Below are 127,459 nucleotides of genomic sequence, written 5' to 3'. Positions count from 1 at the left end.
CTGCTATAAACATTGGGGTACGAGTGCCCCTACGCATCAGTACTCCTGTATCCCTTGGGTAAATTCCTAGCAGTGCTACTGCTGGGTCATAGGGTGGGTCTATTTTAATTTTTTGAGGAACCTCCACACTGTTTTCCAGAGTGGCTGCACCAGTTTGCATTCCCACCAACAGTGCAAGAGGGTTCCCGTTTCTCCACATCCTCGCCAGCATCTATAGTCTCCTGATTGGTTCATTTTGGCCACTCTGACTGGCATGAGGTGATATCTGAGTGTGGTTTTGATTTGTATTTCCCTGATGAGGAGCGACGTTGAGCATCTTTTCATGTGCCTGTTGGCCATCCGGATGTCTTCTTTAGAAAAGTGTCTATTCATGTTTTCTGCCCATTTCTTCACTGGGTTATTTGTTTTTCGGGTGTGGAGTTTGGTGAGCTCTTTATAGATTTTGGATACTAGCCCTTTGTCCGATATGTCATTTGCAAATATCTTTTCCCATTCCGTTGGTTGCCTTTTAGTTTTGTTGGTTGTTTCCTATGCTGTGCAGAAGCTTTTTATCTTCATGAGGTCCCAGTAGTTCATTTTTGCTTTTAATTCCCTTGCCTTTGGAGATGTGTCAAGTAAGAAATTGCTATGGCTGAGGTCAGAGAGGTCTTTTCCTGCTTTCTCCTCTAGGGTTTTGATGGTTTCCTGTTTCACATTTAGGTCCTTTATCCATTTTGAGTTTATTTTTGTGAATGGTGTGAGAAAGTGGTCTAGTTTCAATCTTCTGCATGTTGCTGTCCAGTTCTCCCAGCACCATTTGTTAAAGAGACTGTCTTTTTTCCATTGGATGTTCTTTCCTGCTTTGTCAAAGATGAGTTGGCCACACGTTTGTGGGTCTAGTTCTGGGGATTCTATTCTATTCCATTGGTCTATGTGTCTGTTTTTGTGCTAATACCATGCTGTCTTGATGATGACAGCTTTGTAGTAGAGGCTAAAGTCTGGGATTGTGATGCCTCCTGCTTTGGTCTTCTTCTTCAAAATTACTTTGTCTATTTGGGGCCTTTTGTGGTTCCATATGAATTTTAGGATTGCTTGTTCTAGTTTTGAGAAGAATGCTGGTGCAATTTTGATTGGGATTGCATTGAATGTGTAGATAGCTTTGGGTAGTCAATTTCAAAATTGACATTTTGAAAATATTCTTCCAATCCATGAGCATGGAATGTTTTTCCATTTCTTTATATCTTCTTCAATTTCCTTCATAAGCTTTCCATATTTTTCAGCATACAGATCTTTTACATCTTTGGTTAGATTTATTCCTAGGTATTTTATGCTTCTTGGTGCAATTGTGAATGGGATCAGTTTCTTTATTTGTCTTTCTGTTGCTTCATTGTTAGTGTATAAGAATGCAACTGATTTCTGTACATTGATTTTGTATCCTGCAGCTTTGCTAAATTCATGTATCAGTTCTAGCAGACTTTTGGTGGAGTCTATCGGATTTTCCATGTATACTATCATGTCATCTGCACAAAGTGAAAGCTTGACTTCATCTTTGCCAATTTTGATGCCTTTGATTTCATTTTGTTGTCTGATTGCTGATGCTAGAACTTCCAACACTATGTTAAACAACAGCGGTGAGAGTGGACATCCCTGTCGTGTTCCTGATCTCAGGGAAAAAGCTCTCAGGTTTTCCCTGTTGAGGATGATGTTAGCTGTGGGCTTTTCATAAATGGCTTTTATGATCTTTAAGTATGTTCCTTCTATCCCGACTTTCTTGAGGGTTTTTTTAAGAAACGTTGCTGAATTTTGTTAAAGGCCTTTTCTGCATCGATTGACAGGATCATATGGTTCTTATCTTTTCTTTTATTAATGTGGTGTATCACGTTGATTGATTTGCAAATGTTGAACCAGCCCTGCATCCCAGGAATGAATCCCACTTGATCATGGTGAATAATTCTTTTTATATGCTGTTGAATTCGATTTGCTAGTATCTTACTGAGAATTTTTCATCCATATTCATCAGGGATATTGGTCTGTAGTTCTCTTTTTTTAATGGGTCTCTGTCTGGTTTAGGAATCAAAGTAATGCTGGCTTCATAGAATGAGTCTGGAAGTTTTCCTTCCCTTTCTACTTTTTGGAATAGCTTGAGAAGGATAGGTATTATCTCTGCTTTAAATGTCTGGTAGAACTCCCCTGGGAAGCCATCTGGTCCTGGACTCTTATTTGTTGGGAGATTTTTGGTAACTGATTCAATATCTTCGCTGGTTATGGGTGTGTTCACGCTTTCTATTTCCTCCTGATTGAGTTTGGAAGAGTGTGGGTGTTTAGGAATTTGTCCATTTCTTCCAGGTTGTCCAGTTTTTGGCATATAATTTTTCATAGTATTCCCTGATAATTGCTTGTATCTCTGAGGGATTGATTGTAATAATTCCATTTTCATTCATGATTTTGTCTATTTGGGTCATCTCCCTTTTCTTTTTGAGAAGCCTGGCTAGAGGTTTATCAATTTTGTTTATTTTTTCAAAAAACCAACTCTTGGTTTCGTTGATCTGCTCTACAGTTTTTTTAGATTCTATATTGTTGATTTCTGCTCTGATCTTTATTATTTCTCTTCTTCTGCTGGGTTTAGGCTGTCTTTGCTGTTCTGCTTCTATTTCCTTTAGGTGTGCTGTTACATTTTGTATTTGGGATTTTTCTTGTTTCTTGAGATAGGCCTGGATTGCAATGTATTTTCCTCTCAGGACTGCCTTCACTGCATCCCAAAGCTTTTGGATTGTTGTATTTTCATTTTCGTTTGTTTCCATATATTTTTTAATTTCTTCTCTAATTGCCTGGTTGACCCACTCATTCTTTAGTAGGGTGTTCTTTAACCTCCATGCTTTTGGAGGTTTTCCAGACTTTTTCCTTTGGTTGATTTCAAGCTTCATAGCATTGTGGTCTGAAAGTATGCATGGTATGATTTCAATTCTTGTATACTTATGAAGGGCTGTTTTGTGACCCCGTATGTGATCTATCTTGGAGAATGTTCCATGTGCACTCGAGAAGAAAGTATATTCTGTTGCTTTGGGATGCAGAGTTCTAAATATATCTGTCAAGTCCATCTGATCCAATGTCTCATTCAGGGCCCTTGTTTCTTTATTGACCGTGTGTCTAGATGATCTATCCATTTCTGTAAGTGGGGTGTTAAAGTCCCCTGCAATTACCACATTCTTATCAATAAGGTTGCTTATGTTTGTGAGTAATTGTTTTATATATTTGGGGGCTCCCGTATTCGGCACATAGACATTTATAATTGTTAGCTCTTGCTGATGGATAGACCCTGTAATTATCATATAATGCCCTTCTTCATCTTTTGTCACAGCCTTTAATTTAAAGTCTAGTTTGTCTGATATAAGTATGGCTACTCCAGCTTTCTTTTGGCTTCCAGTAGCATGATAAATAGTTCTCCATCCCCTCACTCTCAATCTGAAGGTGTCCTCAGGTCTAAAATGAGTCTCTTGTAGACAACAAATAGATGGGTCTTGTTTTTTTATCCATTCTGATACCCTATGTGTTTTGGTTGGCGCATTGAGTCCGTTTACATTCAGTGTTATTATAGAAAGATACGGGTTTAGAGTCATTGTGATGTCTATATGTTTCATGCTTGTAGCGATGTCTCTGGTACTTTGTCTCACAGGATCCCCCTTAGGATCTCTTGTAGGACTGTCTAGTGGTGATGAATTCCTTCAGTTTTTGTTTGTTTGGGAAGACCTTTATCTCTCCTTCTATTCTAAATGACAGACTTGCTGGATAAAGGATTCTCGGCTGCATATTTTTCCTGTTCATCACATTGAAGATCTCCTGCCATTCCTTTCTGGCCTGCCAAGTTTCAGAAGAGAGATCGGTCACGAGTCTTATAGGTCTCCCTTTATATGTTAGGGCACATTTATCTCTAGCTGCTTTCAGAATTTTCTCTTTATCCTTGTATTTTGCCAGTTTCACTATATGTCGTGCAGAAATCGGTTCAAGTTACGTCTGAAAGGAGTTCTCTGTGCCTCTTGGATTTCAATGCCTTTTTCCTTCCCCAGATCCAGGAAGTTCTCAGCTATTATTTCTTCAAGTACACCTTCAGCACCTTTCCCTCTGTCTTCCTCCTCTGGAATACCAATTATGCATATATTATTTCTTTTTAGTGCATCACTTGGTTCTCTAATTTTCCCCTCACACTCCTGGATTTTTTTATCTCTCTTTTTCTCAGCTTCTTCTTTTTCCATAATTTTATTGTCTAGTTCACCTATTCTCTCCTCTGCCTCTTCAATCCGAGCTGTGGTCATTTCCATTTTATTTTGTAGCTCATTTATCGCATTTTTTAGGTCCTCCTGACTATTCCTTAGACCCTTGATCTCTGTAGCAATAGATTCTCTGCCGTCCTCTATACTGTTTTCAAGCCCAGCGATTAATTTTATGAATATTATTCTAAATTCACTTTATGTTATATTGTTTAAATCCTTTTTGATCAGTTTGTTAGCTGTTGTTATTTCCTGGAGATTATTTGAGGGGAATTCTTCCGTTTGGTCATTTTGGATAGTTCCTGGAGTGGTGCGGAACTGCAGGGCACTTCCTCTGTGTGTTGGTGGGTGGGGCCGCAGTCTGACCTGATGTCTGCTCCCAGCCCACCGCTGGGGCCACAGTCAGACTGGTGTGTGCCTTCTCTTTCCCTCTCCTAGGGGCGGGATTCACTGTGGGGTGGCGTGGCCCGTCTGGGCTACTTGCACACTGCCAGGCTTGTGGTGCTGGGGATCTGACGTGTTAGCTGGGGTGGGTAGGCAAGGTGCATGGGGGTGGGAGGGGCAGGCTCAGCTTGCTTTTCCTTCTGTGATCTGCTTCGGGAGGGGCCCTGCGGCACCAGGAGGGAGTCAGACCCGCCGCCGGAGGTGTGGATCCGCAGAAGCATAGCGTTGGGTGTTTGCGTGGTGCCAGCAAGTTCCCTGGCAGGAACTGGTTCCCTTTGGGATTTTGGCTGGGGGATGGGCGAGGGAGATGGCACTGGGGAGCGCCTTTGTTCCGTGCCAAACTGAGCTCTGTCATCCCAGGGCTCAGCAACTCTCCCTCCCGTTGTCCTCCAGCCTTCCTGCTCTCTGAGCAGAGCTGTTAACCTATAACCTTCCAGATGTTAAGTCCCGCTTGCTGTCCGAACACACTCTGTCCAGCCCCTCTGCTTTTGCAAGCCAGACTCAGGGGCTCTGCTTGGTCAGCGGGCCGCCCCTCTACCCCGGCTCCCTCCCGCCAGTCCGTGTAGCGTGCACTGCCTTGCCGCCCTTCCTACCCTCTTCCCTGGGCCTCTTGTCTGCACTTGGCTCCTGAGACTCTGTTCTCCTAGTCTTGTGGCAGTTTACTCGGTTATTTAGGCAGGTGTAGGTGGAATCTAAGTGATCAGCAGGACTCGGTGAGCCCAGCGTCCTCCTACACCGCCATCTTCCAATCGAGCGGAACTGACATTTTTATGAGAAAGTCTGGAGCTGTGATCTGAAAACATCAACGAGGAGTACAGAGAACTTGACCCCACTCCGTGATCCTGATGCAAGGACAGTGTGAGAAAATAAATGTTTTCTGACAGGGCTTCAGGAAAGAGAATTTCTCAGAAGGAACACACGTTAAAGCAAGAGGGGAGGGAGGAAGGAAATGAAGCATTTTATGAAAAGACCACAGGTGTAGGGAGCTCATGGTAATGGAATCAAAAGTCCAGAGAAAAAAGGTAGGGGTTTGGGTTGGGAAGCGGAGTGTGCTGTTAGGGGAGTGTTGGGAAGAAAGGAAACACAAGGTATTCTAGAAATAAAGGTGAGCATAGGAAGATGGGACTTTTCTTGAGAAGTAACCAACAAATGGAAATTTGAGGCAGAGTTAACAGGTCATTTCTAAGATTGACTTTTAGTTGCCACTCGGTTGTGGACAGGTAGGGAGACTCACAGGTGGATATGACCTTCAGCACTGGATGCTCCTTAAACTCAATATCTCAGTCACAAATTTATAGGCCCAGTCGTGTTGCCAGGTGTTATGGCAATGAAGCATGTAGTGAAGCAGCAGGAGCCTAAATCAATGGAAGGCTGCTGGGCAGTGCAGCTGTGCACTGGTGGGAAGAGTAACCAAGAACCCAGGGGGAACATGGCAGGAGACTTGGGTAAAAGGAAGCTGGCTGGCTAGTTGGCTCAAACCCTTTTCTGTGTCTCTTAATTTCACCTGTCAGAGTATAAGAGCTGAAAGAATTTGGAGGGGGTCCTGGGTTTTTTTTAATGAGGAAAAATAAAGTTTAAAGGGTTTTAATGTCAAACCCAAGGTGAGAAGCCAAAATGAGAACAAAAAGTCACATTTTCTTCTAGTCTGACACTAGAACATAGTCGTGTTCTTTCTTAGTCTCTTTCTCTGAGTTTCTTTCAGATTTTAATTGAGGGAGTATTATATTATCCCATTTTAAACAAATTTTTTTTGATTTTATGTTTTCTGGAGCTTGTAAATAAAAAACATTGTTCTTAACAGTGAAATGTAGTTATAGTCAGTATTATACGGAGCACATACGTTCATGAATATTATCATGTTCAGTTACTCCATATAATGTTTCCTTTACACATGGTAATAAATATTTTATTCAAAGCCATTAAAATGAAATATTCAGAGGTACACATTTGCAACAACATTTCCAAAAGCAATTAGAAGATTACAAACTGATGGAAATATTTTCTAAGTGATGTCTACTGTGAAACAAGTTCTACTTTTAATCTGTTCTTTGAAGAGGATGACCAATTTTTTTTAAGTTGAAATGTCATAATGGTTGGATGAGTGAGCGATCCCTTTGGGCTGGAAGGAGCATTTTTCAAGTTGGAATAGGAAACATTGATTTATATAAGACAATTTGGCATATCCTGGATGTTTAAATCATTGGAGAGGCTCTACTGTTTGAAAGTTAGATTTCAGCTGTTGAATAAATTGTACTGTTTTGTGGCCATCTGTTCCATAATGAAACACATTCGTTAGATGTATACTTGTTCAAATATTTGAAATCCTGAGAGTAAGAACTGGAAGATATAACACTAAAGATAAAATTGTGCTTCCGATGCAACTTAATTAGCATGTTACTCTTATAGTGTAAAGGAGCATGGTAGTGAAGAAAATTTAAATATTTTAAGTAGTTGCTTTTATTTGAAAAATGTCAATAATTGACCAGAAGTATTTCAGTGATATTTCAATAATATCTGAAAAAAGAGCACCTGGGTGGCTCAGTTGGTTAAGCATCTGACTCTTGATTTTGGCTCAAGTCATCATCTCATAGTTATGAGATCAAGCCCTGCATCGGGCTCTGCACTGAGCATGGAGGCTGCTTAAGATTCTCTCTCTCAGAGTGCCTGCGTGGCTCAGTTGGTTAAACATTGGACTCTTGATTTCGGCTCAGGTCATGATTTCACCATTTGTGAGACTGAGCCCCGCGTCAGGCTCTATGCTGACAGCTAGGAGCCTGCTTGGAATTCTCACTCTGTCCCTCTTTCTTTGCCCTTCCCTTGCACTCACTTCCTCTGTCTCTCCCCCAACACCCCCAAAAAAAGAATAAATAAACTTAAAAAAACACACACACAAAGTAGTTGGTATTAATTATAGGTAATATCAGCTGTTCACACTGAATATTTTAGAACTTTATACCTTTCCTAAAGTAATAGTTAAAACTGTGATTCAATTAAGAAAATGCATTCAAGAGCATACACAATTACATTTATTTTTCTATTATAGAGATTTTATAAAAATAATTTTTAAAAATGGAGGCATGAATATCCTGTTTGTATAGCATCAAATGATGTGTTTTTGACCTAGCTGAAAATATTGTAAAATATTTTTGAGTTTTAAATATTTTGCATTTGTAAGATAAGTCAGGTGAAGAAATCTGGTCAACAATTACCAATCTTACATAAACATTGCATGTATTAAATATTCTGAATTTTTTTTGTTTATTGATGCTTGAAAGTAATATTTTTTAGACTGAACTTAAAGATGAAGGCCTTCTTATAGTTTTTGCCAATATGTGTAACTTTTATAATTGTTGTAAGTGTTTTGCAGTTACATACAAGACCTAGAAAAATCGCTTTTAAGATTCAATCAAGTAGAACCAGAAAATGGTTTTCAGATTATGTTGTCTTTTTGTTTGGTAGGATTTTGTGAAATGAAAGGGGATTAGAAAAGGAGAAGCAGTAACCTGAAGGAATAGTACTCAGCGTACTGATGTTAGGAGGGAGCACATTTTTTGTACAGGGTAATGTTTTATTTCCTTTGTCCTATTCTGTCCCAATGCCAGGAGTTACACAGCCCCTTGAAATGGAGTGTTTTGATGGTGATAATTGATGCCCAGATAATGCTCTCTGGACCAAGGCTAAGGATGCAGGCACCTTACTATATACATTTCTGGAAAGAATATGAGTTAATGTCCATTAGCCTCCAAATGGTAAATTTCAACAGCTGCTTGGAGAAGATGGTGGGGGAAAAGTTGAGGGTCTGAGAAATCATTTCCTTAAAGCAAGATTTAAGAAGCCTGGAAAGTTTTCAAGACCTATTATGAAAATGAAAGCTAACTTGCTTGGCATCTAACCTGTATTTGCTTGGATAAAAAAAAAAATAGTTGTTGGGGCGCCTGGGTGGCTCAGTTGGTTGAACGTCCGACTTCAGCTCAGGTCACGATCTCGCAGTCCGTGAGTTCAAGCCCCGCGTGGGGCTCTGGGCTGATGGCTCAGAGCCTGGTGCCTGCTTCCGATTCTGTGTCTCCCTCTCTCTCTGCCCTTCCCCCGTTCATGCTCTGTCTCTCTCTGTCTCAAAAATAAATAAAATGTTAAAAAAAAATTTTTTTTAAATAAAAAAAAATAGTTGTTTTTATTGAAATATAATTGGCCCAAAATACTGTATTAGTTTCCGGTATACACAATAATGATTTTATATATGTATATATTAAAAATGATTACTACAATAAGTCTAGTTAACATCCATCACCACAGTTATATATTTTTTCTTATGAGAACTTTTAAGATCTACTCTCAGCAAATTTCAAATATGACACACAATATTATTAACTAAAGCACCATGTAGTACATTAAACCCTATTGCTTTTATGTAACTGAAACTTTGTATCTTTTGGCCACCTACCTCACAGATAACCCACCCCCACCACTAGCAACCACCAACCTGTTCACTGTCTGTAAGTTTGGTTGGTTGATTGTTTTTAAGATTCAATATATACGTGAGATGATACGGTATTTATCATCCTCTGATTTATTTTACTTAACATAATGCCCGCAAGGTCCAACCATGTTGTCCAAAATTTCAGAATGTGTACACACACACACACACACACACACACACACACATATACATCACATCACATTACATTTTCGTTGGCTATTTCCATCATGTCTTGGCTATTGTAAATAATGCTGCAGTGAAAATGGGGGTACAGTTTTGGTATATTGTATTTCCATTTTCATTTCTCTCAAGGTGTTTTTTGACTTCTCTTTCAACTTTTAACTTCTTTTTTGACCTATTCGTTGACCATAGCATATTGTTTAGTCTCTATGTTTTTGTGAATTTTCCAATTTTCTTATAATTTCTAGTTTCATACCATTGTGGTCAGAATAAATGTTTGAGGGGCGCCTGGGTGGCGCAGTCGGTTAAGCGTCCGACTTCAGCCAGGTCACGATCTCGCGGTCCGTGAGTTCGAGCCCCGCGTCGGGCTCTGGGCTGATGGCTCAGAGCCTGGAGCCTGCTTCCGATTCTGTGTCTCCCTCTCTCTCTGCGCCTCCCCCGTTCATGCTCTGTCTCTCTCTGTCCCAAAAATAAATAAACGTTGAAAAAAAAAATAAAAAAAAAAAGAATAAATGTTTGATATGGTTCAATCTTCTTAAATTTATTAAGAATCATTTGTGATATGATCTAACCTAGAGCATGTTCCATGTATGCTTAAGAAGAATGTGTATTGTGCTGCTGTTCAATGGATTGTTCTGTAAATGTCTGTTAAGTTCATTTTATTTAATGTGTCATTTAGGTCCAATGTTTTCTTATTGATTTTCTGTCTGGGTGATTAATCCATTGATAAAAGTGGACATTAAAGTCCTCTACTATCATATTGCTATCTATTTCTCACTTCAGGTATGATAATACTTCATATATTAGGTGTTCCTATATTGGGTGCACAAATATTTACAAATATTATAACCTTTCATTGGAGGAAGAGTTTTATCATTACATAATAACTTTTTAAATTTTTATGTTGCTTTCTTTTTGAAGTATAGTTGACACACAGTCTTACATTAGTTTCAGGTATATGACACAGTGCTTCACCAACCCATATGTTATATTATGCTCACCACAGTGTAGCTACTGTCACTATGCTAATACCACTTACTATATTCCCTCTGTTGTGCCCTTTATCCCCATGAGTTTATTCCATAAATGAAAGCTTATATCTCCCACTCCCCTTTACCCATTTTGCCCATTACCTTACCCACTTTTCTTACAATCTTGAGTTTATTCTTTGTATTTATGAACCTGTTTCTGCTTTTGTTTATTCATTTGTTTTTTAGATTCCACATATAAGTAAAATCATATGATATTTGTCTTTCCCTGACATTTTACCCAGCATAATACCTTTAGGTCCATCCATGTTATTGCAAATGGTGAAATCTCATTCTTTTTCATGATATCCCTGTGTGTGTGTGTGTGTGTGTGTGTGTGTGTATGCATGTGCACACATGCTCACACGCATGTATACTATGTCTTCTTTATCCATTCAACTGTCAGTGGACACTTGGTTTACTTCCATGTCTTAGCTATTGTAAATACTGTGCAATAAACATAGAGGTGCATATATCTTTTGGAATTAATGTTTTCATTTTTTCTGGATAAATACACAATAGTGGAATTACTGGATCATATGGTCATTGTAATTTTAATTTTTTGAGGAACCTCTATACTGTTTTCCATAGTGACTGTACCAATTACATTCCCACCAACAGTGCATGAGGGTTCCTTTTTCTCCATATCCTCATCAACACTTGTTATGCCTTGTCTTTTTATTTTAGCCATTCTGACAGGCATGAGGTGATGTCTCATTGTAGTTTTCATTTGAATTTTTCTGATTAGTGATGTTTAGCATCTTTTCATATGTCTGTTGGCCATCTGCCTATCTTCTTTGGAAAAATGTCTATCCAAGTCCTCTGCACATTTTTAAATCAATTATTTGGTTGTGTTGTTGTTTGTTGTTGTTTGCTGTTGATTTCTATAAGTTCTTTATATATTTTGGATATTAACCCCCCATCAGATATGTTATTTGCAAACATCTTGTCCCATTCAGTAGGTTGCTTTTTCATTTTGTTGATGGTTTTTTTTCACTGTGCAGAAGCTTTTAATTTTAGTGTACTCCCGATATTTTATTTCTGCTTTTGTTTCCCTGGCCTGAGAGGAGATATCTGGAAAAATGTTACTAAGGTCAATGTGACTAAGGTCAAAGAAATTACTGCCTGTTTTCTTCAGGGATTTTTATGGTTTCAGGTCTCACGTTTAGATCTTGAATCCATTTTGAATTTATTTTTGTGTATGGTGTAAGAAAGTGGTCCAGTTTTATTCTTTTGCGTGTAGATGTCCAGTTTTCCCAATACCTGTTTGTTCAAGAAACTATCTTTTCCCCATTGTATATTCTCTTTTGTCATAGACAGACCATACAAATTTGGGTTTATTTCTGGACTCTCCGTTCTGTTGATCTTTGTGTCTATTTTTGTGCCAGTATTTTACTGTTTTGATTACCACAGCTTTGTATATATCTTCAAATCTGGAATTGTGATACCTCTGGCTTGTTTTTTTTCTATCTCAAGATGTCTTTGGCTCTTCAGCGTCTTTTGTGGTTCCATACAAATTTTAAGATTATTTATTCTAGTTCTGTGAAAAATGTTGTTAGTATTTTGATAGAAATTTCATTGACTCTATAGATTGCTTTGCATAGTATAGTCATTTAAATATTAATTCTTTGACTCCTGGAACTTGAAATATCTTTCCATTTGTGTCGTATTCAATTTCTTTCAATGGTGTTTTAAAGTTTTCAGAGTAGAGGTCTTTCATCTCCTTTGCTAAGTTTATTCCTAGGTATTTTATTATGTTTGGTGAAATTGTAAGTGAAATTTTTTTCTAGTTTCTCTGCTATTTCATTATTAGTATATAGAAAAACAACCAATTGCTGTGTATTAATTTTGTATCCTGCAATTTTGCTGAATTAATTTATTACTTAAAGTTGTTTTTTGGTGGGATCTTCAGGGTTTTCTCTGTGTAGTACCATGTTATCCGTGAATAGTGACAATTTAATGTCCTCCATACTAATGTGGATACCTTCATATTTCTTTCTCTTGTCTGATTGATGTGGCTAAGGACTTCTAATATGATGAATAAAAATAGCAAGAGTTTCCATTCTTGTCTCATTCCAGATCTTAGGAAGGAAAGCTCTCAGTTTTTCACCAATGAGTATGATGTTAGCTGTGTCTTTTTTTACAGATGGCCTCTATTACATTGAGGTATATTCTCTCTAAAGCCACTTTGTTGAGTGTTTGTCATCAACATTATAAATTTTATCAAATGCTTTTTATGCACCTATTGAAGAGATAATATGATTTTTATCTTTTGTTAATGTGGTATATATCACTTTGATTGATTTGGAAATATTGAACCACTCTGGTGAATAATACTTTCAATGAATTTTTTAATTCATTTTAATGCAGTTTGCTAACATTTTATTGAAGATTTTTGCATCAGTGTTCATCAGGGATAATAATGACCTTATTTTTAAATATTAATATAATATGATTAATACCGTTAGAAATTAATACAGTGATATTATACAAGTTGTCATGGGTCAGTTTACAAGAGAATGATTTACCTAAGGTCACAAAAATTGATTCTTGCCACCATTAAATGTGAAACAGTTTTGACCCTTATTACTAAAGAGAAGCCAATCAATGTTGAGTCAAGGTAAATAATGTAGTATTTTAGGAAGTTCAGCTTGCTGGAGTCTGGGGTTAGGTTGGGGGAAAAAATACAAGAGATAAGAACACCAGTGAGAGATTGTTGCTATACCCCAGGTGACGCAAGAGTCAAGGTACAGCATGGTACAAAAGAACCAGCCCAGGCAATGGCATCAGAGAGTTGAAGATACTGGCTCTACCACTTATCAGCCATGTAGTATGGGGGAGTCATAGAATCAATTATCAATTTTATAATGACATTCTTTTCTATTATCACAGTCTTTCTCCTAAAGTCTATTTTGCCTGAAATAAGTGTACCTCCCCAGCATTCGTTTAGTTTCTATTTGCATATAATATCTATTTCCATTGTGATATTTTTAGTCTATGCATTCTTCTGGTCTATGTATTTGTTTTTGTACCAGCACCTTACTGTTTTGATTACTATAGCTTTATAATATAGCATAAAATCAGGAAGTATGGTGCTTCCTGCTTTGTTTTTCTTTCTCAGAATTGCTTTTGCTATTTAGGTGTTTTGTGTTACATATAAATTTTAGGATTCTTTTCTTCTGTAAAAAACGCCATGGGAATCTAGATAGGAATTTCTACAGGTGGCTTTTCATAGTATGAATATTTTAATACTATTCCTCCAATCCATAAACATGGGGTAATTTATTTGTATCTTCATTTTCTTTTATTAAAATGTCTTACAGTTCTCAGTGTAGAGATCTTTTACCTCCTTGATTAAGTTTATCTCTAAGTATTTTATTGTTTTTGATGCTATTGTAAATGGGATCAATTTCTTTATTTTTAGATAATTTATGGTTAGTGTTTAGAAATGCTACTGATTTCGGGGCGCCTGGGTGGCGCAGTCGGTTAAGCGTCCGACTTCAGCCAGGTCACGATCTCGCAGTCTGTGAGTTCGAGCCCCGCGTCAGGCTCTGGGCTGATGGCTCGGAGCCTGGAGCCTGTTTCCGATTCTGTGTCTCCCTCTCTCTCTGCCCCTCCCCCGTTCATGCTCTGTCTCTCTCTCTCTGTCCCAAAAAATAAATAAACGTTGAAAAAAAAAAAATTTAAAAAAAAAAAAAAAAAGAAATGCTACTGATTTCTATTTAACTTTGTATCTTGCAAATTTGCTTAATTAATTTATTTGGTTTAGTGTTTTGGTGGGGTCTTTAAGATTTTATACATATAAAATATATCATCTGCAAATAGAGACAATTTTACTTCAGTTCTTTTTTTTCCATTAAAAAAATTTTTTTTTAATTTATCATCAAGCTAGCTAACATACAGTATATACAGTGTGCTTTTGGTTTCAGGGGTGGATTTCTGTGATTCATCACTTACATACAACACCCAGTGCTCATCCCAACAAGTGCCCTCCTCAATGGCCATCACCCGTTTTCCCCTCTCCCCTGCCCTCCCCCAATCAACTCTGTTTGTTCTCTATATTTAAGAGTTTCTTATGGGTTTACCTCCCTCTCTGTTTGAAACTATTTTTTCCCTTCTCTTCCCCCATGGTCTTCTGTTAAGTTTCTCAAGATCCACAAATGAGTGAAAACATGTGGTATCTGTCTTTCTCTGACTGACTTATTTATTTCATTTAACATAATACCCTCCAGTTCCATCAACGTTTTTTGCAAACGGCAGGATTTCATTCTTTCTCATTGCCAAGTAGTATTCCATTGTGTATATAAACCACATCTTTATCCATTTATCAGTTGATGGACATTTGGGCTCTTTCCATGATTTGGCTATTGTTGAAAGCACTGCTATAAACATTGGGTTACAAGTGCCTCTATTAATCAACACTCCTGTATCCTTTGAATAAATTCCTAGTAGTGGTATTGCTGGGTCATAGGGTAGTTCTACTTTTAATTTTTTGAGGAACCTCTACACTGTTTCCAGAGCAGCTGCACCAGGTTGCATTCCCACCAACAGTGCAAGAGGTTCACGTTTCTCTACATCCTTGCCAACATCCATTGTTTCCTGAGTTGTTAATTTTAGCCACTCTGACTGGTGTGAGGTGGTATCTCAGTGTGGTTTTGATTTGTATTTCCCTGGTGATGAGTGATGTTGAGCATCTTTTCATGTGTCTGTTGGCCATCTGGATGTCTTCTTTAGAAAAGGATCTATTCATGTCTTCTGCCCATGTCTTCACTGGATTATTTGTTTTTCTGGTGTTGAGTTTGGTAATTTATAGATTTTGGATACTAACCTTTATCCAACATGCCATTTGCAAATATCTTCCATTCTGTCCATTGCCTTTTAGTTTTGTTGATTGTTTCCTTTGCTATGCAGAAGCTTATTTTGATGAGGTCCCAATAGTTCATTTTTACTTTTATTTCCGTTGCCTTTAGAGATGTGTCAAGCAAGAAATTGCTGTGGCTAAGGTCAAAGAGGTTGTTGCCTGTTTTCTCTTCTAGAGTTTTGGTGGTTTCCTGTCATATATATATATATATATATATATATATATATATATATTCATTCTTCCATTTTGAGTTTATTTTTGTGTTTGGTGTAATAAAGTGGTCCGGTTTCATTCTTTATGTTGCTGTCCAGTTCTCCCAGCACCATTTGGTAAAGAGACTGTCTTTTTTCCATTGGATACTCTTTCCTGCTTTGTCAGAGATTAGTTGGCCATACATTTGTGGATCCGATTCTGGGTTCTCTATTCTACTCCATTGGTCTATGTGTCTGTTTTTGTGCCAATACCATATTGTCTTGATGATTACAGCTTTGTAGTAGAAGCTAAAGTCCAGAATTGTGATGCCTCCCACTTTGGTTTTCTTTTTCAACATTACTTTGGCTATTTGGGGTCTTTTGTGGTTCCATACAAAATTTAGGATTGTTAGTTCTAGCTTTAAGAAGAATGTCGGTGCAATTTTGATTGGGATTGCATTGAATGTGTAGATTGCTTTGGGTAATATGGACATTTTAACAATATTTGTTCTTCTAATCCATGAGTATGGAATGTTTTTCCATTTCTTTGTGTATTCTTTAATTTCTTTCATAAGCTTTCTATAGTTGTCAGCATACAGATCTTTTACATCTTTGATTAAGTTTATTCCTAGGTATTTTATGGTTCTTGGTGCAATTGTAAATGTGATCTATTTCTTGATTTCTATTTCTGTTGCTTCATTATTGGTGTATAGAAATGCAACCAATTTCTGTACATTGATTTTGTATCCTGTGACTTTGCTGAATTCATGGATCAGTTCTAGAAGCTATTTGGTGCAAATCTTTCAGGTTTATTATGTAGAGTATCATGTCATCTGCAAAAAGTGAAAGTTTGACTTCTTCTTTGCCAATTTGGATGCCTCTTATTTCATTTTGTTGTCTGATTTCTGAGGCTAGGACTTCTAACACTATGTTAAACATCAGTGGTGAGAGTGGACATCCCCGCTATGTTCCTGATCTCAGGGGGAAAGATCTCAGTTTTTCCCCATTGAAGATGATATTAGCTATGAGCTTTCCACATATGGCTTTTATGGTGTTTAAGTATGTTCCTTCTATCCCAACTTTCTTGAGGGTTTTTATTAAGAAAGGATGCGGAATTTTGTCAAATACTTTTCCTGCATCTATTGACAGGATCATATGGTTCTTATTCTTTCTTCTGTTATTGTGATGTATCACATTGATTTGAAAATATTGAACCAGCACTGCAGCCCAGGAATGAATCTCACTTCATTGTGGTGAATAATTCTTTTGATATACTGTTGAATTATATTTGCTAGTCCCTTGTTGAGAATTTTCGCATCCATGTTCATCAGGGATATTGGCCTGTAATTGTCCTTTTTTGTGGGGTCTCTGTCTAGTTTGGGAATCAAAGTAATTCTGGTTTCATAGAATGAGTCCAGAATTTTTCCTTCATCTTCTAGTTTTTAGAACAGCTTGAGAAAGATAGATATTAACTCTACTTTAAATGTCTCGTAGAATTCCCCTGGGAAGCCATCTAGCCCAGGACTCTTATTTGTTGGGAGATTTTTGATAACTGATTCACTTTCTTCACTGGTTATGGGTCTGTTCAAATTTTCTATTTCTTCCCATTTGAGTTTTGGTAGTGTGTGGGTGTCTAGGAATTTGTCTATTTTCTCCAAGTTGTCCAGTTTGTTGGCATATATTTTTTCATAGTATTCTCTGATAATTGTTTGTATTTCTGTGATATTGGTTGGGATCTCTCCTCTTCCATTTGTGATTTTTATCTATTCAGGTCCTCTCTCTTTTGTTTTTGAGAAGTCTGGCTAGGGGTTTATCAATTTTGTTTACTTTTTCAAAAAAAACAGCTCTTAGGTTCAATGGTCTGTTCTACTGTTTGTTTTTTTTAATTCTATATGTTTTATTTCTGTTCTAATCTCTATTATTTCCCTTCTTCTTGCTTTGGGGCTTCTTTGCTGTTCTGCTTCTATTTCCTTTAAGTGTGCAGTTAGGTTTTGTATTTGAGATTTTTCTTGTTTCTTGAGATAGGCCTGGATTGCAATATATTTCCACTTAGGACTAACTTTGCTGCATCCCAAAAGGTTTGGACTGTCATGTTTTCATTTTCATTTTGTTTTCATATATTTTTTAATTTCTTCTTTAACTACCTGGTTGACCCATTAATTCTTTAGTAGGATGTTCTTTAACCTCCATGCATTTGTAGGCTTTCCAAATTTTTTCTTATGGTTGATTTCAAGTTTCATAGCATTATTATCTGAAAGTGTGCATGGTATGATCTCAATTCTTTTGAGGGCTCAAAAGGTTTTTAGCCCTCAATTTATTGAGGGCTGTTATGTGATCTATCTTGGAGAATGTTCCATGTGCACTCGAGAAGAATGTGTATTCTACTGCTTTTGGATGAAAAGTTCTGAATATGTCTGTCAAGTCTATCTGATACAGTGTATCATTCAAGGCCATTGTTTCTTTATTGATTTTCTGCCTAGATGATCTGTCCATTGTTGTAAGTGGAGTATTAAAGTCCCCTGCAATTACCTTATTCTTGCCAATAAGATTGCTTATGTTTGTGATTAATTTATATATTTGGGTATACCAAGTTGGAGGCATAAACATTTACAATTGTTAGCTCTTCTTGATGGATAGATCCTGTAATTATGATATAATGCCCTTCTCCATCTCTTGTTACAGCCTTTGGTTTAAAATCTAGTTTGTCTGGTAGAAGTATGGCTACTCCAGCTTTCTTTTGACTTCCAGCAGCATGATAGATGGTTCTCCATTCCCTCACTTTCAATCTGAAGGTGTCCTCAGGTCTAAAATGAGTCTCTTGTATGTAGCATACAGATGGATCTTGGGTTTTTTTGTTTTTATTTTTTTTAATTCATTCTGATACCCTGTGTCTTTTGATTGGAACACTCAATCCATTTACATTCAGATTATTATTGAAAGATATGGGTTTAGAGTCATTGTGATGTAGGTTTCATGCTTGTGGTGATGTCTCTGGTTGTTTGTATTCTTTTCAGCATTCTACCCACAGAGTCCCCCTTAGGATTTCTTGCAGGGTTGGTTTAGTGGTCATAAACTCCTTCAGTTTTTATTTGTCTGGGAAAGTCTTTATCTCTCCTTCTATTTTGAATGACAACTTTGCTGGGTAAAGGATTCTTGGCTGAATATTTTTCCTATTCAGCACATTGAATATTTCCTGCCACTCCCTTTGGCCTGCCAAGTTTCAGGTCTGCTACTACCCTTATGTGTGTACCCTTGTAGGTTAAGGCCCGTTTGTCTCTAGCTGCTTTCAGAATTCTCTTTATCTTTGTATTTTGCCAGTTTCACCATGATATGCCATGGAGAATACCTATTGTTGTTAAATCTAAAGATGGGGTTCTCTGTGCCTCCTGGATTTGGATGTTTGTCCCTTTCTCAAATTAGAGAAGTTCTCAACTATAATTTGTTCAAGTAAATCTTCTGCCCCTTTCTCTCTCTCTGAGAGTTCTTCTGGAACTCCTATGATATGGGTATTATTACATTTCATTGAATCACTTAATTCTCTAATTCTCCCCTCGTGGTCTAGTATTTTCTTATCTCTTTTTTCTTGGCTTCATTGTTTTCCATAATTTTATCTTCTATTTCATTCATTCTGTCCTCTGCTTCCTCTATCTTTGATGTCACTGCAACTAGTTTATTTTATACCTCATTTACAACATTTCTTAATTCATCGTGGCTATTTCTCAGTTCCTTTACCTCTGTAGCATTAGATTCTCTGCTGTCTTCTATGCTTTATCCAAGCCCAGCTATTAATCTTATGATTATTATTCTAAATTCTTGCTCATATATATTGTTTATATTTTTTTAAGCAATTCTCTGGTTGTCATTTCTTCCTGGAATTTCTTTTGGGGAGAATTCTTCCATTTCATCATTTTGGCTAGTTTTCTGTCCCTTGTGTGTTTTACTAGCTTGTTGTGTGTACTGCACCTGCGAGCACTATTATATTAAAAAGGGGTCATACACTGTCCAGGGCGTGGCCCCTCAAGAGGTGTTTTTGGAGTGTGTTGCATGCTCTCTGATGTTGTGACTCTGGTTCTTTATCTCCCTACTCGTAGTGGTGGTTTGGGCCTTCAACCAGGTGTGCTTTGATTTGTTCTTTGAAGTAACCATTGAAAAAAATTTTTTTAAGTTGGGGGGGAGAGTGGTAGAAGAAGCCTTATCCCGTACAAAGAGAGAAATGACAGGGGTGGGGAAAAAGGGAAGAAAAAAAGTTGACCAGGCAGAAAATCAGAAAATCTATACAGTTTAATCCAGAGAGGGAGTGGGAAAAATAAAGAAGAAGGAGATACAGAAGAGGTATAAAAAGAATAGATTAAAAATATCTGCTTAAACCAACACTCAGAATAACCAGAACATAGAAAGGGAGGAAGAGGAGGAAGAGGAGGAGGAGGAGGAAGAAAATATATATATTTGTGTGTATATATATATATATATATATATATATATATATATATATATAAGAACTGACCAAGAATCAAATCAGAAAATGCAAAACCACTGGACTGATACCTGATGGTGCCTTGGAACCAGTGGCTGTGCTGGTCTGGAGGAGGGGCTGTCTGGCTTGGTCAGTTTCTATCTTGCTCTGGTAGATATGCAGTTACCAGGTGTGGGGGGGCGTGGTTTGGTGTAGTGGGTCCTGCCTGCACCGTAGGCCCTTTGTCCATTCCCTGAAGCCCCACCTTGTTGGTGATGGGGAGAAAAATGGTGACACCCAGTCTCTCCCCCACCAGACCGGGTGTCCCACACCACTGTTCAGGCAGTCAGTCCTCACAGTGCTGTGTGGACGTAACTGTGCTGGCTCGTTCTGTTCCACAGTCTATGGTGCCTCCCAGGTACTCAGCTGAGATTCAAACCCTGATGTCTTAAAGGGTCCCACTCCACATGCCCCAGTTCTGGGGAAGTGCCATTCCACACAGCCCACTGACTAAGAGTCTCTGGCTGGTGGGCATCTGCAAGGTCTTCTGTCCTTGAAGGCTATATGATTCTTCCCACAGCACCCAAGGGAGAGGACTGCTCTTTCCAACTGTACCTCTGAGCTGCCTACCAAGCCCAGAGCTGGCTCCCCTCCTCCCCAGGCATGGGACCAGGGTGGCTGGTCCCAGTCTGGAGAAAGACCCACAACCCTAGAATGAGGTAGAAATTGGTTCTTTCTCCATTTTTTCTGTTCCCCGGTCCACGGTTTTTCTCTTGTCCAAATTCAGTCCTACACTTCCATAGCCTCTCTTTCTTTTCCTTTTTTCTCTCCACAGAAGGGGATCCTTCCCCTCTGTGCCTACACTGCCTGTTTTATCTTTCCCAGTTCACAGTCACACACCTATGGCCCAACAAGTTGTCCCCATGGGCCCCTGGAGATGTTTCACTCTGTAGCTGTGATTGCTGAAATTCCAAGTCTTCTGGCCTCAATCCTGCTGTGTTTGAGGGATGAGGGAAATTCAGGTCCCCCTACTTCTCTACCATGTTGACTCCACACCCTTTAGGGTTTTTTTTTATGTTTATTTATTCTTAAGAGACAGACAGCATGAGCGAGGGAGGGGCAGAGAGAGAGGGAGACACAGAATCTGAAGCAGGCTCCAGGCTTTGAGCTGTCAGCACAGAGCTTGACATGGGGCTCAAACCCACAAACCGTGAGATCATGACCTGAGCTAAAGTCGGATGCTTAACCAGCTAGGCCACCTGGGCACCTGAATTTTACTTCAGTTTTAATTGTGATGCATTTTTTCTTGCCAGATTTCTCTGGATAGGACTTCCAGTACTATGTTAAATAGCAGTGGTGAGAGTAGGCATCTTTGTCTTGTTCCTGATCTTTGAGGGAAACTTTTCAAGCTTTCACCACTGAGTATGTTAGCTGTGGGCTTGTCATATATGACTTCTGTTATATTGAGGTACATTCCTTCTATGTATATTTAAATGTTTTCTCCATGAATTGGTTGGATTTTGTCGAATGCTTTTTCTGCCTCTATTGAAATGTTCATATGATATTTTCTTTTATTCTATTAATTTTTTTGAGCATTTTTACATCCATATACATCAAGGATATTGGGTGTAGTTTTCTGGTGGTGCTCTTTTCTGGCTTTGGCATCAGAGTAATGCTTGCTTCATAAAATGAGTTTTGAAGTGTTTCTTCCTCTTTGATTTTTTTGAAAGAGTTTGAGATGGATTGTTGCTAATTCCTTAAATGTTTTATAAAACTCACCAGTAAATCATTGGGAGATTTTTTATTACTAATTCAATCTTCTTACTAGTAATTGGTCTATTCAGATTTTCTATTTCTTCCTTTTTCAGTCTAAGAATTTTTCCATTTATTCTAAGTTGTTCAATTCATTGTTGTATAGTTTTTCATAGTAGCTTCTTATGATCCTTTATATTTCTGTGATATCAGTTTGTAATGTCTCCATTTTATTTGTAATATTTTTGAGTCCTCTGTTTTTTCCATGGTTAGTGTAGCTAAAAGTCTGTCATTTTTTTTTTTTTATCTTTTCAAAGAATCACATCACATTGTAGTTTTATGTTTTCTATTTTTTCTTGTTCTTTATATTCTTTTTTGCTCTAATCTGTATTACTTCTCTCTGCTAACTTAGGGCTATTTTGTTTTATTTTTTTTTACTCTTTTTCTAGTTTCTTAAATGTTGAGTTATGTTGTTTGAAATCTTATTTGTTTCTTAAGTAGGTGTTTATTGCTATAAACCTCCCTCTTAGAACTACTTTTGCTGCATTCCATAGTTTTGGTATGTTGTTTTTATTTTCATTTGTCTCAAGATACTTTTTTACTTTTTTTTACATTTCTTTTTTTCTCCATTTGTTATTCATGAGAATGTTATTTAATTACATGTATTTGTGACTTTTCCAGTTTTCCTCCTGTTAATTTCCAGTTTCTTGTCATTGTGGTCAGAAAAGAGATCTGGTATGATTTCAATCTTCTTTTTTTCCCAGTTTTACTGAAAAACTATTGACACACATCACTATAAATTTAAGGCATACAGCATAATGGTTTGACTTCCATATACTGTGAAATGATAAACACAGTAGCTTCAGCTAACTTCCAGTCTCATCTAGAGACAATGAAAAGAAAGAACAAGGAAAAAAATTTCCCTTTGTAATGAGAACTCAGGATTTAATCTCTAAACAACTTTCCTATATATTAGACAGCAATGTTAGCTATAATCATTATGTACATGACATCACAAATACTTATAACTAGGAGTTTGTACTTTTGAGAACCCTCCTCCACCTCCCCCTTTCCCACTGCCTGCCTCTGTCAACCACAAGTCTAATCTTTTCTTCTGTGTCTGGGGTGGGATTTTTTTGGGTTTTTTGTTTGTTTGTTTTTGTTCGTTTTTAGATTCCACATATGAATGAAACCATACAGTATTTGTCTTTCTCTAACTTATTTCACTAAGCATAGTGCCCTCAAGGTCCTTCCATGTGGTTGCCAATGGTAGGAATTTTTCATTTTTGTGGTTGAATAATATTCCATTGTATATATATACAAAAACTTCTTTATCTATTCATTCATTGAGGGAAGCTTAGATTTTTTCCTTGTTTGAGCTATTGTAAATAATGTTTCTATGAACATGGAAGGACAGATATCTTTTTAAATTAGTGTTTTTGTTACATTTGCCTATATTCCCAGAAGTAGAATTGCTTGGATTCTGTTTTTTTTTGTTTGTTTGTTTGTTTTGTTTTGTTTTTTTTTAATTTTTTTCACCGTTTATTTATTTTTGGGACAGAGAGAGACAGAGCATGAACGGGCGAGGGGCAGAGAGAGAGGGAGACACAGAATCGGAAACAGGCTCCAGGCTCTGAGCCATCAGCCCAGAGCCCAACGCGGGGCTCGAACTCACGGACCGCGAGATCGTGACCTGGCTGAAGTCGGACGCTTAACCGACTGCGCCACCCAGGCGCCCCGCTTGGATTCTGTTTTTAATTACAGTTCTGTTTTTAATTTTTTGAGGATCCTCCATACTTTTTTTCATATTTTTTCACAAAAATCATTTTTTTCACATTTTTAATATACATTTCTGCAAACAGAGCACAAGTGTTCCTTTTTCCACAACCATGTAAGCATTTGTCATCTCTTGTCCTTTTGGTGGTGTCCATTCCAACAGGCATAAGGCGATATCTCATAGTAGGTTTTTGGTTTAATTTTGTTTTGTTTTATTTTATTATTAAAGCTTATTTATTTATTTTGATAGAGAATAAGCTGGGGAGGGGTGGGGAGGGGGGACAAAGGATCCAAAATGGGCTCCATGCTGATAGCAGAGAGCCCAATGTGGGGCTCAGACTCACAAACCCTGAGATCATGACCTGAGCTGAAGTCAGATGCTTAACTGACTGAGCCATCCAGCACCCTGATTTTATTTTATTTATTTATTTTTTAATTTCAGATTGATGACTTTGCTATTGGTATGCTTTAACTTCTTTATCATGTTCTTTTGTGTAATTACTACAAATTTTTTCCTTGTCGTTTCCATGAAGACTATATAAAATATCTTAAAATTGGGGGTGCCTGGGTGGCTTAGTTGGTTAAGTGCCCAACTTCAGCTCAGGTCATGGTCTCATGGCTCGTGAGTTCGAGCCCCACATTGGGCGCTATACTGACAGCTGAGAGCCCTGGATCCTGCTTTGGATTCTGTGTCTCCCTCTCTTTCTGCTCCTTTCCCACCCCCCTCTCAAAAATAAACATTAAAATTTTTTTTTAATTTAAGAATTTAAAAATATATATCTTAAAATTGTAACACCCTACTTTAAACTGATAACAACTTAAATTCAATACAGTGCCTGAATTTGACACTTTTACTTCTCCTCCAGCTCACATTTTAGGTTGTTGATATTACAGTTTCTATATTTTTTATATTGTGTAACAACAAATTATTGTAGCTAGGGTTATTTTTGCTACATTTGTTCCTTACCTTTTAAACTAGAGTTTTAAGTGAACTGCACACCACCCTTTCTATATTAGAGAATTTAATGTCGACTATATATTTACCATTACCAGTATATTTTGCACTACTTTCTTAAGTTTTTGTGATGTGACTTAGCATACTTTTACTTCCACTCAAAGAAGTTCCTTTAGTGTTTCTTATAAGACAAGTCTAGTGGTATAAACTTCTTCAGCTTTTGTTTGTTCAAGAAAGTCTTTATCTCTTCTTCATTCCTGGATAACAGCTTTAATGGTATAGAATCCATATTGATAGGGGCGCCTGGGTGGCTCAGTCGGTTAAGCATTCAACTTCGGCTCAGGTCTTGATCTCACAATACATGGGTTTGAGCCCTGCCTAGGGCACTATGCTGACAGCTCAGAGCCTGGAACCTGCTTTGGATTCTGTGTCTCCCTCTCTCTCCGCTCCTCCCCTACTTGCAATCTGTCTTTCTCTTTCTCAAAAATAAATAAACATTAAAAAAATTTAGAATCTATATTGATTGTTGTTTTCAAAATTTTGAACTTCTCATCACAATCTCTTCTAGACTGAAACACCTCTGTTGAGAAACCCACTGATTGTCTTATGTGGGTTTCCTTGTGTGTAATTACTTTTTTTCTTACTACTTTCAAAATTCTGTCCTTGTCTTTGACTTTTAACAATTTAATTATAACATGTCTCAGTGTAGCCCTTTTTGGGTACAACATATTTGAGGTCATTTTTGCATCATGGATCCAGACAGATGTCTATCTCTCTCCCTAGGTTAGGTAAATTTTCAGCATTAAACATATTTCTGTCTCTTTCTCTTCTCCTGGAATTAATATAATGTGGATATTGCTTCTTTTAATTGTGCCCCATATGTCTCATTGGCTTTCTTCATTCTTTTTCATACTTTTTTCTTTTTGCTCCTTTGACTAGATAATTTCAAGTATCTTCTAGATTATTGATTCTTCTGCAGGTTAAGTCCCCATATGAAGCTCTACGGAATTCTTCCTTTCAATCATTGTATTTTTCAGCTCAAGGATGTGTGCTTCTTTGCCTTTGATCCTCTTTCTTTGGTGAACTCATTTCTGTCTATGCATTGTTTTCCTTATTTTGTTTAGTTCTTGCCTTTCACTAAACTTCTTTAAAAGGATTATTCTAAATTTTTTGACAGTTCACAGATCTCTATTTCTTTAGGGTCAGTTATTGGAGATTTATTGGTTTCCTTTAGTGCTCATGTTTACCAGATTTTTCATGGTACTTGACTCCTTACATTAGTATCTGCCTATATGAGTAAGTGGTCTTCTCATCCAGACTTTACAAGTTCACGGTGGCAGAGACAGTTCTTTATCAGTCAGCTCAGTGTGGGTTTCTGGATATACCTGCTAATAATATCCTTGGTCACGTGGGGCTTGCTAATCTGGGTATATTTGGGAACAAGGTAACTGTCCAAGTTCTGAGGTTGGAGGAGTACCACTGGCCTAGAGCAGTTGAACAGTTTCCAGACTATGTGAGGCTATAGGATAGGCTCTGTCATTGCCTGGGTTCTTTAAATTCCCTAGCCAGCATCACTGACTTTGGGCTGCATTATCAGCTCTGCCTGCTGGGCTCTGTTTCAAGTTTGCTAGGCTATGTAACTTTCTAGGCATTGTGGCCAGGCTTTCTGGTTGGGTGGGGCTATGAATTAGCTTCTTCACCTGGGTAGGGTTGAGAACTTCTCCATGCCTGCCACTGGCTTTGTTCCTGATCAGCTCTGCCTACCATACTCTACTTGAGGTTTGCTTGGCTATGCTGCTTCCAGATGTTCTTGCTTGCCTTTCTAGTTAATTAAGGCTGGGAGCTTTACTTAGCAGTATATGGAGTTATGATTCAGCCCCTCTGTGTGTGCTGGAGCAGACCAGGCTACAGGAACAACAAAACTCTTCATTTGAGGATCTGATTCAGGGAGAACTGTATTCAACTATTCTCTGGTCAAACTGTGCTACCAACTTGGTTCTGCTGATAAGCAAAGCTGCTGGTTATGAGTACTACTTGGGTGCTGTAGGTAGGAATTCAATCTACCAAGATCTGAGTGCTGGTTACTGCAAGCCCCTTCCCTTTCTCCATCACAATCGGTGTTTAAGCCCTGCAGACTCCTCTACATTCTCTGTGGAGGGTTACATTCTCTCTCCTCTACATTCTCTCTCTACATTCTCTCTCCTCTGTGGAGGATCAGAATTGGGGCTCCCAAGAAGTAAACAACAATGCTGAAGGATCTAGTCCACCATGAAATCCCTTTTCTCAGAGGAGATCTCTCAGGGTGTTGCTGCACCAGCCTGGGGAAAAGGAATGTAGTCAGCATGTAGCCACTTCCCTTGCCTTTCTAATGCAGTCTGTCTTGGTCTTTGTGGTACAGGGAGGTGCTTCAGCCTCACCTTTGTGTTCTAAGATTCTCTTGGTGTTTCGTCCATGAATAGTTATTAGTTGTTCTTGTGAGGGTGGATGAAGTTAGGAACAACCTATTTTGCCATCTTGGTGCCAGCACTTTCCTGTTGAGGATTTTTGTATCAATGTTCGTTAGGGATATTGGCCTGTAATTTTCTTTCTTGTGGGATCCTTGACTGGCTTTTGTAACAGGGTATTGCTGGCCTGGTAAAATGAGTTTGGAAGTATTTCTTTCTCCTCTATGTTTTGAAAAAGTTTGAGAAGAATTGGCCTTGTTTCTTCTTTGAATGTTTGGTAGAATTTACCAGTGAAGCTGTCTGATCCTGGATTTTTGTTTGTTTTGGAGGTTTTCAGTTACTAATTAAATCTCCTTACTGGAAATCAGTCTGTTCAGATTTTCTATTATTTCATCATGTAGTCTTATGGCTGTATGTTTCTAATAATTTGTTCATTTCTTTTAGGTTGTCCAGTTAGTTGGTGTATATTTGTTCATTGTAGTCTCTTATGATCCTTTGTATATCTGTTATCAGTTATAAATTCTTTAACTACTAAATTTATTTATTTCAGTCATCTCTCTCTTTTTTTTTTATCTTGGTAAGAGTAGCTAAAAATGTTTCTATTTTGTTTATCTTTTCAAAAACCCAGCTCTATTTAGTCTTTTAGTCTATTTCATTTATTTCCACTCTGATATTTGCTGTTTCCTTCCCGCTACTAACATTGGGCTTAGTTGGGTCTTTTTCTAGTTCTTTGAGGTGAAAAGTTGTTTATTTGAGATGCTTCTTGTGTCTTAATGTAGGCATTTATCACTACAAACTTTGCTCTTAGAACTGCTTTTACTGGATCCCGTAAGTTTTGGTATGTTGCATTTCCATTTTCATTTCTCTCAAGGTATTTTTTTTTCATTTCTCTTGTGATTTTTCTGCATGTTGTTTAATCTCCACATACTTGTGAGTTTTCAATTTTTTTTTCATGCAAGTGATTTCTAGTTTCATACCACGATTGTCAGAAAAGAAGGTTGATACGATTCCAATCTTCTTAAATAATATGTTTTGTGGCCGAACATATGATCTAAGCTGGAGATCCAACCACGTGTACTTGAGAAGAATATATGTTCTGCTCCTGTTGAATAGAATGTTCTATAAATGACTATTAAGTCCATCTGGTCTAATATGTCATTTAAGTCCGATATTTTCTCATTGATTTTTTTGGCTTGTTTGGATAAACTGTCCATTGATAAAAGTATGGAATTAAAGTCCCCTACTATAATTGTATTACTGTCTATTTCTGACTCCTAGTGTGTTAATATTTGCTTAATATATTTAGGTTCTCCTATGTTGGGTGCATAAATGTATATAAGTATTGTATACTTTTATTGGAATGACATGTTTATCATTGTATATTGACCTTCTTTATCTCTTATAAAATTTTTTGACAGGTAGTCTATTGCATCTAATATATATAGCTTTGCTTTCTTTAGGTTCCCATTTGCATAAAGTATCTTTTTACTTTTACTTTTTTCTTTTACTTTTTACTTTCACTTGTGTGTTCTTAAAGCTGAAGTGAGTCTCTTGTAGGCAGCAAATAGTTTTGTTTTTTTGTTTTTAATCCATTCAGCTGCTCTATGTCTTTTGATTGGAGAATTTAGTCCAGTTTAAAATAATTATTAATAGGTATGGACTTACTATTGCCACTTAAAGTTGTTTTCTGGCTGTTTTATAATTAATTTTTTCATTTTCCTTTCTTGATCTCTTTCTCTGGGATTTAATGATTTTGTGGTTATATGCTTAGATTGATTTCTCTTCACATTTTGTGTATCAATTATAGGTTTTTGCTTTGTGATTACCATGAGGCTTTTGTAAAACATTTTATAACATTTTGTGTGTCTATTATAGGTTTTTGCTTTGTGATTGCCATGAGGCTTATGTAAAACATTTTATAACAGTCAATTTTAAGGGGATAAAAACTAAATTTTAAAGGGATACTAAGGCTCTACATTTTTCACTCCTCACATTTTGTTTTTGATGTCACATTTTACATGTTTTTAGCTTGTTTAACATTAACAAATTATTGTAGTTATTTGTAACGATTTTGTCTTTTAACCTTTATACCTGAGTTATAAGTGATTTATCCGTCATCATTATATCATTGCACTATTCTGAATTTAACTGTATATTTTCTTCTACCAGTGAGATTTATTCTGTTCTATGTTTTCCTGCTACTAATATTCTTCCTTCAGCTTGAAAAACTCCCTTTAACATTTCTTCTAAATCTAGTTTAGTGATGGTGACCTCCTTCTGCTCTTGCTTCTAGAAAACTTCTTATCTCTCCTTCAATTCTGAATGACAGCTTTTCCAGGCAGCATATTCTTGGTTGACAGTTTTTTTTTTCCTTTTAGCACTATGAATATGTCATGTCACTCCTTTTTGCAAAATTTCTGCAGAAAACTCTTCTGATAGTCTTATGGGGTTTTCCCTTGTACATAGGTTTTTCTCTTTGATTTTGATATTCTTTCCTTGCCTTTAATGTTTGACTGTTTAAATATAACATGTTTTGGTATGAGTCTCTAGATTCATCTTTTTGGATTTCTATGGGCTTTATAAATCGGATATCTGTTTCATTCCCAGATTAAGGATGATTTCAGCCACTATTTCTTTAAATAAATTTTCTGCCCCTTTCTCTCATTTCTTCTTCATCTTGGATCCCTATAATGAAAATACTGTTCCTCTTGATGTTGTCCCATAAAGTCCCTCCCTCCCTCCCTTTTATTCTATTTTCTTTTCACTGCTCTGACTGTATGAATTCCACTGCCCTGTATTCAAGTTCAATGACCTCCTTCTTCTGCTTTATCTAGTTTGATGTTGGACACCTCTATTGAATTTTTCAGTTCAATCATTGAATACTTCAGCTGAGTGATTTCTGTTTGGTGCTTGTCTTATATTTGCTTTTTATTGAAATCCTCATTTTGTTCATGCATTGTTTCCTGAGCTCTGTAAGCATAGCTTTATGACTGTTATTTGAACTCTATCAGATATATTACTGTCTCCATTTCACTAAGGTCTGTTTCTATAGTTTTAGCTTGTTCTCTTGTTTGGAACATATTCCTCTGTTTATTCATTTTCCTTGAATCTCTGTGTTGGTTTCTTCACATTAGATAACATAGTCACATTTCCCAGTTTTGAGGAGTAGTCCTGAGTGTAAGATGAAACTTATTGTTCGCCTGTGTCTGAGCTCTTGGCTGTCTCTCAATTTTTTTGTGATTGTTCAGGTTGCTTCTTTGTTCTTAGTGGCTCACAGTAGTTGACAGTGTACCAAGACTGTCAGTGTCCCAAAGGAGAGGATCACAGCACCTGAATGAAACCTGTTGGCAGCAGGACCCTCACACAGCAGCTGGGAAAGTATGTCATTGGGTGACCTCCATGGAGAAACTGGGGGATGGGTTTTTTATCCGCTCCCTCCCTTATCTATACCTTGGGGTATAGCTGTGGGGGGGGGGGTGGAGAATGCTCCTACACCCATTAAGAACTGTTTCATTGTTTGCTACTGTCCTGTAGGTTTGTGAATGCAACCCCTGGGAGAACAGTCAGTTAATAACTATTTCTTTGCTACAGTCAGGTGAATCCTCATGAATATAAGCCTTCTTGGCTACAAGAGTCAGATGATCTAGGTGTCTGTCCCTTGGTTAGCAGCCCCAACAGCTGGGGTACTAAACATGTGTGCAAGTTCCTTCCTTGGAGATATTGGTTACTTGGAGTGGGCTAGAGGAAGAGGTCAGGGGAATTATCCATGGACTTCCCTGGCCTTGGGGGAGGATCACACTGTCATCCTCTATATGAACATTAAATTAGAAGTCTGAACTTTGACAGCAACTTTCAAGGTTATACAAATAGGCCTCTGTCAGGGAAAGATGGAAGTGGCATTTTTTGCCCACTGCCTCTGTGCTGAGTCCCCGGGGAATAGCCACAGTGAATTCTTGTGAGTTCCTTAAGAACTATTTGCTTGCTATAGTCTTATTGATCCTTCTGGATGTGTGCCTCATTGGTTTTCAGAGCTAGTTATCTTGGGGCCTGTCCCACAGTTGGAACTCTTAAAATTTGGAGCATCATATTTGGAGTCCAAACATTTTGCTTCTCAGAGAGAAGCTGGGAGTTGGGAGTTCCTTCCTGATTGCATGGCTCTATGCTAGTAGTGAAGTTCATGATAAAAGTGTGTCTCCGCCTTCCCTGCCCATTTCAGTGTAGGTGATGTGGGTATTTTCTTGTTTTCCTGAATATAGGATTCATTCAACGAGTCTCTGGATTTCCTTCAGAGGGACTTGCCCCATGTGTAACTGTTGATTCAGTTGTGTGCTTGGGAGGAGGTTAATTCACAAGGCTTCTATGTTACCATCTTGGATCAAAAATCTAAGAAGTTTTTGTCTCCTTTTTTTTAAGACTTTATTTTCTTAGGCAGTTTCAATTTTACAATAAAACTGAGAGACAGATACAGAGTACCATATGCCTCTTGTTCCCATACATGTATAGCCTCCACCATTATCAACATCACTCACCAGAATGGTTCCTGTTTTACCAAATGTGAATCTATATTGATACATCATAACCACCCAAAGTCCACAAATCACCAAAACCAATAAAGAGTGAACTTTAGGGTTCATTCTTAGTAGTGTATAGTCTTTGGGTTTGGACAAATGTAATAACATATATCCATTATTATCATACAGAATATTTTCACTGCCCTAAAATCTTCTGTGCTCTGCATGTTTATCCCCCCCACCACAACTGATATTTTTACTGTCTCCATAGTTTTGCCTTTTCTAGAATGCCATGTTGTTGGAATCGTATGTAGCCTTTTTAGATTGGAATCTCATTTAGTAATGTGCATTTAAGTTTCTGTCATGTCTTTTCATGTCCTGATAGCTCCTTTCATTTTCGCTCTGAATAATATTCGATTGTATGGATATACCACAAGTTTATCCATTCCCCTACTGAAGCCATGTAGGATATCTTGGTTGCTTCCCAAACTTCCACTTTATGGGAGGAGATATTTCCAAGGATTATTTTAATTACAAAATGGGTTATGTATATTTACTTTGTTTCTTTTAATTTTACAAAATTTTTGTTGTGGTTAGACCCCTACTATAAATTCTGAAAGTTTAAAGAGTTCCTCTACTACAAATATTATTCCATTGAGGATCTATTCTCTTTTTCTTTTGAAAAGTCAACTTAAATAAGAAGAAATATTTCTTTTCAAAAATAATTCTTATTCAATATATCTCCCTGAGATTCTATGCTTTTGACACTGAGAACCCAAAAGACTGTGTATGTGTGTGTGTGTGTGTGTGTGTGTGTGTGTGTGTGTACACAGATATGTATCTTTTGAAAACTTTACTTTGAGCTCTCAGGAAATTATTAATTTCCAACGTTTATTTATTTTTGGGACAGAGAGAGAAAGAGCATGAACGGGGGAGGGGCAGAGAGAGAGGGAGACACAGAATCGGAAACAGGCTCCAGGCTCTGAGCCATCAGCCCAGAGCCCGACGCGGGGCTCGAACTCACGGACCGCGAGATCGTGACCTGGTTGAAGTCGGACGCCTAACCGACTGCGCCACCCAGGCGCCCCGGAAATTATTAATTTCAAAAAGTAAATGAATACAGAACAATTCAAATTTGACATAATTGTTCAGAAAATAAATAAACTACTCGCCATATTATGGAATCTCTATTTCAAGGGACAGAACAGGTCCTTATCCTCCAGAAGCTTAATATCTACCAGGGAAGGGAGAGAAGTATGATGAGGAGCATAAGGCAGACTGAGGGAAACGTATAAGCTAGCACCCCCCCCCCCAGCAGGTGGGATATATATGATATTCCTTGGACACTCCAGGCTCCCCCAAAACAGAAAGGGACCAAAAAAAATGGTTAAGTTGATAAGAGTCTCCACCAGTTTACAAGAAAAAGCCAATCCCATCAATAGCCTAAGTCCAGGAACTCCCTACTGTCTTAATGTTAATGCCTTGCAAAAGAGAAAAACAACTTTAGCTTGACAATAGCTAGGCCTCCAGTAATCTATGAGTCTTTAGCATTTGAAAATCTCTTTGGAAACTTCCCTTTTGACTTTACCTCTTCCAAGTCCATGGTATATAACCAGTCACTCTTCACAACCCCAGTGCCCATGGGTCCTATCCCCATGCTTTAATAAAATCACCTTTTTTTGCACCAAAGATGTCTTCAAGAATTCTTTCTTGGCCATCAGCTCCAAACCCCACCATCACACCAAAACTTCATCAAGTAGACAACCTAGGTAATTTCAAACAGTGAGAATGAACAGAAAGCATAAGAGCAAGATAATATGATAGGGAGTATCTAGGGATTAGGGTTCAGAAGCCAATTTAGACGGGGTGGGAGGAGGTCTAAGGAATTCATCAGAGACCTTAATAACAACAATCAGAAATAGGCAGGAGCATTCCAAAGAGGGAAGGGCAAATGCAACATCCCAAGGCCAGAAATATCTTAGAAATTTCAAGGACTTAGAAAAATAAAAACAAAAACCAGTGGGTTTAGAATGCACTGTTCCAGTAGAAAGAAATGTTTTTGTATATGGGCCAAAGAAAGAATGGACCAGGGGATTTTCCTGATAGTCTGTGAAATTTCCATAGCATGTAAGTCAGATCCTAAAAGACTTTACTTGCAGAGATGAGGATTAGAGTTGTGCTTCTCAAACTGTATTGCCCACAAATCACTTGGGAGATCTTATTAAAATGTGAATGTGAATGAAATGTGTGTGGGAGCAGCCCCTAAGAGTCTGCATTTGTAACAAGTTCACAGGTGATGCTGATATTGCTGGTCTAAGGACCACATTTACATTAGAAAAGTATTAGGTATTAGATTTACAAATCTTGCTCGTCATCAAAATCACCTGTTTATCTTCTAGTAAATATATTTTGTTGTGGGCCGACCTACTTGGAATTTCTGGAAATAGGACCCAAAAATGTTAAAACAAAAACAAAGCACTTTAGGTGGCCCAGCTACCAAGTTTGAAGAGTACTGACAAAACACTACAGGCCAGGGAAATAAAATATGGGAAGTAGGAAGGTGTAATCTGTAAATATAAGTTAGCTACTCTTTCTTGTTTAGAAAGATATTTTACTTTTATGAACTTCAGAAAATATTGTGTAGTTGGAATCAATTAAAGATTACTTTAAAGTGAGAAAACATAATGATCTCTGGATTAAAAGATCAAGAGAGAAAGAGTTCAAGTTGCTGGGAGAAAGAAAGAATAAAGTAGGACTGAAACTAGGGACTTTTGGTCCCTATAAGATTTCAGCTTCTAATGGGTTTTGTGGCCTGGTGTGAACCACTGGAACTCTCTAACTCACACTTCTCATAAATAAGATCTCTGAAGTTTTTTTTAGTCCTTACACTCTAGGCCTCTTTGGTAAAGGAGTAATTCTTCCCACCTGATCAGAATCACAATGCCATCTCCCCTAATGCTCTTTCCCCACTTGTACTAGGACAGGGCAGGAATCCTTTTGTCATCAAACTAATCTGGGTTTACTCCTTGGTGAGTTACTGTCAGGGAGTAGGAATTCCTGTCCCCTCAAAGATCCTTCTAGCTGGACTAAGAATCAAGTTGACATGAGACAGATTAACAGGAGAAAATCAAATTTAATAGCATATGTACAGGCAATCTGCACAGACATGGGAATTCCAAAAACAGGCAAAATGAGGTATATATGTCATCCTGAACTAAGGAGAAGAGGGTGGGGGTCTGGGACTTCAGAGGAAAGGAATGCAATTCACAGGGTGATAAGAAGAGCAAATGTTTGGTAATTAGATGTTTGCCCTGCCATACACATGGGTCATTCAGATAAAATTTATCTCTGTTAATAACCCTTATTCTGGGGAAGGCCACCAGTTTAGCTGTTTCTGTATGGTTAAGGGAGGGACAAAAGTTTCTTTTGAGCCCATAGAGATTCAACTGCTTTCAGCTCAAAATATTTCATATGCCAAAGTGGCACATTCGCAGCAGGGGGAGGGGGGAGATGGGAAGAGGAAGGGAGAGCTGTCCTGAACCCAGTCATTACAGATGGAGATTGCACCAGATGGAGGTGTCAAACAAAGGAAACTTTATTTGCAGCAAATAAGGCGATCACAGGGAATAACTTCCAAAGCCATGACTCCCCATGTGGGAATGAGTGGATTTCTTTTATTTAGGTAGGATGAATATTCAGAAAGGGGAGTTTTGTCATCATATGTAGAGGTGGGCATAAGGTTGCACAGGCATACTTAGAAAACATACCTAGGCATGCATCCTATGTTAACGAAGCTTGTGTCTCTCATTGGGTGGAGATTCTAACATTATAAAGAGATAGAAGTAACTGCTAGACACTCCAGGGTCCATCTGCATAGTTGTGAGTTGCTGGTCAGGCTCAAACTGGTTTAGGCCAGCAGGGGCTCTTCCTGTTTGCCTCTAAAAGATAAGGTTAATATTCCTGTGAAGAAAAAGGGAGATCAGGGGAGTTCTTGCTGGTGATTGTTTTAGTCTCATTAACCCTCTGGGGCACATTTTCACTATCACGGGAAAAGGTATCTATGTCCCCTTATTGTGGAAACCCCCAAACTTCACCAGTGACCTTCTTATTCCCCACCCAAGGTTCTGGAAGAAATACCAGTAAGGTGTTCTCTTCACCACCATAGAAGGTGAGGTGAAGGGGGTAGCTCCCTTTATAAACACGCCTCTCCAGAAAAGGTACTTCTCAGCTTCCTGGTGTTCCTCCTACATTAATAAGATGGGGTAGGAAATGTGAAGTGAGTACCAGATCTGCAAAAGGGTAGGTCTCAATAAACCCTTTGAAGAAATGGTTGGCCTGATAACTGAGCATTCTCTATACTTAAAACATGTTTTTCTTCTATGGACTTGAGTCTTCAGGCTAAGGGGAAATTTCCTATATTTTGGTACGGTCTCTTAAAAGTTTAGAATATATTCAAACTATGAGTGAAAAGATCAAGAAAAAAACTTTTCTAGAAGCATTTTTTTTCTGAAGAAAACTGTATAATTAAATACTTTAAAGTTGTGTAACTTATACTTTGACTTAATAAAAAATTACAAAAAAAATAGTGGGGTGGCAGATGTTAAAAATAAGCCATTTTCCTTCGATTCATGAATCACTGAATAACAGGCCCATTAAAACATTCTTCGTAATGCCTTTTCAACAGTTATTGCTAAATCATTCTAGATAGCTGAGCAATTATTTCAGTTATATGAGATTTAGTATGAAGTATGAGAAGCAAACTATGCATGAGAGCATCTGAGCTGTATTACCCCATCCTATTAAATCCCCTAATTGACCTACAATATTATATTAGTTTCAGGTATGTAACACAGTGATTCATATTTTTATACATTATGAAATGATCACCACCACAGGCCCAGTTACTATCTGCCACTATACAAAGTTGCTACAATATTATTGACTATATTCTCTATGCTATATATTACATCCATGAGACTTAATTTATTTTGTAACTGGAAGTTTGTACCTATAATCCTCTTCACCTATTTTGCCCATTCCCTGAACCCCCCTCCCCTCTGGCAACTGTAAGTTTATTCTCTGTATCTATGAACTGCTTCTATTCTGTTTGTTTTATTTTTTAGATTCCAAGTATAAATCAAAGCATACGGTATTTGTCTTTATCTTATTTCACTTAGTATAATACACTTTAGGTTCATTCGTGTTATCACAAATGGCAAGATTTGATTCTTTTTTATGGCTGAGTAATATATCTCACACACACACACACACACACACACACACACATACACACACACATATGTCTCACATATTCTTTATCCATTCACCTATTGATGGACAAAGATTGCTTTCATGTCATGGCTATTGAAAAAAAATGCTGCAAAGAACATGGGGTGCATATATCTTTTTGAATTATCATTTTCATTTTTGTTGAATAAACACCCAAAAGTAGAATTTCTGGATCATATGGTATTTCTATTTTAAAATTTTGAGGATCCTCCATACCGTTTTCCAAGTGAGTACACCAATTTACATTCCCACCAACAGTGCACAAGTGTTCCATTTTCTGCACATCCTCATCAGCACTTGTTATATCTTGTTCTTTTGATAATAGCTATTTTGATTGGTATGAGGTAATATCTCATTATAGTTTTGATTTGCATTTCTCTGATAATTATTGATGTTGAGCATCTTTTCATGTGCCTATTGGCCATCCATATGTCTACTTTGGAAAATGCCTATTCAGGTCTTCTGCCCGTGTTTTAATTGTGTTCATTTTTTGTTGTTATTGAAGTGTATGAGTTCTTTATATATTTTGGATATCGACCCTTATTGGATATATCATTTGCAAATATCTCTTCCCATTCCATAGGTTGCTTTTTGAGTTTGTTGATTTTTTTTTTCCTCTGCTCTTTATTTTTGGCATAGTCCCATTTGTTTATTTTTGCTATTGTTGCACTTGCCTGAGAAGACCTGTCCAAAAAAAATATTGCTGTGAACAGTGTTCTATAGCTTACCCTCTATGTTTTCTTCTAGGAGGTTTATGTCTCATATTTAGGTCTTTAATCCATTTTGAGTTTATTTTTGTGTATAGTATAAGAAAGTGGTCCAGTTTCATTCTTTTCTAGGTAGCTGTCCAGTTTTCCCAGCCTCATTTGCAGAGACTGTCTTTTCCCCATTTTATATTCTTGCCTCCTCTGTCATAGATTAATTGACCATATAAGTGGGGGGTTATTTCTGGTCTCTCTATTCTGTTTCATTGGTCTGTGTGTCTGTTTTTGTGCCAATACCATGATTAGTACAGCTAATTTGATCAGTGCAGCTTTTATAGTATACCTTGAAATCTGTGATGGTAATACTTCCAGCTTTGTTTTTTTCATCAAGATTGCTTTGTCTATTTGGGATCTTTTGTGGTTCCATGTAAACTTTAGGATTATATGTTCTAATTCTGTAAAACATGTTGGCACTTTGACAGGGATTATGTTAAATCTGTAGATTACCTTGGGTATTGTAAACATTTAAAAATATTTTTTCCAAACTGTGAGTATAGAATATCTTTCCATTCACTCGTGTTGTCTTCAATTTCTTTCATCAGTATCTTATGGATTTCAGAGTACAGGTCTTTCACCTCTTTGGTTAAATGTATTCATAAGTATTCTATTCTTTATGATTCAATTGTAAATTGGATTGTTTTCTTAATTTCTTTCTCATGGTTGATTATTGGTGTATAAAAACAGATTCCTATGTATTAATTTTATATCCTGAAATTTTATTGAATTCATTTATTCTGACAGTTTTTTGGTAGGATCTTTAGGGTTTTCTATATATAGTATCATGTCATCTGCAAATAGTGACAGCTTTACTAACTTTTTTTTTCAAATTGGATGGCTTTTGTTTTTTTTGTTGTTTGGGGATTTTTTTTTGTTTCATTTTGTTTTGGTTTGCTTTTGGCTTTGGTTTTGGGTTTTGTTTGTTTGTTGTGTTTGTTTTTGTTTTTGCCTAATTCCTCTGGTTAGGACTTCCAATACTATGTTGAATAAAAGTGGCAAGAGTGGGCATCCTTTTCTTATTCCTTATCTTAGAGGAAACACTTTCAGATTTTCACCATTGCATATGATATTAGCTGTGGGTTTGTCCTATACAACCTTCATTATGTTGAGATATATTCTCTCTAAATGCTCTTTGTTGAGAGTTTTTATCATAAGTGGATGCTGAATTTTGTCAAATATTTTTTCTGCATCTACTGAAATGATCATATGACTTTTATTTCTCATTGTGGTATGTGGTACATTGTGTTGATTGATTTGTGGTGTTAAACCATTCTTGCATCCTTGAAGTGAATGCCACTTGGTCATGGTATATGATGTTCTTTAATGTTTTGTTGAGGATTTGTATTTATGTTTATCGGGGATATCGGCCTGTAATTTTCTTTCTTTTTTCTTTTTGGAGTGTCTTTGTCTGGTTTTAATCATAGGGTAATGTTGGCCTTGTAAAATGAATTTGGTAGCATTCCTTCCTCTTCAATTTTTGGAATAATTTGAGGAGTTTAGGTATTAACTAATCTTTAAATATTTGGTAGAAATCACTTGTGAAGCCACCTGGACCTGGACTTTTGTCTGGGGGAAGTTTTTATTAATGTCTCAATTCCATTACTAGTAGTCAGTCTGTTCAGATTTTCTATTTCTTCATGATTCAGTCTTTGAAGACTGTATGTTTCTAGGGATTTATCCATTTTTTTCTAGATTGTCTAATTTGTTATATAATTATTTATAATATTTCTATGATTTGTATTTCTGTGGTATTGGTTGTAATTTCTCCTTTTTTGTTTCTGATTTTATTTACTTGACTCCATTCTCATTTTTTTGTGAGGAGTCTAGCTAAAGGTTTGTCAATTTTAATTTTTTATTTTAACGTTTATTTATTTTTGAGACAGAGAGAGACAGAGCATGAACAGGGGAGGGGCAGAGAGAGAGGGAGACACAGAATCTGAAACAGGCTCCAGGCTCTGAGCTGTCAGCACAGAGCCCGACGTGGGGCTCGAGCTCACGGACCATGAGATCATGACCTGAGCCGAAGTCGGACGCTTAACCGACCAAGCCACCCAGGTGCCCCAGGTTTGTCAATTTTAGAACCAGCCCTTGGTTTCACTGATCTTTTCTATTTTACTTTTTAGTCTCTATTTATTTCTGTTCTGATCTTTATTATTTTCTTCCTTCTACTCACCTTGGGTTTTCTTTGTTCTTTTTTTTAGACCCTTTTGGCATAAGGTTAGATTGAGATTTTTCTTATTTCTTGAGGTAGGCCTATATCACTATATAAATTTACCTCTTACAACTGCTTTAACTGCCTCCTACAGATTTGGACCACTGTTTCATTTTCATTCATTTCTACATATTTTTTTAAATTTCCTCTTCGATTTCTTCATTGACCCATTGGTTGTTCAGTAGCATGTTGTTTATCCTCCATATGTTTGTGTTTTTGCCAGTCTTTTTTCTTATGATTGATTTCTAGTTTCATAATGTTATAGTTAGAAAAGATGCATGATAGGGATTCCTGGATAGCTCAGCCAGTTAAGCAACCAACTTTGGCCCAGGTCATGATCTCATGGTTCATGAGTTCGAGCCCCACGCCAGGCTCTGTGCTAACAGCTCAGATCCTGGAGCCTGCTTCAGATTCTGTGTCTCCCTGTCTCTCTGCCCCTCCCCCTGCTCACACTCTGACACTCTCTCTTTCAAAAATAAATAACTTAAAAAAAATTTTTTAAGGTAAACATTTTTTAAAAAATTAAAAAAAAGATGAATGATATTATTTCAGTTTTCTTAAATTTATTGAGAATTGTTTTGTGGCCTAACATATGATCTACGGTGGAGAATGTTTCATGTGCACTTGAAAAGAATGTATATTCTGCTGATTTTGAATGGAATGTTCTGCATATATGTTAAGTCTATCTAGTCTAATGGAGTGTTCAAAGACACTGTTTTCTTTAATTTTTTTTAATGTTTTTATTTATTTTTGAGACAGAGAGAGACAGAGCATGAGCAGGGGAGGGACAGAGAGAGAGGGAGACACAGAATCTGAAGCAGGCTCCAGACTCTGAGCTGTCAGCACAGAGCCCGGCGTGGGGCTCGAACTCATGGAGTGTGAGATTATGACCTGAGCTGAAGTTGGATGCTCAACTGACTGAGCTACCCAGGGTCCCCAAAGACACTGTTTTCTTACTGATTTTCTGCCTAGATGATTTATCTGTTGATGTAAGTGGGGTGTTAAAGTCCCCTACTATTATTTTATAACTGTCAATTTCTCCCTTTATGTCTGTTAATATTTACTTTATGTATTTAGATGCTTTCATGTTGGGTGCATAGATATTTACAATTGTTATACCTTCTTGTTGAATTGATACCTTCGTTTTCTCATATTACAGCCTGCTTTAAAGTCTATTTTTTTCTGATATGAGTATTGCTACCCAGCTTCTTTTTTTTCCTTCCATTTTTATGGAATATCTTTTTCCCTCATTTATTTTCAGTCTGTGAGTCTAAAGTGAGTCTCTTGTAGGCAGCATATAGATGGGTCTTGTTTATTTATTCATTCACCAACCTATATTTTTTGATTAGAGTATTTAGATCATTTATTGATTACTGATAGATATACAGTTATTGCCAGTTTTAAAATTTGTTTTCTGGTTGTTTCTGTAGTTCTTCTCTGTTCTTTTCTTCTTGCCCTCTTTTTTTGTAATTGATGACTTTCTGTAATGTTATGTTTTTCTTTCTTTCTCTTTTTGTATATTTGTTAAAAGTTTTGGGTTTGTGGTTACCATGAGGTGCATATACAACATCCTAAGTGTATAATGGTCTATATTGTCTATATTATGATCACTTATGTTTGAGCACATTCTTAAAAATCTTCTTTATTCCCTCCATCATGTTTTATATATATGTTGTCATATTTTACATCTTTTTATTCATAATTTTCTTCTAATTATGTTCTTTTCGACTTAAGGAAGTCCTTTTAACATTTCTTATAAGACTGTTTAGTAATGATGGCCTCCTTTAACTTTTGTTTGCCTGGGAAACTATCTCTCCTTCCATTTTGAATGACAGTCTTGCTAAATAGAGTATTCCCAGTTGTGGGCCTTTTTCTTTTAGCACTTTGAATGGATTATGGTATTCCCTTTTGGACTGTAAAGTTTCTGATGAAAAATCAGGTGATAGCCTTATGGGGTTTCCTATATATAAAATTTTGCTTCTCTCTTGCTTCTTTTAAACTCTATCTTAAATATTTGACATATTAATTATGTGTCACAGTGTGGATCTCCTTGGTTCACCTTGTTTGGAGCTCTATCTGCTTCCTGAATCTGGATTTCTGTTTTCTTCCCCATGTTAGAGAAGTTTTCAATTATTATTTTTTCAAATAAGTTTTCTGCTTCTTTCTCTCTTTATCATTTCAGTTGTGTTCTTCAACTCTAATTGCTTCTTTTTTATATTTTCTATCTCTCTGTTGAAGTTCTCACTGAGTTCTTCTATTCTTCTCTCCAGCCCAGTAAGCATCATTATGATCATTACTTTAAACTATCTATCAGGCATATTTCTTATCTCCATTTCATTTAGTTACTTTTCTAACATTTTATCTTTTTCTTTTATTTGCAGCAATTTCCTCTGTCTCATTTTTCTTGACTTTCTGTGTTTATTTCTATGAATTAGGTAAAAGAGCTACTTCTCCTAAATTTGAAGAAATGGTTTTCTGTATGGTCACCCCTGTGTGTAGAGTGTGTGCCTAGGGACTTTGGCTGGCTGGCTGGTGCTGTGGCTGATGTGGACAGGAGGTCCCAGAGCACTCCATGCTGGGGTTGCTGTGGCAGGATGGCTGGAGCTGAAGTAGACATGTCCCAGGTGATGCTGGGGCTCTTTGCATAGAAAATGCCCTATTAGGACAGCTAAAGCTAAATTGGGGGGCAAAATTTTGGTGCAAGCCAGAGGGTCTTAGGGTGTTCCACACAGGGAGTAGACTGGCAGAGTGGCAGGAGCCAAGCTGGGGTGCAGGCCAGGAGGTGACAGAGTGCTCTGTGCAGGGGTTGTTCCGGTATGGTAGCTGGAGCCTAGGTGGGGCTCTGGTAAGACAGCTCTAGCTGAAGTGGGTGCAAGGCAGGGTATCCCAGGGTACTCTGTGCAAGGGGTGCCTTGACACAGCAGCTGGAGCCAAGGTGTAGTGTGAACCAGGCTGTCCCAAAATGCTCTATGCAGGGCATGCTCTGGTGGGACATTTGGAACAGAGCACAGGTTGTGGTTCATGGGGTGATCCATCCAAGAAGCACCCTGGCAAGGTAGCTGGATCCCAAACAGACATGAACTAGAAGGGCTCAAAGGACTCTGCACTGGGGGTGCCCTAGGAGCCAAATTGGGGTGGGCCTGGAGTGTTCCAGGGTGATTGGCACCCGTGTCACCTTGGCAAGATGGCTGGAGCTGTATTGTCCCAGTGAATGCCATGCTGAAGTCACCTTGTGGGGCTCACCGAGGCAGCAAGCCAGCTTGAATATCTGGACCCAGTTCCTGTCCATACTATCAAGGTAGAGAGGGAACATAAACTATGGTATTTGCCAGCCCCTCTGACCTGGAAAGAGTTCCAGCAACTCCCTTACCATTTGAGAGGGTTCTAGGGGCTAGTTCCTTTATATTCTAGGTGTTTAAACCATGGCTTTTTTTTTTTTTTTTCCTGTAGCCAGGGCATCCAGGGCCAGAGTAGACTAGGGTCCCGAGGCTCACTGAGGCACCAGGCCAGCTATGGTTCCCATCTGTGCTATCAAGATGGAGGAGGCGTATAAACCATGGCTCACCAGCCCCTTGAACCTGGAGAGTTCTAGCAGCAACCCCACTGTTTGGCAGGGTTTTAGAGCTGGTTTCTTTATATTCTAGTTGCCTTTTTAGACCATTGCTTTTTTTCTGTGCTCCAAAGCAAATCAATCTGTTCATGGTCCTGTAGTACTATTTCTCCCCACTGTAGTTCACAGCAGGAGGTTGGTTTTTTCCCTTACTGTGTCTTTGTCTTTCTTGCCATTCTCTATCTCTGTGTGGTCTGTCTTTTGTTGCGCAGAAACTGTCCAGTCAGTCCTCAGTTGTTCTTCAAGAGGAATTATTCTATAAACAGGTATAGATTTGGTATGTCTAGTGGGGAGGTGAGTTCAGGGTCTTCCTACATCACCATCTTGGTTTGGAACCCACATCTTGCATCTTTTATTTTATGGACTTCATATATTCCTTAATTATTATACAGTAAAACCTTGGATTGTGAGTAACTTGTTCTGCAAGTGTTCCACAAGACAAACATTTCTAATAAATTTTAACATGATAAACGAGTGATGTCTTGCAATACAAGTAGAATGTGACGCTCATTGTCACATGATCACAAGTAAGCCAATGGTTTTGAAATTCACTTTGATATATGAGTCCTTTGAATTTCAAGCATGTTTCCAGAACAAATTGTGCTTGCAAACCAAGTTTTTAGCTTTTACTGCATTTTTTTAAATTAATTTTACTACTTCTATCTTTTATCCTTCATACTTTTATAAGTAGTTGATCTACCACCTTTATAAATCTCTTCTGGTGACACATCTACTCTCCTATATTTTCTTATTATTAATTAGTGCCTTTTCTTTTTAGCTCAGAGAGGTCCTTTTAACATTTCTTGCAAGGCTGGTTTAGTGGTGAAGAACTTTGGCTTTTGCTTGTCTGGAGAATTCTTAATCTCTCCTTCAATTCTGAATGATAACCTTGCCTCCGTAGAGATTTCTTGGTTGGTGGTTATTCCCTCTCAACACTTTGGATATCTCATGCCACTCCCTTCTGGCCTGTAAATTTTCTGAGACATCTGCTGACACCCATATGAAAATTCTTTTATCCATATGTTGCTTATCTCTTGCTGATTTTAAGATTCTCTTTATCCTTAAATTTTATCATTTTAACTACAATGTGTTTCAGTGTGTTTCTCTTTGGATTCATCTTGTTTGGAATTCTCTGGGCTTCCTGGATCTGGATGTCTGTTTCCTTCCCCAGGTTAGGGAAATTTTCAGGTATTATTTCTTCAAATAATTTTTCTGGCACTTTTTTTCTCTCTCTTCCTTCTGAGATATATATAATGTGAAAGTTATTTCCCTTTGATGTTGTCCCCGAGCTCCCTTAAGGTATCCTCACTTTTTTTTAACTCCTTTTTTCATTCTGCTGCTCTGTGTGGATGTTTTCTGTTGCTTTGTCTTCCAGCTTGTTGATTTGTGCTTCTATTTCATCAGTAATGCTGCTGTACCCCAATAGTGTATTTTTCAGTCCAGTTATGACTTTTGTTTGGTACTTGCTTTTATTTTCTAACTCGTTGTTGAAGTTCTTGCTGTCTGTGTTCATCTAATTCTCCCAAGTTCAGTGAGTGTCTTCATGACCATTACTTTGAATTCTGTATTACATAGGTTGCTTGTCTCCATTTTATTACAGTCTTTTTCTGGGGATTTGCCATGTTTTTATCTTGGAACATTTTCCTCTGTCTCATTTTGCCTGTTTCTGTTTGTCTATGTGTATTAGGCAAAACAGCTACCTCCCTTGATCTTGAAGGACTGGTCTTGTATAGGAGCTGTTCCATGTGGGCCAGAAGTACAATCTCCCTTGGTAACCAGAACTAGGCTTGGTCACCAGAGCCAGGAACTATATGAGCATCCCTCATATAAGCTATTGCCCAGCAGCTGTGATAGGGCTACAGCTGCTGTGCAAAGCCCAGGGCACTCATCCATTCCACTTCTGTGCAGAATAGCCATGGTTCAGGGTGCTCACCTAACCCAGTTGTATCTTAGGTGCTGAATAGGGAGGGAAGGGCTCAGGGTACTCCCTTGGCCAGTTGTAGCTTGGTATCTGTGAGGGCTGGGCAGGACCTGATGCTCTAACTCAGTCTGTTTGTCTCTCCACTGCTGAGCAAGGGGCATGGGGCTCAGAACTCTGACTTGACCTTGCTGGGGGTTGGGTGTTATGTTTTATGAGTGGGGTCTTTATTCTCACCCAGTTCAGTTATGGCACAGGGCAGGCAGATCATTCCCTCTGGTGCTCGCAGGTTAGAGGGAGGGCACCAAAAATTGTGCCTTTTGGCTCTGTTACTAGCACGTTAAGAATGAGATTGTAAAAATAGTGTCTGTGAGGACTTCCATCCCTGGATAAAGTCCCTGAAGATTTCTGCCTGTCCAGAAACTGCTTTAAAATTAGTAAGTGTGTAGGGGTGCCTGGGTGGCTCAGTCAGCTGAGCGTCCAACTTCAGCTCAGGTCATGATCTCACACTCCATGAGTTCGAGCCCTGCGTCAGGCTCTGGGCTGACAGCTTGGAGCCTGGAGCCTGCTTCAGATTCTGTGTCTCCCTCTTTCTCTGCCCCTCACCTGCTCATGCTCTGACTCTCTGTCAAAAATTAATAAACATTTAAAAAATTTTTTTAAATAAAATTAGTAAGTGTGTCTCCCTTGCTTATGGCTTAGTCTTAGATCTCAGGGCAAATGGGTTTGTGTGCAAGCCCTATGAGAGTGGGATTTCTGTTCCCTATAGCTCTGTGATTCTACTGATTTTTATTGCCCTGATTTTCAATGCCAGACATTTTGGGAGTTCATCTTTCTAGTGCCAGCTCCAAGTGTTGTGATGCCTAGTGTGGGAATAGTCCCTTCACTTCTCAAAAGAGAGTCCCATATTTTGGAGATCCTTCCTGATTGTGGGGTCACCACATCTTCAGTGGGATCCATAACAAGGTCATGTCTTTGCCTCTTTTATTCTTCTCAGTGCATCTCTTTGTTGTGAATATGTTGAATTGTTGTGAATACATTGTTCATCTAACTCTCTGGTTCCTCCCTTTCAGAGGAAAATTATTCTATATATAGCTGTAAGTTTGTTGTGTTCCTGAGAGGAGGGTCTTCCTACACCACCATCTTGGATCCCCTTCCCCCTAATTTTAGTGATTCTCTTTTTTTCCCCCAATATCTAGTGGTCCTGATGAAAAACACAATAATGGCTGTAAGAACTCAGTCAATTATCAAAGTGTAGCCTTCAAATACCAATTAGTTTGCAGTGATGCTAATGAAACCTTAAATGAGATGTTGGTTAACAAGGTTGAACCACAAAAAGCAGCCCCTTATAATTTGAATTCATCAAATGTAGTGTCAAAAAACAATAACCAAGAGTACTTAGGTGGCTCAGTCAGGTAAGCGTCAGGCTCTTGATTTCGGCTCGGGTCATGATCTCACAGTTCATGAAATAGAGCCCCATGTTGGGCTCCGTGCTGGGCATGGAGCCTGCTTAAGATTCTCTCTCCCTCTCCTCTGTCCCCTCCCCCACCACGTGCACATGTCCTTGCTCTCTTGCAAAACAAACAAACAATAACTAATATTTGCTTAGCCTGTGCTTTTCCTCTATACCACCTTATTTAAGTTTTCCATCAGCCATGTAAAGGAGGTATTACCGTTGTGGGCATAGCTAGATGGCTATAACATGAGGAAATTGAAATTTGCTAGAAATGTGAATCACCATGATTTGAACCCAGATCCTCCTGACTTTTGTTCCTATGTTTGTCAAATGTTTACTGAAAATCTACATTGTGAAAATGCTATACAGAAAAAAATTTCAGTGAAGAGGATAGAAATTAACATAAAAATAGTTATTCATCACTTTTTCTTAAAGTTTATTTTCAGAGAGAGAGAGAAAGAGAGCGTGCACATGAGTGGGAGAGGGACAGAAAGGAAGGGAGAAAGAGAGCTCTGCACTGTCAGTAAGGAAGGAGCTCAATTTGTGGCTCAGTCTCACAAACCATGGGACCATGACCTGAGCCAAGACCAAGAGTCAGACACTTAACTGACTGAGATACCTAAGCTCCCCGCCACTTATTTTTAAATAAAATTCTACTTACAAAAATTGAATTTATACCCAATGAGATATGAAGTGAAAGTCACATTCATAAAATTTCATAAAAAAGTCACATTCATAAAAATTCATAAAATTTAATGACTGAAGTCACTCTTTTTTCCAACTTAAATACATGTTTATTTATAAAAGTTAATATTATTGATATTTTATTTATATTTTTAAGTTATTTATTACACAAATAATTTAATGATTTCAGTGGAAATCTTTTCTCACCTTAACACACTCTTTCTGAGACATCTCCCCTTCACCTTTAATTCCAAACAATCATCTGGAATTTTCCAAGTCTCTACTATCTGCATAAGAACTAACATCTGATGTTACCTGAGTAGCTAACCCAAGATGGATTCAAAGATGCAGTGGAAATCTAGATGCCCCACCAAACCTTATAACTCAGAACATCTGAAAGAAAAGGACTAATCTCCCCCAGACACCCCCAAAAATCAGTAATAAACACTAAATGAAAAAAAATTAGTAACAAGAACTAAGTATCTATAAAAGTACATGTTAATAATGAAACATTTCTGTATCTAATTTACACAAATCTTTCAGAAGTTATCTAAATTAGAAATCAGGGTTTCAAAATAGCATTTATAACAGAAAGCTGGATATTGGAGGCAAATTTAAGCTGAATAAATATACTTGAAAGAAGTATTTCCTATGTAAAACAAAAATCTACACTTTCTGGACTGAACTATAGAAATATATAAAATAAAAATTATTTTCAGTCAATTACTCTATGTTGCTTAATAGCCACAATTATGCTTTTCAATACAGTATTTAGGAAAGGTTTTTAACAAAGCTGTTCAAGTGTAATAAGCCCAGAGACTCCTGGGAATGTAATTATCTGGTTTGTTTTGAATGAGACTGTCTGCGGTTAGTCGAGGGTTTTAATAAGGTCTATAAGGATTAGAATCAGTCAACATATGAATTATGAAACTTCTAGTTTCAGGCTGAAGTACAGACAAAAAAAAAACTAAATCATGTGGGAAATTGGGTATCCCTACAGGACTATGAAGTATTATTTGCAACCATAGCAAGTATAGGTTTGAAAACCAGGAAATAAAAGCTTCAATCAAGAAAGGTTTTGTCAAAGGGAAAAAAAAATATCATATATTTCTCAACATGTAAACTTTCCCAACAGAAGCAGGTAGGTATTTATCTACTATAGCTAACAAAGTGAAAAGAAGTGTTATTGCAATGTTTTGATAAACAATTCAAGTAATTTTAAAATATGATCCTTAAGTTTATCTAATTTAGAAAGAAAATAATTATCACAACTTTTTCCCTAAGAAAATTGCCATATATATTAAGTGAAAATGTTTTTCTATCATTTGAATTGATTTTATTACCTTTTTGGTATTTAACATTATAAATTGATTAAAATCAATATGGTTTATTTCTAGATGACTTTTTTCTAGTCAAATTCTGAAAATGTTTTTATAAAAAAAAAAAACAAACAATGGACATAAGTCCATAATCCTAAAATAAGCAGAGGTTCAAAATAAAGGATAAAGAAAGTAAGCAAATCAAGGATTTTGATGGAGCAAATAAATCCAAATCTAGGGACAATAGAGCAGAGTTCTTGAATTAACCCCACAATTGATTCAGAGAGAGCTTACTGATAGAATTAGTTTATTTCACTGTAAACCATAATAGAGAAATCTACCTATAAAAAGAAGGCCAAAAAGTGATTTTAAGCAGTCTGGATAAAAGAACACTGTGGTATAATTTTAACGGGCACTATATTAACAGCATGTAGTTTAGGGAAACGTCCTTAATTAGCTGTCACGATTATCAAGTACTGATAGATTTTTTTTTAATGTTTATTTATTTTTGACAGAGACAGAGCATTAGCAGGGGAGAGGAAGAGAGAGAGGGAAACACAGAATCCGAAGCAGTCTCCAGGCTCTGAGCTGTCAGCACAGAGCCCAACGCAGGGCTCGAACTCACAGACAGCGAGATCATGACCTGAGCCAAAGTCGGACTCTCAACCGACTGAGCCACCCAGGCACCTGTGATAGGAGATTTTAGTGAATTTATCAGAAGTGATTAACCTAACTTCACCCAACTACCTCTCCTATAGTTCTTACATACTAGTCGTCCCATATTAATTTCCCTTCTGAGATGAGCCTGTGATGACCAGCTCATGAACATCATCTGTTTGGCAGCTATGTTTGTGATTTATGAAATCTATTTTCTATTACAATCCATTCCCTGTGAGCTTGGGTCTTCCATGACTCCTCCAGAAACTGCATTATTTCTGTTAAGACTCTATACTATCCAGTGGGAGATCAGGCCTTGGAAAAAAGGTAACCACAGCCTAGCTTATACTCTGCAGGGATCCAAATGGAAGTGTCTACCTCAAACAATAGTGCTGGGTCATAATCTCCACTATAAATGTAAATGGATTCAGAGCCCAATTCCCATTAGAACTAACCAAAGGTATTTCTACTACAATATTAATTTATACAAGTTATACAAAATGTCTGAAAACATGGCAGCCAAGATAAGGATTCTAAAAGATATTCTAGGTGTCCCTGGCTGACTCAGTAAGTAGAGAATTTGCCTCTTGATCTCAGGGTTGTAAATTTGAGCCCCATGCTGGGTGTAGAGGTTATATAAAAAAATCATACATACTAAAACCCCGAAGTGCAAACTGCCTGAACTTAAGTATGGTTCAACTAGGTGAGCAGAAGACCTCTTGAAGTTCTAACACTCTTAATTGTGAACAACCTTTGTGTTAGTATCTTGTATCTGCTCTTACGTTTAAAGTCCAAATAATTTTTTAAGTGGAGAGGTGATATTGTATCTTGTTCTCACTTAGGAATTTTGGGTACTGCAATTTAGTTTATATTCTATCACACAATCTTAAGAACTCTTCTCATTGAATGGAAAAATAATTTCTCTATACTTAGCTTTAACAGTAAAAACGTGAACTTTGGAAAACATGAAATATAAAGAGAAATCAAGTTCATTATATAACCAAATGGTATTCAAATATATAATATTTATTGTTCCATAGGGAGTGTAATAATGGGTGAAGTAATAACTGAATTATTATTCATTATTAAATGACAGTTTAGGGAGAAATGTTTTGTAGTTTACCCAAAATTAAAGAATGAATCAAGTACATTTTTATATTTATTATCTTTAATGAACTATGTTTAACATTTTACAAATCTTCAGATTGTTACAGTTTTCAGCAGTAAATATAGTAATAATGGCAATAAACACAGTGAAATGTGAGATTTCTCTGTTGAAATACAAAAGATAGAAATACTTGGAAACAAGAGGGCAAAATGTCAACTTAAGGTTTGAGATGGAAATTAAAATGGTCAAATTCTTTACAATGTCAATACATTTTGAGGGACATTACTTGACCCACAGATCCCTAAAATTCTATATGTATTGATATCAGAGGATTCAAACACAGAGAGTGATCTGAAAATGATTGCCAAAGCAAAGAAGTGCTTTTATTCCTCAACATTTGTGACCTTCGTGGTATACTGTGTATTATATAAAAGGGCATAAACCCTAAACTGCATAAATGTCATAAAAATTGATTTTATAAAGTCTCAAGATCATAATATGTATTCAAAAATACACACAGCTGTGCTTTCATAAACGAATCCATCAGTTAATTGAGGGATAATTTTGCTTTTAAGATATAGCCAAAGTATATACAAAGGATACACAAATGTTAACAATTTGTGATCAAAATTCTCTAGAGTTACATTTGCAAAAAACTGTGTTGGTTTTCAATTTAAAAATTTAAGAAAGATGTGAATATTGTAGGCTTATTATTACTTGGGTTAAGAAAAAGTAGATGGCTTCAGCTTTTTTAACAGGAAATTTGTGAACTACTCAAAATGAGAAGTTACACATTTTTGATCATTAGAAAAGGTAAATTGCCTATACTTCCCCACTGAGAACAGAATGTGCAGTGTATTAAAAAAAAAAAGGTTTTATTCTGAAACCAAAGAAAAGGTATTTCTAGAAAAGCCCCTGGGGATACGTCTTCTCATTTCCTTTACATAAGAATGAATAAGTGGCATACTTCAGTGGTGTACCATTATGTCAACATGTGTATTCCATTACCAAACTAAAAGATGAAATATTTTTATTTAAAGGTAGAGAAAATATAAACTTAAGATATTGAAGTGCAACATCTTACTATATAGTTTCTAACTTCATTCCGGCACAACATAATTTATCAATATAACCTGGATTCAAAGAAACACACAAAAGAGAGAAATGTTACTTGCATGCAAAATTCATTGTTCCAACATGAAACACTAGGTCTATATTTTTTAATTAAAACCTGCACATCTGTTTAATTTGGCTAACAAAGAAAATGCACATTAAAGAAAGATGTTCTCATATCCTTCCAATAAAGCAAGTCTATATCAAAGGCACTTCAGCAGAGCACTAACTCCTTAACCTTTTCCAAGTCCTTTTCATTTATGCCGCTTTTAATGCATCTTTCTGTAGACCAAGAAACCTCCTCCTCAAAAAACTAGACCTAGGTATTACCCCAAATATTTAGCTCTTCTGTGGATTGGGTAAAAAATGGGTTTTTAAGTTCTTTGGGTTAATACAGAATGGGAGGAGTGTGACCTGACAGGTTAGGTGTTATAGGAAAAACCGAAGTAATTGTAGGAAAAAACTGGCTGAAGTCTATCTTGGGGAAAAAAAGCTGTTGTCTTTCACTGGATATCCATCTATAATTTGACTACAGCTAATATGGCTAATTTTGCTTCTTTCAACTTGTTTATGTGCCTTGCGTGTCTATGTTGCTCCCATGTTGAGTAGACGCGAATGAGAAATAAAGCAATTTAGTTTTATTCTTCCCCCAAGGGACAGGGGAAGCTGCTTCAGACATTTGCCTTCATGGGGATTTTTAGAAAATTGGATGAGTTGATTTTAATTAACAAGGAGCTTTATTTTTAGGACATATGAATGATAATTCAGAGTTGAAGACACTTATAATTAAAAACAGCTGTTCAGTGTGTTCATACTGAACTCTTTGCTATGATGAAAATAATATGGATATATTACTTCCAAAACTAGAAAAAGAATTGTAAATTCTATAAGTGATTTAAGAAGAGACCATGTGGATATATACCTAAATTCTGGAGATAGTTTTGAGTCTTAGGGAAATAGAATTTCTTCTCCTGTTTATCAACATTTCAGAAAAAAATTAAATATTTTAATAAGTTAATATTTAGGTGTTCATAAGAAACTTTATTTTTTAACCAAGTTTAAAAGGTTTAAGTGAATGAATTAAAAAATATCTTAAAGCTGCCTACATGTATCAATGAGTCTTAAACTAAAGATATGGGTTGTTTTTTTGTTTTGTTTTGTTTTATGTTCAGACTGGTAAGAAGTTTTCCTTGACAGCTAAGCTCATTTCTCTTTAGAAACAGGGGGAAATTTTTTTAAATAAAAATGAAAGTATCAGAGCATTCATTTTCCATATTTCTAAATAACAAATTAACACCTTATTATTCTGTGAGGTTATATCTAAAAACAACCAAAGAGCTGGCATTTTCCTCTCTAACCACCAAGTAGCTTCTTGCCCATCTTAAAAGTAAGATTTATTTTTGGGTTGACACAGTACACATGCTGTTGACTGCAAAAAAAAGAAAATATTGTTTGGCCTTTATGTTCTAGAATAACATCAATTCCCAATATTTGTCCTTATTTTCAGGGACAGGCAGAGGAGAACATAATAGTAACATTTCACAAGACTATGATGCCTGAAGAATACAGTTTCATTCCTAAATGTTTCACAGGGGCAGTCATCAAAGCAGAAACAACATTTTTTGAAAGCAACTTTAGGAGTACACATTTCACAGTTGTTCTTTAGAGAGGGCTAAAGTGGCTGAGCATTTTCAGATAACTTACATCTTGAAACTATTTTACCTTTTGAACTCTTGGATACTTCAAATTCATCACCCAAAAATAAATGAAAAGAATAGGCCAGAAAAAGCATTCCTTGGTATCTTTCTCTTTTGTTAGTGAATTGCCATTTTACTATTTACTCTGCTTGAGACATGTCCAGGGACCATGAGATTGCTCAGTCTCAACTTCTTAGAAAGTTCATACAGCAATTTACACGAAGCAAGAATAAACAACACGAGAGAGCAGAGACACAACCACCCTTGATGTTAATTTATGGGAATCAGTGGACGTTCCTCTCGCTTCTTCCAGATATTAGTCTTGCTATCTTTTTTGGCTAGTGGTGGTCTGCCCCTTTTTTTAGTGGGGGACATATTGGCTTCAAAATCTTCAACAGTGCTTTTTCTTCCTGGAGACTCTTCCCCAGGGTGTTCCATGATAGCTCCACTCCCTCCATCTAGAATGTGTCTTAAAGCTGGGTCCTCGGGGGAGCAGACAGTGGTTCCACTCTCACTGCTGCTCAGGTCTAAATCTTCTAAGTAAAGGATCTTAGGCTGATGCATGCTTTTGATGAAAGTTTTCTCCCTCTCGAGTTTTCTACTTGAGTGGTGCTCATTCATGTCCACCCCAGAGTCCAAACTCGTGTCATTGCTCTGGGCTCTCTTGCCCTTTTTCAGGTCTATGAAGGAATGTCTCACTTGTGCGACTGGTTTTCCATCAAGAGATACAAACCATGCTCTGGGATGGGGGGAAGGCTTTCCTTTGGACAACTCCAGGAGGGTCTGTTCTGAAATTCCTTGAAGCTCTGATGAAAAGGGAGTCATTACAACAGCTTCATTTAGTGTTCCAGGAACAGAAACAGATTCTAGTAAGCTGTTTGAATACCGGCTCCAGTCTGAAGTTTGGGATGGCAGGCTCTGTTGACCTTCGAGTGGAATATTCTCTTCCCTCGCATCTGGGGGCTGTGTGTGAGAATGCACTGGCATTTTGGGCAACGTCTGTGTAAAGTTCTCTCTACTAACTGGTTCCATCAATTGGCCATAGACTAACTGTCCCTTTCTTGGCAAAGTAGCTGACTTAGCAGTATGTAACTGCTCTGGAGTGGAGAAAAGGTCAGATGTTTGAAGGATGGCGATGGGCTGGCTGTAGATGTGCATAAGCTGTTCAGGAATGTGGGAATGTCCATATACCTCTTCGTTACCTGTGAGATACCGCTTTTCCTCTTGTGCATCACCTAGAGATGAAGATGGTTTGTTGTTAATGTGTTTAGGTTGTTTGGACCCTACATTGGGCTCCAAAGACTGTGTTGGGTTTCTTGAGTAATTATTTGGATTGGCTGATAGAAATGAAACCTCTTCATTGTAGACTTTAAAATTGTCCCGAGTTTTTACCATGGAAACTCTTTCTTCTGCTTCTGCCTTTGATGGTTCCTTTTTCTGAGGGCTATATGAGGAGTTTTTGGCATTAAATAACTGTGACTTGTCCTCGGCTTTTAATGCAACTTTGACTGAACTGATGTGATTTATGTGTGTTGTTGAAGTTGTCTGGTCTCTCTTGAGGACCTCGAGTTTAGTGATATTTCTTTCTCTCTTCTGCGGAGTACCACACTTGTCCCTACAGGAGAAGAGATAGCAGAAAGTGTTCAAAACTTATGACCTAGAAAATTCATTTTTAAAAACCATCCCATGATATATTATATATATATGTAATTATATATATTATATATGCAGTGCTCTTAGACTGTATCCAGTTTTATTTTAATCAACATATTTTAAAGGTCACACTGCTGATTTTTATAAATAAACTGTCATACCCAGAACACATTGACATGATACTATGATCAGATAGTTTTCTGTGTTTATACATATTAATGTTCTTCTTACCTGCAATAACAAAGAAGCACAGCAAAAAATCCAATGACAATGACTATTGTTCCTCCTAATATGGCTGTAAGAAACACTGTGTGGTAGGCAGTTATATCCCTTGAGTCTCCATTTATACCTGAACCTAAATGGTTCAATATAAACAAGTAAAACAGAGAATATATTATTTTAGGTAGATCAGATTTTCAATCATGTCCTATCCTGGGTAAAGCAGATTAAGTGTGTGTACACAGCTATAATGGCGGCTTCTCTGTGGGTAGAACATAACTCCCTATGTGTTGGGCTTAATCAGTTCTTGTTCTGTTCAATTAAATGTGAGCACCTTACATGAAGTGGCATGAAATGGCCCTGCCCTCTTGCTAAGATTTTCTAGTATCCAGACAGAATATCCAAAAGTGCTGCTATTCCTTCAACCTAGGTTCTGGAATGAAAACAAATGCTGAACTGAACCAAGCCAGGCCCAAAAGTCATGAGGCCCTGCTGCTGGGCCAGTGAGGAAATCTGCTTCAAGAGGCAGTAAAACTGACTCCTGTTGTGTGGTAGCAAGATACGTAGTGGAATAAACTAGGGGAAAATATTTCTGTGCAGAGAGGTTTGGGGATAGAATGTTGGTAGTGAGGGTTGACTTAGTAGCTATATTCAATTATAAACGAAAATCTAAAGATAAATTCAAAAAGGAATTTGCCAAGGTAAATAGGTATGAAAGGTTTTCTAGAGAGAATCTAAAAATTGGGCACTCGAAGGATTCAGAGTTGCAACTTTCAGTCTGGCCTTTAGAATAAGACACCATGCAGAGGCACAAGATACCCACCGTCTTTCTTTATGAGAGCACAGATATACACTGCTGTTGTAATCACCTTAACTGCAGTAAAAGTAGATTAATGCACTAGGATGATCAGTGTAGGCTATTAAGATTCTACATGAGGGGTGCCTGGGTGGCTCAGTTGGTTGAGCCCCCAACTCTTGACTTCAGCTCAGGTCATGATCCCACAGTTGTGGGATTAAACCCCACACTGGGCTCCACACTGAGCATGGAGCCCGCTGAAGATTCTCTCTCTCCCCTGCATGTACTCTCTCTAAAAAAAAAAAAAAAAAAAAAAAAAGGAAAAAAAGATTCTGCATGAGCGTAAATGCAATTAATGTTGAGGTAATCTGTTTTAATATCACTAAGATTTCACTTTGTTAAAAAATGCATATAGGGGCACCTAGGTGGCTCAGTTGGTTAATCGTCCGACTATGGCTCAGGTCACGATCTCGTGGTTCAAGAGTTTGAGCCCCTCATCAGGCTCTGTGCTGCCAGCTCAGATCCTGGAGCCTGCTTTGGATTCTGTGTCTCCCTCTCTCTCTGCCCTTCCCCTGCTAGTACTCTGTCTCTGTCTCTCTCAAAAATAAACAAAATGTTTAAAAAACTTTTTTAAATACATATAACAAGTCTACTGATCATTATCGACTAGAGTCTAATATGAATTCAGGGTGATAAAGTGATAAGACTGGTCAGACAGGTGCTTCTCTGGCAATCTCTACCACGAGAAACATCCAGAATGAGGCTTTCAGCTTCACCAAGGACCCTAGAAAAGACTGAGGATGACAGACTTTAGATCCTTTAACTTTTGCATCATCTTATTTGATAAAAATAAAATAATAATGGTAGTAAGAAAGGTTTTGGAGAAGTAGTATTGTGGTTATGCATACAAACTTTGGAGCCAGAGTGCCTCAATTAGAATCCCAGTCTATTTCTTTTTTCTTTTCAGAGAAACTTATTATCAAAATGTAATTTCTTGGGGCGCTTGGGTGGCTCAGTCAGTTAAGCATCCCAGTTCAGCTCAGGTCAAGATCTCACGGTTCATGGGTTCAATGATTCTGTGCTGACAGCTCAGAGCCTGGAGCCTGCTTTGGATTCTGTGTCTCCCTCTCTCTCTCTCTCTGCCTCTCCCCTACTCACACCCTGTCTCTTTCTCTCAAAAATAAAATAAACATTAAAAAAACTTTATTAATGCAATTTCTTTAAATATATACCCTTCTCCCACCCTCTACCCTCTCTGGGGAGGAACAGAATATCCCCAGGAGATTCCATGTATAAAGTCTTATATGGTGAGGATGAAGTATAAAAATACTATTAACAAAAGGGAAGAAGGTACCTGTTGCTACCTTAACCTTTGGAAACCCCCAGCCTCCATTACCACATGCCCCTTTTGCTCCTTTAGATTTGAGTGTAGAATAAGCCCTTTCTCTAGAGGAGGACTCAAACCCAACATCATCATTTATTTCTTTGTAACATTCTCATTTAGTTTTGGGGCAAGTTTCATTACTTTGTGTCTCATTTCATATCTGTAAGATCTCACCTATATGGCTTGTTATGAGGAGTAAGAGAGTTAATACTTATTAGGGGCATCTGGTTAAGTATCCGACTCTTGATTTGGGTTCAGGTCATGATCTCATGGTTCCTGGGTTTGAGCCCTGAGTCAGGCTCTATGCTGACAGCACGGAACCTGCTAGGGATTCTCTCTCTCCCTGCCCCTCCCCCACTTGCCCTTTCTCTCAGAAAAAATAAATAAACTTAAAAAAAAAAGAGTAAGTACTTATTAAAACACTTAGTGCTTGGCACATGATAAGCACTCAGTGTACAACATCATTGTTATTAAATGAAACTTCACTGGCACTCCAGTATTAGCCACACTTTCCTATATATATGGTAAGTATTAAAGTGTTTATCATATCTGATAGACAACCAAGTACAGCACTCACAATACGAAATTTCTTCAAAAAGAAAAGAAATAAAAGTAACATTTCTATCTGCAGATTCTTATTTAGGATCCAGGGTTGCAATGGAGTAGTTTGATTATAACTGGGTGAAATTCAACTTCTCTAAAAGTCTATGTTTCCACAATAGAGTAACACTTTTCATAGCACACAATTCCAACAGAACTCCCTTCTGGACACACGAGGCTGATACTTTTGGGTTTCTCCCAAATTTTATATACATGACAACACCAAAAAGTATGCATCTGTGTGTTTGTGTGTATGCCTAAAAAGAGTCAAAAAGGCAGGAAATTATATTTTCATTTAAATATATTTGAAAGTGCATATTTAAAAACTGTCATAAGTACTTGTTTATTAAACTCTACTCAGCTGTCTACTTGCCTATAGCAGTCACTTGATTTTAATTTCTTGCACTTATTTTCCAAGGCATTCTAGAATTCCATTCAAAATGTATTTAAAAAACAGATTTAGTATGTTATTAGCTGAACTTTAAGTAGCTCCAGCACCTAGTCCATCAGAAGACCAATGTTGATTTTACAACATGTGATTTTACTCACAATCTAAAATTTTAGGGGGCATTAAGGATCATCATATCCAACTCCTACCATTTAGAAATAAGAAAACTAACACTCAGATAGGCAAGTACATATTTCAAACTCAGCCGGATAAATTATCGGCAAAGCCAGAGCTACAATCAAGCTATCCATATTTCTAGTATAGTGTTCCTCTGTGATAGGCTCGCCAAATGGATTTTTCAAAAGCATCACTAGAAGGTATCTAATTCAAACTAAATGGGAATCCCACATTTCTATTTTCATACTCTGATTCACACAAAATCTTCTGTGAACTATAAGCTAAAACAAAACTTCCACCTACTTTGGAAAATTTGGCTTTTGTAATTCATAGTCATCTTCTATAAATTGATTTCAGGTATATTTTTAATGGAAAGTACACTTCTCTATAAAACTCAAGTGTTCCCTGGGTTATTTTTATTGGAAATGAAATAACTGGGATTTAGTTGAGCTGAGTATTAAATATTAATTGTTCTTTTTCATCAATATTTCATTATAGTTGCAAATCTAGAATGAAATATGGCCAGACAGCTGGCAAGACTGCAGGATATTTTGCATCATGAAGAACAAAAGTAACCACCCTCTGGTTTCTGAATAAATAATCTCATAAGTACTAAGTTCAAACAAAAACAGAGAGAACATCCCCCTTGATCATAATGGTTAAATGGCTCATATTTCTTCTATTGGAATATTACATGTTAGCTTCATTGAAAAAAAAGTCTTGTTACCTTGCATGGTTTAAAATTCAGAGGCTGTCAATATAAAATGATAAAAATTAAACTATCAAAAAAGACATCTTCAGAAAGAACTGAGAGCCTTCGAATTATTAACAGGTCGCCATAACAAAGTTAGGTGATAGAAGGCTGCAGAGAAATGTATGTGCAATGTCATCCACATCCTGGGTCAGGGTGTGCACTGGGGCTGTGCCTGACTAGCATGAAATAGCCAGGTTGCAGCTGCCTCTCAGCTGGGAGCCAAAACACTCAACAAACCAAAAGAATTCTCTGACACATGATTAAAGATGTAGGAACAACATATGCATTCAACCTTCACACTCCCCCAAAGCTTCACTAAAATGACCCTGGTGGTTTTGCTTGGTTTTGTTTTTATAAACAAACCCACAGGTTAAAGGAGAATGTCGTAAGAGACCAGAGCAAGAAGATGATGAAGGCTGGAAGCTGACTTAGCAAAGCTGGCGACAGGCAAAGCCACGAAGCAATTCAATTGATACAGTGAGCACCCAAAAGGCCCAGAAAATGATACTAAGCCCGTGGTGCAATCAGACTACACTACCGCAGGTTAGAAGACTGTAAGAAGATTTAATGGATAAAACATGCAATGTTTGAGTATTTTGAGAGATTTACACAACTCAAGATGCATGTATAGGATTTCCTTACTTTAAATCATATAAATAATCTGATAGCATGTCCAATCTAGGAAAAATAAAATACTCGTTTGACCCAGAACATGAATAGATCATTCCTAGTGGACAAGACTTAGTTTTTGTCCACCCTCAGCTCCTATGTCAGGCCAACCTTCATTTGGGGTATCACATGTCTTATATTGAGAAACTCTGGGGACACTATTTTTCAATAGCCCTCACCCCAGGGGTGTGCTCATGACCCATGTCCGGGCAAACCAAACTCTTTATCTCTAGAATGAAGGAACAGTGTGAGGAAAAGATCACAAAGGGTTGGAGTCAGCTGTACATGGTGCAGCAATTCTGCAAAGACAGTCAAGTAGGCCTGGTAACCGGGTGCCCTAGGATTCCTGCCTTTTAGAACCTAGTTCTTCAGCCTTCCCTGGGATCCTATGAACTCCCTGCATCCTAATACATTTTATGTAATTATCTAAGATCTGTTCCTGTTGCTTGCAACCCAACGCTTTAACTGATCTGGGTAAAATTTATCGTGAAAAGTAAACGCTTTATTGAACAAACTTTACACTTTACAGATTCATCAGACATCATGCTATAAAAACCTCAGAGTTCACAGAGCTTAATCTTTTCTTATACACATGAAAAAAATTAAAGTGGAGATCAACAGACTAGAAGCTTTTTCCAACATCATACAGTCTGTAAGTGGCAAAGTTTAGAATAAAATCGAGATCTAGTGATATCAATTCCAGTTTGACTATTCGGATTTTTTCAAATGCCTTTTGTTTCATTTTTACAATACCTCTAGTTCCTGGAAGTGGAGCAGCTATCCAGTAGCCCAAACGTGGTGCATCATATGTCCAGACGAAGTGATTGTTATGTTCCTTGACCATTCCCTGGCCGTGATTTACCCAAGCACCTAAAAAGGTAAGTAAAAAATCCCAATCAGTTAGTGTATAGATCTTTAAGGCTGATCGGAGTTTGCTGATAGTCATGTATAGACGTTTTTGCAGAACTCTTTCAAAAATTATGAAGACTCTGGCAATATATTATCATGAGATAATACATATTATATCAAAATATAGTTTATATTGTAATATATACAATGGGATGATTTGAATGATTGTTATGACTAAAGGAAAGAAAATCATTATAAATAAACTAAGAATGTACACATTATTTAGAGAAATCACAACTTTCCGAATAATGTTTAAATTGTACATATTGAGATAGGTTTTAAGGATGTGAATAGTGAAATTCAAATTTATCAATAGGTGGCTATTTGTCACCTGTTCCAGGATTCTGATTAAACACTTGTAATATATGTTTTATGGCCTCACTAATTTTTTTATTAAATATTGTTTTGGTCTATTACTGTTGGCATAGCTCTTTTAGAATGAAATTTTTAAGAATGTTTTTAAAAATACTATCTAATAAAATGCCATCCATAGAAAAAAATTCAGTAAAACCCAGATATTTTATAAAGTTCAGCATAACAAACTTTTTTATAAGTTCAGTGTATATTTGTACTTGGTTTATTAATTCACTGTAATGATATACCTACAACATGTAAAACAGTATTTAATAAGGTAGACAAACTTGAAATGACAGAAATGGATCAACTTACTGGTTTTTAAATAGTCATATAATTAAGCATTATATATCGAATATATGAATTTAAAAATTTTGTTACTGGAGGGTACAAAGCCTCTGTCAGGACAAATAATCAGAAATCAGAACTCCAAACAGATATTCTTTAAAATGTTGTTTTAAAACAATTCTTTCATTCAACAAATTAGGAAATTCAGGCCCAAATAAGTGATTTGTTCAAAATCACACGGCTGGTGGGGTGCCTGGGTGGCTCAGTTGGTTAAGCACTGGACTCTTGATTTCGGCTCAGGTCATTATCTCATGGGTTCGTGATCGAGCCCCACCTTAGGCTCTGTGCTGACGTACAGAGTCTGCTTGGGATTCTCTCTCTCTACCCCTCCCCTGCTTGTGCTCTCTTTCTCTCGCTCACGCTCATAGTAAATAAATCTCTCTCGCTCTCATAATAAACATTTTTTTAAAAAAAATCACACTGCTGGTGAATGGACTAGAATCTAGGGCTTAGAGCTCTTAATCCAATGATTACAATATATTATATTTGGTTTTAGTCCCCAGTCCTTACACAGAGCTTTGGAAATCCTTGGAGTTATCTATGTAATAAAATGCAATGTTACCTATGGAAAGAGTACCTCTTGTAGTTCCTAACAAGCCACTTTCAACCACACCTGAGTTCATGTTAATGAGGTGATTTTTGGAAAGTCCCTGTGGATTGGGCTGGTTGCCAGGGAAACCCACCAAGTGATTAGAAGGTTGGAATTTTCAGCTTCACCCTACTCCTGCAAAAAGGGGAGATGGGCTGAAGATTAAGTTCAATCACCAATGGTCAATGACAATCATGCCTACATAAAAATACCTGAACTACAGGGTTCGAAGAACAGAGCTGGTGAACACATGGAGGTGGTGGGAGGGGATGCACCCAGAGGAGAGGATATTCTTCTATAATAAACTGATAATATAGTAAGTAAACTGTTTTCCTGTGAGCTGTTCTAGCAACTATCAAGGCTGAGGAGAAGATCATGGGAACCTCCAGTTTATAGCCAGTTGGTCAGAAGCACAGATGATAAACTGGACTTGTAATTGGCCTCTGAGGTGGGGGTTAGGGGACACTCTTGGAAGACTGAGCCTTTAACCTGTGGAATCTGATGCTAATTCTAGGTAGGTAGTATCTGAATTGAATTTTAGGATACCCAGCTGGTAGAGAACTGCTTGGTGTGAGAAAAACACCCCCACATTTGGTGACAGAAGTGCAGTACTGAGTATAGAATCACATTGAGAGACTTTCTCTTACAACTATCCTTTTTACTTATATACATGTTTTTAAAAACAGTGGCAACTATATATTATTGTTTACATTTTGTAGTAAACAGGTATTTGGATTTTTTTTTTTTTTTTTTTTTTTTTTTTTTTGCCTAACTACCCTTCCAATCCAACTGCAGTGAAATCTCATTCCAAATCTCTTTTGAAGGTTAACTCCTCCATATTCTCAGTCCACATGATTAGTTTGGGCCTCCAACACAGAATCTTAAGCCTAAATAAATCTGTACATTCTATTTGCAGACCACAAAGGCTGGTTCGGAGATGGGCATGAAAATTCTATAACTGCAGTGAATCCAAGAGCTTGTGCAATTGCTACTGGGAAAAGAATCTCTTTCCATTGGACTTCAACCTGTGTGTCAAGTCAGAACACCTACACTCTCTTCTTGCCATTCTGAAGGTAAATCTTATCCCAGAAAGGTATTAACACAGAGAAAACATGAGAGAAATCAAATCCTGTGAAACCGTCTAGGCTCTGTATCTTGACTCATCCAAAACAATTGTGGATCATATCCCCCGCCCACTCCCCCCTTTTTTAGTAATTTAAAGACACTCCTCTTATTTACATGGAAACACAAGAACAAAACCAAGGGAAGCAGAGAAGGAAAAAGTGCTTCTACTTAGGAGACTAAATTCAGGACCAAAATTGGTACCTGAGATTTTTTTTTTTTTTAATAACCACTCTGTATCTTAATAGCAGAATGTCGTTTATTTTCATGAAATTAACATACATTTCTTAATTGCCTTAACCAACCTTTTAGATATAAGTTCATATTGCTTATCAAAACAAAAACCTAGAAGAGTAGAAATAGTTTTTTAAAAATTTATTTATACTTTTCTGTTAAAGATCTTGGGAAATATAAAAGGCAAGGGAGGGGTGACTGGGTGGTTCAGCCAGTAGAGCACACGACTCTTGATCTCGGTTATGAGTTCAAGCCCTATGTTGGGCATAGTGCTTACTTTAATAAAAAAGGAATGTGAATAAATAATACTATTCTTTACATGTAACATATTGGCATCATTTTCTCCACAATTGTATTATATTAATCAAAGTGGGGCCAAATTCTGGTCATTGATAAAGTGCTTAAAATTGTAACATTACTGATTTAGTGCTCTACTAAAGATAAATCATTCAAATATAAATGATATATTTTAATGTTTTAAATAAAACACATTAATTTTTAATTATTCTATAGTCAGCATATAAAAATTTGCCAATTATACCTCAATAAAGCTGAAAAAGTCTTTAACGTTTATTTATTTTTGAGACAGAGAGAGAGCATGAACGGGGGAGGGGCAGAGAGAGAGGGAGACACAGAATCGGAAGCAGGCTCCAGGCTCTGAGCCATCAGCCCAGAGTCCGATGTGGGGCTCGAACTCACAGACCGCGAGATCGTGACCTGAGCTGAAGTCGGACGCCCAACCAACTGAGCCACCCAGGCGCCCCTAGTCTTTAATAGTAATATGGAAACCTATCTTTAAGATCATTCAAACACCCAAAAGGAAAATATTCAGAGTATTTTCACATAGCTCACATACCTATGTTCATATCAAATGTCCAGGCAGGTATCTGATCCCCTGCACTTACATCATTTGTATGTATAAGGGGGAGAGAAACTTGAATAGAGCCATCCACCTTTAATTCTTTTCCTCCAGAATATATTTTCACGCATATTGCAGCAAGAGGAGTCAATTCAGTACTTTCAAAACCTAAAAAAGAAGACAGTTTATTAAAACCATATGTAGGGGCGCCTGGGTGGCGCAGTCGGTTAAGCGTCCGACTTCAGCCAGGTCACGATCTCGCGGTCCGGGAGTTCGAGCCCCGCGTCAGGCTCTGGGCTGATGGCTCGGAGCCTGGAGCCTGTTTCCGATTCTGTGTCTCCCTCTCTCTCTGCCCCTCCCCCGTTCATGCTCTGTCTCTCTCTGTCCCAAAAATAAAAAAAAAAAGTTGAAAAAAAAAAAATTTTTTTTAAAAAAAAAAAAAAAAAAAAAAACCATATGTAAAATACACGTTGTAGTTACATATTAATAACAAAGTAATATGGGCCTAAAATATCTAATTCATTTATTTCACCTATGGTTATCCACTTTAATATTAAATAGATACTGGGTCCTCATGAAAGAATTGTAAAATATATCATAAATATAGGTTATACTCATGTAACTTGACAAATCAACATGAGCCCAGAGATCTAATTCTTTCAGAGTCATGTGATTTAGGGTCACCAGAACCTAATTCAGTGTTTTAAAAACCTACAAAACAACAGCAAAAAAATACAGTTCACAAGTGTCCTACCCAAATAAAGGTTCTACCACCTCAAGTCATCAGTGCAGATTTGGGTCTATAAGCCAGTCTCTCCTGTCCCCAAGAGTGTCTGTTTCAAGTACAAGAACCAACAGACTGAGCTGTGTTCCTTGAAGTTACCTCGTGGAAAAAACATTCTGATTCAAAATGCAAATTTTCACAGGTTTGACAAACATGAAACAAAATCAGCAATATTGTTTGCTGATAAAAATAATAAGCTTTGATATATATTTGATTAATAGCATAACTGAAGGAATATAAACAGACTAAATATTAATAATACAATATTACTTAGACTTCAAAGCTTGAAAGTAGGGAAATGAGATTAAGAGAAGAATTGGTTATAGTGTTTTGCCTAAGGTTTTAAAGTATAATTATACATACAATTTATAATATGCCTTCTTAAACATCAGGAGCTACCTATATTTCTCTATTACTGACAGGAAAAGAGTAGAAAATGCCTTTGTTTCGTTTTTAAATATTAGAGATGCCAAAAATAATCTATACCAGAATATTTATAATGAATAAAGTAATATGGTTACAGATGTTAAAATTTAATATAAATTTTCTACAAATAATTTGATAATTTTAGATTTTCCAAGTAATTTACTAACACATTAGAAAGAGTTGACTCTAGTGTATTTATTATATATAATTTGCTCTTTGTAGATAAACCTGAATCTTTGAATTAAAAGCTAGAGTTTTGTTCATCATGTAACAAATATTTATAACAGAGCCCCTATTGGCACCACCTACTCATCTTGGTTCCAAAGACACAGTGAGTACATGATCTCTTGAGATATGTTTTTCACAATCTGCATTACCATCAAGAATGCTTTTTTCCATTTCTTTGCTCATTGTCAATTTTTCCTCCACCGGAATGTAAATGTATGGTAGAAGCTGCTTTATCAGTGCTTTAAGGAAAATCTGGAAAGGCAATGTAATTGCATGGTCATAAAAGTTGCCTCTCTAAGGAGGGGATGTTTGAGCTGCGGCCAAATGATAAGATGCCATCCATACAAAGACCTCAGAGAAGAGCTTTCCAGGAAGAAGAAACAAGTGAAAAACCCCCAAATCAGAGGTGATCTTGGCATGTTTAAGAATGAAAGAAGGTTGGAGGGCAGAGAGGTAGAAATAACAGAGGGCCTTCCAGGCCCTGGAAAGGAATTCTCATTATCACTACTACTATATCTGGTGTGTATCTTCACCTGTCAGAGCAATTACTGGCTTAATGAAAAACTTCAATGAAATAGAAGACAATTAGCCTTGGTAAACTTCCTGAAACACTAATATAAGATAAGCAAAGTAATGGCATACGTATTTTGTAGACCAGTTACACTAGTACAAATCCAATGTAAGCACAAATAAATTATTATGTAATCTGTAAGTAGTTATAATTTCTTATGTCAAACTGTTTAGTAAAGCCAGCTGGCTTTCTGAGGTGCCTGCTCTTCACTCCACTCCCACCCCTCAGTTCTGTGTATCAGTGGCTTTACATCCTAAATGCAGCTGAAATTATGAGATCAACTCCCCACCATGTGAGATAAGGCCAACTCAACTCAAAAAAGAAGGAAAAGAGAATGGTACAAGAGAAAAAGAGACTGAAAGATAATGATAAGGACACAACTTGAAAAAAACTTACTCACAGACCACTAGAACTATCCAATACAATAGCCAATCCAATACAGTAGCCACCAGCAACATGTTGCAATTTAAAGGACGTTAGTGCTTTAGTTCCTCAGTGTACTAGTTATATTTCAAGAGCTCAACAGACACATGTGGCTAGTAGCTACCATATTAGATAGAGCAGAAGAACATGGCCATTGGTGGCACTGCTCTAGAACTCTTAAAATGTTAGCAGCACTCTCAGGATAACTGAAACAGTGAATGAATAGTCTCAAAAGCAGGTGGTAGAGGAATGCTGGAAGGAAGCACCCATTATGTCCCCTTCCCACTGGGCCTAATGAATCTTGACCATAAAAAGTCCTCAGGACCACATGAGCTTCATTTGTGATATGGTAGACTGGTCCCATCCTTGTAAATGTTTTTATTTTGAGCATCCTATAACTTCCATCTGGAAAATTTTGGCAGGTGTCTTAGATTGGCTTCTTCAAGAAGCTAAGCCTGAGATATCAATTTGGGAGGAAGTACCCACCATTGAGGGAGTGGAGACATATAAAGAAGAAGGAAGACAAAAAAAGATGTATTAAGGATTAGATATGTACTCTCTTTGTACTCTTGTCTATTAGTTGAGAGCTTGCCCTAGTGAGGGCCTCGCCTGCTTGCTGGACCACGGAATGCCTTTAGGCAGAGTCACAGATGTGTGCAGCAGGAAACACAGGCCCATAACAGAGGAGGGACAGTCATCTTGCTGGAGCACCAATAGCATCGGCTACAACAGGTAAGAAAAAAAACCAAAACTAACCAAAACATCTATACGCTTATTACTCTAATTTCTGGTTGTTCCCCAAATGAAATGGAACAAAATTTGACCTAAATGAAATCATCAAAATTATAGACTGAGGTGATTTTTAAAAACAGTGGCGTTTCAGTTATACGTTGCCACAGGTGGTAGAAATAGTGGAACAAAGGTGGATGTACAGAGAAGAGAGATTTTACGGGGTTTATTCATGGGTATATTAAATAAAATGTAAAAGCCCATCATCCTCTTACCCGTTAGGTTGTGACAGCCCTATACTGTGTGTATATATATAGAGAGAGAAATATATATATATGCTGCTGAATCTGGAATACAGCTGACCCTTGAATAACATGGGTTTGAACTGCACAGGTGCACTTACGTGCATTGTTTTTGATAAATGCAGTACCGTAAATGTATTTTCTCTTTCTTAGGATTTTCTTAACACTTTCCTTCCTCTAGCTTATTGTAAGAATACAGTAAATAACACATATAATATACAAAATATGTGTTAATTGACAGTTATTGGTAAGGCTTCTGGTCAACAGTAGGCAATCAGTAGTTACATTTCTGGAGAATCAAAAAGTTATATGAGTTTTTTAACTGGGGGGAGGCAATCTCTACATTGTTCAAGGGTCAACTGTATATGTTTTTTAAAAACTTATAATTTTACTAACTTAGAATATCAAATTTATTTAAGAAAAACTTCCAGTTGGTTACTCACATCTATAAACTTTTTATGTCTAACAATTATTGACAGTTCTGATTAATTTGATAACAATAATTGAAGGTCAAATTCTAAAAACACATATAAACTTCTTTAAGTCAAATTTTCATTTTTATGTATTTTTTTAACCTGCAAAGTTATACAGTATCATTACTATTTTCTTTGGGTAGAAATATCCTGTACATTAAATTTTTCATTAATTTAATATAATGTATGCAGAAGATTATGGTATAATTTTTCTTTCACTGGATGAAAGGAAATTGCCTTATAACATTTTAATAGCTAGCTTTATATACTGTTTCTTTTAAGTATTATTTATATAAAAGCTAGATAGTACCTGATTTATTGAGCATAATTCCAGTTGTATACAGGAAATTGTCCACTTTCAAAAATTGTTGTAGAACTGTAAGATAGCCTGTTACGTTGCTAATATGATGGTTGTCAGGTAGTTTAATTAAGGCTTTTGAAAACTGAACACTTGGTTGAGATTTGGCATCTGGAAAAAGGAAACTTCATTAACAAATGGACAAAACAAATGCATATTAGGCATAACATCATTGCTCAGGACATGTTACGTTAACATCTCCTTATAATTAATATTTTAAATTCTGAATTGAAATAAGAAATCTTCCTTTCTTTAGGTCACACAAGGCACCTTTATCCTGGAGACCACTTGATTCTACTGCCCAGAATTTCTTCATCCTTTTTGGGTTTTACTCTAGGAAACCGCATACCGACCATTTTAGCCCATTTGATTCACTTGCAGTTTCATTTCTGTAACACAAGCTAACGGTGCATGCCAGAATGGGCTAGAACCAATCCAAATGTCAGGTATTCAATTGATAAATGTTATCTCATGTTAATAACTTTGAATTGACTAGCCTTTAATATAACTTACAAAGTGAAAATTCAGTGATAGTATTGATATTTCTGTAATCAATGTATTTTTAACAATTTAAGGGTCAACTCTTAAATCCTTGAAACTTATCAGAAATATCAGCTATTGCTTTGGACTTTAAGGTTGCTGACAAAGACAAAAGCAATCAGTTCAATTATTAGAATTTTTAAAGTGTCAGTTTCTAAATAGTTACATCACAAAACATGACAAAAATGTAACATAATTTTCAAAATCAGTGTATTGTTTACATATGAAGCTAGAAAAACTAATACCTGGAAAGTAAGAGATATAACTAAAAACAACACATTTATATTATTCTTCTTTGGTTAAATTGAGGGTATAATCTAATACCTTCTGATCACTTTACAAGTACTATCTACACCTTACTCTGTTAAAATACCTGCCTTAAAAAAGTGCTGTGGAAATATTTCACATTAATAGAGGCTGAGACATGAAAACTGAATGTAACATTTGACCCTAAACTGGAGTGACAAAAAAAAAAAAAAAAGCACCAGTGGTCAAAATTGGAATTTGGATGGTAAGTTATCCTATCAACATTAAATTGGCTGAACTGTGTTGTGGCCACTTAATATCCCAAATCTTAGCAAGTGTATGCTTAAGTATTTAGAGGTAAAAGGCCATGATGCATGTAACTTACCTTCAAATGGTTCAGAAAAAAAGTATGCATACCCAGAGCACAAATACACATGTAGTAAAGCAAATGGAATAAAATGTTATCAATAGCTAAATTTGAGTAGAGGGTATACAGGAGTTGTCTCTTATCCTTGCAACTTTTCTATATTTTGAAATTATTTTTGCATTTGAAGTTATTTTCAAATATAAAGTTAAAAATATACATGTGCCTTAATTATGCTGAAGCCCCAAATTTCTTATAACTGAAAACATGTACACTAAGTAAAATGTCTGTCTGAGCCTCTCTAAGGTTTTGTACATTCCTGAAGTTTCTAATTTCTCCTGCTCCCTTTTTATCACAAACACACACAAACCTAACACATTTTCATTGTACAAACTGAACACCTTTCTGATCAAATCCTGGAAGAAAAAATATCAATGTTTTATGGAAGTTGAGAAGTGAGGATGTGTATCTTCCAAGGAAGGATTTATCATCTGCAGAAACACCCCTCCTTTCCTGCTTAGCTTTTCAATGAGTCAACTCTTAGGACACTGAGGTAGTAAAAGGAAGCTATCTGAGAACTCAAGCGAGCCCACAGTGTTCTCATGGAGATATAGACAGTATCTCCCAGATAAATGAGTGCTCACCATTGCTTGGTAAAATGCAAAGGAGTGGCATATGGACATGTTCACACTAATCTATTTCATATATTCTGGAGGAAATTACAATTTGTAATGGGGTTTGAAGAAGACAGTATGAAGTAGGAATGTGTCAAAACACAACCTTAACGAGAAGGTGCTGCTGAAGAGGGACTGTTTTTACTAAGGTCCCAGCAGCATAACGTGTAGCCTTTCTCTGTGGTAAATGGTTCCTGTTTACTTTTCATCCTTCTGCACACCATGCCACATGCACCCATCCTGCCAGGCAGAGCAAACTTGCAACTCAAAATTCTATTAAATCTATTAGATTTCAAGAGTAAGATTCTGGTAATTTCCTCAGTAAATTAATCACACGCTGGTTTAATTTTTTTTCCAAATATTTTCTTTAATATTTTTGAAATAAGATAACTTCTGAGGGGTGCCTGGGTGGCTCAGTCGATTATCAGACTTTGGCTCAGGTTGTGATCTCACGGTGAGTTCAAGCCCCACATTGGTCTGTGTGCTGACAGCTCAGAGCCTGGAGCCTGATTTGGATTCTCTTTCTCTCTCTCTTTCTGTTCCCTCTCCCACTTGTACTCTCTCTCTCTCTGCCCCTCCTCCTGTCAAAAATAAACATTAAAAAAAAGATAGCTTCTGAAAATGAACTCTCACAAACAATTTCTTTTTACCATGATTCTTATTGGACTCTTTGAGGATTTTCTGCCTTTACCAATCAGTCATTACTATTATGCTTTAGTCTTAAACATCGATTCCCCAATACAAAAAAATAATTTTTTTGTCATCGATAGAGGTTTTATATAACATGCAGTAAAAGAGTGCAAAATGTGGGGGTTCCCCTAAGAACTAGTTAGGAAGATGGCAGGGGGGTAAAGGTCATGCTGGAACTGTCATTCTCAGGGTTGGTAAAGCAGAACTAGAGGTCATAGTTTAAATCAGACTCCAAATAAAGCTTCCTGTATCTGGCCCATGGGATATGCAAGTGGGGTAAATCCCACCTGCTATGGGAAGACCTTACCCACTCTCAGGCCCTTCCCACTCAGGGATGGAAGTGCCTGCAAATTAGAGAGTCCCAAAGTTCCAACCTTTTCCTAATTTCACTGACCACTAAAGCTCCGTGAGAGATGTGATTTGGAAAGAGCTCAGAATCTCAGTGCAGTCTTTCGGAAACTCAAATGTTCCTACTGGGGCCAGGATGCTAAAATAGTACAGAATGATTCCCACTATACAAACCCCCATATTGTTGTTTGACAGTGAAATAAGAATCAGTTAAGATCAACTTACAGCAGTACTAATCATCCTTGAGCAATTTAGACTTTTCTCCAAGTTACAACTAACATGAATTCATTAGTGAAGAACCACAGTAACATAATTAAACTGATTATCACTAAGTTTTTACCTACAAGTTGAGAAGAAGTGTTGTACTTACCAGCTAATTTTCCAGTAATTAAAACAGTGTCTTCAAATAGCCATATATTTGCTTGGCTTTGCGGGAACAGTGAAAGTGTAACTGATGAATATACTGTGAAATATAGAACAATTAAAATATTTTATTAAACATGGGGAAAAACTAGGTTAAATATAGTCTGTTCCAGCAGGCCCTAAAAAGTGGGAAGGGGTGGGGTGGGGGGGAAATTGTGGAACAAAGGAAAAATAAATGTAAAATACGATGAAGGGGGAAAACAGAGTATCACAGTAAAGTCAGGGGGAAAAAGGTCAGGCATCACTATTTTACTAATCCTTTCTATTTCCAATAGTTTGTACCAAAATTACTAATGATGTTCTATAACCCCAGACATGTATTGTCAGATTAAATGCTTGAATAATCCTCTGTTTTCTCCATACAATTGTTACTTGTTATTTCCTTATGATTAAAATAAATAAATAAAACTTTGGCTCTACAATTCAAGGTTCTCTAAGATAGAGACTACATGCACTGATGTTTTTTTAACTTCCTGCATAAGGGCACAACTCTCTTCACCACACAGTATGGTTTGCCAGCTCTAAGTTGGCAGAAGAGGAAACAGTTTAATGCATAACAGAACCAATTATCCACAGTCATTGGCAGCAATGCAGGATGAGGCCAAATCTGCCTACAAGAGTAGGTACCTTAAATAACAGGTGGGATCAGTAAGTGCAGATGGCCTGAAAGATAACAAAATTATTTCAAGATCAGAAGTGTGGGGGGGAGGGGAGACCATTTTATAAGCAAGAACAGATCAAATAAACTTACTAAAAATGAGTTCTCATTTGATAGCTCTCTTCTATTTGATACAAGCACTTAACAGAAATAACAAAATCCTAAATCACTTAGGACAGGATAAAATACATTTGCATGGAAATATGTTTTGAGATATTTCAAAGAGCTGTAAAGACTGATAAGAGGATAAAACACAAAAATATATGAATGGGTATAAAATGAAATACACCATTTTCCTACAATAGGAAAAGAAATGCCAAACAAAAGTATAATTTCAATTCAGAATACATTGATAGCTAGACTAATTAGTGGCTTTATGAAATTAGAAAGTGTCAGGGTAGTAGCTTGGACCTTGAGATGATTAGGGCACTTTCCCACATTTGGATACTTTGTTAAAAGGGGGGGGCAGCCCTCACAGCTGAAGGTTATTAAACCCGAGGAGAATCTTTTGAACTTCACTAAAACTTGTATGTGGATTTCCTTTCACTTAAAAAAAAGGTTTCTCATTATAAAAGGGATGAATATCCACTCTAGAAAAGTTGAGAAATACAGAAAAAAGTAAGAATAAAGTGATGGCCCTCCCAATCCCATGACAAAGACAATCACTATTAATATTTCAGTATATTCTTCCTGGCTTTTTCCTATGATTTTTTTAAAATAGGGAGTACAATATTATATGCGGAATATTTTTACCCTGTTTTTTTCATTTAAGATAAAATAAGCATTTCCATCCCTCATTAGAAACTCTTCCTAACATTGTCAAGGTCACTTATGTCCTTTCTTGAAATATCAAGACTTACTTAACCACTGTACTAGTATCACATATTTAGATTGTTTTCATTTTTACCATTATTGCAAAAATAACATCTGAATCAACATTCTTATGTACAAAGATCTGTCAACTTTAGTTATTTATATATCTATTTTTAGGATAGACTCTTAGCAGTGGAATACTGGGTCAAAGGTGAAGATTTTGAAGACTTTTGACACACATATTTCAAAATTGCTAACCAGATAATTTTGCTGACTTGTACACCCACCAACCATGTTCGAGAAAGCTCACTATACCTCACTCTCTCATCACTTTTAAAAAACTTTTCTAAGGTGAAAAATGTAAGAAATGTGTATGTCTTTGGTACAGAAAATCTGAGACTATTAGGAAAATAAAACAGTTTGTCACATCTAGTAATCTTTTGTTTTTCTGGTTTTGAAAAATTCCAGGTAAGGATTTTGCCCATTTACCTTATTTAGTTAGGACCTGAGTGTTTTCTAACTAATTTGTATGAATTATTTACATATTGAGGCTACTACTCTTTATTGTCTAATATTTTCCTATTTTTAGACATTTTTTGAAATATAATTGATGTATGACTTATTAGCTGCAGGTGTCAACATAATGATTCAATATTTATATATATTGCAAAATGATTACCACAGTAAGTCTGGTTAATATCCACCACCTTACATACATTTTTCCCCCTGTGATAAGAAATTTTAAGATATACTCTTAGCAACTTTCAAATATAGAATACAGTATTATTACCTATAGTCACATGCTGTATAATACCTTTGTTAAAAATAGTGCAATCTACATTTTACGACATCTTTCATTGCTTTCAGGTTTAAACAGGCCTTCCTCATAAAAAAAATCATTTTTGGGGCACCTGGGTGGCTCAGTCAAACGTCTAACTTCAGCTCAGGTCATGGTTTCACAGCTTGTGGGTTCGAGCCCCATGTCGGGCTCTGTGCTGACAGCTCAGAGCCTGGAGCCTGCTTTGGATTCTGTGTCTCCCTCTCTCTCTTCCCCTCCCCCCCTACACACTGTCTCTCTCTCAAAAATAAACATTAAAAAAATTTTTTTAATCATTTTTATTTTCTTGTATTTAACATAATTTGATTTTCCACATTTGACCTCTATGAGCAATATATCTGGAATATGAATCCAAAATATCCTAATACTACTTTTTTTCAGCCTTTTCTTAATGATTTATACTGGTACCTTATCATAGATTACATTTTCTTTACATGCTACTTAGTATCTAATTTGTATCACAGTATTACAGAATTTTAATTGTGTAGCTACATATTATTTTAGTTATATGAAATGGCAAATCACCTCTAGTAAATCTTTTAAAATGATTTCCAGGTTTTTATTCTCCAAGAATTATTTTGCCAAGTTTTTTAATGCATTAAATCTATAAATTAGAAAGAAGTGAAATCTTTACAATATTCAGGCTTTCTAAAGAAATACAATGCATTCCATTTATCCAGGGTTTTAGTTTTTTTTTTTTTTTTAAGGTCAATCAGTAACATTTGTAGTTCTATTTTCCCCAATATATGGTTATTTCACACTTTTTGTAGGTTTCCTGCATATTTTGTTTGTCCTTGTTGTTTTGAAAGGGATTTCTTTTCATTTATTTTTCATAAGTGGTCACTACTTCTGGTATATAAGAATATGTATTGACTTGTACCAATGCTAATTCTATACTTAGTAGTTCTGTCAAATTCCATTAATTCCATTAATTTTGAGATTTTTAAGATTCATGCTTTGTAATTTTCCAGGGATATGATAACTGGAAATAGTAATGTCTTTGATTCTTTCTTATACTTCTCCTCTTTTTTGGTCTGTTGATATATTTTTGCTCTGATAAGAATCTATAATGTAAAATAATATGGACATCTGTGTTCCATTTCTTATTTTCATAGGATCACCTCTACTATTTTATAGTCAAGTATGAATTTGAGATATTTACCATGTTAAGGATATCTTTATGGTCCTAGTTTTTAAAGAGCTTGTTCTTAGTTGGGCATGGATGGTCAACTTGTAACATGCATTTCAGGAAATTATTGATGCTATCTGATACTTCTAAAGTGTTCCACTAATATGATATGTAAAATTGACAGACACATTTCACATCCTTATAATCCTGCAAAGAAGAAAAATCCTACTTGGTCTTAACAGAATGCTATATTTAAACAATGGTGAAACTCTTTTGTATTATTCTGTTTAGGATTTTTGTATTTAGAGTTATAAGTAAGATTGGTCTATAAAGGAGTACATGTGTATATGAGAGAGAGCACATATGAAGGCATTTAATTTTTCATTACCTTTGTTAGATCTCAGAATCAAGGCTGCCCTGGTTTTATAAAATGATTTGGAGTGTCTTTTTTTAAAATAGCCTTTTGCAGGGGCACTTGGGTGACTCAGCTAGTTGGGCGTCTGACCGGCTCAGGTCACAATCTTCCAGTTCATGGGTTCAGGCCCTGCATCGGGCTCTGTGCTGACAACTCATAGCCCAGAGCCTGTTTCAGATTCTGTGTCTCCCTCTCTCTGCCCCTCGCCTGCTCACACCCTGACTCTCTCAAAACTAAACATTAAAAAAATTTTAAATAGCCTTTGAATCAAGCTATTTTTATTCAGAACATTTATCCATGGTTATGGTCTACCTCATCTAAAATCAATATAGTCATTTATATTATCACAAAATTATTAGATTTTTTTAAGATTATTGCTTTGATACAGAACATTTGATTTTTTAAAGATTTTATATATTTTTTCTTGTCTTTTATTTCCTTATTTGTTTAGATTACAGATGCATGTATAATTTCTTTTGAAGAACTAGCATTTTGTCAATTCTCTCTACATTTTCTAATTAATGTCCATCTACTTTCATCTTTATTTCCTTTTTCCCATCTTTTAGTTTCTTTCATTATTTTTCTAATTCTAATTTAATGAATAAGTGTGCTTCATCTCCGTCTTCTAAAAAAAAAACTAAAGTGGGGCGCCTGGGTGGCTCAGTCAGTTAAGCGGCCGACTTCGGCTCAGGTCATGATTTCACCGTCCGTGAGTTCGAGCCCCGCGTCGGGCTCTGTGCTGACAGCTCAGAGCCTGGAGCCTGTTTCAGATTCTGTGTCTCCCTCTCTCTGACCCTCCCCCGTTCATGCTCTGTCTCAAAAATAAACGTTAAAAAAATTTTTTTTATAAAAAAAACTAAAGTATATAAGACCAAGAATTCACCTCAGACTTTTATATCCCTAGTCAGATTTTTGAGTCATGATTTTATTAAATCTCATTCACGTGAGTCCTAATTTATCTAATTCATTTTTCATTTTCTTTCTCATTCTAAACTTGAATAAGAGTTCAAGAATTCAAATGTTTCCAGTATGAAACCAAATTAAGTATCTAAATTCTAATAACCATCACACACACACAAAAAAAAGATTGATTACCTAAGTATCATCCTTCCAATCAGACTTGCATTCTAGTATCTTCTATGGCCTGTACTTCTCAATATCCAATTAGTCACACTAAGTCTTATCCATTCTTATTTTTTTTCCTCAGATTTATTGAGCTATACCTGATATAACTGTAAGTTTAAGGTGTATATGATGATTGGCACAGTAATTACCAATTCTTCCTTCAGTATGCCTCTTATATTTACCTCCTCCCTTTCATTCCCTCGCTTACATCAGACTGTTACTGTCCACCAGGAGCACAACCACAGCTTTGGAGCAAGGCTCCCTGAATCCATTCTAGCCCTGTTTTGGGCCTAAACATCATACACTGTTAAGTAAATTCAGTTTCCAAACAACTTACAGTTATGGTACTCAAGAATCTGCACTGCCTTATGATTCCCATAAATCTAAACTTTTTGCCTCTACTTTCAAGAATGTCCTTGCACCATCTGGCCCACCCTGCTCCTCACTAATCCTCTGGGCATGCCAAGCCTCTCACCGCCACCTGCAGACAAACTCTGTACCAGAGCAGAGCTCTTGCTCAGGACACTTTCAAGCCTCTGTGAGGAAAAAAAAAAAAAAAAAAAAAAGACTTTCATGTTTTCTTCCAACTGGCACTCCTTTCTAACCTCTCTGTATTGACTTCACATGGGTTGTCTCATTGTCATTTTACCAGAACAAGAGATTCCCAAAGCAGGAAAAAAAAAAAAAAAAAAAGTCATGTACATTTAAGTAAAGGCTTTTACACTGTTGTTGAGTGCTTACTTGGCATTTTTCCAGTCTTCCAAGGCAGAGGTGTCAACACGTAGCCATCCTTGTAAGCAACAATGGTTAAGCTGAGCCCTAATTTATAGGGTACTTTTATCAACACTGCTCCATTGTTCTTAGTTACTGTGGAATTTGTTTTCGTGTAGTTTACAAACACTTCTACAACTGCTTGACTCAGGTACTGACGACTGATGATGTCATTCACCTGTACTTTCAGCATAAATACAGACACTGGAAGAGAAAGAAGCCAGAAATAACAGCATGTCAGATCCTAGGGTGCATATGTCACTATACCTTAAAATGTCATTCAAGACATCTGAATAACCATACAAAACTGATAAAATCTGGAAACACATATGTATGGATGCATTGACACAGGGGGAGAAACATTCCAACAAATTCATTATTCTTTCTAAAACTGAATAAATTTTTATTATTAATAAGGCACAGTGTTATTATCCCAATTTTTTTTCTGCCAGTAAAAAGGAGAAGAAAAGGAAGCAGTGAATAAGGGGAAGACAGAGGTTCTGTCTTCAGAAAAACCCATTTTCACTTGGCCTCACTAATTCTAATGCTATCAAGTAACTAATTCAAAATATAGTCAAAGTTCCTAGAATAAAATGCAATCTCACTAAACCTTAGTGCATGACTAGCTCCTTTATTTTGTTCTGTTGTCTGGAAAGCATGGGATGTGTTTCAGTTCCAAATTACCAAATATCAAAATAAAATCTTTAAAATACCAAGAAGTATATTATCTGTTAAATATGTAAGAAAGCACAGTAAGATAATAAATTGAGGAAAATAAGAATTAACTGGTTTCTAACTTAAACCTACAGCTTTATAGATCTTTGACAATATGTTCATGGATATACCAATGTTAATGTCTCATAAAAAAAACTTGTATCACCATGGAAATGCCTTTGTAAAGCCTGTATCACAACTTTACCACCTTTGCCAAAGAGGCCTTCTCTTCTGCTATTAATGGGCTTTGGAGTCAGTCGATGCCCATCTCTGCCATTCCCTAGATGTGTGACTTTGGGGAAGTTACCTCTCAAAGTCCATTTGCTCATCTGTAAAATTAGAATAGTAACTACTTTGAGGTAATAAAATGAAATAATGCAAATAATGTGTTCAGCACAGAGGTTAGCTGTCACTTAATATCATTAATAATAAAAATTATTTCTCCACAGTTGGAGACCATTTCACAAACATTAGTGTCATCTGTAAGAAATAACTCATGAGGACTGATGTTGCGGGTATACATTTGCAAAAACCCATTTCACTCCAAATATTTTTTCACAAGAATAGCAGGTCAGGTAAAAAATCCTTGTCACCATTGCCTGAGCTGCAATATTACTACCAAACTATTCTTACACCTTATATACTCTAACTTTGTTAAAAATAAACTAGATTTTAAATTGCTTTTGGACCATAACAAAGACATTTTAAATACAAATCGAACTACTGCAGTAATCATCCAGTCCTAGAAAAGATGCAATCTAGCAGGCTAGAAAAGAGCTCTGATCCTTTCAAGACTCTAAAATTCAAGTTAAATGTTATTCAAACACTATTATCTATTTAGACACAAAGATTTTTTAGTATATTTCCTCTTCTGTATGATAATAAAATGTTACTAATATATAGAATAATAATTATAACCACAAGAACTAAAATGTGTTGAGGGTTAATGAGTCAGGCATTGTGTTCATTTTTTTTTTTTTGCATTGTGTTCATTTTTAAGTGCATCATTCCATTTACTCTTCAAAATCCTAATTACAGAGACATGATTGTTTCCTTCATCATATATATTGGTAACTGTGGGTTAGGTTTGTAAATCATCCATGGCCAACCCGCAGTAGATGGAAGTAACAGGACACAAACTTGGGACCATCTCTCCTCAAATTGTGTGCTCTTAAGCCACTGCATTACAACTGCCGGATTTAACTCTTTTCTTTTTAAGTTTATTTATTAAGTGTGAGAGAGAGCACAAGCAGGGGAGGTGCCGAGAGAGAGGGGGGGAGACAGAGAGACAGAGAGAGATTCCCAAGCAGGCTCTGCACAGCAGTGCAGTGTGGAGCCTGATGCAGGGCTCGAACTCACAAAGCTAGAGATCATGAGCCAAAACCAAGAGTCCGATGCTTAACCGACTGAGCCACCCAGGCACCCTGCCTGATTCAGCTCTTAAAAGCAATCCTAACCCCAGTTTAGAGTGAAGAGATGGGAAGAATGAATTGGGAAAAAGGAAAGAAAAGGGAGGATTATATTCTGGATAGCTATACCTTAAAATGAGGTTCCATTAGTCTGTCTAAAAAACTGTTAATTTCCAGGACAACAATCTCTATATATTCAAATGTATATATGGAGAATAGAACACAAAGCAAAATATATATTACTGATATTTATCCATACCTATGCCCTCTCAGCATTTTTAATAATAGGCAGCTTTGTGGGAGGTTAAATTATTTGTGATTAGTCATTACTATCATTGCTTTTAATAAATTCAGGAGCATCAGGTATTAAAAGGTCAACGAAGCCTTGGTTTTTAGCACCTACTGTTCCTCAAATTATTTATTTTCCCATCATTTTATAAGTTCAGCCCATTACTCTAAAATTAAAAAAAAAAATCATGTAACATTTAAAATCAAAATGTGAAGAAGGGCTGTGGATAAACACATGTTCCTAATGCCAAGCCTTGCATGTATATTATCACAAAAATCTCAATATACTTTTATAAAATATGTGATATCAAGTCTACTTTACCAATGAAAAAATGAGAATTCATGTAAGTAATGTGAACTGCTCCAAGTCTCACTCATTTTAAGAGGTCTTGTTAGCTGAAACACGTCCCTGTGAATGACTGCAAAGCCATCTTTACACCATGTAACAGGGAGTCTTGGGATCACGCTACTAAAATTAATTCAAGGAATATATTGTTGCAATTACTGAGAAATGCTTATATAACATGAACTAAAAAGAAAAAAGGGGGGGGGGGCGTCTGGGTGGCTCAGTCGGTTAAGCGTCCAACTCTTGGCTTCCATCCAGGTCATGATCTCATGACTCATGAATTCATGCCCTGCATCAGGCTCTGTGCTGACAGTGCAAAGCCTGCGTGGGATTCTCTGTCTCCTTCCCTTTCTGCCTCTCCCCCGCTTGCACTCTCTCGGTCTCAAAAATAAATCAATCAATATTAAAAAAAAAAAGAAAGAAAGAAAGAAAAAAGAAAAAAGGGAGCTCCCCAACAGACACACACATTAAACCATGGCCTTAAACTCATATGGGAAATATAACTCTTGTGTAAAAAACAAGTAAGACATGTGACATGATGGCCTCCTAAACTAAACATCCTTGAACAGGTCCACCTAGAATAAAAGCTATGTGTGGAAGACAAATAGTTGCCCCATTCAAAATAATTCCTCCAACTGCCCAGCTCCTAATCCCCTAGATGAAATTTACTGAGCTGCTGGCACAAAGTACCTCACTAACGGGGGCCAGAAAGATTCTGTCAGGACCTCAAAATGTGGCTGAAGATACACAGAAGCAAATGGTTGCCGAAGCTGAAACATCTTAGAAAGTCTAGGAGCACCTACCCACTGAGCTTTCCAAAGTCTCCCTGCCCTTTGTCCTTCCAGAGGTGGGTTGTACAGCTCCTCCTGCTGATCTGTGAGCTGTAGCATCATCCCTCCCCAGAGGCCCTTTATTCCTTGTAGCCAGAGGCAGATTCTGTTGCTTCCAAAGCAAGCACCTTGGATGATACAGGATACAACTGTAAACGCAGCATGTGTTATTTAATGGGCTACTCTATCTTTCGTAAGAGAAGGTACAGGAAGGAAGGATAATGTTATGTACCAAAAACAGGATAAAGCATATAAGAGGGAGACTGCACATAACTAAAAGGGAATTAAGATTCACTAATAAAATTTAATAATGGGTCTTATTCAAATCAAATGTACCCACAATGGCTCCTTCAACAGCATCTTCAGGAGTAGGAATTCTGATTAATTCCTTTGCTATAACGATTAATTTCAGAAATTCTGAGAGCCTTTGATTTATAGACAAACTCCAGTGTGTAGTAAGATCTTAAGCGAAATTCATAAAAAAACCAAACCTGTGTCTTCTGTCTCCTCCTGTCAAAGTACAGTTGTCAAAATAAGACACACTAAAGGCTCCTGACATTCTGAGGCTGGATTTGATTCTTAATGTTTTCCAAAACATTTTTTAATCCAGAATGGATGGTTTTATTTTTCCACATGTAATAATTATGTTAAAGAATAAATTTGGTGAGAAAATGATTATCAAGTTCAGGAAAAAAATGATTTGCAAAGGTCAAATATTGCTGATCAAAATCAGTGTTCCTCTGAAAAGATCCCGTATTTCTGCTCCTTAGAGCTATTAGACTCAGGACATAATGTAGTCCTGACCAGCAGGGTCCTCTCTAGCTCAATTTGGAAAAAAAAAACTAATGCTATTTATGACATGCACAGACACACACACACACACACACACACACACACACACACACAAGCTGAGTGCGAGAAACTTTATCCGTGTTGTCCAATTTCATCCTAATACAAACCTGCAAGACTTTCCCCCCATTTTAAGGCAAGGAATCTAAGGCTAGAGTTGCACAATTAAGGCAGGATTCACAGACAGGTTCATCTGACTCCAAGTTCTATGCATTCTACTCCCCACATCTCTTCTTGAAAACCAGTAGGGATTTGGTTTTTACCATATTCAGTAGCTTACTTGTTTCCTTCCAACCAGTGCAGAGAAGAATTTGCTGGTCCTATGAGCCTTTCACCCCATCCCTAGGCTGGGTTTGTGTGGCCCCAGCATAAGCAACAGCAAAAATAGCATTAAAAAAAACAAAAAGTCTCAGCTGGAAGCCTGCTTGCTGCTATTAAAGGGGCATAAACAATTCTTTCTCCTACAAATAAAAGGACAAGAATAAAGAATTGCCTGCCCAAGATTAAATAGGACACTTCTGATTTCCATGGTGTTAACATTTTGATTAAGCAAACAGGGCTAGCAACCAGATGTTATAGATGTATATATAATCTCCATAACAATCCCCCTACTAATTATCCAACAAAAATACTTTGGCATTTAAATGGGACAGATTCCGCGATTAAACATATAATTTTCAACCACAGGTGCTTTTGTCTCCATAATCTATCCACTCTTCTCCGTTGCATTTTTCAGCTTTTCATGCACTTATTATTTTCTCTGTCACTTAATTATAATCATTATGTCTTGCCCACATAATCTTCTTTTCAATATGTCACGATTAGTTTAAAAATGGTTCAATATCAAATGATTTCAACTGCACCCTTAGAAAACATATAATCTAGATGTTGAGAGAAACAAGTAAAAATAAAATACACATCAATGAGCACAGTTCTAAGGTTGCCGGGGAAAAAATTAACTATCATATAATTAAAAGCATTGTTAAGTAATGAGAATAACTAAAATTCAAAAGAGTACTCTATACATAAAGAAGTGCTCTTGAAAAAGCATATTAGAACCAACACTATATTATGATTTTGCTATAAGATATAGATGAGTGAGTCAGTCTAATAGGGGTTTTAGAAAAATAAAGCTAGCTATTTGTTTGGGTGACATCTAGAGCTTGAAGTGGGTGGGCTGATAAATTATAACCCCACTTCTTTTCAAAAGAACTTGACATCATCTTATTATGTTGTTACCATTATGTAGGTTACAACTGTATCCATAGAGTTGTACCTTATTTTCAGATTTCTACTGTACAAAAACTAGCCCCCTCCTTTTGTGTTATATTTCAAGCATCTACAATAATTTCATTTAATATGCAACATTTTTCTCTCTATGAATGTAATGCTAAAACACAGTAGGTTTATAAAGCTTTTATAAATAGATCACAGATCAAATTTTAAGTATAAGATACTCTGACAATAAAATAAATTTTAAAACTTTACTGAGGTTTAAGCATTCAAATGAGAACTAGACTAAAAATGAAGAGCACAAAAATATAGTGGAATAAAATGGTTGGGAACAATTAGAAATATTCACCTACATTAATTCATCAAATGTTTATTGACTGCTCACTTTGGGCCAGATCTGCAGTAGCTAGGTATTAGGGATAAAAACATTAAGAAGAAACAGTCTTGCCTTGAGGATTAATTTAGAATCTATGTAGATGACAATCTGTATGATAAGTATCCACCTCAAAGAGATACCTTCATTCCTAGGTTCACTGCATTATTCACAACAGCCAAGATATGGAAACAACCTAAATGCACATCACTGCATAAATGGATAAAGAAAATGTGGTATATACATACAGTGGGCTACTACTCAACCTTAAAGAAAGAAGGAAATCCTGCCATTTGCAACAGTACGGATGGACCTGGAAGACATTATGCTAAGCGAAATAAGCCAGACACATAAAGACAAATGTTATGATCTCACTTATGTGTGGAATCCAGAATAATCAAACTCACAGAAGCAGAGAATAGAATGGTGATTGCCACGGGGTGAGTGGAGCGGGAGGTGATGGTCAAAGTGTACTAAGCTTCAATTATAAGATAAATAAGTTCTGAAGATCTATACAGCATAGCGCCTATTGCTAATAATATGTATTATATATTTAAAAACTGCTAAAAGGGTAAATCTTTAAGTGCTTGCCACAAAAAAATTCATTGTTAATAGGGATGGGAGGAAACTTTGCAAGGTGATGAGTACATCTATGGTCTTGATGCCTTGATGGTGATGATGGTTTCATGAGTATAACTCCAAACTCATGGAGCATATACATTAAATATGTACAACTTTTTACATGTCAATCATACCTTGATAAAGTAGTTCTAAAAAGTATCGAAAACTGTGGATTTAGTATTTACTTTAGAATCAGTTCACACTATCATTTTTTGAACAGGGAGAATGTTGATATTTTGAGTTCAGATCTCTAAAGGGCCTGCCCATTCATTCTTGCTTGTTTTCCATAATCTGACTTTTTGATCCATTATAATAGAGACTTTGTGGTGAGAACCCAAAAGATGACAAACTTCTGGCTATGACCCAAATCAGGCTTTATTTGTACTTTGCCATTTTCATACAAGATATCCAGTCACAGAAATTTTAATTTAGCGCTAACTATATAAATATCTTAAAATGTACACAGAAAACATCTGGTCCCAAATTTCAATGTCTGGGTATTTAAAACCTTTAGTAGAGACGTAACAATCATGATTTCACTAAAAAGAATATAAATTAATCCCCAACTCTTTAGCCTGGCATTCAAAATCTAAGATCTGGCCATCACCTTCCTTTCGAGCCTTATCTAATTAGGGGTTGACAAATGACAGCCTACAGGCCAACTCTGACCCACCACTTACTACTGTAAATAAAGTTTTCTTGGAATACTGCCACAGCATTCATTTATGTATTGCCTACAGCTGCTTTCGCTACAACAGCTGAGTTGATAGTTGCACCAGAGGCCATATGGCCTAAAATGATCTATCTGGCACATTACAGAAAAACTTTGCAGACCTCTCTGCTCTACTGTCACATAAATGGGTCAAGGGTCACTATCCAAGACCAACCCACTTTCTTGCTACATTATTCATTTCTTTCTTTCTACTGAAAAGTCTCCCTTTTTTTTTTCCATCTCTCCCTGCCAAAATCCTACTCCATTCTTTAACATTTAGCTCAAACACCCCCTCTTCAAATAAATTTACTCTTATTTCAGTCATATGGGAACTTCTCTTCTGTACCTGCTAGTCTAACGGCACATGATATATTCTGGCCTTTGCTTTGCTTTCTGTTTATTTGTCTTCCCTGTGAGAATAAGTTTCTCCACAATCAATGCATTTCAAACTCAGCCTTGTGTTTTGCCGGAGTTTAGTAAGGGATTTAGAATATGTATTCTGAATGGAATAAAGGTCAGGAGGAAAAGTGGGGAGAAGGAGAGTAGGAGAAAGAGGAGAAATAAAGGAAGAGAGGTAGAGGGAGGAGGACACAGAAGATCAAAAGTGGCCAAACACCAGGGAAAGAATGATAACTGTAGAATTTCCAAAGAGGCCACCTGAAGTTACAGCCAGCTTTCTAACCCCACTATTTGGTAAAATTTTGAGTTTAATCTCAATTACCCAGTGAGAAATATATTATTGCAACGATCACAGCAACAAATAAATATTAAAATTCCTTTTCCTTTTCCTTTTGGAAACTAATATTTTTCCTTCTTTTTCAAAAGAATATTTGACTGGGAAATTTTGACTAGAGAATAATATAGAAATAGCAAAACTTGCTTAATAAATATAATGCAACTCGGGGCGCCTGGGTGGCGCAGTCGGTTAAGCGTCCGACTTCAGCCAGGTCACGATCTCGCGGTCCGGGAGTTCGAGCCCCGCGTCAGGCTCTGGGCTGATGGCTCGGAGCCTGGAGCCTGTTTCCGATTCTGTGTCTCCCTCTCTCTCTGCCCCTCCCCCGTTCATGCTCTGTCTCTCTCTGTCCCAAAAATAAATAAAAACGTTGAAAAAAAAATTTAAAAAAAAATAAATATAATGCAACTGTATTACAGCAAAGATTAAAATTAAAATTTTTACTTCTGTTACAGAATACCAACATAGTTTGACAACTCTTTCTCCCAGGGTACCAGCAAAATTTCCCTATTTGAGTTGGAAGGAGGGTTGAAAGTTCAGCAAAAAAGCAAGGACAACAAAGAAGCTCGTAAAGAGAAAGGAGCATATGATTCCACATTCTGTAATGCAGAGTGCAAAGGGCTGCAACAGTTTACTCTTTCTGGCATTTCAAATGTGGACACATAGCCTTCTTTTAAAGGAACAAAAGGGTGCTGAATTAAAAAAAAAACAAAAACTCGCTAAAATAAAAAAGTCTCCTTTTCGTTGATTGCTTAAGTACCAGATTGGATCCAAAATTCTTACTGGCTCTGGAGTTTAACAAACAAACAAAAATCTGTTCCTGTTTGAAACAGAAACAAATTTATTTGCAGTAAATTAATATTACAGAGGAAATGTCAAATCTAAAAAGAAATCAAAGAGTTAGATTAAGAACATTATCTCCAAAGGTGAAACATGCTATAAAGCAAATAAAATACACATTTTCTTCATTTCAATCAGGGGCTTCAATGAATATGATTCACCAAAACTAATGAAAAGAATGACATAAAAAGAATCCTTATAATTTAAGAATAAGCACATTGCAGACGACTCAATAGGGAACAAATGAGAGGGCTGGGCCATTAGCACTTGGACTCTGTTCCTTCTTACCCATGCAAAAGACCTTTTCCCCACTGCAAATAAGTCAGTCTGACTCCAGCTCCTAAAACATACTGTCCAACTCACTCCACAGGTATTTCTCATCCTGACTTTTATCTTTTCTTCCCAATTTTTCATCCTGCTTCTTAATCACTTACAATGACTCCCTCACTCACTCACAAATTCACTCATAAACTATGGTATACAGGGGTGCCTGCGTGGCTCAGTTAGTTAAGCCTCTTACTGGAGATCAGCTCAGGTCATGATCTTGCAGCCATGAGATCGAGCCTCACATTGGGCTAAGTGTGTAGCCTGTTTGGGATTCTCTCTCTCCCTCTCGCTCTCTGCCCCTCGCCTGCTCACACATGCTGTCTCCCTCTCGCTCGCTCTCTCTCAAAATAAATAAACAGTTAAAAAAATTTTTTAAATAAAGTATGCCATATATGGAGGCACTAAATGTGGAGCAACAGAACCTAGAACCCAGAGAGGAAAGGTTAGGGATCAGTTTTCACTTGTTTGAAAAGGCATTGGTCCCAGCTGCCACAGAAGTACTGGGTACCTAACACAGACTGAGGTGGAGAAAGGGCTTGCTTGACAAGCTAAAAGAGCATGCCCCATTGCTCCAGGCATATACAGGAGCATTCATCAGTAACACAAACAACATCACAAGGGCCGAATTCCCAGAATCTAGCCAAGGAGCAATCATGGTCGTAGGCCCCACTGGACACATGCAAGGACTGAGCAACCAACTCTGCTGTGTTAACACTCTCCTCGCACCCTATTTTTCCATACTACCTTCTTTACATACTATATAATTTACTCATTATGTTCATTTTGTTTCCCCTACCAGACTGTTAGCTCTATGAGGGGCGCCTGGGTGGCTCAGTTGGTTAAGCACACGACTTCGGCTCAGGTCATGATCTCACAGTTTGTGAGTTCAAGCCCTGCATCAGACTCTGTGTTGACAGGTCAGAGCCTGCAGCCTGCTTCGGATTCTGTGTCTCCCTCTCTCTCTGCCCCTCCCCAACTTGCACTCTAACTCTCTCAAAAATAAATTTAGAACATTAGCTCTATAACATGGACTTTTTCATTTTATTTACTCCTGTATCCTCAAATAACAATCCTTCTTTTGAATGAATGATTGAGTTAGTGAATGAATTCCTTCCTCTGATACCATTAAGTAAGATCACTGGCTCAGAACTACTTAACTGCAAGGGAGGATGCAAATGTGTAAACTGAGGTAGATAAGCCTTGAAGTAGAGGGCAGGACAAGGAGATGGGTAAGCAATCATTTCTGCATACAGACTATTTGTAAGTGAGGTACTTCAAGCTAAGTGCACGGTCTTTCATTCATTACCACTTCTTCCTTCGGTAATTTCTTTCAACAGATACATTCATTCTCATGATATTGAGAAAGAACTTCAAAACACAAGTTTTTTGTTAGGGCAACCATTGTTGCTTTAAGCAATTATATGAGGATCAGTTTCCACCAATTATTACTCAACTTTAATTTGTAGGATAATACTCCAGTAGATTACCAAGAAACCAGAATTGAAGTTGGAAGTAAAAATGGAACAAAGTAATTTCCGTGAAAAAGAAAAAGACTACTAGAAAAACCCCATTTGGGAAAATAATAAAATACATAAGAATATTTTTAATATAAAGTTTTTATTATATATATTTCACAATGACTATGTTTCTTAATACATTGCTACTTAAAAGGAATAACCATTAGGAATCTTTGAGTAGCTCATGTTTTCCCCTAGGTGTTTCAAATATATGGGAGAGACAAGAACAACTTTGGAGAAACAGTCATGAGAGGGAAGAGTGATGAAACAATGGAAATCGGGTTGGATGTGTTAGCTTGGGTACAATACCCTGTTGGGGATGATCTAAGTATAAATTGCTTAAGTTGAACACAAAGTACTATAGCCTCCTTTGCAATTTAATGATGCAGTGTTCTTCAGTACTCCCAATTAGTATAATTTATGAAATCTAGAGAAGACTATGTCATGCATGCCAAAAAGAAATCAAATTATTGCTATTTATATACCATCCTGAAAAAGGATTTAGTATACCATACCGACAATGTCCCCCAAAAATTACCCCCCCAAGTTTCTGGAAAGGATGTAAAATCTCCAAAACTAAATAATTGTAGAGTGTGATTATTATTTTGAACTGCACAACTCTGACTCAGGAGACCTGGAGTAAGAGAGAACTCATCGCTAAAGTCCCTGCTAACACCTTTCTCTAGACTGGGCTTTAAGGTAGGTCAACTGTCTGTACCAACTGGGACTGCCAGCAGCCTTCATCTCCTGCCAGGGGATCTGTCCAGTACTGCCCAAAGACCAGCCTATCTATCCCTCCTGCAAACAGGAAAATTTTCTTTACCATTGTGTATAAAATGAATTAAAACTTTAAAGACAACTCAGAATCAAAGAATACAGTACTGTAAAGTACTTATTAGTACAGTGCCTTGAATCTAGTTAAGCACTTTTTTTAAGTACCTCTTTTTAATGGTTCCATATCTTAATGCTACAAAGAAATAGTGTGATTAATCTCCTCTCTTAGAATGTATGCAGAGGTTTAGCAACTGAATATCTAAAGCCAATGACATAATCAACAAATATTTAGGAAACAATCTTCCGTGATACCTAAAACAAAACAAAAACATCAAAAGCCCGAGATTTGGGGCCACAGTTCCCAAACTGTGCTCAAAGCCAACAGAGGGGACATAAATTCAGAGGGGTAAAATTCCACACAGGCACGATAATAACAACATCCTCTGGACATTGCAGAAACTGGAGACCGCCCATGATTCAATGTACTACACTCAAATCAAGGCCATTCCATTTTGTGAAGTTGGGTGTTCAGTGACTGCTCTGATAAAATGCAAATACTGCATGAAAATGAATGTCAAACAGGAAATGAAGACGCAGTGTTCAATCTCATTCCAAAATCTGAGCAGTTGTGCCATGTCTAACAAATACATCCCATTAAGTAATCAGCAAGTATTTTTTTCTTGAAATGACTACTAAGTTGTTAGGTCACACACACAAAAAATTACTGAGACACTAAAGGATCTGTGAACAAAGAAAATTTAGGAGTCTTTGTATTTGTTTGCTACACAGTTTTATTAAGTACCTACTATATGTAAGGTCTATACTGGTCACTGTGAGAGATAAAAGGAAATTAGTTGCCCTCAAATAAGTACATGAAAGAGTCAAATGGAAAGAGTGAGGGTACCAAGAAAAGTGCATGCAGAGTGTTTGAGTTCTGAGAACTGTAGAATTACACTATTCTGGTTAACAATGTTATGAAGCAAGAAATGAGTCATATGTGAATTCTGAATGTACATCTTTCTACAAAGTGCCTGTTCACACTTTATTGTCTTACTATAAATATTCCAGGAAACAACTGTTCTTTGAAAACACATGTGTTATTGTAAACACATATGTGTCTACTTAACTCTTTTCTGAATGCCTAATTGTTTAAATGAACAAATAAGTGAAATATTAAATGAAAATCTTACAAAACCTCAAGATTATCAGTTTGCATAAAGTGTCACTATTGTTACCGTTTCTAGGACACTCGACTCCCTTGACCTAGGACATGGTTTCTCAACCTGGGTAAACATTAAAATCATCTGGGGGAACTTTTGCTGTATTCCCAGGCCCCACTCTAGTCCAATTAAGTCAGAATCATTGCAGATGGGGTCCAGGGAGTCACAGTTTTAAAAGGTCCCAGATGATTCTAATGCATAGCCAAGGTTGAAACCACTGACCTAGGATAAAGAATAAGTATATCCCAAAGGAGCAGGGATATGACCTAAAGCCATCCTCTTCAGTTCAATTGTTCTGTCTCTTTTAATATAAAAGAATTTAAATTACTTATCTTGGATTGAAATGGGCATGCCCATTTACTCCAGGGCTTGCTGGTGGTTCCTCTGTTGCACACCCCTAAAGGCATGAGCACCCCAGAGAATCGAAGATATAGGACACAGATGTGAAAAAAACCTAACCTTAGTGGCTGCATCTGCTGATGGTTATTGTTAGTTGTTTAGGTTTTGTGTGTGTGTTTTTTTAAATCACCGATAGCTGCCATTTTCTAATCCCTTATCTCTGGGTCCTCATATTTATTTAGTTAAGTAGACTCCATGTGCATCATGGAACACAACATGGGTCTTGAACTCACGACCCTGAGATCAAGACCTGAGCTGATATCAAGAGTAAGCTGCTTAACTGAGTCACCTCTGTGTCCTCATATTTAAAAGGGTTTGGCACCACTCAATATTTTCCATTAGTTTTCTTCTTTTTTAATGTTGTATATAGAAAATACAGAAAAAAACAGAGGAAAATAAGTTATTTCCTAATTCAACCTCTCAGAAGTAACTTGGATTCCATCCAGTACTTTGAAAATACTTAATCCAGTACTTAAAAAAATAGATTTACAAAATTAAGATTACATTGTGTATATGTGTGTAACTGTGTATATGGTTATATAAGCATGAAGTAAGGTATGAAAAAAACTCACCACATTAATATTAACTATATCAATTGGGTCATTGAGGGAACAGAATACCATCTCACTTGCTACAACATGTGACATGACTTACTACAGTGAGCTTGCATTATACGTAGGAAAGAAAAAAAAATAAGCCAATAAAGAATGTTATAAGCTGGGTTTTTCAGTTAAGATTGTATTGTGAACATGTATCAATAGTATTAAATATTTTTCAAAATTACCACATTTCACTACTGAAGAACATTCTATATGTTATTATTCATTTAACTTTCTCCTATTAGTGTATGTTCAGTCATTTCTATTTTTCACATTTGCAAATAATGTTTTAATTAAAAATCCATGTACATAAATGTTCATCTGAATTTTCAATTATTGCCTTGGTAGGAGAAATAATAGGTCAAAATATAAACTGTTTAAAGCTTCTTGATTTGTATTACTAAAATGCTTTCCAGAAAGTTACATCCATTTATACTGTAAATGTAGAGTATTCATATTTTATTTTACCATAGTTGATATATCATCAACATGACTGCTCCCTTACCCCAGGGAGTTAAGGTGAAAACCAATATTCAGTAAAGTTTCAAAATCATTCTATTGTCCTTTAAGTTTACCTTTTATTCCCAACATTGTTAGTTGCTTTGTCCTGTTTTTTCTTCATACCTCTTGATAGGGTGAGAGAGCCTCTTATGAAGAAAATTAAATATACGAACAACAGCGTAAGAATAACAGGAGCCCATCATACCCTCTTTGGTTGTTTTGGGATTGCATTGGTGAATTCATGGACTTTATTCACAGTAAAATCAAATGAAAAGGATTTAATAAAACATCCATTTTCCCTTTTACAGAGTCTTTCTTTCTTCTTTCTATATGCAAAGTATGTTGAAATCAATAAAGAGAAAATGGAATTTATTTAGAACCTGCCAGACACATGTGTCAGCGTGTCTTTTAGAAAGGGTTTGAAACCTACTATCAGCATTTTGTTAAAGCAGATGAGACCCACCCTGCTGGGAGAGTGGTTAGATTTAAACAGAATGAGTCCAGCATTTTCTCCAATGCTTCTCTGACACTCTAGTAGCCTTTTCCTGGTAATTAGACATCTGAGAGGAATACTGACCAGTAAATGGAAATTCAGGTGCTACACCAAAAACATCGAGTGCCTAAAGCATTAGCACAGCATGAATTCTACAACATACACAAGATGCAGCCTAGTATTAGTAGATAGCCAATATACTGCCAGACCTGGAAATTTTAAGCAAAACGAATCATTTATTAATTTATTTTTTCAGTGAAAAACTAACATGAAATTGAAAGATCTTAAAAGACAAAGCAGATATGACAATGCACATGCAGTATGTATTTTGTGTGAAAGAAAGGCCTATAGGTAGCATTGCAATATTTTTGAACTTCAGATATCAATTAAACTCACTTGAGTAAACATTCATTGCATCCTGACCAGGCATCAGATGAAGTGCCAAGTCCAGAGGGAGCATATACCATAACTTCTATTTATTCAACACCTTCTTTGGGCAGAAACTGTGCCAAATTTTTATGTATGTTATTATATTTAATATTACACAGTTTCAAGTCTGAGGTAGTTGAAAATCCAGTGGGAAAAGTGTACAAAAATAATATAAACAAATTATATACAGAAAAGGGAAATATGAATTCTAAATGAGATGTTTTCAAGTAGGAATGAATTGAGGCTGAACTTGAAGGAAGAGATAAATTTCATTTTTTTAATGTTGTATTTATTTATTTACAGAGCATGAGCAAGCAGGGGAGGTGCAGACAGAGGGAGACAGAGAATCCCAAGCAGGCTCTGCACTCTCAGTGCAAAGCTCGATGCAGGGCTCAATCCCACAAACTATGAGATTGTGACCTGAGCCAAAACCAAGTCAGACGCTTAACGAAATGAGCCAACAAGGCATCCCGGAAGAGATAAATTTTGAAGTACAGAGTTGAAGTATGGACATGTAAGTAACATGGAACAGCGTGAGAAAGGGCACCCAAGTTTACAAAAAAAAAAAAAAAAAGTAAATAAATGCAATGTTAAGGGAATAACAGTCAGTTGTAGCAAGTAAGAAAAAAGGAATCTGGGAACAATGGGAAATGACTGAATCTCATTCTATTCTCTGTCTAATGAAAGGTTGAGAAGCATGTGACAAGATCAGGAGAGACATGCACGATCTCCCTGGGAGCAATCTGTAAAATGGACTTGGATAGTGAGAAACCGGAGGTAGCTATTGAAATACTTTAGGATCAAATGAAGAAAGTCAAAATTAGAGTAGAGGCAGTATAAAGAAGGATCAGAAGCAAAAACATCATCTGGCAACTGATACGATATTGCAATTGAGGTCAACTTAGAATAATAAACTTTTGAGTTTCAATGACTAAAGGAACAGAAAAAATACTCTTTTATTCAACAATTATTGAGTAGCTGATACTTGTTGATCAAGGTGATAGGCATTGATGTTTAGCCAAATAGCAAAAGATCTTGACAGTGTGCCAGGAAGTTCAGTGGGAGGCCACAGGCAAGCCGACAGGCCATTTCAACTGAGCACCCAAAGTGTTCCAATACCTCAAATGCTATGGAAACACAGATCAGGGACACCATGCCAGATCTCGAGGGCCCATTATGGTTCCTGACAGAAGTGAGAGTTAAGCTGATATCAGAAAGCACCTGTGACTTAACAAAAGAAACCATGCAGACAGGAGAAAATTCTAGGTGGACTGGGCCAAAATGCTGAGTCTTAAGTCAGCAGAGGGCAGGAACTACAGACAAGAGAGCATAGAATGGAACCAAAAAGGGGATGGAGAAGAAAGAGTGGCATTTGAACAGAAGCACCCATTACAGTAGATTCATCTACTGTCCTTCTGGAAAGAAATATAAATTAAATGAGCTTTCAAATTTGCCCATCCTGGTCATTATGATCTAACTCCACTTAAGAGATTTCCCCCTCTTTATACCAGAGCAGCGATTTTTTAATCCCTTTGACAATCTGATGGATCTATGATCTCTCTTTACTACCACCCCCACAACACACACATGCACAAATACATGTACCCATAAATACACAAAAATGTTGCTTGTGATTTCACTGAGCTCAAAGATTCCCATAAACTAAATTTCTAAATGTTGCTAAGGACATCAACAGGTTCCCTGTGTCACATTTTTTGAAAACAGAAATGACTGTTAGAACTATCACTGCTAACTTCAAAACTGTGTTTTAACTTTATGGATACACTTGGGTCATTTTTCCCAGAGAGATAGTACAGTTCATTTTAAGTTTTTTATTTGGGGAGAGAGAGAGAGAGAGAGAGAGAGCGCACATGTGGGGTAGAGACAGAGAGAGAGGGGAGAGAGAGAATCCAAGCAGGCTCCATGCTGTCAGCACAGAACCTGATGCAGGGCTCAAACTCACAAACCATGAGATCATGACCTGAGCTGAAATCAAGAGTCAAGACACTTACCCGACTGAGCTACCCAGGTGCCCCAGTATGGTCTGTTTTAAAAGCCAAACAGCCAGAGTACCAATCCCAGCTCCATCTCTTACTACTTAAAGTGATTGTGACAAGTTACACAGCCCATCTGTGCCAATCTCATCTGTGAAATGAGAACAATAACAGCACCTGACTATAGATACGCCTCATTGGGTTAATGGGGGATTGAATGAAATAATATACAGTACTTAAGACAGCACCTGACCATGAACATTATACTAGTGTTTAGTATTATTTGTCCATACTTGTAAATATTTTTTTTAGCTTCTGAAAATATCTCTAAGGAATGCTCTGACTTCACTAAAACCTCCCCAGAAAAGCTAGCACATATTTTGTACACATTTTAGCTTGTATAATTTGGCATTTCTGGACATTTTTCTTTTACTTTAAGAAATTGGTAAGGCTATTTACTTCTGTGAAACTAAACAACCTCAATAAGATACTTTTGCATGAAAGACAAATTATATAAGTATAATGCAATAGAATAATTAGTATTTACAAAAATATTAAGTGAATTTTGATAAATGATTCACATTTGTGAATTACCAATGAGAAAAAAGACTTCATTAGTCTTTATTACTTCTGTTAGGCAAAGGTATTAATCATACATTTTAACCTTCATTTAATCTATCTGGAATGAACTGGATAAAAAAGAAGTCTAGTTCAAATAAGAAATGTTATGTATTCAACAAACATTTATTAAGCAAGAAAGGTTAACACTGGGTGGATAAGAACACTTTGCCCAGGGAGTTACATTGTTCTCATTGTGTTGTATCTATTAACTCATCTCAAGTCTCATAAACCCAATTTACAAATGAGGAAACAGGATTCAAAAAGTAAACCACTCACATCTCATTGCTACAAAAGTAGTGAAGATAGTGTGTTGCTCAATTAAAGACATTATTCTTTCTCAAGCAGAAAATTCAGGCATCCAAAAGGTGATATCAGTCATTATGGAATATTGTAGAACATTAGATGAACTTCTATATAATTCTTTTCCCCATCTCAAGCAATGCCAAAACTGTATATATAGAGAGACATATTTATTACCGAATAGGATACACTCCTTTTTTCCACTCCCAAATCTGAATACAGATTTCTCTACAGAAGCTATATAATTCAATTTCTGAAGCAGTCAACTCTAGAAACAAATCATATATGCAAGAATAAAAGAAGGCACCCTCACTCCTAAGACAGACTGTCCTGCAACCATGGTAATAGGTAGCCACAAGAACAAGCATTAAATTTCCTTAATCAATATAGAGTTCTATATAGCCTTAGAACCACAGAACTGGTGTGAAGCCCCTTTAACCAACAAATCATTGACAACTTGGCTCACTGAACTTATTCCTGTAAGGCAACCAATCAATAACCAACGGTCTCAAACATCAGCCAATGAGGAAAGGACTCACTCCGATAACAGTGCCTCTGTATGCCAACCAAACAGCAAAAATCTCAGAGAAGCCAGCTTCTACTGACATTATCCTATCACCACCTCTGAAAGTTCCCCAACCTCTGAATCCAATACTTCCTCAGAAACATTACTTGAGTTCAGTTTCTTGCTTTGCTGAGAAAATCTGTGCCTGACTAGCATGGCTCCCTCTCTCAGTAAGCAATAAATTTAGCACTTTTTGTTTGTTTGTTTCAGACATCAAAGGGTAGCCTCATCCTTTGACACATAGATGCTGTTTCAGGTCTTAGCAGACACAAAACACAATTATTTCCCACGTGAAAAAATAATTTCACTAACATTCTTCGAAGCCTAATACTGCTTGCTGCATCTTTCACACCAGTACTAGGTATGACATGAGATCATTTTCCGTATCATTTTCACTTTGAAAGCTTTGAAAGCAAGATTACTTCATAAATAAAGTAATTTAGGAGAAAATACATATGTAATTCTAATATTTCTTGAAGCTTACTGGGAACTAAAAACAGAATAAAGTATGTAATACATACGGGTTTTGAAGAACTTGAAAGATTTAAATTATTTCATCTTATGCCTGTACACAAAAATAAATTCCAGATGGATTAAACACTTAAATATGAACTGAAAAGCTTTAGAATTAAATACAGAGGGTTTTTTAAATTACATTAGATTAGGGAAAGAATTCTTAAGCTGGATACATAAATATGATTAAGAAATTTTGCTACATCAAAATGTTTAAAAATTTCCACAAAAGACTCTAAAAAACACTGTTAAAAGACAAGCTAGGGGCGCCTGGGTGGCGCAGTCGGTTAAGCGTCCGACTTCAGCCAGGTCACGATCTCGCGGTCCGGGAGTTCGAGCCCCGCGTCAGGCTCTGGGCGGATGGCTCGGAGCCTGGAGCCTGTTTCGATTCTGTGTCTCCCTCTCTCTCTGCCCCTCCCCCGTTCATGCTCTGTCTCTCTCTGTCCCAAAAATAAATAAAAACGTTGAAAAAAAATTTTAAAAGACAAGCTAGACACTGGAAAAAGGAATCTTCAAAAAATATATATAAACTATAAAGACTACTATTCAAAAGATACAGAAAACTACAAAATCAATAAGAAAAAAGAAGACACAAAGAGACAATGCATATAAGAAAGACAACTCACAGAGAATAAAAGTAGAAAATTTTGAAAAAAAAAATGTTTGGCACCTATCTATAACCAGGAAAATGCAAGTTATACAATTACTTAATTGGACAGACCCAGAAACATCAAAAATGTACACAGCATACGATTTGGCAATTCCATTTCTCTGTATGAATACCATATAAATTCTTAGAGTCATCTAGAAGGAGACACCTGCTAGATTGACCACTATCCACTACATAATAGCAAATTGATAGGTAAAACCTAATTGTACATCAATGTGCCTTATTTATATCATGGAATACTATGCAGTAATTAACCCAAATTAATGAAATGTGAATGTATCAACAAGTCCCCCAAATACGATGTTGAATGAAAAACATCAAACTGCAATATGTATAATATGTACATATATCTCTTACAGATTTTCAAACAAAAATATTGACACCCACTTCAGAATAATTATTATATAACATATAATAATTCTGGATAATGTAGGGTAAAGGAATGAATCTTCAATCTTTATTACCTAAAGAGGGAACAACAAATCTGAAGCAAATACAGCAAAAAGCTAATACTTGATTAACTTCAGTGGTGAGTACATGGATGTCCAATATATATAGATCATATTTTTATGTTTGAAATATTTCATAATTAAGATGAAAATGTTTTAAATAAAAGCAGAAGTACAGGAATTTATTCCTACAGTGAAGATACGAGTAATTCTAAAAATACAAACCAAAATCTTAGTTTCTATTTCCTGCCTCAAGTTCTACCAGCTAGTCTTCTTTTTAGACACAATAGGAGAAAAAAATTCTATTTCTTTCCAGCCACCCTGCCTTACATAGGTTCTAAAGCTGTGGTGATCAAAAAGCAGGTAATTAAGCTATAAACAATCAGAAAATCAGCCCCTTAATAACTGAAAGTCTGTCTCCTCATCCTCCTGTTCCCACAGCACTTTAAAACCCTTGGGGCGCTTGGGTGGCTCAGTCGGTTGAGCGTCCGACTTCGGCTCAGGTCATGATCTCACAGTTCGTGGGTTTGAGCCCCTCATGGGGCTCTGTGCTGACAGCTCGGAGCCTGGAGCCTGCTTCTGATTCTGTGTCTTCCTCTTTCTCTGCCCCTCCCCTGCTCATCCTGTTTCTCTCTGTCTCTCAAAAATAAATAAATGCAAAAAACAATTTTTTTTAAACTCTAATGGGCATATTATAACATCCTGCCTTGTATTGTATTTATACATGCTTACGTCCTCTCCCCCTATAAACATTAGATATCTTGAGAGTAGAAAACTTGCTCTTCAATGTTCTACTATATGCCCATCTCTATTTGTTTGAATAATTTTCCATCTTAGAATCTCCATATATCATATTTAATTTTTCACTATTGGACTTTATAGACTAAGAAATTACCATCTCTAAAGTAAAGTTTTCTAATTCTTTCTCTTATGACAAAGACTAAGAGAATAGCATAAGCTGCTGTATGTTAAAAATTGAGTGATAGAGGTGCGGCCACCTGGGTGGCTCAGTTGGTTGAGTGACTAACTCTTGGTTTCAGCTTAGGTCATGAACCCAGGGGTTGTGAGATCTAGCCCAACATCGGGGCTCCATGCTCACTGCTTAAGATTCTCTCTCACTCCCCATCTGCGCCTCTCCCCGGCTCGCATCTTCTCACTTGTGCTCTATCTAAAATAAAAAAAAATTTTTTAATGAGTGATAAAATCTTATATTTAGCCAGCCATCAGTTTAGACATAGCTCTCTTATTAGCCTTTGCCACACCTGTCAATCAGTTTCATCTAACCAATCAAGAAGCACACATTTATTCATTGATCCAACCATTCAGGAAGCTATTACTGTGAACTCCACACAAGTCCAAGGTTAATACTGCATTTCTGCCATTTGCCAGGCTCTGGTAGTTTAGAGAAAAAAAGATCAGTTTGACATGGCTCATTCCTTTGTTTTCAGTTATATTCAAAGAGGACAAAAAATAATTCCTACACTATTTGCTCTGGTTTATTTTTGTCCTATCAGCTTTCCAAACCTTTGTCTGGTTTATTACTTTAATTTAGACACAACACATATATCTATCTATATAGATAGATAGATAGATAGATAGACAGACAGATAGATGTGTGTGTGTGTCTAAATTATATATCATGATATATATATCATGATATATATCATGGCTAGGAATTTTTAATAAATTCCTGATGAATTCTATTTGGCCTTTATAATTCATGACTTTCTCCTGCTTCCTACTTAGAGAAATAAGAATAGCAAATCATTTCTGACCACTTTTCTCATAATGTATAGTTTATAATTCTATCCCATTCTTTCATCCCATCTTTTAATGAAACTGCTGAAATTTGTTTTGTTTGTGAATATTGTTAACATTAGAAATTTTTTAAACTGGTTAGGTGCAACTGCCATACCAATTTGAGAATTCAATCAGCCTGGAATTTCACAGAACACAATCCTCTAGATCTGATCAATATGTTAATCAATCAGCTGCCTCCATTAGGATGTGAATGTCCCTCTCTGCTGTGGAGCAGTAACTGAGTACTGGAGAGAAACATGATTTACTGCTCCTCTGAGGTATGTATTCAAAAATAAATAAGATTTCATCTGCTTTGCAGAATTCTTTTCTAAGGAGAGTGTTTCAAGACGCACCATTTTAATGGACAAATAATACTCCCCAGCATAATGCCAAGGCTAGCAAAAAGAAGGGAGAACTGCAAAACATTCTTGTTTCTTCCATAAAAAAGAAACACTATCCTTTGAATACAAAGTCTTCGAAAGGACCAGAGCCAGTATTCCTTGGCTCATTTGCATGCTGAGGACATTCCAGCTCATGTTAAGATTTTCTGGACAGAAAAAGAATAATAAGAACTACTGTTTGAATTCAGTCTTTCTTAAAAGCCAATTTGTCTTCTTAGCAAAACAAAAGGAATCAATATAATAGTGAAAACTTGAAGCTCAGGGAGGAATACCTCACTGTTTTTTGGCTTTCAAGTAGATTTTGCTTGCTTGAGGTAACATTCCAAAAACAATGTTGTTTCTAGATTGTTTTAAAAGAAAAACAGTAATTTTATTCCAAATATACTTTAATATTTCTTATTACAGAAACACATATGCACTTTTAGAGTCTAATTTACAAAGAAACATAATAAAACAATGAAAACAGATTCAGCCTCATTTACTAGAAAGTTGTAAAACTGGCACATTTACCTTTCCTGTCTACCTAGTCAAAACCCTTACGAACATACTATCAAGAACATGAACCAAGACAGAATATTTGTACTGAAATATTTCATTTCCTAAAAATAATCTCTATTAATAACAGTAATTGGCAAGCATCTGTTAAGTTCCAGGTATTTCACATATATCAACTTAATGCTTAACAACAATTCCACAAGGTACCCCAGTTCCCAAGAGCACACCTAAGGAGGCAGAGCAGATTTCTGCAGTCCAGTTGCCTGAACCCCCAAGCCCATGGTCTAACCACCAAGCCATGCAGTCCTAGAATGATGCCTCTCTTGGTAAGGAAATTAACCACAGACACAGGGGTGAATACAGAGAACCCTATACTCTGCCCTACCCAACAACACCTAAACCGTGCTTCATCTCACGCTCTCCGGGGCAGCCATACTGGCCCTCTTATAGGTCTCAAATTCACGAAGGCCCCTTCCTCTCCAACATTACACCCATAAGCTAATATCCAGCTAAGCATCCAGTTCTTTACAGTGCCAATAAAAAAGTTTGCCCTCTTTTATTATGCTTTCTGTGAGAAAGAGGACTTTTGTTTGATAATTATTGAAGACTGATTAATTAAATGTACTTGTTTGCAATGTAGATTTAGAAATTTGTTCTTATAATTCAGAGGCCCTAGGGCAGGATTTTGAGAAGATAAAAAGGTTGTCGTCAGCAATCCCACATCTAAATTAGCACCTTGAAGTGATAGGAAAATGAAGGTGGGAAAAGGAGGGGAGCAGAGAGTGAGAGGCATGAGCTTATCATCATGGACCAAAAAGTGACAAAACTAAGTGTTGATAAGAGACAAAAATAAATAAATATAAGTAAAAATGGAATGAAACAAAAATATAGGGCAGGGAAAGGGAAGGACCCTGAAAAGCACTCCAGGTTTAAGTCATCAACTCTGGTATAATAACATCATGACTGACTGACAGTTCTCAATCTTAAAGCACCATATAGTATTATTCAATTCATCATCTTTAAAAAAAAAACTTAAAAAAATGAATTTTAAGATTTTATGTTATTTTTTAATTTAAATCCAAGTTAGTTAACATATAGTGTAATAATGATTTCAGGAGTAGAATTGAGTGATTCATCACTTACATACAACACCCAGTGCTCATCCCAAGTGCCCTCCTTAATGCCCATCATGAATTTAGCCCATCCCCCGCACCCAACACCCTTCCAGTAACCCACACTTTGTTGTCTGTATTTAGGAGTCTTTTATGGTTTATCTCCCTCTCTGTTTTTATCTTATTTTCTGTTTCCCCTCTCCTATGTTCATCTGTTTTGTTTCTTAAATTCATTTCAATACTGTCAGCATCTGTCGCAAACTCATAAGTCTAAGAACACATATTTTTTTTTAATTACCATGTGTTTGGAGTACGTAGTATATGCCCAGCACTGTGATAGGCATGAGGAGTAAATACATAAATAATAAAAGATACTGAGAGTTCCATAGATATTTCTAAGGATATGGTCATAACATGCTATGAATCAACACACTTTTATTGAGAACTTACTGGATATTAGGCATCCAGATGTAAAATTAGTAAATGACTAGATCTATGATCTGAAGGAATTCAGAAGCTCAAGAGAAAGACAAAAACACACCAGAAAGCTAAAATTAGACACTAATTTAAAACACCATGTTATCAAATACAGAATCACCAGATAGAGATTGTAAGTGGTCTAGTAGGACAGAAATAATTATGGCCTGGGAAAGCTTCACAGAGAAAGTAGAACAAAGTTGAGTTCTGCTGGAGTTAGGGGTAAGACAGAGGTAGGCCAGTGCCAGTGAGGAAATAAAATATCTACAATTTTAAATTTTTCCTGGAGTTAGAACTTAGTGCAGGAAATAACATATTGAGCTAGCTATGGGGCTTTTTAGTTAACAGAAATCCAACCAGAATTTGCTGAGGTAAGAATGAGAATTTATCAACTCATTCAAGGAAAGGCTGTACAAGCAAAACATGAGGATAACAATTATCTGACTGGATCTTGGGAATGACTGAAACCAGTAACCCCATCTCTGTATACTGGCTTCTTCCTTCCCATTCACAGGCTACTGGCTCTGTCCACATAGTAGCAAGCAAGGCTGATGATAACTCTCAGGTTTTATAGGTTACAATTTCCAACCACCAAACATGGATGGATGGGGGCAGCAAAGGAAAGGGTAACTAAGGGACCAGACGTTCTGCATATGACCGCATAGAAGTTACACGTAAAACAGCTGACCTAGATTGGTGGAAAATGACCAAAGAACAAAATAAATTGGAAGCCTAGCAGAACAGCTCATTTTGGAGAGCCACATAACTGACTAAAATGCTCCCTTTATACAAAGCACAGTCCTACCACAACATGGTATACGTGTAATAGAAATAAAATGTTATTTGCATAAATATAGCAAGCCAAAGTGAAACCTTAAGAATTTGTCACATACAATCTATAAGGTTTCTTTATTCATTTGTTACTTGAATCTCCACCTTTTCCTCATTATTTTTTATACAGCTCACTAAAAAGTTCTTAATAATTATTTTACCATTTCAAAAGAATTATTACTTACCCACAGAAAGTTACCTAGCTGTTAAGAGAGGCATGCTAAGCTGTTGAGAAAGGCATGCTTTCAGGGATGAAAAGTCAGGATGCACAGGACTAAGTCTCAACTGGTTCTGCAACATTGAGTGTTTGGGTGTGTGTGTGTGTGTGTGTGTGTGTGTGTGTGTGTGTGTAGAAAGATAGATCGTAATAGAGATAAAGCAAATACAACAAAATTTTGACAACTGCAGCATCCTGGTGAAGGATATGTGGATAGTCATTGTATTATTTTTTTCAATTTTTCAGTATATTTCAAAACATTCATTATAAAAAGTTGGAGGGAAGCAGAAGGCTGACAGAAGACTTCAAATTTTAATGACAATATAATGAAAGCTTAAGAAAAGAAAGCAATGTTGCAGGAAGATGCATGCAGTAAGGACATATGGTCTGAGTTAGAGGGAGGAAAAATAGGGATACCTAACAGATTATTGTAACAGACCAAACAAATGGAGTGTGGGCTCGGACAGAGAATGTGGCTGTAAAAATAAAACAGAAGGAATGGACACTGAAGACACGGTAATAGATACTTAACAGAACTCATTGAGTGACCGACCAGTAATGGTAAGAGAGGGAGAAGGCAGAATCAATGATGATTCCAGGTTCTGCAGGTCAGATAGTTAGAGAAAGGATTGAATAAATATAATGGGCAGAGGGCAGATCTGCTGGGTTAAGACAATGTCTTCCATTAAACAGATTTATATACTGCCTCTTCCATGTAAATACAGTTCACATTTTGAATGGTGGGGTATGAGGTGGTCTCTTCCTTAGTCTCTGAAAGCCGTGAAAGACAACACAACACACAAGTACCCTGAGAAACAAACACACTGGGGCTAGAGCCCAAGGGAGAACAGCCACAGGCAGCCCATATGCTTTCCCTGGTAAGCCACCTGCTTCAGGGTCTCAATTCCCCTAGCTTGGAAGACTTACAAGACTTCAGGAGTTTAAAGAAATTCAAAAACTGCATTATAGAATGTTTTAAGTGGTAAGAGCACACTTCAATTATATCCACAAAAAATATATCAATGTATATAACTGAAAGTAAGTGTGATGCCCTTTCTCTTGCTTTGGTAATTTTCAGCTAAATGGCCTCTTGATAGGAGTACGTCTCTAGATTAAGTTTCATGGAGAAAACCTTCATGAATACATAATATCCCTATCTATTAGGTTTTATAAACTTTCTGATTTAGCAAAAAAACAGGTAACTGCTTTGTACAATTACCTTTCTTAAAAGTCTCAATTCAGATGGTCAACCACAATCATTAACAAAATATATTTTAAATCACTCACTTTTTTCTGGTGGGGTGTGGATATGAAATTTAGGATCACTGAAGGGGAAAGAAGAGAAGCCAAGTTGTTTTCATGACAGATTTGGGAAATGGCCACCAGGCTGGTACAGATGAAAGAGAAAGAGGTAGGAGACATCAAGAAACAACTGGTCTGTGTTGTGTTCATGTTGAGGACTAACATACGAAGAAAACAGCACAGGAGAGCCTGGGTAGCTCAGTCGGTTAAGCGTCTGACTTCGGCTCAGGTCACAATATCGTGATCTGTGGGTTCGAGCCCCCTATGTTGGGCTTTCCACTCTCAGCAAGGAGCCTACTTCAGATCCTCTGTTTCCCTCTCTCTGCCCCTTTCCCCACTCACTCTCTCACTCTCAAAAATAAACAAGCATTAAAAAAATGTAAAAAGAAAACAGCACAGTTTGGTCATGATACCCCAACTGTTTTAATGGCAAAATATTTCACTATAAACGCAAAAGGTACTGATTGCTAGGTCACAGCAGATCTACACTGAAAGAAATGGGCTTATGTTTGAATTCCTTTAAGAGAAGAGTATGCATCATCAATCTGGTGTCTTCAAGAAATGTGGGCACTGTGGAAGAAGCTACGTTATTTTTTTTCTTTTCTAAAAGCCTCAAAACAATGAGCCATAAAAGTAAGAAATAAAAAAAAATTCTAGAGAATACCAAAGATAAAAGGGAATAGAATTATTGTATTGTTATATTATTACATATTATATTGTTCTATTATTATGTTGTTATCAAAGAAGTGGAAAAAATCTAAATCAAAAATAAGAAAACAATTTCCTTCTTTTGTTTTTTACATCACTTTGAAACTCACCTTACATGTGCTGTCTTCCAGGAAACAGGCCCAATTATTCCCCCCCAACCTGTGTGTCTCCACAGTATCCTATACACTCCAGCACCATAGCTCTTACCACACTCTATTATCATTTATGGTCTCTTTATCTATGTCCCCACTGGGTGTACTCTGTAATCATTAGTCATGATGAAGTGCCTGGCAAATAGAAATTCAGCGAGTTTTGTTTAAAAAAAATAAGTAAAAAAAAGATGAATGAAATCAGTCACTGTAGGAATCTTATATGTTATCTTTGGCCCCATATATAAATGAGCATATGTTATATTGAATTCAAGTAAATACATCCCTCTTCCCATGTATTTCTTTCAAACCAAGCATACTCTTGACCCAAAACATATATACTTTGGCCACTTCATTCCGAAAGTCCTACAGCCTTTTCTCTATATTATGTCCTTTTTCTATATACACTCTCTAGAAAAGCCAACTCAAGCCTGGGTATGAAAGAAGGTATTCAATAAACTATTTCTCTATTTGGAGTCATTCACTTATTCAATAAATATTTATACAGGATACAACCCCAACCAAAATAATTATTGCACCTGGCCTCATCTGGCCTCTAATCTAGAGAAGACAAATATGGAAATATGGACTGGGTGCCTAGCTACAAATCAATTACATACCTTGAACAAGTAGGAGGTGCTTATGGGAGCACATAACAGAGGAACCTAGCTCAGTTTGAAAAGCCAAAGAAAACCTGTTTAAAAGAAGTAGCATTTAAGCTAATATCTGAAGTTTGAATGCAATAACCCAGGTGAATTGTGTGTGTGTGTGTGTGTGTGTGTGTGTGTGTGTGTGTGTATCAAAGATCATGAGGTACAAAACCTATCACACTCAAGGCACAGAGAACTGAAGCATAGTAATAAAGAGAAAACGAAGCGAAGACTGGAATCATACATCCTGCAAAGCCTTGTAGGTGAGGTTAAGACCTTTGACTTGGTTCTAAAGGTCATGGGAAGCTTGATCAGATCTCTACTTAAAAATAAAATAACCAGGGGTGCCTGGATGGCTCAGTCGGTTAAGCGTCCTACTCTTGATTTTGGCTCAGGTCATGATCTCAGGGTTCATGGGATCGAGCCCAGCTTCAGGCTCCATGCTGAGCTTGGAGCCTGCCTAAGGTTCTCTCTTGCTCACTCTCTATCCCTCCCTTGTTCACAAGCACTTTCTCTCTCTCTCTCTCTCTCTCTCTCTCTCTCTCAATAAATAAATAAAATAACTACTATTGTGGGGGAGGAGATGATATCCACGGTTGCTCTGGGAAATATGGATTTTCAAGCACTGAGAACAGACTGAAGGTGGCCATTACTATGCTAACCTGAACCAGAGTATAAGAATACCCTCAGCCAGAGCAGGGGCAGTGAAGATGGAGAAAACTTAACAGATGAGGAATACTTGGGAGATCGACTCGGGATTTGGTGACTGACTAGAGGAAGGGGAAGGTGGAGAAAATGGCAAGCTTTCCTTCCCTTCATATTTCCTTCGTAGGCTAGTGAGACACTTCACTGGTTCTTAGTAACAATAAGGAATGGAAGGAAGTTTGAAGAAGGTGGTCAAAAGGTAAAAACTCCCAGTGATAAGACACATAAATTCTGAGGATTATAGTTCATTGGTTTTGAAAATTTTTAAAAATATTTTATTCATTTTTGAAAGGGGGGGAGGGGTGGAGAGACAGGGAGACACAGAATATGGAGCAGGCTCCAAGCTCTAAGCTGTCAGCGCAGAGCCTGAACCCACACACAAACCGTGAGATCACGACCAACTGACTGAGCCACCCAGGCACCCCTGAGGATTACAGTTAAAAAGAACAAAAGAATAAAGGAGATTTTTCTATTCTGGAAGTTGTGGTGAAAAATCAAGAGTCTGGTTTTAGACATGCTTAAACTGAAATACCTATGATATATCCACATAAAGATGTCAAAATAATTGGTGGATATATTCAGGAGCGAGCTCTAGGGAGTCTTAGCATATAGATGGTATTTAAAGCATCTTAAGTGGATGAGATCACCTCATGAGAGGCAAGAGTGGGAAGAGAGTCAGAGAATGTTAAATTAAATGAAAAAATAAACTATTTTTCAATTTTTATGTTTTAGAATATAAAGATATTTTAGCTACCTATATATTACAGTATCAAACATTTGATGGTTGGAATATTAATACTTAAGCATAACTTTTTTTAAAAATAACATGATTATTGCATAGCAAACTATTCAAATCTACAGACTTGAGATTGTATTATTTATAAGAAATACTGAAAGGCACCTGGGTGGCTCAGTCAGTTAAGCATCTGACTTTGGCTGAGGTCATGATCTCGCAGTTCGTGAGTTTGAGCCCTGGGTCGGGCTCTGTGCTGACAGCCCAGAGCCTGGAGCCTACTTCAGGTTCTGTGTCTCCCTCTCTTCTCTGTCCCTCCCCTGCTCATGCTCTGTCTCTGTCTCTCAAAAATAACAAATAAAAACATTTTTAAAAAATTAAGAAATATTGAGAGGGAAGAAAGGGGAGTACATTGGGCCAGCAGATTTTCATCTGCCTTTGTTAGATATCTATCTTTAAGCTACTGGATCCATGATGGGCCCCATGTACAGTCCCTGCATAGAGTTCCGGACTGTGAACCAGTCCTTATGTACATGAAGCACAATGATCACAGTAAGACTTGGATTTGTCAGGGGCGCCTATTCCTTTTCTACCTCCGTGTCTGTGCCCCATGCTGTTTTCTGAAGCTACAACATTCCAAGTCACAACACATGCTATTATTTATCTTTGGAACATCAGAATGTGTTGAAATACAAATTTCTCCATTTGGATTTTCAAATGAAAGAATTCTGCAATACAAAGTTATTCCTCAAAACAAAGAAAATTCTTCACTCTGCCATTCATCTTCATAGCATCTAACTCTCCCAATGTAATCAGTTATTAGTGAAACTGGGAAAGGCATGAATCAAAAAAGTGAGTAGAAAAATATGGGTTTCAGTGAGTTTAGAAACAATATTAATTTTCAAAGCCCAGAACAGCACTGGTAATGAAAACAGCAAGTTTAATTGCTAGCAGATTTAAATCACTGTAAGCTGAAATTACTATTTTGACCCCAAAACTGTTTAAAGACCAAGTATTAATGCATGTTTCAGTGGGTGAGGAAAGGCTTAGGTTTTTATAAATGCCTTCTTGGGGAATTAATAACAACCAGTGTACATCCTCATCTGCTAACACTGATTGAGGTTTATAATCAGACCTGGAGGGATTAGATGACTCACAAAATCATCAGAGCCCTTGTTAACTGAATCTCAGTGACCCTACCCTTCAGTGGAAGAGCCAAGAGCCAAGAGGCAGAGAGTTTCTGTGTTGACTGCCAAAGAATTCTGAACAGAGGGTATTTTCAGGTATAAGGTATCCTACCAGTTCATTATATAATGAAAACTGGATATAAAACAATTCGAAGTCATGTGATTTACCAAAAGATATATGTTGCATATTGGTAGCCATTCTACAAATGGAATGGCAGCCATTCCTCAAATGGAATTGAAAAGCCAGAGAATGAAAGAATTGACCAAGGCACATGCATCCTAAGCAACAGTTCTTTTAAGGGTTAAAGCCTTTTGTCAGGATTAGTTATGCTGCGGTCACACTTACTAATTTTACCCAACACGTGTGCACAATAACAGAGAAACTCCACATGTTAAGAACATACAAAACTGTTATTTGAGTATGAATGTTGCCTTTGTTCTTTTCTTGAGTCCACTTACAAAGGCCTAATTAACCATAGCAGGTTTTCTTAACATTTCTGGGGTCAAGCATTCCTTTGAAAATCTTACAGATACTCCGAATACAAGATAATTGCAGACTACATAATTAATTTCAGGGTGTTCATAAACACCCCACACCCTTCCACTGGCTGCCTAGAACCTCTATCTTAAAAGGTAAAAAGGACAGTGAGTCCCTTATACACACAGGAAGGAAAAAACATTCACAACTTGTAAGTGCTTTTCACTCCCATGAAATTGCTTACTTGACCCCCTCTCCTACTCGTCACAGCGAGCTCTATTACTTCTGACTTCTTTTCTCTTCAGCCTCAGCCTCCAGGCTTCACTTCCTACATTTTCACATCCCACACCTACAAAGCTTTATTAATTCACAAGACTTCTTCCCTACTTGAAATACTACGATTCAGAAGCGATTTTAAAATACACATCCTTTTGATTCTTCTCATTCACAAACTTGAGTCAGTTGATAGACAAAGTTTAGATTATAACAAGGATCCCTCGACTTAGTCATATTTACTATGAAAGAAATCATCAAATCATTAACTATCAGTTTTTATCAGACTTTGTACCTGCCAGGTGGTACCACAACATCTAAGATGTGGAAGTCTTCTAGCTTATGTCATATACTTTTCAAACATTGCCAGGGCAAAGCACTTAGGGCAAGGTCATTTCTACCATTCTAGTTCTAAGAGCATGGGATTTCAAGAAGACTTATTATAATCTACAAAGTGAAAATTTTTTAATTTTTAATTATTACATATTTTCATAGATATTAGACACTGCTCCATTATAAACAGCACTGGAAGATCAGATTAGTTGTTTCATACATTACTATCAAATATTTTTCTTGTTTGTGATCATGAATGAGAGTTAAACTCTGATTTAGGAAGTATTAAGCCAAAGCTTTTCTGCTAAAAGTCCAGAGTCTAATAGATATATATCATACACTGTACTTTGGAAAGTACTTGTTTTATGAAGAGAAGTTATCTGTCTTTAAATGTAAATACTTGGAATACACTAATTCATTTAATATAAATAAGTAGGTGGACTTTTTTTAAACTTCAGGTATATAAATTGAATTGAATATCATCCGTGTTTCATGACACACTCTCATCACTGATCCATTCCTAGTTCATTTTACTTAGTGAAATATTTTTTAAAAATACTACTATACCCATTACCCTTGGAGGCATTTTTCCCCCTTACATAAAAAGCACAGCCTCCCTGTATTTTATTTTTACAATAAATTCATTTTACAATTCTTTTAATTGTAAAGTGTTATTGTAATCATTTTAAATTCTTGTGGTACCTTTGGTAATCTTGTCTCAGTCACCCAGACATTTACAAACAAACTCTAAACATGCTGCATGTTTGTATGAGTAAAGTTCTGAAGAAACATAATCCATTTAACTATATAGAGTCATATTTTGACAACTTAATTTCTACCCTTTCCAAAAACATGAGAGCAAGCATGAGTGGAATGGGTGACAAAATCCAGTAAGTCACAAACCCCAAGACACTTCTATTCAACTCCTGGTTATAGTTAACCTGGTAGGAAAAACAAATCATCCATCTATCCATCCTGTTTCTATTTCTGTTGTAATAAAAGAGAGGAATGGGTAGGTGGGAATAAAACTATGGATGGTGGCTTTATTTTAGTTTCGAAAAGCCAATCGATATAGGATTATACAATATCCCTAGAGGACTTACCCCAGAGATAACCCAGGGCCCTCAACACATGAGCTCTGGTTTGAGCTGGACATTCTACCAGCTTCCAACTAACTGGTCACCTAAAACCCAACTAGCATTTGAGCCCATAGATATGAATCGGTATTGGCTTGGCTATAGAAGTGTTTTACATTTCAACAGAGCTAACAAGTGAATTAAAACTACATACTTTTTAAGTAATTCTCTACTGAACAGAAACAAAACTGGACTAAGTACAATAACTGATAATGTGAATGAATGTTTAATTTTTCAATTATTTTCTAACTTGTTATGATATAGAAACTTACCTCAGAAAGAAAGCACACTAAATGGAAATTGAAATCTCAGTCATATATAAACGAAATTCATTTTAAATCTTTTTTTTTTTTAATGTTTATTTATTTTTGAGATAGAGGGAGACAGAGTGCGAGTGGGGAGGGGCATAGAGAGAGGGAGACACAGAATCCGAAACAGGCTCCGGGCTCTGAGCTGTCAGCACAGAGCCCGATGTGGGGCTCGAACCCACGAACCGTGAGATCATGACCTGAGCCGAAGCCGGACGCTTAACCGACTGAGCCACCCAGGCGCCCCAATTCATTTTAAATCTTAATTTCTGTGCAAGACATAGAACCTTAACATGGAGATCTTAACAGGCATCATCAACTGAAGCTTTCGAGAAGCATAATACAGTATCAAGGCATGACACAGTCTGGGTTCACTAGACCAAAGAAGCAGATTCGACATGTTAGTAATGGTGGCAAATGATTACCACTTCCTTGACACACTCTACCCTACATGAAATGAAATCACACATTTCAGGGGCGCCTGGGTGGCTCAGTCGGTTGGGCGTCCGACTTCGGCTCAGGTCATGATCTCACGGTCCGTGAGTACGAGCCCCGCGTCAGGCTCTGTGCTGACAGCTCAGAGCCTGGAGCCTGCTTCCGATTCTGTGTCTCCCTCTCTCTCTGACCCTCCCCTGTTCATGCTCTGTCTCTCTCTGTCTCACAAATAAATAAACGTTAAAAAAAAAAAAAAAGAAATCACACATTTCAGGCCCAAGTAAAGTGGCCTTTATACTCACAGACATCATCGGCAAGTACTTTAAGAATACTGTCTGGTCCCGATGACACAAACAGTCATAAGAGAATTTAAAAGGCAAAGAATCTTGTATGTTTTAGACATATGGATTATGTGTACACAAAGGCCAATTAAAGAGACCTCTCCAAACAATCTTCAGAGCAAACAGAAGCTATTTCTTAAGCTTATGATGTACTGCATTACAACACATAGTTTTCAAAGTTTTAGAATTTTCCAGGTAACTACTATAAAGTATACTTTTTAACAATAGCAGATGGAACATATTGTATCCATTTCCAAGCTAAGGCAATTTGGACAAAAAGAAATTAAGGCACATTACACTAAGCCAAGTGAATGAATGACAATACTGTAGTTAACCTAGTCAGACAGAACACTGAAAGAGAATCCAGTTCACTATTTATACACTTGGCTGTGGAGGTGTGGCGGGAAGAGAGTTTCGTTTCAGAAAAATATTTGGTAGTTTTTGTTCAGTCACATTAAAAACATTAGAAAACCACCACTAAAACAAACTGGACTCAAATTCAACACAATGGCATGTGTTTTTCAAGCAGTAATCAACACCAAGATATAGCACCCTTTGCTTACTAAAATCCTGGAAAGAAATCATAATTACCCCATCTGGGAACATGGCCTTTAAGGCATGAGTACTTTAGATAGAACAGTCAATTTCTAACCCCATTTCTCCTACTGATTTTTAAATTCATTGGAAGAGAAAAAAGTAAATAAATGCTTTCACGGATAGATTTCCATCAGGTTGTTTAAGTCGATAAGTTTTAAATCAAGTTATTGAATTTAAAAGAAAGTATATAGTAATAGTCTATATCAAAGTTCAAAATTTTTAAGTTGATTGTTATTAAGTGTGGGAGTGCCTGGGTGGCTCAGTTGGTTAAGCATCTGACTTCAGGTCAGGTCATGATCTCACGATTTGTGGGTTCGAGCCCTGCATCGGGCTCTGTGCTGACAGCTCAGAGCCTGGAGCCTGCTTTGGATTCTGTGTTTCCCTCTCTCTCTGACCCTCCCCTGCTTGCTCGCTCTCTCTCTCTCTCCTTCAAAAATAAACAAACATTAAAAAAAGGTTAAGTGTGGTGGGTTCCAGCTATACAGAAGTGTGCTGGGTTTCAGCAATTCCACTCTGAGGCATTTACATAAGTGATATGAAGACTTACCCACACAAAGATTTGTCCAAGAATGTAGCAGCTTCATTTACAATGGCTAAAACTGGAAAAAACCCAAATAGCCATCAATAGAAAGAAGCAATAAACCAAAGTGGAGTAATTCATTCAATGGAATAAGGCCCAGCAGTAAAAAGAAATAAGCTATTGAACATTCAACAATATGGATGAAACTGATGGAAATTAGACTGAGCTAAAGAAGCCAGACACAAAAGAGTGCCTGCTATATGACTCTGTTTTATGAAGCTCTAGAAAATGCAGAATTGATCTATAAAAATAATTAGAACAGTAGTTGTCTTGGGGTGCCTGGGTGGTGCAGTTAGTTAAGCGTCCAACTCTTGGTTTTGGCTCAGGTCATGATCTCCTGATTCATGGATTTGAGCCCTGCTAGGGCTCTGCACTGAGGGTGTGGAATCTGCTTGGAATTCTCTCCCTCTCCCTCTCTCTCTCCCACTCTCCCCACTCGTATTCTCTAAATAAATAAGCAAACAAACAAAAAAAGAACAGTAATTGTCTCTGGATAAGGGGCAGGGATTGCCTGGGAGGTGGGCAGGAGGGAACTTTCTATGGTTATGTCAAGGTTCTATATCTTCAGAGGGGTGATGATGGTTACATGGGCCTATCCATATACCAAAAATACAAAATAGTACAGTTAAGGTATGTACATTTCAATGTATGTACATCCCCCCCCCAAAAAAAAATCCCACATAGTGGAAATGGGTGGAGGTGTGGGTGAAACAATAACAGCAGAATTCAATCACTGTTAAAGCTAGGAGACAGGTATGGGTTTTTTTTTTAATGCTAGTCTGTTTACTTTCTATATATTTAACATTTTATAAAATAAAAAAAAGGCTAGAAATATATATCAGTGAAATGTACAATCAAAATTTTATACCATGAAAATATATCTCTCAAGAAGCTTTTTCTGTATACCGAAGACATTTATAAAAATTCAGAGAGGTGCCCTGTGTCTGTGCTTCACGTGGAGAATTTGAAATGGAGCTCATTATTTTCTCCAGCTCACCTCATCCCCACCCCCAGCATGTCTCCCATCTAATGGACCATCAGAGTGAATATGATATGGTTTCTCAGCTACCACCAGCCCCCAAATTAATTCTCCCCTGGTCTCTCAAATATTTATTTCTAACAAATACTGGTGCAGATGGAGAAATTCGAGCTGCTGCATACACTGGAGAAAACAATGGATGTGACAGACCTCGACCTCAGTCTTTATTCTCACTACTCTCTGAAGATGGTGTTTTAGAAGTTAATGAGAAAATGAAAATTCAGTTTTTTTACATGCTGATTATTTCAATCTCATATTCAACTTCTTTAACCTTACTTCCTAATTTCTCAGCAACACAAAGAGACATACATTTTCAGAATAACAAAATCCAGAGAATACTAATCAAGGACAATGCTTAATTTCTCTATTATGGACTGACAAGGCTCAGTCATATACCAGTCACTAACTATGCCTTATTAGATTTCCAAATTTTGCCTGTAACAAGTTCTATAGTCCCAAGAATCAGAAGCACCAGAGGCAAAGAATAAACTCAAGCTCAATCACAGCTATATAAAGGTATATAAATACCCTGCTAGGTCATAAGAGGATTATAAGTGCACTTGGGTAAAGAATCTTGAGTCCTCTTATTATGTCTTGTCAAGTATTAGTATCAAACAGTTCTCTATGGTCAGAATAAGATAAACACTGAAATTAGCTAAAGATCTAAATTTCATAACCTCTACTTACAAATATTTCTACCTAACATTCCTTTATTTTTACATATTCCCTGCTAAATTCCAGTGAAGAATTTCACAAGGAAATTAAATAGCAAACACTCAAAAGATCCTTGATGCCAGCATTTTTGTTTATTCATTCATTCATTCATTCAACAAATTTATCTATGCCTGTGGGCAACAGATGCTCTTCCAGGTACTAGAAATGTGTATAATAATTTAATAGCAAACAAAACAAGGTTGATGCCCTCACAGAACTTATGTTCTAGTAAGAGGAGGCAAGCTTATAAGAAGGGTTGAGGGTAATAAGTGCACGGAGAAGGATCAATACAACAGGGCATGCAGATTACTACTTAATATAGCTGGTTAGGAAAGGCTTCTTTGTTACAGCGATGTGCAGCAAACCTGAGGAATGTGAAGTTCCAGAATTCCGGGCAGAGAAAATGGCAAGTGCAAAGGCCCTATCCCACAGTGGCACTTGGAAAATGAAGAAACAGAGAGCCAGTGTGGCTACAGTGGAGTGAGTTAGGGTCAGAGATGTGAGAGATAGGAGGGGGAGGGGCACCGAGAGGATCTAAGCCTTCCTGGGCCATTTTCAGGGTCTGGGCATCTAGTGTGAAAGAGATGGGAAGCCACTGGAGCACTGTGAGCAGAAACAGTCCTATTTAATGTTTTTAAAAAGATCAGGAGCTGCGAGAGGAGAACAGGCAGTAGCGGAACAAAGGTTGAAACAGGAAGAGCAGTTCGATCCAGAGATCACAACGCGCTCAGAGGAATATTTTAACTCATTTGTTTTTTGGTTGTATTTCGTTATACTCCATATTCCAGTAACTAAAACTGCAATCAACTGGACTGCTCTCTTGTTTGCCACTGGCTTTGGGGAGTTAGTTTTTGAGGGAAAAGCAAAAGTCAAAAGAGACTACTTTTCAGGCTCTCATTTGACCTACTAGTGATTCCTTTATTTCAACGGACCTAACAATAGGTAAGTAAGACAAAAACTGCTAGTTTGCAAAATAACCTTTTTCAAAAATATTTTCACAATTATCAGGAAACAGATATTTTAATTTGTAGCTACACACAAAAGTTCTCATATTATCGCAGTCTTTCATAACCTTTATCACAACATATATCATAGTAGTCAAAACCCCCTTTAACTAATTAATATTCCTGAAATAAATATATAATTTCAATATATAATATATAATTCCTGAAATAAAAATACGTGTCAAACCACGGAGTCCGTCAACGCTTTCTCAGAATTCTGTTTTGTGGTTAGTTTGTGAAATGACCCTCATAATGAAGACAAGCTCTCAACTGTGCTTCTATGTCTAATTTCTGTAAGTTTAGCAAACAGCATGTTTAACAGCCTCGCCCAAACCCTGTTGGTGGCACTTTCAGTTATAAAAAGCTAGGTAGGAAAACCATCACACAATGCATACCTTTCAGGACTTCTAGCCATGCTTGAGTGTTATTAATTGGTTTAAGAGGGTGTGAGAAACACAAGCTTTCCTGCACACTTCGGTGATTTCATCCTATGTTCCCAGCACTCTGATAAATTAAATCATCCTGTCTGTCATGAATCGCAGCTGGCATGCCTGAGTATTGCTCTTTGATGATGAGCAAGCAGTACAAAATAAGATGCTGATTCCACTCTTCAAAATCTCATTTTCAGCATTTCATAGGTTACCAAGCAGGATTTTAAAAACAAAAACAAATGTCAAAATGCAATTCACTCTGGTTTTGTGGGAACCCAGGCCCACTTGCCAAAAATATCGATAGCTTTTTTCCTTTCTAAATAGCAGGCAGCATCTACAGCAGGGAAGAGCACTGGGGTGGGGGGTGGGGAGAGGCTATTAAAATGGATAATCCAGCTTTCTGTTTACCCATCGAGCTTTAATGGGGGGAAACCAGCCAGGAACTGAGGGATTGTTAGAGCCACACAGACTAGAGTGCATTTCCTCACCCTCATGAATAGTGTCAAGAATCTGCCTCCTTAAGTTCCACTAACAAGTAAGGAGATTCCCCTCTCTGGAGGCAGGCTTTGCTGTAATCACATCACTACTGACTTATCGTATCGTTCCACCTCCCCTTTACCCTTTTCCTTCAACTACAAACTCCGATTCCATTTTGTTTTATTTCATCCTAGTATATTGAAGGCATTCTTGCAAACTGACCTAAACCATTCCTGGGCTAAGAAGAGACAGAAATAATAAAATAAATCAAGATTTCTTTCTCCAGATCTAAATTTAAATAAACCAGGCGGGGCGAGATGATGAAAAGCCGTGTGGGTGTCTATTGCAAGATTTTCCCGTCTCTAGGAAAGAAAAGAATAAAGAACAGAATGCTAAATGGATTTGGGAACGGAGTGTGTGTGTGTGTGCGTGTGTGTGTGTGTGTGTGTGCGCGCGCGCGTGCAGTCATTCTCAGGGCAAAGGGAAGAATTCAGGAAGAAGGAAGAGAAAAGAAAAAAATCAATCGAGGCAGTCATTCACCCCTACCCCCTCCCGACCCCTCCCCACCCTACTGCAGTGCTCTGCGCTTCCCAGAAAGCTCAGCACCCCAAAGGGCAGTTTCCCGAAACCAGAGCACAGCTCGAGTCCTGGACAGACAGTCTGGGGAGATCGGGGAGGTGGGGATGGGTAGGGACAAGCGATTGGAAGTGAGCCGGCCACGGGAGAAGCGAGGAGGCCAGCGACGCCAGCTGAGATCCCCCGCGGCGATGGAAAGGCAGGGCCGGGCTACCGGGACCTACCTGGAACAGTGAGGGTGGAGGATGCCCCCGGCACCTCTGGCCTCTCCTCCTCAGCCTCCTCCCGCTGCCTTTGCTGCTGCTGCTGCTGGATGAGGCTGAGGTCGGATCGGCTGAGCTCGGCTCGAGCGGCCGCGGGGACCAGCCGCGCCTTCAGCAGCACCGCGGCCAGGCCGAGCAGCAGGGTACAAGAGACGCGCCGGCTGAGCCTCGCCATGGCCGAGAGCCAGAGGGCAGCGGCGGCATATTGCGGGGCTCCCGGCGGCGACGGACGCCAGGGCTGCGGGCTCCAGCGGCGCCCGCTCGCTCGCTCGCTCCCGCTCGCGCGGTCTGCCTCGCACGCCCTCGCCGGGAGGAGGAGGCCTGGGAGGCGGAGGGGACGGGGGTGGAGGAGGAGGGGAAGTTAGCATCCTCGCGCACGTGATGCGCGGGGCGGGGCGAGCCGGGAGCCGGCGGCCGCGGCTCAGCTGTCACCGGCGGCGGAGCAGCTCGGAGGGCCGGGGCCGCGCGCAGCGCTGGGGCTCGGGGCCGGGCGGCGGCCTCCGAAGGGAAAGGAGCGAGAAGAGCCTTTCTGGGGGCTGGTCGGCCTTCAGATCCTCCAGCCTTACGGAAACATCGGGAAATTTTGCAGAAATGGGAATAAAATTGCCCCCACCTGGCCCCAAAGTAGAGGAAAAGGTGGTGTATTGATTACTCTCCTAAAACACTTAACGCAGCACCCACCCATCAATTAGCCAGGATCTGTGGCCATTCGGGCTTTGCCGCATCACAGCCATCATTGGTTATCCAACACTTAAACTACAGTTCTACCAATTTTAACTAAACTTCCTCTTTCTGCTCAAGTGGGAATTTTTTTCTTTATTACAAAATATTCCTGATTACATTTTGTGTGATTGTAGCCTACACTTCTCGCTTACTCAAAAAAACATTTATTAAATAAATGCACACTAGGTGCTTACTATGTGTCAGCATTCACTCAGGTGCTTGAAATAAGCAAGATACAATCTTGCTTGCATTCTAGGGTTCGCTACCTGTTAGGGCAGGGGAAAATACAAGCAAATTATAATCCAAGGTGGTGGTTACCACTGGAGACTTACGTGCAGAAGGTTGCACTGAGTTTGGAAGAAATTAACTATGTGGTATATGGAAGTCGGGTATGAAACACCAGAGGACCTGGGGTTTTAAGAAGAATAAGAGTTCCATTCGTAGATGGGTACAACCAGGTAGTCTTAAAAACAACTGGGCAGAGGCGCCTGGGTGGCTCAGTCTGTTAAGTGTTGGACTTCGGGTCAGGTCTTGATCTCATGGCTTGTGAGTCCAAGACTCCATCCGGCTCTGTGCTGACAGCTCAGAACCTGGAGCCTGCTTCGGATTCTGTGTCTCCCTCACTCTCTGCCTCTCCCCCGTTCATGCTTTGTCTCTGTCTCTCAAAAATAAATAAACGTTAAAAAAAATTTTTTTAATGGAGCACCATCTACGTGTGTGAAGCCCAGAGATGTGTAATAGTACCATGTGTTTGGAAATTTGAGCAATGATTGTGACAGAGTGGCAGTGTTTTAGATTGAAAAGGAGAGTGAAGATCAGGTCATCAAAAAAATAATAGCAGACACCTCTATAGTAATTACTGTGTCCACGCACTGTTTAAGCACTTCATATGTGCTAACTCCTGTAATAACCCTCCAGATGTACATAAGGACATTGACATACACTGCAAGTAATTACAAAGTAGTGAAAGAAATTAATCAGGGAAGGGACTTGGCACCAGTCTACCTAGCAGGATCACTTTGCTATCAGTATGAAAGTGGGATTACTGAAGGATAGATTGAAGGAGAGGAGGCCAGTTCAGAGGTGTTTCCAAAAGCCGGTGAGGAGATGCAGAAGTCTTGTGACACTGGAAGGGAGAGGGAAGGCATGGGAGATTCAGTTTTTAGGGCTAGAATCAACAGAGATAGTTGATTGGGTGGGGAAGGGAGATATGTTCAGTATGACACCCAAATTGTCAGACTGAGGATCTTGAGTGGCTGCTTATGTCATCATCAAGATTGACTGGTAATATAGGCTACAGAATAGATGATAGGCTGTGTGTTCAGCTGTGGTCTCTTTACATTTGGAGATCTCCTAATATAATACAAATGTTATCTGATCGTGACATCATATCATTTTCCATCATAGTTGATTCAGCTGTTTTGGTTGATTGGATGTCCCTTTCCACCCTCACCATTTTTATGTGTCTTCCTCCTAATGTTTCCAACTTCCTGGAAAAAAAAACAAACTCCTTGGTAGTGGAAAATTATTCTTTGCCCAAGGGCATGAAAATAATACCTGTTTAACCACAAAGATTAATAATAATAATAATAATAATAATAGGCATGTTATATATATTATCTCACTGTATCTTTAGAGCAATCCTACGAATTAGTTTTCATTATCCTGTTTATCAAATGGAAACACTGAAGATCAGAGAGGCTACTTACCGTCTTGCTCAAGGCTGTACTAATAATATGTGACTTTGTCTTTCTGCACTTTTTGAAGCTACATGAGCTGTTTAGTGATTTCTAGACAAAAATAAACTATGTGAGCTATGTAAGTTTTGGAAAACAGATGCCAAAGTGAGGTCCCTCACATTAAACACTATTGTTCCACCCCTGCTTTGCCCTGCCTGTGTGAGCAGGAGCTACTGGTGGGGGGTGGGGGGGGGGGAATGCAGGGAGCCTTTATCAGTCTCATCAAGCTGTTTTTGTTGCATTTTCTTCCAAGTTACCTCTGCTCCTGGAGAGAGGAAAGGAGAAAATGGAAACGGCTCCAAAAACCTGACTGGCAGATCAGAAGGGAAGGAAGACTGCCAGGATTTCTGTCATCTGCCTTATGGTGGCCAGATCTTCTTTAATATGTTAAAAGCTGACCTTCCAGAGGCAAAGCCACTGATTTCATGGCCCCAGTAGAGGGTGGACATCAAATCCTTCAATACTGTGGAGTGTTTAAAGAAAAGCTTTGCCTATCAAGATGGTTTTTAGAGGATTTTTAAATGTTCCAATACTCATATAGTTTATGCCTAATTTCTGCGCAATATACAAAAACCATATTATCTCATGCGATCAGGGCTAGTATTTAGCGAATCAAAAAAAGTTGGTCAAGAGACAAATCAATAGATCTTAAATATGTTTTAAACTGTTTTATCTTAAAATAAGTAAATGTACATTTATTTACCACTCTTTTGATATAGGGCCAAGATATTTTTTAAGTATCTAACCACAACCTAGCGTTTGAAGTCATAAACCACAATTATAATGAGCCTCTATGATATGCAGTTTGAGTTTAAGTGGAAGGAGCTCTTAAAGACTCCTGACAAGCAAGCTGAGTGCCAATTCTTTCTATTTAATTTTTTCCCAATTTTTTACAATTTTTTCACCTTCTTCGTGTTAAACTTTGTTTTCATAGAAAAATACACTTTGCTCAAATTTATATTTCACCCATTCCTTAAAATACATAGCAAAAATAAGTTTCAGAAGAGACATAACTGAATTTTTGGCACACACGCAGAAAGCAAAACCAAGCAGACTTTCCGGAAGGTGAATCCTGCTAACTCCATGTGGGTTACTTGTCAGTCAGTGTGTTTTACAGAGGAATGGAAGCTGCCAACTGATGTAGGAAGTTATTTTCAAGTTCATAATCTAGGATACTGTTCATGCTTGATACAATGTAACTATTAGTGTTAGAAATTCTTCATTTTTATTTAAAAAAAAATACTGCCAGAGCCATCAAAAAGCAAAGTATACTACCATACATATATTATATAATAACTTTTTACTGCCTAAGATCTACTGGTACCTCCCAATTGCTCTTAGCATAAAGTCCATAATCCCTAATAGACTTACAAAGCCATTTACAATCTATCCTCTGACTACCTAGGCTCATCTCTGAATATTTGCTACATAAACACACTTTGCTATGCACACGTGCATACACACACAGACACACACACACGCGCACACACACACAGAGCGTGTACAGAGAGAGACAGAGAGCACCAGCGAAGAGACAAAGCATTTCTTTTACCCCCTCAAATTAGACTTATTTGAGTTGCCCCTAGACCTTCACATGTTGATTGCCTCTGCCTGGAACTCTAGTCCTTCACATCTTTAACTGGTAAGCTCCCATAGAGCCCAAAAGGTTAGTTTAGATATTCCTTCCTCCAGAATACATTTCCTTACACCCTTAGCTTTGATTAGGTGCCCCTCATATGAGCTTTCACATCACCTCATATTTCCCCTTAGAATTCTATTATTTAAAACGGATTGCTCCTAAGAAGAATAGGGTTAGATTCCTGTGAGTCTCTGGTTCACAACATTTTTATCAACTGATCAATGCATAACTTGTTTTATGTGTGTCTTTGTTTAAAGACACCTTATTTATTACATTTTGTTAGTTCATTAACATTGAGCTCACAGCCAATAATACTATAACTCATGCCTGAAAGAAGTTTTTCTAACACATGTACTTTCTCTGTAAGAAACATCACTGCCTTCTTGGGCTTAGGAACACTAGATAGCACTTCAGCACTGTAATTAAGGGCCATTTTATTTTTTTTTTAATATATGAAATTTATTGTCAAATTGGTTTCCATACAACACCCAGTGCTCATCCCAAAAGGTGCCCTCCTCAATACCCATCACCCACCCTCCCCTCCCTCCCACCCCCCATCAACCCTCAGTTTGTTCTCAGTTTTTAACAGTCTCTTATGCTTTGGCTCTCTCCCACTCTAACCTCTTTTTTTTTTTCCTTCCCCTCCCCCATGGGTTTCTGTTAAGTTTCTCAGGATCCACATAAGAGTGAAACCATATGGTATCTGTCTTTCTCTGTATGACTTATTTCACTTAGCATCACACTCTCCAGTTCCATCCCTGTTGCTACAAAGAGCCATATTTCATTCTTTCTCACTGCCACGTAGTACTCCATTGTGTATATAAACCACAATTTTTTATCCATTATCAGTTCATGGACATTTAGGCTCTTTCCACAATTTGGCTATTGTTGAGAGTGCTGCTATAAACATTGGGGTACAAGTGCCCCTATGCATCAGTACTCCTGTATCCCTTGGGTAAATTCCTAGCAGTGCTATTGCTGGGTCATAGGGTAGGTCTATTTTTAATTTTCTGAGGAACCTCCACACTGCTTTCCAGAGCGGCTGCACCAATTTGCATTCCCACCAACAGTGCAAGAGGGTTCCCGTTTCTCCACATCCTCTCCAGCATCTATAGTCTCCTGATTTGTTCATTTTGGCCACTCTGACTGGCGTGAGGTGATATCTGAGTGTGGTTTTGAGTTGTATTTCCCTGATAAGGAGCGACGTTGAGCATCTTTTCATGTGCCTGTTGGCCATCCGGATGTCTTCTTTAGAGAAGTGTCTATTCATGTCTTCTGCCCATTTCTTCACTGGGTTATTTGTTTTTCGGGTGTGGAGTTTGGTGAGCTCTTTATAGATTTTGGATACTAGCCCTTTGTCCGATATGTCATTTGCAAATATCTTTTCCCATTCCGTTGGTTGCCTTTTAGTTTTGTTGGTTGTTTCCTTTGCTGTGCAGAAGCTTTTTATCTTCATAAGGAATTAAGGGCCATTTTAAACAACAGAATAAATAATGGAAAGTACAAAACTGAAAAAAAAATGGCACTGAGTAGACCACCAAAAGGACACTTATTATGAGAGCAGAAGGAAGAAGGAAGAGCATCACCTTGCTTGACTTCAGCTGGGAATGTGAATGCTGTGTAACTCAAATTTTTCACTGATCTGCACATTTCCGTGAATAACCATGAAAGTACTGATTTGGGGGTGACAAATACATTTCAGCAAACAGGCAAATTCAGAAATATGGAATCATGAATGAGGAGGAACTACTCCTGTGTGTGTGTCATCTATATAATACATTTCTTTTGGTGTAAGTAAGAAAGACTGGATAAAAGAAATTACAGGGGAGTCAAATGATTCTGAAAAAAAGATGAACGCTATCAAGAATTAAGAAAGAATCTGCCCCTGCAGTCCCAGAATCCAGGCATGCCCTAATGCAAGGCTAGCCCCCTATATACCAGGCCAACACCTTCAGACTCAGCGTCCAGTCTAGCTCCTATGGCCCCAAATTCCAGGCCTGCTCCACTGCCTGAATGGCCCCTATGGCCCCAGTCTCTAGGCCCACCACAGCCCTAGACCAGCACCCATGCACCCAGGCTCAAGTGGACTCTGTGTCCAGGACTTCCTCCTCGATTCAGGCACCACGCTTGCCTCCATCAACATCCATCAACATCCAGAAATCAGTTGTGATACACCACAATAACAAAATGAAGGATAAAAGTTTAATAATTTAAAAGTTCTCAATAGTTTCAGAAAAAGCATTTGACAAAACTTAACACCCATTCATGATAAAAAACATTCTCAACAAATCAGATTGAAGAAATGTACCTCAACATGAAGGCAGATATGACAAGACCACAGCTAACATCATGCTCAATAGTGAAAACTGAGGAGTACCGGGGTGGCTCAGTCGGTGGAGCATCCGACTTTGGCTCAGGTCATGACCTCACAGTTTGTGGGTTTCAAGCTCTGCTTTAGGCTCTGTGCTGACAGCTCGGAGCCTGGAGCCCGCTTCAGATTCTGTGTCTCCATTTCTCTCTGCCACTCCCCAGCTCGTGCTCTCGCTCTCTCTCTCTCTCTCTCTCTCTCTCAAAAGTAAATAAACTTAAAAAAATCTTTTTTAAAAAGAGTGAAAACTGAAAGCTTTTCCTCCAAGATCAGGAAAAAAACAAAGATTCCCACTGTTACCACTTGTAATAAATATAGTACTAGAAGTTCTAGCCAAAGCAAATAGAGAAGAAAAAGAAATAAAAAGCATCCAAGCCATAGAGGAAGAAGTAAAATTGTTTGCAGATGACATGATCTTATATATAGAAAATCCTTAAGACTCCATCAAAACTATTAGGACTATTAACAAATTTAGTAAGGTTGTAGGATACTAAATTAACATACAAAAATCAGTTGCATTTCTATACACTAATAATGCACGATTCAAAAAAGAAATTAAGAAAACAATTCCCTTTAAAATAGCATCAAAAACAAAAGCAAACAAAAAAACCTTAGGAATAAATTTAACCAAGGAGGTGAAAGACCTGTACACTGAAAACTGTAAAACACTGATAAAAGAAATTAAGACACAGAATTAATGAATAGAAATCCCTTGTTCATGAATTGAAAAAAATAATATTGTTAAAATGTCCAACTCCCTACAGCCATCTATAATTCAATGCAATACCTATCAAAATTCTAGTGGCATTTTTCACAGAAATAGAAAAAATAAGACAACATAAATAAAAGGCATCCAAATTGGCAAGGAGGAGGTCAAACTTTCACTCTTAGCAGATGACATGCTACTCTATGTGGAAAACCCAAAAGACTCCATCGAAAAATTGTAGAATTGATCCATGATTTCAGTGAAATAGCAGGATATAAATCAATGTACAGAAATCGGTCACATTTCTATACACCAATAATGAAGCAGCAGAAAGAGAAATCAATGAATCGATCCCATTTACAATTGCACCAAAAACCATGAAATACCTCAGAATAAACCTAAACAAAGAGGTGAAAAATCTATACGCTGAAAACCATAGGAACCTTATGACAAAAATTGAAAAGACACAAAAAAATGGAAAAAACAATCCATGTTCATGAATTGAAAGAACAAATATTGTTAAAGTGTTGATACTACCCAAAGCAATCTACATATCCAATGCAACTCCTATCAAAATAACACCAGTATTCTTCACAGAGCTAGAACAAACAATCCTAAAATCTGTATGGAACCAGAAAAGACCCTGAATAGCCAAAGCAATCCTGAAAAGGAAAACCAAAGCTGGAGGCATCACAATTCAAACTTCAAGCTTTATTAAAAGTTATAATCATCAAGACAATATGGTACTGGCACAAAAACAGAAACATAGGTCAATGGAACAGAACAGAGAACCCAGAAATGAACCCACATGTATATGGTCAACTGATCTTTAACAAAGAAGGAAAGAATATCCAATGGAAAAAAGACAGGCCCTTTAGCAAATGGGAAAACTGGACAGTGACATGCAGAAGAATGAATCTGGACCCTTTCTTATTCCATACATAAAAATAAACCCAAAATGGATGAAAGACCTAAATATAAGACAAGAAACAATCAAAATCCTAGAGGAGAACACAGGCAACAACCTCTTTGACCTTGGCCACAACAACTTCTTACTTGACATGTCTCCAGAGGCAAGGGAAACAAAAGCAAAAATGAACTATTGGGACCTCATCAAGATAAAAAGCTTCTGCTTAGCGAAGGAAACAATCAGCAAAACTAAAAGGCAACCGACAGAATGGGAGAAGATATTTGCAAACGACATATCAGATAAAGGGTTAGTATCCAAAATCTATAAAGAACTTAACAAACTCAACACCCTAAAAACAAATAATCCATGAAGACATAGGCAAAAGACATGAATAAACACTTTTCCAAAGAAGACATCCAGATGGCAAACAGACACATGAAAAAATGCTCAACATCACTCATCATGAGGGAAATACAAATCAAAACCACAATGAGATACCACCTCACACCTGTCAGAATGGCTAAAATTAACAACTCAGGCAACAACAGATGTTGGTGAGGATGCAGAGAAAGAGGAACACTTTTGCACTGCTGGTAGGAATGCAAACTGGTGCAGCCACTGTGGAAAACATTATGGAGGTTCCTCAAAAACATAAAATTAGGACTACCCTACGACCCAGCAATTGCACTACTAGGTATATATACAAAGGCTACAGGTGTGCTGTTTTGGAGGGGCACATTGCCTCAATGTTTATAGCAGCACTATTGACAATAACCAAAGTATGGAAAGAGCCCAAATATCCATCAATGGGTGAATGGATAAAGAAAATGTGGTGTGTATATATGTATATATGTATATATATGTGTGTGTGTGTGTGTGTATATATATATATATATATATATATATATATATACACACACAATGGAGTATTACTCGGCAATCAAAAAAAATGAAATCTTGCCATTTGCAACAACGTGAATAGAACTTGAGTGTATTATGCTAAGCAAAATAAGTCAGAGAAAGACAAATGTCATATGATTTCACTCATATGAGGAACTTAAAATACAAAACAGATGAACATAAGGGGAGGGAAACAAAAATAATATAAAAATAGAGAGGGAGACAAACCATAAGATACTCTTAAACACGGAGAACAAACTGAGGGTTGCTGGCAGGATGTTGGGTGGAGGGAAGGGCCAAAGGGGTGAGGGGCATGAAGGAGGACACTTGTTGGGCTGAGCACTGACTGTTATATGTAAGTGATGAATCACTAAATTCTATTCCTGAAATTATTATTACACTCTATGTTAACTAACTTGGATTTAAATTAAAAATAAAAATGAATAAGCAAGTAAAATTTAGAAAAAGAAATAGAAAAAATAATCCTATAATTCATATGGAACCACAAAAGAATGTGAATTAGCCAAAACAATCCTGAGGGGGAGAAAAAAAAAAGCTGGAGACATTACATTGCCTGATTTCAAAATGTGCTATGAAGCTATAGTAGTCAGAACAGCACAGAACTGGTGTAAAAAGAGATATATGGTTGAATGGAACAGAATAAAGAGCCCAGATATAACTCTAAACATTTATGGTCAACTAATCTTTGACAAATTGCCAAGAACACAACAATGGAGAAGGACAGTTTCTTCAAAAAATGGTATTGGGGGGGCGCCTGGGTGGCGCAGTCGGTTAAGCGTCCGACTTCAGCCAGGTCACGATCTCGCGGTCCGTGAGTTCGAGCCCCGCATCGGGCTCTGGGCTGATGGCTCAGAGCCTG

General features: G+C 37.4%; 1 protein-coding gene across 1 annotated transcript; it reads right to left on the bottom strand.

The window, feature by feature from the left end:
• Positions 1–52,473: 52,473 nt before the first annotated feature.
• Positions 52,474–117,784, bottom strand: FAM171B (family with sequence similarity 171 member B). Its single transcript, XM_030327003.1, has 8 exons — positions 117,556–117,784; positions 77,494–77,727; positions 71,722–71,814; positions 68,442–68,600; positions 64,193–64,363; positions 60,534–60,650; positions 55,025–55,148; positions 52,474–54,755 (listed from the first exon to the last, which is right to left on the bottom strand). Exons 1-8 carry the CDS (start codon positions 117,767–117,769, stop codon positions 53,411–53,413), a joined length of 2,457 nt encoding a protein of 818 aa, XP_030182863.1. The 5' UTR covers positions 117,770–117,784; the 3' UTR covers positions 52,474–53,410.
• Between the last annotated feature and the right edge of the window lie 9,675 nt (positions 117,785–127,459).

This window comes from Lynx canadensis, chromosome C1 (assembly GCF_007474595.2).
Source record: "Lynx canadensis isolate LIC74 chromosome C1, mLynCan4.pri.v2, whole genome shotgun sequence".
Classification (NCBI taxonomy): domain Eukaryota; kingdom Metazoa; phylum Chordata; class Mammalia; order Carnivora; family Felidae; genus Lynx; species Lynx canadensis.
This window is presented reverse-complemented; position numbering and strand designations above follow the sequence as displayed.

Bases quoted from the DNA above. Each gene is read 5' to 3' on its own strand.
- FAM171B (XM_030327003.1), bottom strand. From the start codon at position 117,769: ATGGCGAGGCTCAGCCGGCGCGTCTCTTGTACCCTGCTGCTCGGCCTG. The intron at 71,815-77,493 runs GTAAGCACTCAA...TATATTTCACAG, and splicing joins GAAGACTGGAAAAATGCCAA to TATATTCATCAGTTACACTT. The intron at 54,756-55,024 runs GTAAGAAGAACA...CTTCTCCTGTAG, and splicing joins GTGCTTCTTTGTTATTGCAG to GGACAAGTGTGGTACTCCGC.